This window comes from Amborella trichopoda, chromosome 13, assembly GCF_054954075.1.
Source record: "Amborella trichopoda isolate Santa Cruz 75 chromosome 13, AtrichopodaSantaCruz75HAP2 v2.0, whole genome shotgun sequence".
Lineage (NCBI taxonomy): Eukaryota > Viridiplantae > Streptophyta > Magnoliopsida > Amborellales > Amborellaceae > Amborella > Amborella trichopoda.
The window spans coordinates 8210356-8354534 of record NC_142348.1 but is presented as its reverse complement, the minus strand read 5'-3'; the positions used below and the strand labels follow the sequence as shown (position 1 = coordinate 8354534).

The 144179-nt window shown below is 37.7% G+C and overlaps 5 protein-coding genes, 2 long non-coding RNA genes and 1 other non-coding gene across 30 annotated transcripts; 3 read left to right on the top strand and 5 right to left on the bottom strand.

The window, feature by feature from the left end:
• Nucleotides 1-11143: 11143 nt before the first annotated feature.
• On the bottom strand, nucleotides 11144-11545 carry LOC148779002 (uncharacterized). The gene is made up of 2 exons (XR_016048683.1): nucleotides 11370-11545; nucleotides 11144-11291 (listed from the first exon to the last, which is right to left on the bottom strand). It is a non-coding gene; the product is annotated as an uncharacterized LOC148779002 (long non-coding RNA).
• An 18707-nt stretch (nucleotides 11546-30252) lies between these two features.
• Nucleotides 30253-38297, bottom strand: LOC18432522 (P-loop containing nucleoside triphosphate hydrolases superfamily protein). 17 transcript variants are annotated; one of them, XM_088857146.1, is made up of 9 exons: nucleotides 38044-38297; nucleotides 37826-37882; nucleotides 36521-36622; nucleotides 34016-34167; nucleotides 33800-33874; nucleotides 33523-33719; nucleotides 32905-33073; nucleotides 31919-32323; nucleotides 30253-30626 (listed from the first exon to the last, which is right to left on the bottom strand). In XM_088857146.1, exons 4-9 carry the CDS (start codon nucleotides 34145-34147, stop codon nucleotides 30495-30497), a joined length of 1110 nt encoding a protein of 369 aa, XP_088713272.1. In that variant the 5' UTR covers nucleotides 34148-34167; nucleotides 36521-36622; nucleotides 37826-37882; nucleotides 38044-38297; the 3' UTR covers nucleotides 30253-30494. The 17 variants fall into 17 exon arrangements, with proteins under 17 accessions (XP_088713272.1, XP_088713270.1, XP_088713279.1 ...); XM_088857144.1 differs by having other exon boundaries at nucleotides 34016-34159; XM_088857153.1 differs by lacking the exon at nucleotides 31919-32323.
• Nucleotides 38298-41140: 2843 nt separating this feature from the next.
• LOC18432523 (oleosin G) lies at nucleotides 41141-42084 on the top strand. The gene has a single exon (XM_006842626.4). The coding sequence runs from the start codon at nucleotides 41186-41188 to the stop codon at nucleotides 41690-41692; it is 507 nt and encodes a 168-aa protein (XP_006842689.1). The 5' UTR covers nucleotides 41141-41185; the 3' UTR covers nucleotides 41693-42084.
• A 10762-nt stretch (nucleotides 42085-52846) lies between these two features.
• CHUP1 (Hydroxyproline-rich glycoprotein family protein) lies at nucleotides 52847-61243 on the bottom strand. Of its 2 annotated transcripts, none has more exons than XR_016048678.1 (10): nucleotides 60421-61129; nucleotides 59771-60010; nucleotides 59175-59266; nucleotides 58264-59040; nucleotides 56152-57610; nucleotides 55789-55920; nucleotides 54985-55166; nucleotides 54710-54821; nucleotides 54020-54163; nucleotides 52847-53407 (listed from the first exon to the last, which is right to left on the bottom strand). XR_016048678.1 is itself a non-coding variant. In XM_011624452.3 (10 exons), exons 2-10 carry the CDS (start codon nucleotides 59865-59867, stop codon nucleotides 53309-53311), a joined length of 3042 nt encoding a protein of 1013 aa, XP_011622754.1. In that variant the 5' UTR covers nucleotides 59868-60010; nucleotides 60421-61243; the 3' UTR covers nucleotides 52847-53308. The 2 variants fall into 2 exon arrangements, 1 of the variants encoding a protein (XP_011622754.1); XM_011624452.3 differs by having other exon boundaries at nucleotides 56204-57610; nucleotides 60421-61243.
• A 12152-nt stretch (nucleotides 61244-73395) lies between these two features.
• LOC18432526 (cyclin-B1-2) lies at nucleotides 73396-93934 on the top strand. Its single transcript, XM_006842629.4, has 4 exons — nucleotides 73396-73550; nucleotides 73680-73780; nucleotides 92973-93070; nucleotides 93361-93934. Exons 1-4 carry the CDS (start codon nucleotides 73431-73433, stop codon nucleotides 93459-93461), a joined length of 420 nt encoding a protein of 139 aa, XP_006842692.1. The 5' UTR covers nucleotides 73396-73430; the 3' UTR covers nucleotides 93462-93934.
• Nucleotides 77313-79127, top strand: LOC148779001 (uncharacterized). The gene is made up of 3 exons (XR_016048676.1): nucleotides 77313-78706; nucleotides 78797-78922; nucleotides 79009-79127. It is a non-coding gene; the product is annotated as an uncharacterized LOC148779001 (long non-coding RNA).
• Nucleotides 93935-94671: 737 nt separating the features above from the next.
• Nucleotides 94672-138048, bottom strand: LOC18432527 (SLH domain protein). Of its 6 annotated transcripts, none has more exons than XR_016048674.1 (11): nucleotides 137632-138048; nucleotides 136966-137043; nucleotides 124481-124684; nucleotides 106080-106168; nucleotides 97841-97929; nucleotides 97584-97687; nucleotides 97242-97366; nucleotides 97047-97122; nucleotides 96819-96935; nucleotides 95571-96099; nucleotides 94672-95047 (listed from the first exon to the last, which is right to left on the bottom strand). XR_016048674.1 is itself a non-coding variant. In XM_006842630.4 (11 exons), exons 1-11 carry the CDS (start codon nucleotides 137894-137896, stop codon nucleotides 94936-94938), a joined length of 1767 nt encoding a protein of 588 aa, XP_006842693.2. In that variant the 5' UTR covers nucleotides 137897-138048; the 3' UTR covers nucleotides 94672-94935. The 6 variants fall into 6 exon arrangements, 3 of the variants coding, with proteins under 3 accessions (XP_006842693.2, XP_088713267.1, XP_088713268.1); XR_016048675.1 differs by having other exon boundaries at nucleotides 96819-96930; XR_016048673.1 differs by having other exon boundaries at nucleotides 97242-97350.
• LOC148779000 (U6 spliceosomal RNA) lies at nucleotides 101284-101390 on the bottom strand. The gene has a single exon (XR_016048703.1). It is a non-coding gene; the product is annotated as a U6 spliceosomal RNA (small nuclear RNA).
• Nucleotides 138049-144179: the final 6131 nt, after the last annotated feature.

Sequence of the window (144179 nt, the reverse complement as noted above, 5' to 3'; positions counted from 1 at the left end):
CATGATAAAATAAAGCTTAATAGTTATTTGAACAAATATAAAATGATATGGTCACAGGGGGATTGGAATGCGTAGTACGCTCTTGGTCATTGGGAAGTTAATGATTTATTTGATCTAATATAAAAAGGAAACTACAAGTAAATTGTACATGACTGTCTAACTTCTATTTTTGTAATTGTTGTAAAAATATGTATTCTATTTTTATATATTCTCTTCCCTGATTTGGTAATGTTTAACCTAATTTAAGCGGTACAAGTAAATTTAGAAGGAGATAAAGGAGTATGTGTCTCGTTTTTCCATCTTACGTGAGGATGTATATTTTATATCAGATATGATGGGAGACTTGGTATACATTCCATGATTTAATTAAGTGCTAAATTTAAGAATTTAGTATATATTTGAGAGGCAAAAGTAAATTTAGAAGTAAGCTTGGGCCATGCGTGGCTATTTTTTAACTTTATTTTGTATCTTCCCTCAACCATAGAAATAGGAAGCAAATTTTACTATTTGGCCTAAGCTTCTACGATGTGTAGGATATCTACCTCGCTTCTCTCTCATGATAGGGTTCTTTTTTATTTTTTTGCCACATATGCAGCTCTCAACTCTAACTTAATATTGTAGTATAGATATATGGTGGTCACTAGTAAAATCCTCAAGAATTGAACTATAAAATCATTTGAAATTTGATCGGTCTGCTATTATTTTTAATGAAATGCCCAAATAATATGGTAATTCAGTGATTAGCAAAAGCCACACCCAAAAGTTAAATTTCGTGTGTATATACTTAAGATCACACCACTAAGATTATTTGCCCACCAGATGTTCAATAAATATCATCCTATCCCTCTTTGGGATTTTCATCAAGTTTTATCTTAATTTTTTATGGCATTGTATATAATGAGTTCATTTATCTTTGCTACAATGATGTCACAAATTTATAACTGTCTCATTGAAATTTGATAGTTTGGTTGCATCATAAAGCTTAAAAAATTTAAACACAACTACTCAATTTTATATTTTCAAAATTATTTGTGACCGTATTGTACCAAAGATGAATGTCTCATGTATATTTTTCTATTTTTTAATTAGGGTGATGCAAGATGAATGAGAATGCATACGTATACTTTTTAAAAAGTCTTTAGGCGACTTTATGACACATGACGCACGATATTATACCATTATATTATACATCGTGCATCGTATAAATTAAGTTCTATGCTCATATTACACAAGATTGTTGCCCTTTTATTATTGGAAAAGAACACGTAATGCTACATTTCCAGCCGTCACAATCAAATGGAGCAATCAAATAACTCTGGGAAGTTGTCCTTCCACTATGCAAGCAAAGATACGGAGTAGGGGTTGCAACGGGCTGGCTGGCCAGGCAGGCCCAAAGAAGCCTAGAGCCTGAGCCACAAAATGTGGTCCAAGGGTCGGGCCAAGGTCACCACAACAGGGCTGGGCCGTTTTGGTTAATCCCGGCCCTCCTTTTTCTTTACCTTTCTTTTTAATTTATTTTCTTTTATCTAGCCTTGCCCAGCACTAATAGGGCTAAAGCTGAGCTTGGGGCAGGGCCTGTTGGCCCGGTCAAGGCTAAGAAGTTACTCAAAATGGTGTTTATTTTCTTTCTTCTTTCCCTTTTGGTAGGTTAGTGGGGGGATTCGAAGCGGAAACATGTCGAACATAGCATGGGCTTCATAATACTTGCTCTTGTCTAAGAGGGTCACGTTAGTAAGGGCTTGTATATATACTACGACTTGAATTAGGGTTAACAAAATCGAATCAGAATAGTAAATCGGATATGGGCTCTAAACAGGTTTAACTGGCCTAACAAGTGAACTGGCCGATTTAACCGCTCTAACAAGATCTAAAAAGATATAAAAAAAATCTACTAAAATATAAAAAGCATATAAAGAATGATTAAAACAAAACATATTCAAATGAAGTTGAAAATTAATGAAAAAAACTCGATTTTAACGAATCGATTTGTGCTATGGGAATTTGATTTTTTAAAAAAAGATAGGAAAATATAAAAGTGAGTATTAATGACCAATTTTTTTTGAATCTTTACCATAATGTAAGAATATTAAAAAATGCATTACAAATCAAATTCTTTATTTTCGAAAGTTTATATAGATTTTTCTAAAAAAATAAATAAATATCAGTTAATCACCAAAACCGCCCAAAACCAGAACCGGCTAGTGGCCGGTTCCGACCTAATCGGGCGGTTAGCGATTAGATTGCCCGGTTTTCCAATAGTGACTAGAATAGAGTTTATGCTTACTCTCTCATAAAAATACTCGTAAAAGCATTTATTTATAGGGGTGGCAATGGACCCAACCAAACATAGGACCCGACGAGTAGACCCGACCTCGGGTCCAGGTATGGGTCTAAATTTTTTACCTGAAAGGTTGGGTCCGGGTCTAAATCCTGGACCCGAATAGTACGGGTCTAGGTCCAGCCAGACCCGACCTGAATAATATGGGTATATGTGGGTATTCATAAATGTTGCCAATACACTTGTTTCTTAGGAATTTCTAGTTATTATGTAAAACAATAAGGAATGTAGGTATATATGGGTATTCATAAATGTTGTGCAACACTGTAAATGTAGCCAATAATACAGGTATATGATGGTAAGAAAAAGGGGGGGAGGGGAAGAAACTCAGTCATAGAGTAGCAATGGACCTAACCAGAACCGAGACCTGACCTTGGGTACAAGAATGGTCCAAATTTTTTACCCAAAAGGGGCGGGTCTAGGGATGGGTCCCAATTTTGGACCCAAAAGGTCGGGTCCAGGTGGGTCCAAACCTGGACCCGAATACTATTCGGGTCGGGTCCAGGTTTGGACCCGACTTGTTGCCACCCCTATTTATTTGCCTTCAAATTTTAGACACTTAATAAGCCCAAGATAAATGTTTTTAAAGAAAAAAAAAGAATTAAGTTACTAACCACGTATATTTGATCATCCAAAAAGTGGATTGTGTACACATGTGAGAAAAGATCTTTTTTAGGCACTTTAGTCAGGTTGTGACTTCAGCTTTTTTTTTCTTTAGATTGTTTACTGTAACCAGTAGAAAATAACCACAAAAATTGGGTCCAAAAAAGTTACCTTCAAGTAGGTTATTTATGAAGGTAATAGCCTTACAGTTTATGTCCCCGGTGCATGTAATCCTCTATGTATTATTATTGAGGAGAACTCAAGAGCACTTTACTCCCTTACCTACCCCAAATGACTACTTTTGAGGTGAGGGGCCAAAAGAGCTTCAAAAGTCATACCCAAATCATGCTTCTCCAAATTAGACTTGATTTGGGGGTCCCTAATCCTTTCATTCAACCTTCCAATCAATTGTACAGCCAATATGTATTTATAGAATGGAGATAAGAGTTGATATCTATTTATATCGAATGGAAATAGAGTTGGACCATCTTTAGAATTCCAAATCAAACCTTATTCAATTGAAATCATTTAGGCCTTTTCTTTGTTCCTCATCTGCCTCAAAATTGGCTTATAAGGTGTGAGACCATCATTTCTTAGTGCTTCTTTAGGATCACATAAAGATTTTTACCTTAATATTGATAGCACCCGTGTTCGGGATAAGACATCCGTATGTAGTAAAAACGAAACGGGTGGTGTTATCTTTGTCGGGTTGTATATTGTAAGACTATTTATTTTTAAGTCACAATTACTTTTAGACATCAATCAATGACACGTCTTTAGCTATTTGATTTCATATCAAACAACCAATGATGATTGTGACCTCCGTGTACAAAAAAATACATACTATTGTTATATACATTTCCTAATAATAGTTACTTGAGTATCAAGAGCATTATTTCTTGGTGGCTTTAATATTTTGAAATGAGGCAATCCAAATCCTTTCTACTAGAATGAATTAGGGGCAGCGGGGCAACTCTTACACCCTACAGCCAAAAAAAAGTACACCCTAAATCTGTTTTTCTTTTTTAGTTCAACGGTACAAATCAAACTCAAGATGCAGCATTACTTGAAATCAATTGCAAACCCCGCAAGCCTAATCCTAATTCCTACACCCTAAATCCATAGGGATTGCCTACAAATATATCATTTATCTTTTGTACATAAAGGTCACAAACATTCATGTCCCTTAAATTTCAAAATAGGTAGTTGTAAGAGTGTTATTGAATAGACACAAAGTTTAAAAAAAAAAATTATCAAGCTTCATGACTCACCCCAAGCCATCCAATTGACATCTGATGAGTGGAAATGATTGTGACCTCTATGTACAAAAAATAAATGATCTCTTTGCAAACAATCCCAAATCCGTATGCTCAAATCACAATATGTAATCTAGCATAAAGAGTTTACCTACCAAATTAATAAAATAAAATGGATAAAGAACAATGAGAGTCTGAAACATCTAGAATGCATTGCTTGGGTGACCTAGTAGGCAGAAACGCACTCAAAGTTAATGGATAGAACCAAATTGCACCACTAATTTTACCCGTCCATATGTGCCCATTATATGCATGATGGGATATATGTAAACCCCCACGATTGCTTCACCACTAACGTTGGCTATTTACCTACGGCTCTTCTTTGTTATTTCTAAATTGCATGAAACTTAATTTTGAAAAGAATCCAAAACTCGGGAATCTGACAGTGGAATTGGTGATTTGGATGCCTCAAAATAATGTCCTACCTTTCATTCTCACTTGACGGCAAACGTTAAGGGCAATGACATATTAAAGTGTCATAATAATAATAATAATAATAACAACAACAATAAGACCATTTATAGGATTGCTATTAACCTTTCGGCAAACCCTAAGGATAATAACATATTAAGGTGTCAAATAAACCTAAGGATAGTGCTTCACTTATATGGCAACTGTTGAGTTGCCAAAGCACCCACTTAGCATGCCACTTAGGCAGAGCACAACAAGTGGTGGGACCTTTAAGCAAATTGTGTGGCCACCTAGACACTTCTTTTACGTTAATGATTTGAATGGCCACAATTGGGTGTGGAAAATCTGGACCATCCATCCTTATATTTAATATGGTTTACCATTTTTTAGGGTTTTCTTAATATGATTTTTTATTGCAAGAATAAGTAAGCATGATGCATTTCTTTGGTAGAGCAACATGGGCCACGTCCCATATATTACTATAGTTGGGTTATCCAAAATGACATGCAAAGGTGGTTCCTTTTAATTAAATGGAGGCTAAGAGGCAAAAAAAATCCATGACATCATTCATTAGATAATAATACCAAATGCCTTGCTCAAGAGGCACTCATGACGTTTTTTTCAAGGAAATATGAATCATAGGCTATGGTCATATGTGCATCCATTCATTCTTCTAGCTGACATGATCTAGCTGCCTTTAGGCATAGTCTAGAACCACCTCTCAATGTTGGGGATTTCGCGATCTAGCTGCCTTTAGGCATAGTCTAGAACCACCTCTCAATGTTGGGGATTTCGCGTTTGGTACGCGTGAAAACACTTCGGTAAAAGTATTTTCATGTGAAAAATTTCTGCATGTGATTAAGTGTGGGAGTTTTTCACATCAATTGCCTATCAATTGGTATGAAAAAATACGATGAAATCAATTGATGTGAAAAAATCCCATACCTAGGGGTGGCAATGGGCAGGTCGGATCTAGGTCTGGTCGGATCCGATTGGACCCCACCCAAAAATAAGAAGTATATATATCAAAATATTTTAAATATTATAACTACAAATAATAATTATATTTATTAAACCCGGACCCAACCTGCCGATTCTAATTTTTAGACCCATTCGCATACCTGGGTTAGATCCGATTGTCGGGTCCCGGGTTGGGTCTGGATCCATTGCCACTACTACCTACACCTAACTACATAAGGGAGTTTTTTGATGTGAAAATACTTTTACTCATACCAAACATATGCTTTGCGCCATAAAATTATTTTCCTCTTAATTAGGTGATTATCTGTAAACGAGTTTTGTAATTAAAAAAGCCAATAAAAAAAAAAAAAAGAAAAGGAACCATTCATTTCTCTTAACAAAATAATTAGAAAGGGCGACTGGCTAAATTTTCATTGGCTATTAATTTTTTGTGGTCGATGGAATAATTTCATGCGTTGAAGGTTCATATTTTACTAAAAATTGTGGCGTTGGTCCGAATTGTCGGTCAAAAGTCACTATCGTAGTTGTCATTTGGTTTGGCCTAAGGTTAAAACCTACTTTCTTTTGAAATTCTTGGATATTCAACACTTGACATAGGACAAGATTTGACATATCATCTAAACATTCAAACCTAACATGAAGCCAAGCTATGCATACATCCATCACATTACATTGTGTCACATAGAGAAGTGCCCATGATAAGATTCATCTCCAAACACAAGTATAAATTTGTATGCTTTCTATGATACACATGCACACATTTTTATATATAGTAAAAGTTTATATAGAGCCGAGGCTCTAAACAATCCATTAAGAGCCTATCTAAAAAATTTCACTAGAAGAGGTTGTTTTGATGCCCAAATATCCTCAAATTGATCATCTCGACATCAAGATGTATGGACACGAGAGAAAAATGGATTTCAAGTTTTGAAAATAGTGCATTTTGTAATATATTTTTTTACCGTCAATTTTCAATATTTTCAAGTTCTCATAGATCTGTCGATCTACACTATTTTTGAAGCTTTAAACTTTAAAAATAAAGATAAAAATATATTTAAGGCTGTCACAGAGATTTCCAATATTAAAACCACATTTCTCAAAACTATTTGAAGGTAGGTTCGAATTTGATTGTTCAGAGCCTAGGTTCTATACAAACCGCACCCTATATTTATTGTATCCAAATAGAGTTTGCTACAAGTTCAAGCGAGCATAGTTTCTTATAGTGATTTGAAAATGGTTGATCCAACACCCAAGTTGGATCCTGATTTGGATTAATCATCCGAGTCAGACTGGACGAATCAAAATCAGACCCTTGACAATTCAAAGAACCCGATTCCAATTTTTAATAGCTGGTTTTGTGATCCGGACCACCGATTCCAAAAGAATTAAATCTAACCACCATTCTAACTTCTTGCATATAGGCCTCATATGAACCTTCTAAACTCCATATTGGTGTTTGAAAACTTTGCTGGTTCAACTTGGAAAAGGCGGGCACCCCAACCCCTCACCCACATGAGCAGTACATAACCGGTTTGAGTCCAAACCGGCTGACGTAAAAAAAATTGGGCAGTTTTCCTATCAGCCGGAGGAGTTTTAAAAAAATTGTGCGGTTTTTTACACTCTGCCAAGAATGGAGACCATGCCTCATGGGTTCACTTTGGGTGCTTTTTTTACAGCTTTTGAAGCATTTTTTCAGTACTCTCAAAGCATTGTTGAAGTGAATAATTGTGCCAAAGCCATACAACCATGATCTAAAATTGAAAAATTATCTCAAATTTTTTATGGCCATTTTTTTGGGCTTGTTTTAAGAGGGTTCTAAAAAATCGGCCATATAGTTGATTTAAGACTCGATTTAGATCGTTTTGTATCAAAATTTGCGTGTTTTGAAGACAATCGAGGTCATCACACAATCATTGTATTAATTTGGTCTATAACACAAAGATTTGTGGTCAATTTTGGGTGTTTTGCACTGAGTTCCAAAAACTCCGCCTAACTTATGATTTATCCGTCAATTATAATAATTTTTGCGTCAAATTTAGTGTGCTTTGAAGATAATCAAGTTCATCACACGACTATTGTGTTAATTTTTTGGTTACACAAATATTCGTGGTCGAATTTTGCTCAAAAATTTGTTCTTGAGAAGGAAAACAATGATCTAAATTTGATTGGCAAGAGCCAGTCCTAGAGCATTGCGAAGGGGTACGACAAGATTAGGTGTCTGATGTAGAGATAGACGATGCACTGAGACTGGTTCTAAAGGAAGTCTAGACGTAGAGATGTAATACTATTTAACAAGGGAGAGACGTAACTGTAGCCAATACCATAAGTAGGTTTTTGAGAATGAAAACATTGTTGAAGTTGTTGAGGGCCACAATACAAGCCAGGGTGGGGGAGAGCACAAAGGCTGGACGAGACTAAGAGACTTTAGCCAAGGGGATTCCACGGGAAATATTCCTAATTAACAAGGGGATACAGCTGCGGCACTATAACTCCACCCGGGCTTACTCAGATTTTTGGCGAAATGAACCCTGTGAACCTGATAGCGAGACACAAGAGTACCCTAAGCCCCCTCAACATTCTTATTATTACTAGCCAATATTAGTTGTATTTTGTAACTCCCTCCATTGAATTAACGTATGTCAAATTCTAAATTGTGATGTATGTCTCTTTAGTTTTCATATATGAATTTATATAAAAAGTTGTTTCAATAGTCATTATTCGTTAATTCTATTTTTTCAAGATAATTGTAGGAAATATTAAAACACACATAAATCAGCATTTTGCATAGTATTATTTTTTTTAGGTCTTTTTTACCCATTTTAAATAAATTTTTTTACTTAATCTACTTGGACAGGTTAACCAGCCAGGTCCCAAGTTACTCGGAACCGGCCCATGACCGGTTGACCGGCTTGGTTGGATTTTTCCTACACCGTTCCATACACTTGATATGCATAACCCATGAATGACATAATGCATTCAAGATAGAGGCTTTGAGCATGACCTAATATAAATATGGGCTCAATAAACCTTCACATGCCCATACATGACTCTCAAGCATACCCATCCAAGACATGAAGTAAATCCATGCATGACATCATGATCCATAGGAAAGACAAGGGAAACACAGGACTTGGTCATGGATGCAAGTTGCTCAAGGTCCAACTCAAGCCTTTCATTAATTCCCCACGAAAAAAGATATCAATATAATTTAGAGAAAATTAATTATAATATCATTGGAGACCTAGGGTTTACTTTGCATGGGAAACCTCATCCTCTTGCATTGACCCAACTACTTCAACTAAGAAAGAGAATAAAATAAAGACATTTTGTCCATGTATTTAACGCTCAAGGTCCCGTGACTCCCTCAGCTTTACTCTAAACCGCAAACCGCTGATTAGGTAGTCATGCAAGAAGTACACGTGTACGATAATAACATCATGGCTATCTCTTCAAGATTCCCAATTCTATTCTTTTTTTAAGACAAATGTTTACTTGCTTTATATATATATATATATATATATATATATATATATATATATATATATATATATATATATATATAATATTTATTTATTGAGACCATTTATTTTTTGGTATATGATGGTCGCAATTAATCTTGACCATTAGATGTGAAATTGGATGGTTGAATTTATTTTATTGACCGAACTCAAATTTCAAAAGAAATTTTCTTGAACTTCATAGCACATTCAAGCTATCAAATTTCACATCGGATGTTTGTAAGTAATTGTGACTTCCTTGCATCAAAGGTAGATGGTCTCATTGTATACAATCCAAAAAAAAAAAAAGTCTAGCTATTATGAATGAGGATTTGGCTTCAAAGGAACTGAAGGTACTCATGGTTTTGTTAAAATTGTTCTGCATTGATTATGCTTTGTACATGAAAGTCACAATCATTCACACTCATTAGATGTCAATTTGAATGGCTTAGGGTAAATCCGAAGTTCGAAAAATATTTTTTTTAGACTTAAAGTCTATCCAATGACACTCTTACACCCATCCATTTTAAAATTGAAGGAACAAAAATGATTCCGAATTCTTTGTACAAAAGAAAAATGGTCTCTTTATAAACAATCTCTCAACTAAATCTTTACTTAACTTTTTAAAAAATCTCAAGCATATACTCGATTCAGTCCATCAGGTAAAAATCTATGTAGGAGTATTTTTAATATCCCAAACTTAGTACGAGACCTCATTAACCTAGGTATCATCTCAAAGAAAAAAGGGGGAACTAACGTAAGTATAGAAAATCACGTTATATGCCTGAAAAGCTAATGTCTTAAGGTTGACATTTCTTGCATGGTGAAATCTAAGTGTTCAAGAACTCAAAATCCATTTTTTTTAAGTCTTCATCTTGTGATCTCAAAATTTTGCACCAATAAAATCTCGGAAGTTTATCTTTTTGGAATTTTGCCAAAGAGAGCAAGTGGATAGTGTGCTCTTCAATGGTCATGCACGATAGGTGCTCATATAGACATTTTAAACAGACACTCACTAATATTTAAGCGTGATCTAATTATCCTTAAAAAAAAAAAAACCCCGCAAGAGGCAATATTAAATAGAGAATTTATGTTAGGAAAAGTTCATATAAGGTTGTAACCTTAAAAGGTAGAATTAAATATGCACATTACAAATCCATCGGAGAAGGTTATTTTAATGTTGAAAAACCCTTTAATTGATCGTCTCACCATCGAGGTGTGTGAATAGGAAAAAAAGAAATATTTTGAGTCTCACAAATAGTGCATCTTGCAATACATTATCTAGACCATCCATTTTCAAGATTTTCATATGTTTATAGATCTACTTGAATTTAACCGTTTTTAGAGTTTAAAATTTTATAATTAGATATGTAAATAGATTTTGAGATAATCCTGAGAAATTTTTACACCAAAATTACATGTTATGATAAAATTTGGAGGTGCGCCTTAATTAGATTATTTAAGGTTACAACCTCATAGAAACCACATCTATGTTATTAGCTAGATAGTCTATATTGATATGATTTAAATCAATATTAAAAGAAAACAAAATTTATTAGTGGGTTATCGTCCACCTTCAATCTTGGTCTGGATCAGTTGGATCGGCAATCCGGATTGTTTTCGAATTGTTTGGAACTATGATCTAAAAAATAAAAATAGATAAACTAAAATAAAAATAAAAATAGAGGTTTATGGTAATGAGAGACCGCATATAATATTAGATAAGCTCAAAAAAATACAAAAAACAAAAAAAGCAAAAAAATTATAAAGAGCTTTTTAAGGAAGAACCAGTTTTGGTCCCAACCCAGATTGAAAATTGGGGGTTTAAAAACACTAAGATCACTATAGCAAGATAGCACCCGGCCCATTAACTCCACTTACTAAAGCCGGGTCACCAATGGAGGTGTCGGCATTAAAAAGAGCCACCGGCTACTACCCGTCACCCAAAACCAGAGGCGACTCCTATAAATCCCGATGCGCAAACTCCTTTTCAAACTGATTCCCATGCTCAGTCTCTCTCTGTCTGCTACTCGTCCCCGCTTAATTCCAAAAATGGGCCCATCAATTCCCGATGAATCCCAAAAACAAGTCGACCTCGGCTTGTTATCCCGAGTAAAAGCCGTTGTCGCTCTGTACTCCACAAAACTGTCCAAAAAATGCAGAAAATTATCAGAAAATCTCAGAAGCCCACCTACGAGCCCCATGAGCTGCGACGTGTCCTACCTTCATAATGTGTCGTCCCCAAAAATCGCCCCCAAATCGCCGTTATCATCGCCGAGGGCTCTCTTCACCACGCTGAGCAACAAGACTTTGCCCCTCTTGACTAAGAAGAAGGGAAACGAGGAAATCGGCGATCAAATCCACCATGAAACGGAAACGGAAACGGAAACGGAAACGGAGGAGGGGTTATGGCAGAGGAAGATTTTGATGGGCGAAAAGTGTGAACCGCCCGATTTTTCGGGCGTTATTTACTACGATCATATGGGGAATCAGTTGTCGCAATTTCCACCGAAATCTCCACGCCGCGAATTTTCGCCCACGTTTTCGTTTCCCGTTTTGGCACAGGAAGGCACCGTTAAGTAAGTGGGCAGTCTGGTTTTCGGGATTTTAGCAGGAGGTAAAATACAGGTAGGCTTCTTTTATTTTTCTTCCTTTTTTTTTCCATTTTTTTTTTTTTTTTAGAGGAGAATTTGTGGAGGCTGATTTATTCGGGGACAGTATGTAATATTTATATTGCAAAAGTTCAAGCTTAAATGGTTTTATAGAACAATAAGTTGTATATAACTATGTTTATATGTTTTCGTTCTTCTTGGATATTGAACGGAACTGAAAGTTGGTGATGAAAATAGGGCTTTTTTAGTGATGAATCCGAGAAGCTTCGAGGGGAAACCTCAGTTTGGATAGCTTTCACTTTCTCTTTTGCACTCTGTGTGGCTTCGTTTGAACTGTTGTTTGCTTCACGAAAATAACACAAAAATATCTCTCTCATCCGAGAGAAAATTTTATTTGGTTATAATTTTATCATTTACTTTCCTATATTGTTCTGAGTTCAAGAAGGGTGTGAACCTAAACTTTCTTTAATCTGGCACAAGTCGAAGTGAACGTGGTGTTTGTAAAACTTCATCAAAACTTTTGAAAAATCTGCAAAGTCGATGATGAGTTTCCAAAAGTAGTTTGTCTTTCTTGTTACAGAGGAAGAAATCAATCCAAGTGAGTCGTGTAACACACATCACGCGTATTCCCACCACAAATGTGGGCCAATCTCGGATGATTTGGGAAGGAAACAGTCTTTGAGTTTTGAAGGATATGGGCCAAGTCGAACAACGCGTTCTTGCAAACTAGTTGGTCGAAATTCAACAACAGTAAACCGTGACATATTAGAATCCGTTAAAAGTCCGAGTACACGGCTGAGATTTTAAAGAGGAGAACATGCACGTAAGCTTTCGACTCACCCAAAAAAGTTATTGACCTCTTATTCATGCAAACATCATCAAAACACTTCCCTCCAAGCCTTCGCTCTTATCAATTTTCAAATGTCACGTGCTATTCGCGATACTATTTATTCATGTGCCATGTGTAGAAATATGGGATTGTATATAAACATTAACATTTTACATTTGGTACAAGGTGGTCGCAATTCTTTACAACCATTTGATGTGAAATTTGATAGTTTAGATGTGTCACAAAGTTCGAAAAGACTTATTTTGAAACTTGAGCATGGTCAATGGAACAATTGCAACCACCCAACTTCACATCCAATGGTCAAAACTATTGTGACCATCTTAAATCAAAAGTAAATGGTCTCATTCTATACTTGTCCTTAAAGTATTGGGAGGGTATAGAATGAGACTGTTTATTTTTGGTACAAGTTGGTCACAATTAATCTTTATCATTGGATGCGAAATTGAGTGGATATATTTATTTCATTGAATAAAATCAAAGTTCAAAAGAAAATTTTTTTAAACTCTGTGACAAACCCAAGATAACAAATTTTACATCGGATAGTTATAATTAATTGTGACCTTGTTGTCCAAAGGCAAATGATCTCATTGTATACAATCCTTTAAATATAAGGGGTAAACTTTGTACTACTAAAGGCCCTTCTTAAAAATCCGTCGTTTCGCGATGCCGAAAAAATTTCCAATTGATCATCTCGACAAGTATAAAGATATTGAAAAAAAAAAAATTCAAGTGTCAAAAATAGTACATCTTGTAACACATGATCTATATTGTCTACTATTAAGTATTTATAGATCTCTTCACTTTTCGTTAATATTAGATCTTTAAATTTTATAATTATAGGTAGAAACAAATATCTAGGTTATTATATGAATTTTTGGCACGAAAACTACATCTTCGTAGTTTGGAGTTGCGTTTTACTTTGAAATCGTCAAAAGTGAGGTGGTCCTTGTACAAACCGCACTTGTGCAATTAGTGGTGTGTCGGGTAGGGCGCGTGTTCATTGAATTATTTTTTTTTGCAAATATTATACCAGGAAATATTTCAGGTTAACAGTTAACCAACCCTTGGAGACTCACTCACTTTGTTTATAATATATTGTGAATTATTATCTAAAGTTTGAACGGGCCTTCACCTCCTCTACACGTATATCATACGAGCCTATCGCAGTTGATGACTACCGATGACATTATTTTTTGGGAAAATGGCGTAGTCTTCCCACCTGGAAATTGTGATGTTTTTAGACCTTCGTGTCCATGGAAATCAATAGATTGGACCAATGCGCTCTCCTCTCCTCTCCTCTCCTCTCCTTTCAACACATATACTTTATAAAAATTTCCTTCTCTTTGAGGGAACCAACCCCCTTCCTTTTCCCTTTTGCCTCCCCTGATCTCTCTTCACACTTATTTTCATGGAAAATTGTTTCATGCGGGCTGGACCGCATTTCTACATATGCGGTCCAGAAAAGTGTAAGGTGTTTCATCTAAAAACAATGAAAATTAATGGTCCAAATGTTTTTTTATTAGAATTATTATTTCTATTTTTTAAAATTTATTTATTTATTTATATTCATGATCTCGATGTTAGAGATTACATGTCCATAAAAATTAAGTATTAAAATCCATCTCAAAAATACATTTATTAAGAGGCCCGCATTTCTACCTATATGGGCTTGGCCGCATAGAAACTGGGTCCTTTTTCATGGATGTAGTTTGTATAAGGCTGAGGCCTTAAATAATTAAAGTAAGGTATCGAAAGATGTCATTTCAACACTAAATCTTTCTGATGGATTAGAAACTTATTTTCATCTCTAATTATGGAATATCTCGCTTCAAAAATAGTGTATATCAAATAGATCTATGAACCCTTAAGTTGGAAATTATGGAATTTATTTTCATCTCTAATTATGGTTTATTATGTGGATTGGAAATATGTTGTTTCAGTACCAAATCTTTATGATAATTTAGATAATGCATTACACGATGTGCTATTGTCAAGACTTTAAGTCTTTTTTTTTTTTTTATGACCGTATATCTCAAGGTCAATATTATTGAATTTGAGGGGTTTTCAGCATCGAAACAACTTCTACTTATTTTTTTAGGTGTCTTATTTGATTGTTTGGGACTGCAGCCGTATACAATATTTTTTCCTTTCTCATAATTTTTTTTAAGGTCTTTGAGTGGGGAAGGCTCTAACTTAGAATAAAAATAGAAGTCAAGATGTTATGTTATGGCACCCGCAGTCTTAATCACCTATGCCTTTGAGTCCATTCCCAAAATTAATTTATCTACCCCTCTATGCTTTCTCTCGACTCCTTCGATAAGCTCTCTCCCTCTCCTTTCATTTTTTAATAGAGAAAATATTTTTTAATAGAGAAAGAGAAGGGGTAGAGAGAAAATTAATTTTTGAGGAAAAGGGTAGAAAGAGTTCATTAGCAATAAAATAAATAGATGGGTCTATTTAGAGAATATGGACATTTTAGTACGTTACTAGGTATAAAAAAAGGAGGAGAGGTCTGGGTCTAATTTATTGAAGTGTGATGTGAGGCATGGTTTATGTAGACTTCATGGCCAAAATTCGAGGGACGGATTATGCTGAGGGACGGACAACACTATTTTACGGGAAATTTATCAAAATACCTATGAGAGATATATTATTTTGTATTTATAAATTTGTCACTATTTCAGCTGATCATCATGTATATTTTGATTAGTATTTTAAAATTAAATCAACTTATATAAGAAAAATGTTAAATAATTCATCTCTCACAAGTATTTTAATAAAGGAGAAAATATTTTCATACCCTCCATTTTTAAGTTTTATATCTCAATAAACCCAAGGTTTCAAAACATATTTTTGGTCATAAATATTTTAAGTTTTATATCTTTTAACCCCCAAAGTTACCTTTATCCCTTTTAAACCTTTTTTTTTTGCCTCAAACAAATATAAAAAAAACATATCATTTCTAAACACCATCATTTCAATCTCTCCACGTGATTTTCCCTTAAACCTCTCTCTCTACCTATTTTCTCACTCTCTCTCCTCGTCTCTCCCTCTCCCTCTCCCTCTCTCTCTCCCCTTTTAGAGAGACAAAGAGGGTGAATGTTAGAGAGAGAGAAATTTGAAAGAATATATCTCGTAAAAAGATGAAGGATTTAGAATGAGCATGCCTTTTTTATATTTTTTAGGGCTAAAAAAATAATTCAAAGTAGGTAAACTTAGTCAAGGTGTTCGGAGATATATTTTGAATATTTGAGTCTATTAAGATATGAAAACAAAAAATAAGGGGTACGAGGACATTTCTTCTTAATAAATTTCAATTAATGTATTGATCTGAATACTTATTCTCCACCGATTATGAAAGAAGGATATAATAAACCATCCATTCGATTGAAAACCTTGTGGCCTTTTTTCGTATTTTTCACTTCTAATTCGCAGGCTCAGAAATATTTTAATGATACTACTCTTGACAAAACGATAAATGAGTTCTATGACTACTATGCTTTTTTTCACAGTAATACATTTTTGGAAAACCATCAAAAATATGGTATTTTTTAATTTAAAAAATACCATATTTCTTGCTAAACTTCAGCCATGCCCTTTTTCGTTAATGTTTGCAATTTAGTGAAAGAAAATACCCCACATGGGAGTGAGAGAGCTGTGAAGATAATCACGGTTCTTTCAGTATTGTGATAGTCGTGAGTACCCTTTATCTTATTTGAGGTGGTTTTAAGTATCATGGTTCTAGTAGAACCATGACTAGAACTATGATGTTCTTTTACCAGGTAAACCACCACAGTATATAAACAACTGTGAAACGTTTTTGTTGCCATCATACACCATCACGGTTGAAACCCCGCTGTGATGGTTTCAAGTTCTAGGGTGTAAATGAGGCATCACGGATATAACACCATCACGGTTGTAACCCCGCTGTGATGGTTTCAAGTTCTAGGGCCGCGATGGTCTAAATGAGGCATCACGGATATAAGACTACCATGATGGTCCTAACACCATCATGGTTGTAAAAACACCGTGATGGTTTCAAGTTTTTAAGACTGTAATGGTGTATGGCTTTCTGGAAAATGAGTGGGCATCAAGGTTCAGGTAGCATCGAGATGGTTCATAAGTTCAAGTTGCATCATGGTTCTCTTAGAACCATGAATAGTCCAATGCCAAACAAAAAAGAGTGGCTAAATAACTATGATGGTTTACGTAATAATATTATTTAAAATCACTTGTAGAGATCAGATGGCTTTCGCAGTTCTCGCACTCTCGTGAAGGGTATTTTAGTCACAAATTTACAATCAGTAATGAAAAAGGGTATGGTTGAGATTTTGAAAAATGTAGGATATTTTTCGAAATTCAGAAAAAGGGGGAAACAAACAGAGACAGTATTTCTACATTTGCTTCCCCTACCCGTTTTTCAAAAAAAGAATACTCAGTGAAATACACAAAAAAAAAATTAGTCCATTGGATCCATAAAACCCAGCCCTCATTTATTTTGGTACGTTTAGGGGTCTAATCAGCCTTTATAATCTTCGTATAGGTTGGTAGATAGTGGTTGATTGAAAATGGTATTTAGGATATTTCTTTTGTAAAACTACATTCCCTAGCTCTTGGGCTAAAATTTAAGGTAAGTAGCAAATTCCTATGAAGGTCAATTCGACAGAGTCAATTAGGCAAAATATGATGATAGGACCTTTCTTAATATATGTTACTCTAGATTTGAAAGAAAAAGTATATCATAGGAGCCACAGTTATATACAGATGTGGCACAAATGTTGCCAAAAAATGCAAAAGCCTCGAAACTTCTGGCAATCGACCATGTCCACCTTGGTAAACATGGATAGCCTATTTTGCAACACTTTTTCATGGATCATCTAAATCTTTACAAATCTATAAGATTTGCATCGAAAAAACTGTTTTGGATGTTAAAATTCTACAGTCAGGGATGGAAATAAGTTTGTAGGCCATCACGAGGTCTTTCAATACCAGAACTATGTTTTTTGGATGGTTTTTTGATGTGTGGCCGCACAGAGCTCCAGCCTCACATCCAAACTCAAAAGGGAAAACATTATTCATAGTAGATTTTGGAATACTTCCCAATGAAAGCCTAGACATCCTAGATATTGTTTTCATGGGTGGGCTGTTAAGCTACAATTGCCATTCATTGAAAATCTTCGAAGAAGAGCTTTATATTTGGTGAATTAATTTGTTCAACTACTTTCTGTTTTTGGTTTTTGATTCTTTGGTAAATGAATGTGTTCTACGATCCCAAAGAGCACATACATCCACTATAGGATTTGTCCTTCTCAAACATTGAAAAGGAGATGAAGCGTAAAATTACAATAAGAGGTGGTAGCCTGATTCAAGTTTCCATAAATAATATATATATATATATATATAGAGGTAGGAAACATTTCCTATGACAAGGAATTGGTTGGTAAGCGGTTTGTCTCTCAACACTTTCGATCTCTCTTTTACCAAGCAAAATAGAAATCCACGGAAAAATCATTGGTAAATGAGTGAGAGACTTGGAGTGTGACAGTACAAAAATATTTCCCCTTCCATCAATTCCAGGGATTATTTTATTTGTTTTTGGTAAATAAGCCCTTGGGATTTCTTAAGCTCGCCAAGTCAAGAGAGAACGGAGGACATTTAAAATTAGCGGCTCCTTGTCCTAGTCGGAAAAGAATGAGTCGTGTGATCTAATCGGAGTATATAATTATTTTTTTCTTTCTTCACGGTCTAAACCACTCTCAATTAGCCTTTTTACAATATCAAAACTTCAAATAAAAATAAAAGAAAAGAATACAATAGGATCTCAAGAACTTGAAGCCATTCACAACCATTCTCTTCAATAACAAAGAAAAGACACAACGTATGCTGGGAAATAAAAGACATAATAAATATAATATGGAAGAAACAAAAGAAGATGCCGAAGATTACCTCAACTGGATTTCTTACACCCCACACCGAGTCATCACTTTTCGATGGCGCGGGATCTAATGATTTAACTTTCAATCTCAACCGGGAAAGTAAGTTTGAACAAGTCACACCAATGATACATGAACCCCTTTGATTACAAAACTCAAATCTTAAGTGAATCCCTTCAGCAACCTAGTTTTGATAGCGATGATCATCTTACTACCATAACCCTATAATCTTATAACCCCAAAGAAAACATGAGACTATGAAAGAAAACACTATGAGAGAGAAAAGCCATGAGATGAGGGATCATGAGAAAGATATCAAATATGAGAAAGTGGGGTGTGCCCCTTTGGGTATCTTTAGAGAGAGAAAAAAAATCTTTCTTAAGAGAGAGAGAGAGAGATTTCCCTACTTTCTAAACCATTTTCCTATCAATTAATTAAACTAAAAAATTAATATATCGTAATATTATTCATTCTTATTTCAAGCATAAATCTTCTCATACATTCCAAAATATTAATCAAATATTCCTCAGAGCTTCAAAACTTTCCAAAACAATACAAATCTTCTCTCAAGCTTCAAAGCTTGAACACCAAATTGGAAAGATGCCATAGGTGGGGCGTACCACCCATGGTGGCACATAATAGGCCCCACCCATCATGCAATGGTGGGCCCAAAACACCTATTGGGCCTCCAATGCATATATAATTTATTTTATATTTTTAAAAATACATAAAATTATTATTTGAATCTTTAAATTATTATAAAATCAATATCTTTATTTTTATAAATCCAAATTTGATAAATAAAGTATCCAGAGATTCAAAAAAATTCAAATAACAATTCTAAAAATCAAATATAATAAAATCTAAATAAAATCAAAAAATCTTGATGGGAAAGGAATCAATATGGTCTAGGAATAAATATCAACTGAGGCACTCCATGTTGAACCGGTTTCCATCACACACAAATGTCACACAGTCACTCGGCTCACTCATCTGAACATACTCCGACCTCATCAAGAGATAATCCATATAACCCTAATCGTTACGATTCTCAAAGCCCAAGAAACATGGGTTTTCCCCAACCAGACTGACCTAGCATGTCAAGCATAGTCTAGTATCAGCAAACATCATTTGCTTATTGACTTTGATATTAGTGGGTCACCAAAGTCTAGCCAATGGGCAAAGGGTCTCAGTCCCAATTGTATGAATTACAGGTTCCTCTCCCCTGGAGATGAAACGCCAAAGTCATACTAACCTTGATGTAATCTATGGCTCGATGGTGCACAGGGGGTATCTCTCACACATGCACACGATTCATCTTAAAAGGTGGTATGCTTTCTCGAAAATGGCTATCGATGTGCATGTCATGTGATGGAACAAATGATGTGGATTTGACCCCGTCCCTCAAGGTCTACATCCCACACAATGGTCACACAATCCCTTGCTCACTCATCTGGGCATACTCCTACCTCATCAACAGATAACCTATATAACCCTAATCGATACGATTCTCCGAGCCCAAGAAACATGGGTTTTTCCCAACTAGACTGACCTAGCACATCAAGTACAGTCTAGTATCAGCAAATATCATTTGCTTAGTATAGTCCACAAGGGACCACACTCCCACTAAGTTCATGTTTCACTATATCATTTCATTTTACAAGTACTCATAAGGCCTTTAATGACTACACTCACCTAATGATCTAATGCAACGGTTGTATCATAGTACAATGCAACCACACTTCTAAAAAACCATACTTGTGGTATTTGCATAACCCGAAATTTTGCATACATACTCTCTTCATCTCACTAATTAATCTAAAAAATAAAAAAAAATCAATTTGAACCCTAGATATGGTCAAAATGAGTCCCCTCCAACAACAAATCTAGACCATTCATTTGGTCAACCTCAAGATCTTACCTTTACAATCACAAAATCATTTTTTACTTTTTTAACATTGTTCATCTAATGTTAATAAAGCCATCTAAATAAATTAGAAAGGAAAAATCCCTTCTAAGGTCTAGATCTAAGCATATTATCGAAATGGACGGCCTACATTAATTGGGCTAAAACAATACTTTCTGGGTTGCATTTTCAGATTTTTATTTCTTTATTATTGTTCATTATAATGAAAATTTTATATATTTAAAATTTTGGATCAAAGAAATAGCCTTAATATGGTTTTCAAGGTTGTTACGTCATATTACTATACAACCGTTGCATGAAATCACTGCATATATATATATATATATATATATATATATATATATATATATATATATATATATATATATATATATATATATATATATCGAGCGAGAGAGAGAGAGAGATTGCATGTGCTTGTTGGGAGAAAAGCAACAACAATAGAAGTGGTTGTAAGGTAATAAGCAATGCATACTTCGCCACAATTATTAAAAGTGAGATTTGTTAAATGGGCTTTTAGTAGGTTCCTTTACACAATTATACTTTTCATTTTGCTTTATGGGTATGGAAACCATACCCTGTAAAGCTCTTTACTAGTTTGCCGACACTACTTCCCCACCCAAACTTACAAGGCAAAACAAATAGACGGCTATGATTTATCGAAACATGAAAAACCCAAAAAAAATAGAGCTTTAATTTTTGAGCTTCTATGGAGAAAAAAAGTCACCTGTTAAGATGGGTTTGGGTTGGAATGATACAGGAAAAGGGGTTGCGGGGCTGATGAGGATGGAAGAAACCTTCTGGTTTCAGATATCTCATTCAGAATAGATTAAAGAAACTGATAATAATACCAATTGGTGATCGACTCAATTGATTGGAAATTACCTATTGTAAAGAAAAAGGAGGAAGTGGTGAAGGGTTTTGGAGACTGAGTTCCTTGTCTCTAGCTCCTTTTCCCCCCCTATTAAGGATGTTTTTGGCCTCTCTGAATGGGCCCAGCGAGGGTGGGAGTTATCTTTTTGACTAGATTGTAAGATCATTGGTCCCAACAAAGTAGTTTTCAAGCTTCGGTCCCAAGAGGAAATTGGTAGGGCACTATCTAATAGGTTATGTAGAGTCAGAGGTAGTCTGCTTTCGTTGGACCTATGGAAGGCCTCGGATCATGCTTCTTTTCATGCGAAGAGGTTTGTTTGGATTCAGCTTTGGGGTCTTTCATTATCAACATGGAATCTAGCTATTATTAAAAAAATAGCATATCGTTTTGACATTAATCGGGATCTGGATTGGAACTCCTTTCTCAGTCCATGCTATCGTTTTGTACGAGTGAAAATGGAGTTTGGTTCGAAGATGCATATACCGGGAACTATCATGATCTGTGTCAACGACGACTTTTTTGAAATCTCAATTACTGATGATGATAATTCCCCTCTCTCTGTGTGTGTCGAGGAGAACTTCCGGGCTGGAAGTAGGAATTATGGTAAGCCCAGTCAACCAAAAAAGATGATTGGAAGTTATTTCGATAACCTTCGACACAGAGAAGGTTTGCGGAAAATCCGGAAACAAGGGAATTTCAAATTTCAAAATTTTGAAAAACCCAAGATTAGTAAGCGTTGGATTCCAATTGGTCAGTTTCCGGATTCGTCGAAGGGTTTCTCAGTGCAATTCCGTAATCAGCCAAAAATAAGTTTTAAAGATATGGATAGCGGATACGAGTGTCGTGGGGAGGCAGTTTTGGGTAACTGCCACATTAAGGAAGGGTCACCATGTTCTTTTGGTGGTCTAGCAGGCGCAGCAAATATCCATATCGGAAATGTTTCCAAAAAGGTAGATTGGGCGACGGGTGGAAGTACCGAAGAGGATAGGGCAGATATCCAGGATATCATATGCCTTAACACGGCATGCACACCTTCCCGAGATTTCAATCATGTAGAGGCAAAAAGACCATTCTCTCTGGCACATCTTTGGAAGGAGGTAGAGCTCTCCCTTATGGTCTTCATTGGCTTGTTGTGTCTTCTTGCACAACGAAGAATTTCGGTGTGGGGTGCGAAACAAAAAACTTCTGCATTGTTCCTGGTTATACTATTGAAACAAAAGATGAATCCCTGCTCTTTCACCTAGCTGCTGCTAAAGGATTGGGAAAGAAGTCTAGGTCCCGTTTTGACGCTTTGCTGATTGACCCCATGGCTATTATTGTCCTTGAAGAACAACCCATGCCGGACTCTCCTTCTTTACTGGTGTATGAACCTTGTTTTAGTGTTGAACCACTCGGTGGAGTTTTGATTGCCTTTAACTCGGTTGAAGCGGTTCCTTTAGAGGTGGTTCCCCAAGGGGTATAGTTCCAATCCCCCCTTCTTTTGGAGAATGGTCCTGCTCAGCCTTCGATGGGGGATCATAAGGTTCCCGATGATACACCTTTGGTGGAGAAGATTATGATACACCTTTGGTGGAGAAGATTATCTTTGATATGGGCATGGATTACATGCCTCTTGCATTAGTGATGGAAGGGATTAAGGAGAGGCGCCGGGCTAGGGTCTCAGATGTTGCAAAAGGAGATGATCCATTGAAGTCGGTCACCAAGACATTGATGAAAGCTAATGAAAAGGGAATGACGAAGGAGGTTGATGCTAAAAACTTTCTACATGATACTCGTTCGTCGGCAAGACTCCAAGCTCGGGGTGTCATCAAAAGGGGCTCGCCGGCTGCGATCATTTTTTGGGACAACTTAGTGGTAGATGTGGACTATGAGCCAAGCTTTTCCTCCAGTGGTGAAGAACAAGTTGCTGATTTGACGATGGAGGAGTTGCCTTTTGCCTTTGGTCCTGATAGGCCAGGTTCGTCCTCTTACCCCCCCTCCTCTTTGATGAATTCTATCTCTTGAAATGTTTGGGGTTTAGGTAACCCGTTAAGGAAAAGCGATGTTATTTTTTTAGTTTCTAAATTTAAACCTGTGGTTTTGATACTTCAAGAGACAAAGCTCCCTAGCCCTGATGTTTCAGGAGTTAGGGAGATTTGGAGCCCTAGTACAGTAGCTTTTGCTGGTATTGATGTTTGTGGAGCATCTAGTGGCTTGTGGGTATTATGGGATCCCACAGTTATTCAGAATTTTGCCACAATTAATAGGGATTTCTTTTTGCTATTGGGTTTTTATGGTCCGAAAGTAGGGTTTAAATGGGGCTTTGTGAATGTGTATGGACCCTCTTTGTTGGCTCTGAAAGAATGATTTCTCTCTAATTTAAGTTCTATTATTCAATCTTTTGAATTTCTTGTAATTGCAGGTGGGGAATTTAATTTAATTTGGTGACCTGATGAGTGTTTATCAGCAAATCCTATTAATATTTCAATGAGATGGTTTAATAGGTTTATAGATAATTATTCTTTTATGGACCCCCCTATTATTGGTGCTAGATTTACCTGGTTCAATACTAGTTTGTCTAACTTGGTCATGTCTAAGCTGGATAGATTTATGATATCCATGGAATGGCTAGAAGAGTATCCCTTATCTTCGGTTAGGGCCTTTCTTAGACTTTTCTCGGATCATTATCCTATACTTCTTTATATTGGAGTGTTAAAAGGGGCCTAAACCATTCAGGTTGGATTTGAGTTGGCTGCAAGTGAAAGAGGTGGTTGACCTTATATGAAGTACTTGGGTGAATACAGTGGTGGAAGGTACTATGGATTTTCAGTTGCATAGTAAGCTTCTAAATATCAAGTACAAATTGATTAGATGGAAACGAGATAACAAAGTCGATATTAAGGCCAAATTTGATGGGGTGATGTCAGATTCGGAGGCTTTAGATCTAAGTACCCATGTTACTGGGGTACTATCTGAACAGGCTCTTTTGGAGAGTAACTTGAAAAGTATGGATATGGAGGAGCTTCGTAAATATGAGGAAATTTACTAGAGGCAAAGGTCCAGAACTAAATGGCTTAAAGAAGGGGATCTAAATGCTAAGTTTTTTCATGCAATTGCTAGAGTGAGAAGGAGGCAACATGATATCTTAGGCTTATCAATTCCTGGTATTGACTCAGAGAATGAAAGTGCAGTTGAAAATACAATGATAAATCATTTTAAAAAGGCTTTCACTAAAAAAGTAAATGTTACCCATTCTTTGAATAGAGTTCCATTCAAAAGTCTGTCTTTACAATTGAAATTTGAGTTGGAAAGGGAGGTTGCAAGAGAGGAGTTACAGAAGGCAGTCTTTGCTTTACCTGAAAACAAGGCGCCAGGACCTGATGGCTTCCCTATGGATTTTTTCAAAAATTATGGAATGTGGTTAAAGCGGAAGTCCTAGAATTAGTTAAAAGTTTTATGATCAGGGGGCAAATGTTTAAAGGGGTAAACTCTACTTTTTTTGCTCTGGTACCTAAGAAGGCGATGATCTCTAATCTCTCAGATATCAGGTCAATCAGTCTATTGACTTGTTTGTATAAGATTGTTGCAAAAGTATTGGCAGAGAGGTTGAAAGTGGTTTTGCCTCTTCTCATTTCTAGTTCCCAGTCAGGTTGTATCCAGGATTGTCAAATTACTAACAGTGTATTTGTGGCCCAAGAATGCATTCATTCTAGAGTTATTAGTAAGAAGCCAGGTATTCTCTTTAAGCTGGATATGGAAAAAACTTATAACCAGGTCGAATGCGAAGGCTTATTAGAAATTTTGAGGGCCATGGGCTTTGGTGAGAGATGGAGGTCTTGGATTTTTGGGTGCCTTTCTTCTGCACATTTCTCAATCCTGTTTAAAGGTAGTCTCATTGGTTTCTTCAATGCCTCTAGAGGGTTACGACAAGGGAATCCTCTTTCTTCTTTCTTCTTTACAATTTATGCTGAATGTTTTAGTTTATTGCTATATAGGGTGGAAACTTTGGGTCATTTTACTGGATTTCAGATTTCTAACTCTGATATTCAAATCTCTCATCTTCAATATATTGTTGATACCCTTATTTTCTGTGAGGCGGAGTCATCACAAGTTTTAAATATTGTCAGACTCTTGGAAATTTGTGAAAGTTACTTTGGGACTTAAAGTTAATTTCCATAAGTCTTCCATGGTTGGGATTAATTGTTCTGAGGAAGTGACAGAGGAGTTAGCAAATTTGATAGGTTGTAAGGTAGGAACCTTTCCTATTACTTATCTTGGCCTTCCTGTATCGGATTTGAGACTTTTTATTGCAGTATGGGATATTGTGCTTGAAAGAGTTCAAATTAAATTGGATCTTTGGAAGCACAAATACCTCTCGTTTGGTGGAAAGGTCACTTTGTTGAGATCCTATCTAGCCAATCTCCCAGTCTATCAAATGTCTCTGATAAATATGTCTGCTTCGGATGCACGAAAATTAGAGAAAATGATGCGGGACTTCCTGTGGGGTTCTAGTATTGATGTGAAGAAGTTTCACTTGCTGAGGTAGGATAGAGTTTGTACGCCGAATAAAAGAGGTTTGGGTATAAGAAGGATAAGGGTGTTTAACTAGGCACTTTTATGTAAATGGTAATGGCGAAGTTTACAGTTCAAAAACCATCTTTGGTTTAAAGTATTTTTGGCTAAATATGGGATAGATAGATTCCGAATGTGGTTGGGTAATGGACATGGGAGGGAGGTGTCACAGGTTTGGAAGGCTATCTACAGATGTAGGCCGATTGTTTCGGGATATTCAAGGTGGAATATTGGTTGTGGCAATCAAGTAATTTTATGGCACCATAAATGGATAGGGGATTACCATTCGAAAGTAGCATTTCCTGACATTTATGGATTGGTTACCCAGCCCAATTTGACAGTTAGTGATGCTCTAGAAAGAACGGGTACACAAATTCTTGGAATATTTCTCTATCGCTTATTTGCCTGCGATAAGTAAATCAATTTGAAAAATCTCTAAAGGTGTCATCCTTTGGGAAACCTGGAAAGAGAGGAATAAACGAACCTTTGAAGGTAATTATCTACCCTTTGAGAAACTTTTAACCAACATCAAGCGCTCGATTTGGTTATGGTTGTCTATTACAAAAGAAGGGTGAGGGATTCCAAAAGTTGATGTGGTGTTAAACCTTAGCAGCCTCTTTCTCCTTGGGTGTGCTCATAGTAGACCACAATGTTTTTGGATTGCACCTTCTGATGGATGTATTAAGCTTTGATGGGAGTTCTCTGAGAAACCCAGGTATTATTAGAATTGGTGGTACAGTGTGTGATTCCTTGGGTTCTATGATTCTCTCCTTTGTTGGTTTGATTGGGGTCAAAACAACAAATTATGTTGAATTAACTGCTCTTTTGTGTGGGTGAAAATTTTGTTTGAGAAGAATTTGAGAACAAATGTTTGGGTTGGGGATTCTTTGAATGTGATTAAGTAGTGCAAAAAAGAATAGCGGGTTCCATGGGAGCTCCGTTCTCTTTGGTTGCAAATCATGGATCTAGTCGAACCATTTTCGTTTTCCTTCTCCCATGTTTACCGAGAAGCAAACTCACTAGCTGACTCTTTGGCTAAGGGAGGTGCTTCGTTGCCTTCGCTTTTGATCTCCTCTGATGTAATCTCTTTTAATTAGTCGTCAATAAAAGTTTTGAACATTTGCCAAAAAAAAAAAAAAAGTGAGATTTGTTAAATGAACGAAATCTTGAAATCATTGCTCATCCACGATAATCCTAATAAATTAGACTTGTCTAGATCACATAAAAAGGACTAATAATGTGGTTGTATGTTGCAACAAGATGGTTGACAACAAGTCAGATTATCTCAACCTTATTTTATTTTTCTATACATCATTTAAAGCCAAAGTTTTAGGCATCCATAGTTGTCATCCTCATGCATATGCAAATACCATAAAAAAATTGTTTCAAAGAAACTAAAATGGTTAAAACTCTCTACTTTATGGAAAAACATTATTTTGTTGTCATTATTCCCACTTTTGCAGCATAAGTTTGCATTTTTAGTGAAAGGCATCTCTTGATGAATGGTTATACAAAACAGGTCCTTATGACTTTATTGTCATGCACTTTTTCTTGGTGGAGCGGGTTACATGGGTTATGAGTGGAACTTAGTTTCTGTCTAGGTATGTGCCCTTGAATTATTGTTGCATATTCACCTTGTGTTGCTGCTGCGACTGTTTTTTTTTTTTTATCTACCCTATTAGTCAATGAAGCTTCTCATATGATATGCCACTAGGAAAACTTGTTTCGACTTTACAAACACATCCTTATGCACCAATATCAAATGTTAAATAGAGCTGGTGTATTCAGTGGCACCCTATTCAATACCATGCATAGTTCCTTCAAAACCTTAATCCTTAATTTTTTTTTAGTGTTGTTTTGGTTATTTTATTTTTTGAAATTTTTTCTTTGTTTTTATTGGTGTCCAAATGAGGCACAGACACTCCAAATTTCATCTTGATTTGATATTGAAAAATAAAAAAAGAAAAGATGAAGATAAGGCCAATATTTCTAAAGGAAAAAGTTTATATAGAGCCGAGCCGAGGCTCTAAACAATCAAATTCGAGCCTACCTAAAAATTTTCATTAGAAGATGTTATTTTGATGCTCAAATATCCTCAAATTGATCATCTCAACATCAAGATGCATGGGTATGAGAAAAGAATAGATTTCACATTTTGAAAATAGTGTATCTTGTAACGCATTTTTGGACCGTCAATTTTCAAATTTTTCAAATTCTGTCGATTTACACTATTTTTTAAGCTTTAAACTTTATAAAAAAAGATGAAAATATGTTTTAAGGCTTTCACAAAGATTTTCAATATTAAAACCATATTTTTTTATACAATTTGAAGGTAGGCTCTAATTTGATTGTTTAGAGCCTAGGCTCTATACAAACCCATTTCTAAACGAACAAATATTTTCACCTACAAAGCTGGCAATCATAACGTTGAGAACTTGTCCAAGTATTTGAAATTTATCTTTCTTTATATATATGGTAATCAGATAAATGCACCTCAAAAAAAATGTAAAATAAATATTTTAAAATTTAAAATAATCAAAATTCCCCTAAAATATTTTTTGGGTGTTTTGATCGTTTTATTTTGTTCGAATTATTTCTTATATATTTCATACATGTGCACCCACATGGAACACACGAACCATAAATTTTCGTTTAGAATTGAGTTTTATAATTTGGTCATTTTTATCATCTGGATTGTTTTTTTATATTTTATTTAAGTGCACCTCACTAAAGTACACACACCCACAAAATTTTAGATCAATCAAAGCTGTAGAAAAACTATTAAAATTCAAAGTCCCCAAAAAAAAATTTGAACTTCATGATACACCCCAACCATCCAATTTAACATCCAATGATCAAAAAATAAGTGTGACCTCCTCATAACAAAGATAAATTGTTTCATAGTATACGTTCCCTATGTTTGTGTGTTATGTGTATGTGCAGGTTTTGCTAAGATACTCTTAACTTACACAGATTATTTCCTTAATCTACTCATAGATTATTTCCTTAATCTACTCAGCATTTTTGGATACTTGATATCTTTGTCCCAAAATATAGTGACTTTTTCTTCTATGATATTTTTAGGTAATTAATTAAAAGTAAAGTAGAACGTCTTGATAAAAAAAAAAACATTTATTAACTATAGTAAAAAATGATTTATCCACAGGAAGGGTAACATCACGCACATAGAACATTAATTGTTTTTTAATCACAAATGAAAATGGCACTAGTTTCTTATATCTTGATCTCGAAATAACAAAAAATGTACTTGCTTGAAAATTTTCGTTTACAAAGCAGGTGTAATGAATGTCCAATGAATGGTAAATAGATTAAGAAAATACTTCATAAGAGCAACCTATTTGGTCAATGATTTCATACAATGATTGTATCATAGTATAATGTATATATAAGCATTTACGGAATTCCTATGGGCAAGATGCTACAATGATCTCACCCATTGAGCCATCGCCGTCCGTTTTTTTTGGGCGGCGAGGATTTTTCGACCGCCATCATAGACATGCTATGTCCGTGATAATCGAAAAATCCACAAAAATTACTACGGACCACACGCTATCCGTTGCAGCTCCGTTCAATAAACCGCCACATACATAACAAGTCCTTAACGGTAGCAAACACTATTCATTTTCACCTATAAGCGTTTTTAAACAACATCTAGTTCTCTTTATCTATAAGATGAAGTTTCTATAAGGCCTAGGCTCTATGAAAATAAAATAAAACCTCACCTCAAATCCTCATTCTAGAAAGCACCTCAAATCAATTTCCAACACCAAAAATAAAATTTAAAACTCCAAAAATCGCACAGATCTTACTGATCTATGAACACTTATTTTTAGGACACAAAATGGACAGTCTAGAAGATTTGTTTCAATATATACTATTTTTTATAATTTGAAATCCAAATTTTTTTTCATAACCATAATATTCAAGCCGAGAAGATTGATTTAAAGGTTTTAAATACTTGAATTGCAACTTTTCATGAGTTATGAGGATTTACTTGATAGGATTGCAGCCCTATAAAACCATATACCTTATTATCTATATGTATCCAACTTGTAGTTCTCTTTAGGGGTTATAAGATGGGATTCAAACCCTGATCTTTATTGTAGTGCGCCACCCTCACCCAAACCAAATATCCTAGAGCCCAAAACCCACATAGCATTTCTCTCATTTGAATACTATATTTTTTTCTCCCTCTAGAAAGTGACTACCATGACCCTGTACAATAACCAAATCAAGAAATTTCCTCCCTTCGAAACATGTCAAGGAAGGACCAACTATAACGATCCTTCTAATATGCCTGTCACCTCTGTATTGGGCAAGTAGGGTCCCCTAGAGATGTGAAAGCATAAAAAAATGATTATAATATTTAGCAAAAAACTCAAATTATCATGTCAAATATTGATGAATGGAAACAATTACGAATTGACATCAATGAAAGCAGCTACCAGGCTTTAGGCTTTTTTCTCTTTTCTTTCTTTTTCTTTTCTGGCCTTGGATGTTCTGAAAAATGTGGGCTTCTACTAGGTTTGGTTTTACAGAAAATGAAAGAAAAGCATCAAGAAAGTTGATTTCCTGGGGTTTCATCGCATGGTGACGATAAGTTTCCTTTGGTTGAACTTGGCACGGGCGACCTTACCTTGGATTTTTGAAGGCAATCTCACGACCCTCCTTTGATCCCCAGCTTCAACTAATAATTCGGACCCTCCTCGATACTGCATTTTACAAATTCAGCCAATCAACAATCTTATTCTCGCCACTTCTTGAAACTAATTTCTTTCTATAATTATACATTTGACAATAGATTTACACAACAAATACATATGACAAGTAGGATCCTCAAACAAGATCAAATCTATGGGAATACGAAGCAACAAAAGATCTACATGAAGATCATGGAAACAGTATTCAGCAGAGCAACTTTCCAATGATTACCAGCACAACGGTCAAATGAAATAAAAACACAAACAATGGTACCTATTCTAAAAAATTAACAGTTCTTTAACACCTCCTGAGCAGTGATTAAGATTCCTGAATTAATTTTCTTTTGAATTAAACAACTTATTGGACTTAATGAAATTTTTGGGCATCTTGCCTGGTTTGACGAGTTTTATAAAGAGTTCTGACATTTTCTAAAATTTTATTTAATCAAAACACTCAGGTCATTTTAAGCTACCCAAGTAATTTCTGAATATAATTACAAGTCATCACTGTGATGTGGACTCGGTCAATAAATACATAACACAAACCAATTAGTAAGATGGACAATGCGTGTGTGGCACCTGCAGTGGCACCACTAAAGAATTGGTCACTCTTCTAAAGATGCGAGATAAGCAATCCAATGCACTTTTAAGACGAGTAAACTCCTTGCGAATCTCTCTCTTACACCCCACACTAACCTAAGGCAAAGTTTTTATAGGGTTGATTAGAAGCATTTACTGCTTTTGTATTACTACTCGGACAGTCAACATTAAGCCTGAGTAGTACGCACATATGGTTAGAATTGTAAAAAGCAAGCATCAGATGTAATAAACTTGCATCCTACAAGTCTAGTATACTAATGTAAAATGGCACAAAAGTTGGGTCCAATGCATTACTTTATTTGCACGCATTCAATCCAAATCCCGAGTTTCAAATTGCATGCAGGAATCCAATAGGCTTTATAACAGTTTTCCACTACTTTCTTTTAATCAAGGTAAACTCTTGTGTTTGTCCCAAATTTAAAAGGACTCACTAAATGAAAGAACTATTACCCTACGAGCATTAATATAACATGCCATGCTTTTACTCTCACACTGGATAGCTAACATTTCCAAACATTGTATAGAACTACAATCACAAGGGTTCTACTTATGCTTTTGCTGTTGCATGACACAACATTTAGCTATATGGTATGTTATCCTTTCTACAGGAACGGCATAAGTAGGTAGGTGAAGTCCGTATTAGCTCCCAAAGTCAAAGTGGCTAAGAAGAACTATCTAAAAAAACAACAGCAAAAGTAGCATACTTGGTATAGCTTGATTTCTGACTTATCGAACCCAGGCATGAAAAGTGACACTGATTTCTTGCCCTCATCAAACTGAACCAATGGCTCCAAATTGCTGCTAGATTCACAGAGCAGTCGCCTAACATCATCAGTTAAAAAACTGACTGTTGAATCACTCTCTATAGAAGAATCTGTAGAAATAAATGGAAGATATGCTAAGGTCAACGGCAAAAGTTTTTCTTGTATGTCTTTAGTGGGTTTTGGAGAAGTTGGGTGGACAAAGCTAAATGCACCAGAAATGTGTGCTCCAGCTTGGATGGCACACCCCCAATAACGCAGTGCTGCATTTAAAGACATTGCATTGCTGGGATCCATTGCAAGGAAGAAGCTGAACTTCGAGGAATCTGAAAAGGCAGACGATACTTTCTGCAATTGAAATCAGACATTTTTAGTGAAATACAAGAGCAGATAAGCATAATCATGAAAATGCAATCATAATATGATACTAGTAAGCATGGCCAGACAGTAACAGGGTTAAGGCCCAATGAGTGTATAATATAAATAGGGGGAAATGGTTTATGCGTCGGGGATCTCTAAATTTTCGTCCCCTGAGGTATGAAACATCCATCTTTAAAATGGATGAAAGTTGTGGTCCCTCCCAAAAAAAAAAACAGTCCAAAAACTTTCTCCACAAAATTTTCGTTATTAGCTTTTAAAGGTTAATTTCTTTCATATTAGAGATTATATATTTCTAAAAAAATCAGGTCCAAAAGTCATCTAAAAAATAGATCATAAAAAGGGGACAGCATATCTACATATGAGTCCTAGGATTCATAGAAACCATGTCATGTAAATGGTATGCTACACACACACACACACAGAGTTGGAAGAATAAATAAAGATTTCTGTAATCCCCTCTTTTTTCGAGAAAGTCCATAAGCAATGTAGCCTCTTTTTTCTATCATTCCATACGCAATGTAATAACTCACTCATTAGAAATGAAATACCTCCAAAATTCCATCTGCTTGATCCCAAATTTCCATACTTGTGTTTCCATTGGTATTAGATGCCCCATTAAACCGTATGGACTCTTCTACTAATTTGAGAAATGAAGGGGCGGTCAGCCTTCCAATGTCAGTCTTTTCTGCAAGATTTCTGATATACTTCAGATACCATCTGCAAAACACAGAAACCCTTCCAAGGTAACCATCTTCCAAACAAAAAGGAAAGAAAGTCAAAATTATAGAAAAAGAAAACTAAATTAAATTTATCTTGCAACCATGGGACAACTGACAGTGGGCAATGCTCTAAGTTCATCAGGTCACCTCTGTCAATTGAAATGTCAGACAGTGATAAGAGGGTAGGACCCACCAAAACGAGAGAAACCTCTCTCTCTCTCTCTCTCTCTCTCTCTCTCTCTCTCACACACACACACACACACACACACACAAAAAAACCACCAATTATCCTTTCCATGGATGGTGGTGCCCCAATGGAGTATGATTTTTCGCAGTCCATTAAATCATCACTTAGTCTCCCCAAAAACCAAAACCTTCAAAGTAGCAAAGGTAAAAAGAAAAAACCTCAAGTCTCATGTGAACTAGTGTTACACAAGCAAGGGCTACCTTGCTCTCTCAGCTGCACCAATCATTCTCAGTGTCTCTTCAGTGCTGATACCATCATAAACAATCACATCAAATTTATCCGTTTTGCCTGCTGGTCTGGGGATATATCCTCCAAGAAAACGTCCCAATCTCTCTAAAGCTCCCATAGAGAAAATAGAATCCATGCCAGGTAATACACCAAGCTCTTCTCCCACCACCTATTATATGATAAGATGCGTAAACAAAGACCACTGCAAACCAACTGAGATTTAGATATCCCAAAATAAGAGACACCCACCCCATCAAGAACTCCTTGTGTAAAATTAAGACGGGCATCCGCTTTCTTTAGTCGTTTAAGAGGCTCAAGAAGCATCTGAAAAAGTATATAGGTTAAATCTAATTAATTTCAAATCGGCAGCGTGCGGGGTGGATAAATGCCAAATGATATACACAACAAATGGTCCATAACATCACAAAAACCCAACATGAAAGAAAGGAAAGGAAATAGTATTACCTTTGTTGTTTCCAATCTCACAGCTGATAGGTTCTCATTACATGCAATAGGAGTACTTTCGATTTTACATCCTAACAAAGACTCGGCAGTAGGGTCTTGAGAATGTATAACCAAACATGTACGCAATCCCATCTTTGCATAATACTGCAAGTCTGGAGAAACAACATCAGCCAAATTTGAACACAACCCAACATATATTCAAATAGAATAAAAGGACTTCAAGGAGATCATAAAGTTTTTCAGAGTAGATCTCAAAATATGGTATTTATGTTCTCTTTTTCCAAGTGGTAAAATGATGAGGCTCAATTTTAATTCTTTTTTCCTTCACTATTGTGAAATTTGATTTCACAAACTCACATTCCAAAGATAAAACCATGAAAACAAATCTATATTGAACTAATGAAAGAAATGAACATAACTGACCCCACATTGATAACTGGGTAGCTTTGCATCATGTGTACATTAATCAACATCTAACTACAAGTCTACAAAGCATTTCCGCATTCAAGAGCTAAATCTCGAAGTGGAAAAATAAAAAATAATAAAACAACTTGAGAGAACTTCTACTTGAGAGCCCAACCATACAGACATCAATCCACATTTGAGACGTATCAAAAATACTATGATGAGGATCAATATTCTAGTCACAAGGGCAAGGAAAGACAATATCCTAATTGATGAAACTCAAAAGGTATTTTGATGGGAGGTAAAAATCGTGATAGGTTACTTTGTCTCCTACAAATTCAAGAAATTTAACCAAAATATGATCAGACACCAAGTACAATGGCATACTTGAGAAAATATTGCTTCAGTTTTAGAATTATGTGGAAAATACATAGAGCTTCCGATTTCAATTATGATCCCAACATGTTAGGGAGGGATAAATGCAATATACATAACCTCCTTTACCCAACAGTAAAGTGACGATGCTTGAAAATACAACAATGAATAAAACTCATTTATGAGTTGGAAAACTCACCAAGTCAACTCATTTTCTCTCTTTTATTTGGTGTAGTTCAGTGGTAGGAATCGAACTGGCGATGATCGAGTCGCTAAAGTGAACTGCTAACCACTTAAGTCTAAGCTTGAGTCCTAAAGGTACAGGTCAACTCAACTAGTCCAGTAGGCGGTTTTGTAAATGTGAAGCTAGGTATATGCCTGAGTTTGTCAACCAACTAGTCCAGTAGGTGGTTTTGTAAATGTGAAACTAGGTACATCTCTGAGTTTCTTAGTTATATGAAATTTTCTGCATCACTTTGACACGTAAACAGCATTTTCTGATGTTTAGGAAAGTGGTTCAACATAGTGACAAGACAAGATGGGATCGGACCCCATTTTAAATTTTTCAGAAAACTTTGGAAAACTTTTTTTTTAATATAAAAACTTTGAAAAACTCCGAAATCTTTTGAAGTTTACTGTATGAGTCAGCAAGATGGCACACGTTCCAGCAGTCACTAAGTTCAAGTTTTCAAGCATAGATATAAAGTGACCGCCAAGGTTATGTGTTTGCATATTTCATCCAATCATCTTCGCACTTTTTGAGTTCCAACGTTCAACTTTGACCACACATTCCAACTATTTCAAATCCCACTAAGGTGGAGGTTTCAACTTTAAACATGAAATCCATTAATTGCTATCTCAGTGAGACCCAGAAGGTAAGGTAAAATGTGTCAGTTGACTCCAATCAGACTGACCACTTATAATTCTCGCAGTAGGTAAGGTAAATAGTGGACACTCTACCTCTTATGATTCCCCCTTTTTGAGAAACAGCAATAATTTTGACCATTGAAAAAGAATAGCATTAATTAATCTCAAGAAGTTGTCTTCTTTAAGTACAATATAGTTCATATATAATATAAGAAGTAAAGGCCCACCTAAAAAACCTCTAGGAAAATGCAGTTCCAGTATCTAAACCCCTATGATGTTCTAAAAATCAATTTCCGCACCTGATTATGAAATTTGAAACTCCAAAAATGGTGAAAATCTGACGAATTTTTTAACACATCAAAGTGGACCCGTCCAATACTGTGTTACAGATACACTCGTTTTATAGCATGGAATTCTTTTCTTTTCTTTTTTTCAGGTCCATAATAAAACAAAACTATCAACCTGAGGATCTTCAAACACCAGAACTGTAGTTTCTGGTGTGATACAGGTCTGGCCTTAAAAAATTTTAGGGCCTAGGCTTATGCAAATCTTTTTCAGTTATAGAAGCAACAATGTCAGGTACATGGGAAGCAAGGGAATTGTTTCACAGAAAGGAGCTATAAAGGATATTTCTAGATCAAGATTCAGTATTGACATCCAAATAATCTGCTTAAGAATTCATGTCAGTCACTTACTAGGAAGTTCACCATACATAAGACATAACTGGTATATGGCACAAGATACAGCACAGGTGTATCCACCACTCATTAGCAATAATGAGCAATGGAGATTTCACCATACCAACAAGAAAGTAGGACTTATTTACCCAAAACACAAGAATGTAGGACTTCCGCTGACCTCACTATCCTGAATGGATGATGGACAGACCCCTTGTCCAAGATGTATCATGCACATGTGGTGTATGAAATTTCCCATTAGCCATTACTTCTCCAAATGTTCCTAAAATCAATGGTAAGATTCATACAACGGTGGTGCATGGACTATTTAAATTCTAGGGAAATTTTTGTAAGTATCCCCATATTTTGCGATATTTAAGAAAGGGAATGTATACTATAATACCATTCACTTTGAGTACGAGGAGGTCAGAATCACTCTTAGCCATTGGATGTAAAATATGAAAGATTCTGAAATCTAGTTGCCTTTCATTTTTAGCTCTTAAACAAAGAGCGAAGCCCACTCTTTAACAGCTACAGAGGGCAAGGCGGCACATCCCTAACCATAAGATTTCACATCTAACGGTCAATGATCATTGTGGCCTCTTATACCGAAAGTAAATAGTTTTCTTGTATAGATTTCTTTGAAGAAATATCTTACACTTGTGCTACTTTTTGAGAGTGTATCTTGTATTTTAGTTCTACTATTTTTTTGTACAACAGATTGAGCTCAAGTTTCGGTGTCCAAACTTCTCACTATCACGTAACTTGATAAAAAATGTAAAAAGTTAACTCAATAAAATAAAATAACCAAAATAATCCCATAAATTTGATGGGCATTTTGCCATTTTGTTTCTTTTAAATTAATCTTTTTTTACTTTTTACAAATACACGATGGAAAAGTATGAAAACTAAACATTCGAGCTTAATATGATGTAAAAAAACAAATAAAATAAGACATACTATCAAAAAACGGGACATGAGCATAAAATATGACATATGGGGTATATTTTTAAAATTCCAAATTATTGGAGATATTTACAAAAATTCCCTGAGTTCTACAAATCACAGCAAGGCAATAGGACGCCTAAAACTTCCAGAATTCTCTCAGTTTTGACCAAATCATTTGGAATTTAGCAAGAAGCCCAAAATAACTTTTTAGAATTCAGCCACGTTTACTATAGCACTTATTTATCAGGATTTGAATGTAATTTTGATGAAAACCCTACGCTATCAAGTCAGGATTTTGATGAAATTTAATTTAATCTACTAAGAAACGCTAATGTTTCATCTAAAAATTCAACAAAAATTTTAGAATCTCCTCAAAACCCCACTGTTCCAAATTAGGTCTTTTGGGGAGAACTTCTTCCCAATTGCCAAACATTTTTTCTTTTCTGAAAGTCATTTCAAGTCATGTTTTGTCACAAATTCTAATTTTCAAAATCAGGGTTTTGATACTTAGCTCCTACACAGCTATAGAAGGACTCACTGTAACCAAATTGAGTCTGTCATCTCCCAAAAAAATGCGAAAGTTCGATGAATGTAGCTGCATTAAAGTAATTTTCGTCTTAGAGCTTTCAAATGTTTTCAGACTGTGGATATTAAAGGAATTTCGGCGTCCTGGCGAAATTTCGGTTTCAAAAAAACAAAAACCCGAAACCCTAAGGAAATCTGAAATATCAAGGGAAAGAATTGAGGGTTGCATACCTGAGCAGCAATGGTGGCACATGTAGTTTTTCCTGAGCCTCCTTTACCGAGAAATGTAACTAATTTCGTTGGGTTCTCAGAAATTTCAGCCGAAATTATAGAATTTGATTTTCTCCGAAACTTTCCCTGGTTGTGTAAGCTCCGGTTTCTGTGGCCATGGCCATGAAATGTTGCAACGGGGAAGAAGGGAATGAAAGTGGACGCCATTTTTTCACACGAGATTGAGTCAAAAGTTTATTGTCAAAAAGAAAGAGATTGAGCCAAAAGTGGGTGAATACAGCCCGTTTTGAAGACTGTTCTGAGAGCACTCCTCATTCCGTTCGCATTTTCGAGAACGGCGTCTCCCTTTGCAATGGAAATGCCCGCTATTGGCAAAACTTCAAGCTAAAATGTTAATTTTAGGGAACTTTTTATTAAAATAAATGGGATTGTAAATAATGAAATTATTAAAATAAATGGGATTGTATATAATAAAACTAGTCATATTATAAGGAGGTCAGTTATTTAGAGGGATTATATGCAATGAGACAATTGACTTTTGGTACAAAGAAGTCACAGTTACTTATAATTATTTGATGTTATTTATAGAGATTATATACAATGAGACAATTTACCTTTAATACAAAAAAGTCATAATTATTTATAACTATTTGATGTGAAATATGATGCCTAAGGTGTGTTACTCGAAAATTTCTTTTGAAATTTGAGCTTGGTCAATGAAATAAATGCAGCCATCTACTTTCACATCTGATGATCAAGATTAATTATGACCATCATGTACTAAAATTAAATTTATACTTTTCCTTATTTATAACCTTCCAATAATTTATACCTTCCAAAATGATATTTGATAGCTTAGGGATGACTGGGATCTGACAAGTCTCGCCATAAAAGAATATGAGTCCAATGAGAAATTACAATGTATAGATCATCTCCCATTCAGTTTATTGTGGAACAACCAAAGAAGATAGGGGAGGAGAGAGAGATGGACCAAACTTGCTTCACTAGAGAAGCACAAAGTTCCTTCCATGGTATAAGATAGAGAGGACAAAAGAGAGAAGGTTGCACTTTCATCTGTAAAAATCGAAGTCTAACTTAAATTATTTTGAACAATAATTTTTACCTTGACATGAAGTTATTTTTTCTGTTAATCTGAAATTCTAGCAAAACTTGTTGTTGTTCAAACGGTTCAAAATCCGTTTCACAAGATTTTCGGATTGCAATCCAAAAAATATTTCAATTTTGTTTACATCCAAACTGGCTTTAAGAAATATGCTCTAATTTTTTTTATATTTTAAAATATTAAAATTTTTAAAATTGTCTATATTCAGAGTTAGGAAGCCACAATAATTAAGAGTACTTACCTTTAGTTATCATTCAAATACGACTTCTTTAGTAATTTTAGGGATCTTAACATACCCATTGGGTAAAATTATTGATTTTACCCTTTGGACTATAAGTTTTTTAATTTTATCACAATGTCCTACTCTCCTCATTTCTATTTTTTTTTTCAAATTTACCGCCGGTTCGATGTTTCATCAGACTACTAATTTAAAAAAAAAAGAAATTGATATTTGTGGGCAGTCTGATATTCAATATATCGAACTACCCCATTTGCAAGGTAGTCCAATAATTGTAACATCTAACCGCCGTACATTTTTTATCCAGTATTGTCCATGGGGTGGTCTAATGTTGCATATATCGAACCGACTTTTTTTTCATAGTTTGTTCAAATTTTGGAGCCAAAGTTTTCAAACATCACATCACTTTTGAACTTTTTTTACCCTAAGTATTTGTAGTACGATATTTAAAAGCTCGGATTGCTCGATACAAGAATATTGAAAAATGACGATTCAATGTTTGTAAGAACTGGCTGCCTTATATAAAGAAAGATGTGCCAAAAATATAGAGCAGTTTGATATTGAAATCGGACCGCCCAATAAATGTCAGAAAAATAAAAAAACAAAAAATTCAATATTTGAAAGAAGCAAAATTGAAAAAAAAGAACTTAAAATCAAGAGAGTAAGACCTCATGGTAAAAATTTTAAACTTATCAATCAAATGGTAAATTCGGTAATTTTACCAAGTATGTACATTAAAATCGCCTACTCTCAAGTCGTCCTCTAGTTTTCCCTTCTCAAGATCATCACAACAAACATTTTTTCGTTTCTCAAAGTTGTTCCGTGACAAATATGCTGATTCTTTCTCTGTTCGTTAGGATCGCATTTGTTTTCATTGTCCATAACATTTCATTCCATTATGGTGTATTTTTGTGTACATTTCCTTTGCAATGTTAAATCCTACTTTCGGAGACTTATTGTAGTTCAAATAATAAGTTAAAAGGAAAGATTTTACATAAGGTTGACACCTTATATTGTAGAATTAAAGTGCACCTCAGTTATCTATTAAAAAAGGTTTTTTTTACGTTAGAAAACTATCTCATTTGATTTTTTTGAGATTTAAATTTCAAGTTTTAAAAATAATACATCTTGTAATACATTATTTAAATCGTCCGTTTTCAAGATTTTCATGTGTTTATAGATCTATTTGATTTGAACTATTCTTGAGATTTAAAATTTTGATTAGAGATAAAATAGATTCTAGAGTTACCCTAAACACTTTATACATCGAAATTACATGTTATGACAAAATTTAGAGCGAATCTTAAGTTGTTTAAGATTCCAACTTCACGAATGAAAAATAAAATACCATCTCGACAACCGGGAGGAAGTATATGTACTTAGCAAAATGGTAGTGGAGATTAGCCACAGGGGCGCTGGGTCCAATTTTTGAGCCCACATGGGATGTACCCTTGGGTCCCGGACAGGGTCCGGGTCCATGGCAACTGTTTGTTACGCATGAATCGAGCCGGAGACTGAGCCTGAGCCTGAGCCTGAGCCTGCGCCTAAGCCCAAGCCTAAGCCATCGCTCTCCCAAAGTTTCTCATTCATTATTTAAGACTCCAATGGCGTCTCTACGAGTACACCTCTCAAGGAAGACCTGTCCCCACAACCCAATGCACTCCACCTGTCTACCTGCATGACTGATTCTCCCCATCACTTGTCACGTGTCAAACCTCAAAATTATAAACCCCGTTCCCCCCCTCCCCCTCCTCCTCCCTCAACCCTTCCCCTCCTACCTCATGGCGGATCAACGCCAAGCCAGAGCCGCTAGCCGACCCGGCCCCACACCGCCCATAGGCGGAGGCGCCACCACCCGAGAGCGCGGCTTCATCCAAAGGCTCCAAGAGCACGCCCCTAACTCAACCCAGGTCATTGGCCTCCTGACCCTGGTTATCTCGGGCGCCATCCTCCTCCTCCTCACCGGCCTCACCCTCGCCGCCACCACCGTTGGCCTGATTGTGATTACCCCTCTTGTGCTGCTCTCGAGCCCGGTTTGGATTCCGGTTTTGGCCTTCTTGGGGGTGGCGGCAAGCGGTTTTGTGGCCGTAACCGGTTTTGGTCTGGCGGTTTTGGGGGGGCTGACCTGGATGTACCGTTATATTAAGGGAAGGCACCCAGTTGGGTCGGACCGAGTCGATTACGCGAGGATGAGACTCACAGACACGGCGAGTCAGATGAAGGACTATGCTCGGGACTACCGTGGGTATTTGCAGGGTAAAGTCAAGGATGCTGCTCCTGGGGCATAGAGTGAGAGAGAGAAAATGGAGTACAAGATGAGAGAGAGCTTGTGGTGGCATGGTGGGTGTAGAGAGAGAAAGAGATGGGAGTTAGAGAGAGAAGAAAAGACGGGTTCGAGAGCTGCGTTTTTTTCGTGATCCCGTGGCCCTTGTGTTTAGAGGCGGTTTGCTTTTCCCTTTTTTTTTTTTTTCCTTCTTTTTGTTGGGATTTTGAGGAGAGAGATTGTGTACTCGTTTTTGTTTATTGTATCCGGTTTTCAATGATCTGGTTTGTAGATGCAAGTATGGGTGCATGCTAGAGTTATGGACGTCATGGCCAGCATGATACGGAGGTATGTGCGTGGTCACCATTGCATCATGTAGGCCATCGTTCCTATTGGTAATGGCATGATATTTATTAACATGTATGGGTTTCATAATGAATCCTTCACAAGGCGACGCAGCTGAAAATTCATCCGCACCAAACAATCGGCAAATATAATGTCCTATTATTTTATTTTTTATTTTTATTTTTTTATTAAAAGGTGTGGCTCCAATAAGGTTCCCGTAGTTAAATCAAGTAGATCTATAAATATATGAAAATCTTTTGAAAAAAGATTGTTTAGATAATGTTTTGTAAGATGCACTGTTTTTGGGGGTTCGAAATCATTTGTTTTTTTTATATTCATACATCTAGATATCATACATTTTGATATCGAGAGTGATCAATTAGAGATGATGAATTAGAGGGGTTTTCAACCTGAACAAAAACAACCTTTTTCGATGGATTTTAAAGGTGTATTTTTTATTTTTTTTTAATCATTTTAGTTTTGTTGTGTGGGTTTTTTTTTTTTTGTCAAGGGTGTGGTTTTCATAAAGTTGTAAACTTAAACAATTCAATTAAGGTGGACTTTCAAATTTTATCATAATATATAATTTTGATGTAAAATGTTTTTAGAATTATTTTAAAATATATTTTTATATCTAATTAAAAAAAATTAAATTCTAAAAATGGTTAAAATCAAGTAGATATGTAAATCTTGAAAGTGAATGGTGATTAGATAATATGTTGTAAGATGTATTATATTTTAGATTCAAATTTTTTTTATTTTTCTTAGTCATACATCTCAATGTCGAGATGATCAATCAGGGTTTTTAAAAATTAAAATAATTTTTTTTGATAGATTTAAGATTAAAATAACTTTTTTCGATAGACTTTTGAGATTTATCCGTAGTTTTATGTTTTAAGGTTGCAATCTTATATAATTTTTTTCTTTTTGACAATAGATTTTAGTAGAATAATTGATTCAGAGGTGAGCGCGGATGAAAGTGGCAAGGAATTTGTGATCAATTCTTTTGTGTGATTTTTTGGGTAATATCTTATTCTCTTATGTTGGTCCGATTGGAATTAAAATTGTCAATTTTGTTGAATTAAGTGTTTTATTGAGTGGGGTGAAAATCTTGGTTGGTAAGAATCTTGGTAGAAATTGTTAAAAATTGTTGGATTGTCAATTTTGTTGAATTAAGTGTTTTACTGAGTGGGGTGAAAATCTTGGTTGGTAAGAATCTTGGTAGAAATTGTTAGAAATTGTTGGATTGAAGATGATTCTTTAAATGTTATTAGATTGTGTACCAAAGAACATAATCTCTTTTAAGAGTTTCGATCCTTTTTGTTTTTGTTGCAGGTTATGGATTTGGTAGAAGTTTTGTCAGTTTCTTACACTACTTTTTGACAGATTTTTTTTACTAAAGGTGGTGTTTTTTTACCGTCTTTCGTTATCTCTAGTGATGTAATTTCGTTTTTTAGTCAGCAATTTGTGATCAGTTCTAATGATGTAATTTCATTTTTTTTAGTCAGCAATTTGTGATCAATTCTAAAGGTTTCTGCATTTAACGGTTAAGAAGAAGATATGATACCCTTTCTCTCTCTTACTTGAATCACAGTCTCTCTCTCTTGACAGTTTTACTATAGCCTTTTTGCTATTTTGATTTTATCAAGGAACTAGGCCTAAGATTTCTTGAATGTTTGGGTCGTTTTACTATGGCCTAAGATTTCTTGTATGTTTGGGTCGTTTTACTATGGCCTTTAGCTGTATGGATTTTATCAAGGAACTAGGCCCTTACGATTTATGGCTTTTTGATGTTTGGATTTTATCGGTCCGACACATTTTTGCTGGATCAAGGCAAAAACAATGAAAAAAAGGGTGCGGCACAAGTGTAAAATCGAATCGAAACAATTAACTAGACATGAGGCTGGGAGCGGTTCGAACGGGAGCGGTTAACTAGATTAATCGGTCAAGTAGATTTTTTTTTTTAAAAAAAAAAGGGTCAAATTTTTCAAAAAAAAATAAAAAATTATATTAAATATTAAATATTAAATATACACCATCATATTAAATACATTTTATCTTTTAAAAAATTTTGAAATAACTTTTTATTTAATTTAATATTTAAATATTATGAAAATATGCAAGACAATTTATAATTTTACATAAATTCAATAGGTGAAATAACAAAGTTCAACTAACAAACGATGATGCGACAATATATGCTTCTATATTGTTTTAATGTCGACGATGAAAAATGTTGAATACGGTTTAGGATTGGGTTTAAGAGGATTTTTTTGTAGCATGATGTTCCTAATTTTTCCAAAGGGTTGTGAATCAGGTAGTACGAGAGAGCACTTCATTTACTTAGCAAATGCAGAGTGTGGGTCAAGGTGTTAAATGCTGCTTCAAATTGTCAAATGACATAGTTTAAAAAAATATGGTCAAATCGATTTTGAAATGATAAATCTTTATTTACTCAGTAACCTTTTGAGTTGGATTTTAACATGAAAATATATATATATATATATATATATATATATATATATATATATATATATATATATATATATATATATATAAAAGATGGTAACTTTAAAATGTAAAATTAAGATGCATATTTTTTTAAAAAAAAATAAGTTAAGTTTTTATCCATTTCAGCATGTGGAAACATGAGAGATGAGTAAAATACTATTTAGTTTCTCACTTTTTTCTTCATGGAGGTTAATAAACAGATTTAAGGAGTATGAAGTTGCAACAAATGATAGATAGCTTGTAACAAATAAAAAAACAAATTAAAAGAAAATGTCACAACTAAAGAAGAAGTTAAGAAGAAACAAATATTTTTTTCTCATATTCATCACAAAAAAACATATTTTTCTAAATAAATATATGACATTAAAAACATCCAACAAGCTCACCAAAAAATATATAAAATTTAAAAAAAATTTATATTATTATTTTCTCATATTCATCACAAATTACATATTTTTATAAAAACAAAACGTAATTTTATTAAAAACACAAATTTTTTTTAAGAAGCCTAAAATCGAGCCAAAGAACACAAAAACTTTAGAGTCAAAATCAACCTCAAATCTTTCATTTTTTGAACAAATTGACGAGGAGATATGATAGATACTTCAATTAAGATTCAAATGCTCCAAATTTCATGAAAATTTATTCACTATTGAGATCTTTATTCAAAAAATTGCGGATTTTTCATATCACGAAAATTTCAGGAAAAAACATAGCAAAAAAATCCATATAAAAACATTTAATCAATAGTAAATCAAAATAACTAGTTTATTTGATAGATAAGCCCTTTATGATCAAACTTCAGTGATCAATTCGATAAAAATTGATCAACTGATCGATCAGAAATCAATTTGTTTGGATAAAAACAGTTCTTCGAGCAGCAATACTTGGGCCCAAAAAGTCTTCATTGTTTTGGAAAAATTGAAATATGTAACGTTGAATCCTTCAACAATCAATCAAAGCCCTCCATTTTTATGAAAATATATGAGGTATTAAAACTGCATTTGATAGAATGGCGAAAATTTCTAATTTTCAAAAATCCCTATTTCAATCTGCCAAAAACTCTTTGTTTTTCGACTTTTGATTCAATAATCGATTGGTGTATAACATCAATATTTGACCCAAAAAACAAAAAACAAAAAAACAAAATAGAAGAAAAAAAAGCTGCAAAATCTTGTTATGTGAAAAATAACGGGTCTATGTCAAATAACGGCCGTTATTTGATGTGTTAAAATGGCATTATAAAGGACTAAACAACAGCAAATCGGATCGGTTAGGGAAACCAGTTGGATTTGAAGAAAAACCGCTTGTTCGACATTGAACGGCCGGTTTTGGTCCCAATTCTTTTTGAAAAGTGCCGTCTTACCTGGTGTACCTTAAAACCGGCCCTAACCGAAATCGCGACCCCACCGATAGCGATCTAACCGGCTGGGTTCAATTCTAACTGGCCGATTTTACGAACAGTGGTGTCTACCATGTATATTCTACTGGAAATAAGCGGTATCCCCAATTTTCCTTTACAAAGTTACGGGCATTTGCTGTTTCCAACCTTTTATTTACCGGGTGGGACTGTTTTTTTTGTCAGAATTACGACAACCCCCCTCAGGTCCTTTGCTTTTGTCACAACTGCCGGTAGAAAATTAGGTTGGCAACGGTCGGGTCCAGTTGGTTTCGAACCCGACAGGTCCAAATTTCTCGTACCGTACCGACACCATTGGTGAGTTTCAAGGTGTATTCCGGCTTTCTTTCCCTACTTTTCCCTTCACTTGTGAAGGCCCAATATTCCCCGTTCGATCTCAGCACTCCAAAGACCCAATTAACGGCCACTCACTGCAAACTATTTAGGCCAAAGAACCCAACTTTCTCTATCATCTCCAGAGATTCCGGCCAGAAAACCCCTCTTTCTCCTGCCCGCTAGCAACATCAAAGGTGTCATAACGAAAGTTTTTCTCTCTCCTCACAACAATCCAATTTTTTTTCTCTCTACTCTCCCCCCCCACAACAAAAAATTTAAAGGACGGTTTCAGGCAGGCTCTGTCCATAACCTCTGCAATTAGGGTTTTCATTTGCTTGGATCGATTCTCAGTGGCGAGAATTCGAAACATGGTGTGATAGTATGGTGGTAACGGCGCTGGCTTGAGGTCCATCGAAAGATGTCTAGGGCAAGGTGAGGATCTGATTGGTTTCTTAGCGCTTCGTCTATGTCCTGTGGGGTGAAGCCTGGTTTGAGCTTGTGGATCCATGACTCGAACCGATTCTCAAGAGGGGTTTTAGATCTAGGGTTTTGGGGTGGAGAATGTGAGGGGTTAACTATAAGATGAAGCTCAGAATGAGAAAGCATAAAAGGTGGGAAACTTCGGGTCCGGTATCGGTATGCGTCGGGTCCACTGGTACTGGGATCCGTACTTGAGAATCTTCGGGATTATTGTGAAGGACCCGGACATCACCCCGCGGGTCTCGGGTTGGATTTGAATCCATTGGCCCTATTACAAATGGATTTATAGGTGTGCATCTTCTCTTCATTTCTCAATATTAATGAATGGCAAGGCCATTAGGCATTTTGAAGCGAGAAGCCAGAAATCTGTGAGACCCTTTGTCCCTTTTCTTGTATGAATAATGATCGTACGAGACTTTTTTATACACATGTGTGTGGGGCTTTAAAAAGATCACCATTAAATTAAGCACATATCTCTAAAAAAATAAAAAAATTTGTGTCAAATTTAAGAATAATTTTTTGAAGTCATTTACACGTGATGGTATAGGCGGATCTTATATGATCTTTACTCTTCTTGAATATACTTATGGTAAACCAGTTCGGCCTTATTTCGGAGGGAATAGTGTCAAAAGGAGTGGTGGACGGTTTCCCAATGTCACGTAATGGTCTAATTATCTCCCATCTATGATATGCATGTTACTATGATGAAATCTCACAGGGTTTATGCTTTCAAAGAGTTAAAAATAAAGTTAAAGTAGAGAAAAGTGAGATTCGTCAAATGAAGTTAAAAAAAACACAAGATCTATAGAGATCAGGGTTCTTTGAGAACCGCCGAAAGATCTAGCACAAGATCATGTAACCCCTACTAGAAAACCCTAAAATTACAAATAAACTAAATTAAGTTAAATTAATCTGAAAATAAAATAAAATAACTTATGTATCAGGAGACTTGGCGTTGGTGCCCATTTCAGGACGGCAGGTTGTTTACACCATGCTCCTTCAGTTTTCTTCTTGAAGATACCTAGGTTTAGCTCCTTAAGGTTTAGGTTTAATAATTAAAATTAGGGTTATCAATTTGAAGAGAATTGGCTAGGATTTCTTGAATCTAGGGTAAGGGTTTTCTAGATCTAGAGTTTAGGTTAAGATTTTCAAAGGTTTTGGCTAGCCTAGGGATCTTTGGATATTTTTTTAAGATTTTACAGTTGTTTTTTATTTTTGGGTTTTTATTTTTTCCTAATTTTTTGGGAAATTTTGGATTCTTTCCAGGTATTTTTTTAAGATGATTTGGTATTTTCTGAGGGGGTTTAAATAGGAGCATGTCAATGATAATTTTGAAAAATTCTAAAATTTAGTTTTATTTATCCTAAATATATTTCTAATTATCTTAGTTAAATTTGGACAAAAAACATACTTATCAGAAAGCCAAAAACTGTGGACAACAACTTCTAGACGCTTACAAAAAATTATGGGATGGTTTGGAATTTTTGTAGGGATCATTCTAGAATTTTGGGTTAACAACTTTATTCGAACCGTAACTTTGAAACCATAACTTGGATTCAGGTGGGATTTTAACCGTTAAAGAAAGTTCTTGATCTCCTCATCAATTTAGAATTAAATTTGACTTGATTTGTGTGAAATTAAATTGGTAAAGGGCTAAGACCTTTAGGTATCAATTTGAGGTTTTGGATATTGGATCAATAACTGGATCAATATCAGTTTGAGGTTTTTGGATATTGGATCAATTTCCTATGTCTATTAGGCTTAGGGCTATCTAGTATAATTGTTTTAGGGATTGAATAGGTCTAAAGTTTGAGTTTTATGCCTAAAAACGGTGACTAGGGTCGATTAGGCTATTGCGGTCCCTAGGGTTCAGAAATTTAAGAATGATTAACCAAAATGGGGGGTCTACAACTCTTCTTTAAGGCTTTTTAGGCAAAGTGCAGCACCTCTAGCTGTTTTCACATGCTACCAGCTCATTGCAAGAGCAAAGATTAACATGGTCAAGACCACAATCATGGCCATCAACGGCTCTAGGAAGAGGTTTTGGAATGGATTTTTTGAGTGGGATGTGATTGTGAACAGCTGCCACTTAAATATTCAAGTGTTCCCCTAACTAATAGTAGGAACTTGAACAGGGTGGGATCCGGTAGTGGAGATATTTCATAGGAAATTAGACGGGTCGAGGTGCCGATATCTTTCTTTAGGAAGAAGGACAACTCTAATCAAGGCCACTTTGGCCAACCTCCCAACATATTGCTTTTCGCCTTTTCAAAGTCCCCTCGAAGAAACTAGAGTCACTCATGTGAAATTTCTTATGGAGTGTGAGTGCAGAGAGGAAGGAATTCTACTCGGTTAAGTGGTGTTTGGTTTGTTTGCCTAAGAAGGAAGACTGGGTCTTGAAGGCTTCATTCAATTAACCGAGCTTTGCTGGCAGATCGGTTGGAGGTTGGGAAGTAGGACTGAGCAACCGTGGAAATTGGTGCTCTATAGCAAATATGGAAAGGAGGAGAGAGGTCTGTTAGACAAAAAGAATTAGTAATGGAACCTCAACGTTGGCTGAAACTATAAGATACTTTTTTATTTTTTGGTGAATCAGTGGGGATGACGGGCCCCTACCTCTTTTATTAATAAAAAAAAATTACATGTACAATCATTTTACAACTCTAGGCAAGGGAACACTAGCAACATCAGGTAAAAGAAAAGGATAAAGAAAATCTGGGGCGCGAGCATGCCATACCATTGCTTCATTCATGAAAACCGCCTCTTAGCCAGGTGATTGGCTGCCATGTTAGATTCCCTAAAAACATGAAGGATTTTCCTCTAATGACCTGCGTAGGCTTACAGAGCTGACTCAAGGGTTTAACAAAAAGTTTGAGTCACTCTTAATGATTAGGGGTATGCAATGAATATGCCCAAATCCTATGCCTGGATTTTAGCAGCATTATTGGAGTTGTTACCTAGGGGGCTGCAAAGGCTTATTATAAAACCACTTTGTCTCATTTCTGAAATTCCTCCACCACTAGCCGCACCAGGATTTCACAAGGATGAACCATATATGTTGAGCTTGAAATGACTGGAGGAGGGAATGGCAATGCCAGCTGAATAAAGCAAAGGGAGGGCTGGGTTGGGCTTCATTTGCCCTTGTAGCCTAAGATTGTTGAACACATTGTTTTTTTATTGATGAAAAGCTCATTCTTTTGCCTTTGCAAGAGAACTGGCCATACAGATAATCTGCTGAAGAGGAGTGTCTTCTTCCCCTCATGCATGCTTAAATTGCGCTCCATCTAAAGGCACTAAATGAAGATTGAGAAGATAGATAACCATACATTTTTCATAACTGTAGAATGAAAGGTGAATTTAATCCACTTAGCCATCATTAACATCACAGTGTGCTTTAACATTAACCTTTTGCAATCATTGACTGTAAGATACTTATTTCTTTCATACAGCAGAATGAGGATAGGAAATGGTGCAAAGACTATGTTTTGGTCATGAAACGGATTGGCCTAACACTTCTAATGCTTTAGTTCCTGGATTTATATCTGCTAGCCCTTCAAAAGCAATCTCACTTAAAGAGGTGGTTAGAGGAGAAGCTTGGAAGATAGCACCGGATTTTAATTAAGCCAAAGTATAGAAGGGTGAATGCATTGATGGAGCAACAGTATTTGGCTTTATTTGATATTGTTCTATAGCTTCTTTTATTACCTGAATAAGGAGGATAATCGCTTACGGGAACTCACTGCTGGAGGAATTTTCAACTAAGTCCTTATAAGAGGTAATTAGTGTTGACTGTAATGTTCAGCCTACCCGTGGGGTTACTGGAGTTTGGGCTCTCAAAATCCCTCACAGAGTGAAGGGTTTCTTGTGGTTGGCTGGTAAGGGCAGAACCTTGTCAATGGAGCAGTTAAGGAATAGGGGCATGATAATTATTAATAGGTGTCCCCTTGTTCGGAAACGATGCCAGAACTAACGACCACTTATTTATCCACTGCTCCTACACTAGTAGTATTTGGGGATGAGCACTCGAGTATGCTCAATGGAATTGTTGCTACTAGAATCAGTAACAAAAATGCTTCAGCAAACTTATTTCGTGCCTTTCACGAAGTGTGGTTGTGTATTATGGAAGATTATAGTTGCTGCTGTGGCACATTTGGAAAGAAAGGAATGCTAGAATCTTTTTTTTTTAGCATTGATCAACAACTTTCCATTAAAAGAGAAAAGGTCCAAGAGAGTAGAAAAAGAAATACAATTAAGTGAAGGTGGTGACAACCCACGATGATTGGTGTACACCGCCTTTTTCAGGAGAATCTGCCCCCTGATTAGCCTGTTTAAAACAGTGGTAAAGATCCATAGCGTTATAAGACAACAAAACTCCGATCTCTCAAACATAGAAATCAATCTCCTAGGTGGTTTAGTGTACTCCTTACACCAAGCAATGACATTAGAAGAATCTCCCTCAAGGTATTTAACATTTTAAATTAGAAATTAGCCTTAAACCCTCTTTAACAACCCCTTAGTTTCTACCTCGTTAACAGTAGCAACCCCACATGGCCATGAATAGGAAATAATTGGAGAGCCCTTGTTATCTTTTATGTGTCCACCAAATCCAGCTTGAAGGGGATTCCCAAGAGAGTTACCATTAAAATTTAGCTTCAGGCAATCAATCGGTGGAGAGGACTAAATTGCATCTCTTCTATGGTCCTCAATGAAGAAAGAAATGCTAGAATCTTAGAGGATGAGGTCAAGGACTTATCACAAATCAAATCTGCAATATAGAGGTGGGTTGTTCATTGGGCAAATGCGACAATCGAACTCAAAGGCATCCCTTGTGAAAATGTTGACACTAATCTTAGAGACCTATTTTCCAAAAAGCGGAAGGTTAGGAGGCCAGATCAATGGGCTCCTCCACCAGCAAGCTAGGTGAAACTCAATTTTGATGGAAGTGTTTGGAATGTTATTCCGATTGTAGGATACTGTTGAGAAATGACATGGGCCATATCCTATGGACATACCAAGGGTGCTTGGATTCATTTGGCACTAATGAAGCAAAACTAACGGAGTTAAAATTCGGAATTCTCAAGTTAAAACCACATCAAAATTAGGTGATTATTGGGGGAGATTCTACTAATGTGATTAGGTTGGCAAAGAGCCTCAATCCACAGTTTGTCAATCCACAGTTTGGAAGTGGAGATACATCATGGCTGAGATCTATTCACTTTTGGTCAAGGATGTGGTCTTCCAACATGTAAATAGGGAATGTAACAACTCCTTGGCTGATAACTTTGCTAATGGCTACCGAACTTTTGTCATGCTCCTTAATTATTATTTTTTCCTCCTGTCGTTTCTCTACCACCTTGTTATTTTTGCTTCTTTCACTTCTGTGGGTTTCTTTCACCTTCTTTTCATTATTGATGTCCTCGTTCCTCACTTGTATTTCCCTCATCTATCTTCTACATTCTCTCAATGAAATACTATTAAATTTAAAAAAGACAAAAAAATTCTCAACTCTTTACTTTTTTATTTTGAAAATTTCTTCACTCTTGATTTATTATCTTTTAGAAGTATTGCTCTATTTTCACACTAGTCACATTGTCATTGTCATATGCACACTATACAACATTGTATACAAGGTATCCTCCTCATGTGTTTTGACTATCCATTTGCAGTAGTAGATTATAGCATGAAGCTGGCTGAGCAAAGCTTGTGCATTTCTTTTTGATAAAATCTCTTACCCAAAACAAGTCAAAACAACTGGTTTCAAAGATATACCTTTACTTGAAATCAAGTTTTTACACCATTAGAAAGAGATCAACCCATAAGAGACCCAAATTCAGACTTATGAATGCTCATAGAGATACAAAATCTTCTCATGAAAATGTTTGTTAATGCAGAGGTCTTGGATTCAAAATAGTCTCTACCCCAAAAAAATTGGGAGAATGGGATTGCATATGTTTGGGTGCTCCAATCTAGGATCAAAGTTTGGAATTTTAGTGATTTTACTTTTGAGCCCCCCCTAAATGCAGCTAGATGAAGATTTATGGGTAACATGTTTGATGCAAGTTGCTCATAAACATGGCATACATTCTTAATTTTAGAAAAAAGACCATATGCCACGAGTTCAAGATGGATTAATAACAAAACTTCCTCTAGGGGTCCAACCTAATATGTAATGAGTTACAAAGAAGCATTTATGCTCCAATTCAGGAATTTTAGCACTCTCTTTCTACTTCTCAAAATATTTCATAAGGGAAGAGTTTAAAGTACAAAATTCTATCCCGCCAACTTCAAAATGTGCTAGGCACTCCAATTAGACAACACTGCCCAATTCAACATGCATCCACCACGTATGGACATTGAAGAAAATCGGCAAGACCCAAGAAATGGCGCTGAACGATCGATTTTATGAGAGAAACATTTTGAAGTGAGAACCACTCGTCCACCTGCAAATATCATCAATAAAATACATTCGATCTTTTTTCCTCAGAGTAAAGAGGGAAGCAAGGAAATAATTTAATATGGAAATATACAGTGAAAAAGAAAAAAGAAAATTTATGATAGGGCAGAAGCACGTCATGACTCGGGCTTGTTGCCTTCTGCCGCTTGTGCATTGACACGGCCTCGCAACTCCTCAAAAGCCCGCATACTCTCTGCATCAAAGCCACCAGCAAACTGGAAAAGGAAAATATAGAATCAAAGACTGATTATTTAAAAGAATAAAGAAAGGGAAAGAAAATTGGTATAATATGTATCTTTGGCTTTTGAGTATAGAGGCAAAAATACTAGTAGCCTTGTGGTTGCATGAGAGAAAAATGTTGTTTAACAGATGATGTATGTGTTTATTTGGCTTTATGTGTAAAGAGACAAAATACAAGCAGCCTTGTGGGCGCCAGAGAATGTGTTTCTTTGGCTTTTGGGGTATAGAGGCAAAATACAAGTAGACTTGTGGGTGCCAGAGAGACTTTTTCTTTGGCCTTTGGGGTATAGAGGCAAAAATACAAGTAGCCATGTGGGTGCCACAGAGAGAGAGATGGTGGGTATCCATGCCTACTTAAAACATAATGTTTTGGACAATTACATCTGTGGTATGATCCTTGCCTAATCGATGGCGGTTATCCATCCCTACTTAAAAAGCTATGTTTTGGACAAATTACATCTATGGTGTGATCCTTGCCTAATCCCATCTTAAGCATCTCAGAAAGAGATGCCACTGCTGCGACTTTTACAAGCAAAAGAAAATGAAAAAGAGAGAACAATTCTAAATTTCATTATACAATTACCCACCTGGTGAACACGGAAGGCGAAACGTACACCTTGGAGAAGTAAAAACTCTTTAGTAGGCTCCTTCTCAGGCCCACTCAAAGCATCAAGCTCAGAGGCTACCCTCTTCATATACTTCCTCGCAAGTTGTACCGATGCAAGTTTAATCTGCATGGCTCAAATAGGAGGCAATTAGAGTGAGGAACATGTGATACATTACATAAAAAGTAAACTAGCGCAGAATGTGCTGCACACAAAAAAAAATCACTAAGAAAAAAATATCTATATCAAAAAATACAAAGCATTTAAAAAAAAGCTGAGGTTTTGTATGCACATTTGTGCGTCACACATCCACACATAGTATTTTGTTGATTCCTAATAATCGTGTTTAATGGTAAAAATGGTAGATTTCTAAGGTATTTTTGTAAGAAAACTGAGGACCTAGACTGATGTAATTAAAATAGTTTATACATGATCATTTTCTGATGCGAAATATTGAAGTAACTGAAGGCACATTACAGAAGGATTATGTTATCTTTATAGAACAGAGGACTCAATGCATGCAACGAGATAGTTTTCTTGGACAAGTTTAATAAAGTTCATGAAATATTTGAAGTTTTAAAGCATGAAGGGTGGAATACATATTCGACTGTTTGGCCTTGAATATGCTAGAGTACTTGTGAATTACTTCACTTTAAATGAGGGTAATAATACCTTTCCCACCACACCCGAATCTGATAGCCAATCAACTGGAATGCCAAACTCTCTATATCGTGAAGTAGCCATATCCCGAGTTCTCAGAAGAGCATAAACACTTTGTTCCACTCTGAAAACAGCAAATAGAAGCCCCAGAGAGCAAGAAATCAGAGTTTGAACAGAAAAAGATAATTTCTACGAAAAAAATAAAAAAAACTTAATTTAGTTCCATTGTATCAGTCTTCTGGAATTTCCATTGAAAAAACTTATGCATTAAGTGGAAAAATGCGTACTTCTCGAGTAAAGAATACATTTTCTTCAGGGCCTTTTCATAATGAAGTCCCAAATCATCAACAAATAAAGAGACTTGTCTCTCTAATTTCATCAAGTCTTGGTATTCAAAAGCAGCTTCCCTCAATGCATCTGCCTTGCCTTCAGGCCAATCAAAATGTTTGAGAACCGCACGCTCATCAACCTAGGAATAGAGAAAGCACTTCATTATAGATTCCTCCCTGCTAACTTGTGCAATGCATATTCAGATATGGTCTCGTTAAAAGGTCGAGTATAATGAGTCATTACGCAACTGAATCAAGTGAGAGAAAAAGAGTACTTTACAGTGGACTAAATGGTATATTTAAACCCCTACAGCCACAATAGCGAAAGCCAAAAGAAGCAAAGAGTCTCAGAAGCTCTGCAGACCAAATTGGGAAACTCGTATCTGAACCAAAGATCCAAGACTGAATGCTTGAACCCAACTCCCAAAGGTCTAGTAACTAGTGTCACCCCCTTCTCCAAAGCATCTTGTTGAAAGAAACTTCCATCTTTCAATAAGACAGTACAACAACTTTGTCAAACGCTGAAAGATCGCACTAGGTACTACCATATGATTTCATCAGCACAATGCTCCTAAAAGAAGGAACTTTCTAGACTTGCCAATAACCATAGATAGAGGAATCAACAATCCTTCTGACAAATGATAGTCTTAAAATATATGCTACCGCTTGTCTTTAAATAAAATAGAAGAACTAACAGTAACAACCCAAAAATCTGTGAAAGGATGTTTACGAATAAAATGCCAATGGTGTTCAAAAGCTCACCAAAAAGGACAGTTCCTCATCCAGCCAGTTCACAAAGGAGAGCACATCTTCAATATTATTGAAAGTAGCAGCTCGGACTTCAGTTGCCAAGGATTGTACAAAATCACCTTGTGTCTCCACATCAGCTTTCACCTAAATCAAGTCATGAAATGCCGAGTCAGAAGATCATAGAAAGTCAAACATCGGTGTCAAAATAAAAACCAATCCTTTATACATTACTTTTGTTCTAACATATGGAAAAGGAAAAAGGAAAAAAGGAGGAGAAATAAGGAAAAAGAGGGAAACCAATTTGCACACTGACTTTTTCTCACTCGATTCCTCTCTCCCTCCCTCTTTATATTTTCTTTGCAGACAAAAATTTACAGCTAAGAGGAAAGGTACTCATCAAAGGCCAAAAATTATTGAAAGTGCTTACAGCTAAGAGGAAAGTAGATCGGTTCTCGATTTCCCCAATCATGTTGCTTCTAACATCTGCCGTATTAGAAGTTGAAGAAGCCACTGATGAACCATCCTTTTTGGCTTCCCGCTTCATCAAGGACTGGTAGAATTCAACAAGCTCAGGGGCTCTATGCACCTTATCGCCACCCGAACCCTTTGGAAGTGAACCAGGAGGAGGCGGAGGTCGAGGAGGTGCGCCAGAAAGTGGGGGTGGGGGTGGAGGTGGAGGTGCACCAGGAGGAAGAGGAGGTGGAGCCACTGATACACCACTAGAAGGATTCGCAGTAGGAATAGAAGAGGCACCTGATGATCTAGGGGGTGGTCTAGGGACCCTTGGTGCCCTCTTCTCAATTTGGGCAAGCTTAATCTTGCTCACTACTTGAGGATCAACTTTACCATCATTGCCTTGCTCTTGCTCCTTTGAATCACTAGCTTTTAAATCACTCTTTTCCCCTCCTGAACTCTTTGACCTTTGAAGTTTTGACGGTTGTGCACTCATGGGTTTCTCAAGCTTTGGCTTGATATCCAACTTTGGGCGTTCCGAAAATCTTTCAGCTCTTGCTTGTTCTGCTTTCTCCTTGATGGCTTTCTCTCTCTCTAGAGCCAATTTATGGCGGTCCTTATATGCAGGGTATTTGTCATCCATCACCCCGTCCACCGACTTAGACATCACATGAAAGGAAGCTGCAACACTGTTTAATGAATCGCTTGATGAAACTCTTGTTCGGATAGGAGGAAGGCTACCCATTTCGGGCGAATCAGGAACTTCATCTTTCTTTCCAAATGTAGTGATTGAAACTCCATCACCAGCATTTCTTATCATAAGAGCTTCTAAGGGCCCCCTAGACATAGAATGCTTGTGTCCCCCATGGCTTGACCTACCCGGAGAGCTTTCCCCATACGACCTACTTGGAGATGACATGGCAGAATCATCCTTGCTTCTACCCCATTTTTTAAGCTTTTGAATCAAACTAGGTTTCTTAGTCATGCTATATCTACTAGAGAAGCTGTCAATTGAAGTATTATCGAAGTCCTCACTTCCAGGAGTGGATGGATGGGATGAGGCACTATCGAAATCGGTGGTGTCGCCTTGGCCTCTTATTGAGGCCAAATCAGGGCTGGCATATTCCAACATAAGTTGTTTAGCCCGCTCCCGAGATCTAGGGCTCAAACTCTTGTTTAAATCACGAGCTGTTATTTTGCCTTCAGGTATCTTGTAATTTCGTATCTCATACCTCAAGCACGCATTCACCCATCGAAGATACACCAGTTCCTCAACTTCGCTGAACCGATTCATCTGTAGCCCTTCCACTTGCTTCAAGAGGTCTTCATTTATATGCTTAAGGCTATTCACCTCTTGTCTTACTTGAGCAACCATATCACTCTGTGGAAATACAGAAAGGAAGTGCATACAACATGAAATTCAAATATTATCTTTAAATGCAACAAACTCAGGGCGAAACAAAGACTAAACAACATGGAATTGGAAAATGAAGAAGTCAAATTGAATAGTTGACATTTTTACACTTCATATTGGTTTTAAGTGCATTATAAATTGACAAGTAACCTTCTTACAGTTCATAATGTTTTATACATGTATCAGCTGTTGCATTATCGATCACCATGAATGATGGAGCATTATTCAATTTAAGGGCTGTTCCATTACTATCCCATTAATCTTCTATTTATTTTTTCTCAGCTGTTTTTGCCAATCCGAATCTGACATGACGCACACATTGTATGTGTGCAGGGTATCTCAGCATCTCTTTTGAGATGCATATCTCTGTCATTATCAATTCCATTCAAAATAGAAGATAGCTTCTTAGTTTCACATAGAGAGGTCTAGATTAGTCATACGTCTAGTGATGCCTTACAATTTCACCTCAGGAAAGAAAAATAAATAAAAATCATCTTAAGAGTTTTACTCCCAAAACTAGCCTGATAAACAAATGCGTATTTATGGGTCAATCTCATGATTTGTAATGAAATTCCTATTTACCTATCTACATCAAATTGTTAAAATTAGATAAGTCTCACCTCTGTCATGTTGGAGAGGGCAGCAACTCGAGCTTCTGCAGCATCCAATTTCACAGTTAACTCCCTCTTCTCATGCTGCAATTCCTTGTTCCTTCTCTTCAACTCTACAGCTTCAACCTCCAACTCCTTTATGGTCTTGAGCTTCTTCTCCACCTCAAGGTCTCTATTAGAGGCCTCTGCTTCCTTGGCCTGAAGGCTGGTGACGTGTTGCTTAAGCATGAGAAGCTGGCCCTTTGTCTGGTTCGCGTCCATCTGAATTTGTCTTTGAAGTTCCTTTATCTTTGTCCTTGCCACTTCCAATTCTTTCCTTGCTGCAACCCCAATTGTGACTTCCTCTTGTAACTTCTTCCTCTCAGCTTGTAAAGAATTTATAGTTATATTCAACATGTCAATCTCAACTGCTTTAATTTTAAGCTGCCTTTGCAATTCGGCGATGTTTGCTTCCTGCTCTTTGAGACCATAGTATTCGAGAAGCTCCCCTTCAAGCTTGACTTCCCTTTCTTCTAACTCTTTAACCAGGTTTCGAAGCCTTTCCAACTCAGTTGCATTGTTGGCCATTTCTGTCTCATAAGCTGAACCATCTTTTAAAGCTTGGGAGTCTCCTTTCAAGTCATGTATATCATTCGGAAGAGGAAACTCTATTTCACCTGAAAGAAGATCTTCGAATACTGGTAAGATGTCATCTTCATCATCCATAAAAGGAGCATTGCTCATAGGTGGACTGATAACACTACTGACTCTTTTAACCTCTTCCACTTCCTCCTCCTCGGCCTCCTCCTAGAAATCAAACAAGTAGGAAATCAACGAAAAACAGTAAATGAATAAAAAAAAAAAAATTGGTGTACTGAAGTACAATGTGCTTTGTGAACATAAAGGAACAGGACCCAGAATGAAACAGCTAAGAAACATACCTGCTCCTTTGCTGAGCTATTATTGGTATCAGTAAACTCTTGTTCTTGGAGCTCTTCATTGTTAGGCTTCTCAGTGCTTGCATCCTTAGAATCTGAAACTTGAACTGACTCACTATTAGCATGTAATTAAGTTCCACTACCACTGTAGGGAATGGAGAAGCACTATTTCCTGATCAAAGTAACTAAAGCAGGGGCAACAGTGACCATCTCTCTCTCTCTCTCTCTAACGGGTATCAATTCTTCTTAAGAACAAAATGTTAGTCCCTTATATTCCTACGTACACCATTCACAAGGTACATACATGTGAAGCAACAATTTATAAATACGTAAGAATGCAGGACACATACTCGTCAAGCAAAATTTACAAATATATGAGAATCATCTCTCTCTCTCTCTCCCTCCCTCCCTCCCTCCCTCCCTCTCTCTCTCCTCTCTCTCTCTCTCTCTCTCTCTCTCTCTCTCTCTCTCTCTCTCTCTCGTCTCCTCTCTCTCTCTCTCTCTCTCTCTCTCTCTCTCTCTCTCTCTCTCTCTCTCTCTCTCTCTCTCTCTCTCTCTCTCTCTCTCTCTCTCTCTCAGTTGAAAATTGAAACATATACCTGGAGGGCCAAGTTTCTTGACCTTCCCTCTGTTGAGCAACTGCACCACACAAGCTGCAACAGAAGCAGCAACCAAAAAGCTAACCCTGAGTAGCATGTATAGCTCTTTTCTCTATCCTCACAAACGTCACACCAATATGCAGCTAAGGTAACCGATCAAAGTCTTCATGCTGATACAACTCCAAGCTTCAAGAACCAGCTTTCCATAACAGACCCATTTCCTTCTTCACTGGCACCAAACTGTTTCAACAAATTAAACCATAAAAACTCAATCCAAATCATATAGAAAGACCATGAACACACCAAAAAACCATTGTCATGAACACACCAAAAAACCATTGTCCCAATACATGAAACCAGAATACAGAGGCAACTAGTCCAATCAATAAACCCACTAACCCAAAACATTAAAACAGAGGCACCCTAGTTCAAGTATTTAGGAAACATAAATCATGCTTTAAATCAGAGAAACCAACTCCAAAACATACATAGAATACCCAACAAAGAAACAAACCCTGAACCCACTAAAAGAACACTCAAAAGCATCCATGCTTAGAATCCATAAATCCACTTTTTATCAAAGACTAGAAACTACCTAACAACCTGAAATGAAAGCAAGGAAAAACCAATGCTAAAGGAGATGAATATACCTGCATACAAAGAGCTGAGCCAAGCATATGGAGTCTGGGCATGCCCGACTCCATAAAGTCCACTACCCGTCCAACACACGCATTCTATATTTATCGTAAATTGGAGGCTCTGATAATTCCTCTGTCTCTGAAACTCCAATATAAATATGTCCAGTAATCCTCTCATCAGTTGCAGACAAAATCTCAGCCCACAAAAACGTGTGGCTCAACTCTTATACCCCAAAAAGATAGCATATGAACACAAAATTCAGATACCCAACAAAGAAAAAACAGAGAGAATGTCACAAAAGAGAGCAAGCATAAGAGGACAACCCTTCCCTTTGTAAAATTTCAACAGTAAAACCAGGAAAGACAAAAGAGACCAGTTAAAGCTGGTGTGAGAAAGAGAGAGAAGAAAGGTAGAGGTGGGGCATGTTGAAAGGCAACTACTGTTACTTAATTCCCAGCCATTACTTCTGTTTTGATCAGTGGAGAGAAGACCAGCCATAGGAAAACTTGAAAAGTAGCAGTTTTTTGTGAATAGATAACGTGCTCTTTTGGGGTGCCACGAAAATGTTTTCTTGTTCCATAAAAATAGAACACAAATACGCCTCTATTTTTCTCAAGGAGATAATGAAAATGACCAACTCATGGACAAAAACATGGGGCAATAATGCCTTGATGAGTTCCTGGATGCTGTTTTCTCTCAGTCTTACCGCTGGATGAGCAGGCAGTTGGGTGCTAAGAAAGGATAGAGAAAATCCAATTGCCCACGTATCTCCAGCCATCCAATTAGAAAGGACGGTTACGATAGCTAGAGTCGAAATGTCGTAAGTGAGGTATTGACAGTTTGTTCCATATCTAAAGTATTAGAGTTAAAAAAAATTTGTGCAAATCATATGAATGTGAAATTTGGTATTCGTAATCATCTCATCAGGGGCTAAAAAATTATAAAGAATAATATAATAATTAAAATACCTTTGAAATTTTTATGGATATTTTAATTATCTTATTTGATCTGAAATATTTTTTATGTTTTTTTTTATACATAAAGAGTTTTGTTAGGCCAGCTTGGTGGTGTAGGCTTTTAAAGTGTTCAGCATTTTTTTATACTAAAATACCATTGAATTGTAATATAAAGTTTTTCAAGTAAAGGCATTTTTTGTCATTTAGAATGGTAGAATTGATATATTTATGAAAAAATAATGGCATTCTATTAGTAGTTAAAAATAATTAATGCATCTTGTGGGTGCTGTCACATTTGACTTTAGAACTTGAATACTCAAAGTCACAAAGTTACATGTGACTTGAGAACTGCATATTCTAAATAGTGGATATTCAAATTCTAAAGTCGAATATGATTTTTTTGAATTATGAAAATCCTAAGTCACATTGACTTTTTACAAAAAATTTCGTAGTTTTCTTCACAAAGGTTTGACCTTAGATCTGAAATCATAAAATAACTTTGTCAGGAATTAAGAGAGGGAGTGTGTGTGTGCACATACAATAGAAAATTAGGGGGGAATTCTTTAATGACACCAATTTAACATAAATTTGTCAAATATAAATGCCCGGGTTGGGCCGACCCATTGGCTCACCTATCAGCTCTTCACAAAATACCATGTGTGTTCTATCCCGAACACATTGAATCAGATTTATGCAACCAAGGAATGAATATTTTTAGTGAATTTCACCGGTTTTGTACGTGCAAAGGAAATCATTGCCATCTCAAAGAGAGAAGGGTTGTGGACGAGGAAGAGAGAAGGGTGTTTTTATTTTGGGTTTTGTTAGCTACACCATTTGGTGGTGTAGACCCTTAAAAGTGCTCAACATTTTTTTACAATAAAATACCTTTGAATTATAATACAATCTTTTTCAACACTAAAATACCTTTGAATTACAATACAATTGTTTTCAAGTTGAGGTATTTTTTGTCATTTAAAAGGGTAGAATAGATATTTTTATAAAAAAATAGTGGCATTCTACTAATAGTTAAAAATAATTAATGCATCTTGTAGTTGATGTCACACACCGTATCGGTGATGTCATTGTCTATTATTTTTAATACATTCTTTTGTTTCTATTAGGAATTTCTAGTTTACTCTTGATTAATTACTTAAAATACTCCTAAACAAAAAGTTCTATACTGAGTGTTGAGTGCTTTAAGGGTACCTAAATGTTTAAAAATATTGAGTACTTTAAGGGTCTACACCACAAGTGATTTAGCCTAAAAAATCCCTTTTTTTTTTTAATAAAGAGAGAAAGAGGTGTTAAATCAACTGGTTTTGGCTTTTTGAGTTTGATTTTATGCCTTGCTTTAGGAGGGCCTACCCAATTGTCATAATAATAAAGAGAGAGATACGGGGGAGAGGGGTAATAAAACCAACCCACAAACATATCTTTTTGCTTTGAGCTTGTGGTCTTGGCTTCTCATTTGTAGCAGGTTTTATTTTTTTCTAACATTAGGAGGGCCTATCCAAATTATGATAATCAATGTTTCAAAATCCGCATCAATGGAGTGGACCATTCACCCCGCATATCTATGTCATATCATCGCATTGGTGATCTAGATTGGTCCGAATCGGTACGAATAAGTGATTTAGAAAATATTAAAAATAAAAATAAAATAAAATACAGGTTTATGGGTGGGAATTTAAAAAGGACTCAAGAAAACACTAGATAAGCTTAAAAGAAAAGAAATAGAAGGGAATGCTTTCGGGGTGAATCGGGGCAGGATTGATACCTTTCCAAATTTGGTTTGGTCCCTACTTATTCCCAATTTGGATCAGCAACTCCCCATCTAGATCAATAGGTTTTAAACACTGGTGATAATAATCAAGAGAGAGAGAGAGAGAGGTGATAAATCCAAATATTAAAAATAAAAGAGGTGTGATAAATCCAACCCGCAAGCATAATATCGTATGACTTTTAACTTTGGGCTTATGCTTTTGGCTTCTTAATTTATGAGGGCCAACACCATTGTGATAATAATCATCGTAGGGCTAAATCTACTTTCGGTCATTCAAGTACTGGACCCCTCCACCCTTGGTTCCAAAGACTAAATGATTTCTCGTTTATACTTAGAATAAATACAAGTGTTTGTTTATTTGGCCAGGGCATTGGTGGTTTGGGGGCAGATGGTTCAACTTAATGTTCTAGGCTCTATGTTTACCCTTAACACTTCATTAAAAACAAAAAACAAAACTGAAAAAGAGAAAAGAAAATATGAATCTTTGAAAGAGAGAAAAGAAAATATGAATCTAGGAGTCGAGCTTTTAGCCGCTGGGTTTTTATAGCACTACTTTCATTTCTATGTAACCTTGACAAAAAAACGAAAGGAAAATATGAATCTCCTTCACCGTCTCAATGATTGAAACAAGATTAAAAACAAAAAACAAAACAGAAAGAAAGATAATAAATATGAAGCTCCTTCCCCGATTTAACAACATGGTTTATTCATTGTTTCTCAACTCTCTTTTTTGTGACATTTTTAATAGTGTCATTTATGCCACAACTACCCAAGAAATTTGGGCTAATTTGAATGAATGTTTTTCTCAAAGCAATGCTCCTCGGATATACCAACTTCGTCGAGATATTGCTCTTTGTGTTCAAGATTCCATGTCTGTGGCAGCATATTTCACAAAACTGAAAACTTTTTGGAATGAACTTTGTTCTTATACGACCCTACCACCTTGTTCTTATGGTTCTTCCAAAACCTTGCAAGAGTACCAACACTATATGAATCTACCACCTTGTTCTTATGGTTCTTCCAAAGCATTGCAAGAGTACCAACAACAAAAGCAACAAAGCCTATGCACTATTATTTATTTCAGGAAGAAAAATAATTTATTGTTGCAACCCCTCCTCCTAACCATGCCGACTCTGATGCACTCACTGCAACCATTGGGGTCTCTAACCCCTTACGGAAACCTACACATGATGTCAACAACTCTGGAAGCCCCACGACCATACCACCCCCGCTTGATGTGTGAACATTGTGGTCGGCTTGGCCATGTCAAAGACAAATGTTATACTTACATGGCTGTTCCTTTGGCCATCGTTATACCAACCTGGTCGAAACCCACCTGTAAAACTCTCCATCAGCGAGCAGCACAATTTGGCACCAAATCTTCCTGCCCAATCATTCACGAACCAATTTTGTCAACTTTTATCTATGCCAAAAGAACGTAGAGCACAACCATCTGTGAAATTTGTAGGTAACACTTTATGTTTCAAATCTCTTATCTCTAAGCATTCTTGGATTGTAGATATTGGTGGATTAAACCACATGATTTTTTATTTTACTTTGTTTCATTTCTATACAAAAAATTCATCTATCTCACCTATTAAGTTACCAAATGGCACATTTACACCAATCACTCATATTGGTACTATTTATCTCAGCCCACATATACATCTCCATCATGTTTTATGTATTCCTTCATTTCCCTTTAACCTTATCTCTGTTAGCAAACTCACATCTTTTCAACCTTGCTCAGTTACATTTTCTCGTGATTCTTGTATTTTTCAGGACCAAACCAATAAGATGATAATTGGAGTGGTTAGATAACATGGTGGTATTTATTATTTTCATGCTTTTGCCATTCCGAGCGGCTAGTTTTGATGTCTAGCATTGGCGACTAGGTCATATCTCTTCAAGAAGAATAAACACTTTGTCTAAGACCGTTTATAAAATTTCTAGTGTATCTTCAAATCATTGTGATATATGTCCACTTGCTAAACAAATACAATTGGCATTTTATTCTAGCATCATTACCTCCACTGCACCGTTTGAATTAATACATTGTAACATTTGAGCTGGATACTCCACACCTTCTTATTATGGAGCTTGTTATTTTTTTACTATTGTCGATACTTCTCTCGATATACATGGGTGCTCCTAATGCGTTTTAAATAAAAAATTATGAAGTTTTGAAATATTTTTTTGCTCTAGTCAACACACAATTCAAGTGCAAACTGAAATAAATATGCATTGATAATGACTAAGAAATGTTTCCTAAATACATGAGGAATTTTTTTTCAAGAAAACGGTGTTCTTTAACAATACAGTTATGTTGCTACTTTGCAATAAAATAGTATTGTTGAATGCAAACATCTTCATATTCTAGACATCGCTCGTGTTTTATGCTTTCAAGCTCATTTGCCAATTCATTTATAGGGTGACTACAACATATTAACTATTCCATATCTTATGAACTGTATCCCAACACCTATATTATTCAACAAAACCCCTTGTGAACAACTTTTTCCCATGCCTCCAACCTATTAGCATTTACGGGTATTCGGTTGCTTTTATATATATATGGAAGCATCTACGCAATGCCTATGGGCCAAATGCTATAGTGATTTCGCCCATTGGCCCATCGCCGTCCAAAAATATTTGACGGCATGCGTTTTTCGACCATCACGGACCTAGTATGTCCAATACCATCACGAACATACTAGGTCTGTGACGGTCAAAAAATCAGGTGGAACCGCAACGGACGTTGCACCATTTGTTGCGGGTCCATTCAATAAACCGCTACAGACATAGCAAATCCATGGCAGTAGTGAAACACGGTAGCACTTCGCCTATAGGTGTTTTTAAGGTTTTTTTTTCTATATATATATATATATATATATATATATATATATATATATATATATATTTCAAAGATCTGGAATGGGATGCCAACCCAGGCTTGTGATAATCAATTAAGATTCCCATTTTGGCTCCCTAATTGGAAGCTAGTTGGCCCAATATTAAAAAAATAATGCAAAATTTTTGTATTTTTTTGGAAAACTATTTTTTTGCACCTTTATATAAAGCTCATGATACACCTCTCTACAGAGAGGAGATTCGACTCCACTACTGGAAGGAGAGATCTAAGTTAGTGGTTAGGACCTATTTTTTTTTGTGGATGGTCATCTAAAAAGCAACAAAAGCCCAAGATAGGAGGAATGAAGATTGGAAAGAAGAAGATTTAAGTAGAACACGGGCAAACTCCCTGAGTTAGAATCACCGTGTGGCCATTTTTCAGAAAATAAAATTTCAAAGTTTGATTTCTTAAAACAATTATATGATTGTACAAAAAGTGGCTGATGATCAATATTACAATGTTATTGATTTCAGGCACATATAAAATACCTATGATTTTTTTATTTTGTTTAGAGTTTAACATTAGGTTGAAGAGTTTACATCCCCAATATCTGAGTTTAACATTAGGTTGAAGAGTTTACATCTAGGGTCTGAGATATTTTAGCAAGGCAATGAAAAGGGCAATATGCTATGCTCTTGTAGTAGCGAGTAATCTTTTGGCAAAAGCTTTATTGAAACAAAAGTTATATGCTTCTATGGGTATATAATCACATTAGTTAAAACATAATTCTTTATAGGACCTCAAATTTCGGGGACATTAACATCTTCCTTAACTTAGCAATTGAAATAAAAAATAGAGAATTTATAGAAAATACCCCTCTTATTCTATGAAATTTGTGAACTACCGATTTTTCTTTTTAAAATTTATGTTCATACCCCTACCCTCCCTCTCTCCCCCACCACTACTCTATTCCCTCTCTCTCTCCGTCTCTCTGAATTCCAATAAATATTTACTAATATATAAAAAACTATAATAGTACAACAAAACCAAGCTGCCACATCTCTCTCTCTCTCTCTGAAATCTAACAAATACATTACTAATACATAAAAGGAAAAAGTTTATATAAGGTTGTAATCTTAAAAATGTTGAATTAAAGGTCCGCCTCGAAAATTCTTTATAAAAAGTTGTTTTGATGTTGAAAAATCCTCTAATTGATCATCTCGACATCGAGATGCATGAATATGAAATGAAAAAAAGATTTCGAGTACAAGAAATAGTGTATCTTGCAACACATTATTTGGACCATTCATTTTCAAAATTTTCATGTGTTTATAGATCTACATGATTTGAACTATTTTTAGAGTTTAAAATTCTATAATTAGATATGAAAATAGATTCTCACGCATCATAAGAATTTTTTATACCAAAATATGTTTATGATAAAATTTAGAAGTACATTTTAATTAAGTTTGCAACCTTATTGAAACCACACCTTATATAAAAATTACAATAGCACAACAAAACCAAGCTGCCACCGAACAACCAAGAAAGGTAAAAGAAGTTTACAATAAGGGAAGAATTAAAAGCACTCACCTAACTAGGAGGTCAGTCTCCTGATTTGTTTCTTGATAGACATGGACAAATGATATATCTCTTTCAACACATAAGTTCATAATCTCAAAAGCAGTTGGCTGCAACAAAGATACCACTGTTCACCCTTACACTGATGGTATTCAATGAATTACCTTCAACCACAACCTCATGGCCACCATTGAGAATCCTCAATCCAAGAAGCACTGCCTTTTATCTCAGCCTCATTAATCGGTGCGTTCGCATAGAGCCTAAGCTGTAAACAATAAAATTAGAGCCTAACTTCAAATCGTATCGAGAATTGTAGTTTCAATACTAGAAATCTTTATGATAGTCTTAAAATATATTTTCTTCTTTATTTATAAAGTTTAAAGTTTCAAAAATAGTGTAGATCGAGCAGATATATGAAAACTTGATAATCTTGAAAATTGACGGTCTAAAAATATATTACAAAACACACTATTTCCAAAACCTGAAATCTATTTTTTTTTTATGTCCATGCATCTGGATGTCGAGATTATCAATTTGAGGATATTTGGCCATCAAAACAACTTTTTATAGTGGAATTTTTTAGGTAGGTTCTAATTTGGTTGTTTAGAGCCTTGGCTCTATATAAAAAGTTTTCCCATAATTCAATTTAGCAAAAGCATTAGAAGGAGATGACCAATCTTTGGTCCTTTTATGATTCAAATTTGCAACCTCCTTACTATAATACATAAAATCCATTTTGGAAATCCCCTGACATTCTGTAGTGATTGAAGCCCACAATGCCACTTGTATAAAAACACTATTCTTCGTCACATTCACATCAAGACAATATCCCTCAAAAATAATATTTCTTTCGCAAACTTCCCATAATAAAGCTTCTGTCATAGTATTCCAAAGTACTTTATACCACCTCATGCATTTAACTACCTCCTTCTCTGCCCTTTTCTTTTCTTTACCTCTCCTCCTCTCTTGCCTTTGGTGATCTCATATGCCTCATAGACCATGAGGCTTGTGGTGGTCCGTGAAGCAAGTCCATCACGGATCTATTAGATTTGTGATGGTCCATGAGGAATGAGATCACTTAAAGCCATCGTGGACCTAGTAGGTCTGTGATGCTAGATTATATTCTCAAGATGGACCTAATTGCTCCCTGAATCCCAAGGTAGAGTATGATCAATTGTATGGACCATCACAAACCCAATAAGTCTACGATGATCCTTAACAAGCCTGTTATAAAATTCTGTCAAATGAAGTTTTGGAGTCCGATAACTATATATTGACATGAAATATCTTTTCCTAACCCTAATTATAAAATGGGAAATTGAAGTATAGATTGGGTTCTTTTACTGTTATAACGGAATGATCCAAAAATAGACCGTTATTATCTAGAAGTACGAATTTTTGAATTTTTTTTTATTTTTTGCCAAGTTTTCCTCCAGTCCGATTTTTCAAACATCGAACCACTTTTTTTTTTTTTTCTCAAACATGGCCGTATAAGAATTGTACCCTTTTTTTTTTTTTGTTTGAAAACACTGTCAAATGTTTTAAATATCAAACCGTCTTATGTTCAAACTTTTTAAAGTAAAATAAGCGGTCTGATGTTCAAACCATTTGACCGCCTTCTATTGAATTTTTCTAAGTAATAATGTGGTCTGATAATTCGAACATCGTACCACTTAGTTTAGCTAAAAAAAGAATAGATATTCAAACCATCAAAACGCATTATTTACTTAAAAAAAGAACAAAAGGCGGTTGGAAGTTCAAACCATTAGACCGCAAAATTTCCTGTATCTTTGAATAATTATAGGGCTTCCTTCACCCCATTGGCCTTGCATAGCCCATTTATAAGAGTGTTATTGTGATAACAATTGTTCAAAATTTATTATTTTCCATCGCCCTCACAACTCACCACTCCTTGCCCAATCTTTTCATCACCACAGTCAACAGGGATAACATTGAGACGGTAGCCCAGCTGTTGAATGAGACCCACAACCCCAAAGGGCAAATTAGGTTCTTTGGATTTGCCGAAAACATACGACCAACTTGTGCATTACAGTAAAATCAATCAGGTGACATTCCAGATTGAGCCATGGCTTTACATAGAGACAGTACCGGCTCTTGAGAGAGATTCCAACAATAAATTGCATTTGCAGAGGGAAGGATTGAGACTGGAACGGAGGAGCAAACGAGGGAGCGTGCTCTCCTTTTGAAGGCAGTCCGATGGTTTAAACCAATGGTTTAAAAACCGGATTGGTGACCCGGATCGGGCTTTTCAAAAACCAATCCGGATCGGTGAATCGGCGATCCTGATCGGCGAATCGGCGATCCAGATCGGAATCGGGTGAATCGGTCAGAATAAAGTTTCAAAAAAATCCGAAAAAATTATTAAAATTCACTATAAATATTGTTTTTTAGGAATTCAATAAAAAATGAGGGTACTCCATTAAGAATTTTCATGTTTTTTAATGAATATGCGAATATTGATATGTTCTTCCCCTGCATGAACCGCCATTCAACATTTAATTTACATCACACAAAAGGATAAACATAGAATTATCATGGAATAAGTATATCAACATACATGGATTACAATAAAGCATAAAATTAATAACATATGATCTAAATTAATATGTAAAAAGTTTAAATTAACCTGACAGTTCAAAAAGAAAAATAATCACCATATGTAGTGATAATATGTTGCGGTAGTTCATGTAGTCATATTCGTTGTTATTTGTTATTGCAAAAGGACAATAATATTTTCGTACATATCAATTACAAACATTTAGAATAATACAAAATGCAAGCTCCAAACATGGCTACAACTCAATTATCAAAAACATACATTTTTTGCATTAAAAAATTAATAATAAAAACAATTCTTCAAAGAGCCGGCTAACATCAATCATTCCAAATTTCCAACTAAAAAATCCATGAACAACAGATAAAAAAAATACAGTTTTGTATTGAAAATATAATAACATAATGAAAATATAATAACATACATTTTTTTGCATAAATAATCCATCAACATACAATTTTTTCAACAAAAACTTTAACAATAAAAATTTAAAATATGGTTTAATACCTCATGATAATTAAAACCTTGTCACGATTTGCACATCTTTTCGGAAAATCATCAATTTTCAAAAAATTCGATCTTGAAAAAAAAAAAAAAAAAATTACAGCAAACTCAAACAATAAAAATTAAAAATTGGGTTTAAATGTTTAATACATCATGATAATCAAAACTTTATCACGATTTTCACATCTTTTCGAAAAATCATCATTTTTCAAAAAATTCGATCATGGATACAAAGAAATAAAAAAAAAAGTACAGCAAATTTTCAAAAAATTCGATCATAGATTAAAAAAAAAAATTAACAAATTTTCAAAAAGTTCGATCATGGATTAAAAAAAAAAAATCATAAATTTTCTAAAAATTCGATCATGGATTACAAAAAATTCGATCATGGATTACAAAAAATTCGCTCATGGATTACATAAAATTCGATCATGGATTACATAAAATTCGATCATGGATTACAAAAAAAAAAAAAACATAAAAAAACAAAAAATTCGATCGTGGATTACAAGAACAGAAAAAAACAATTCGATCATGGATTACAAAAAATTCAATCATGGGTTACAAAAAAAAAAAAACACAAAAAATTCGATCATGGATTACAAGTAAAAAAAACAAACATTTCGATCATGGATTACAAAAAAGTCGATCATGGATTACAGAAAATTCTATCATGGATTACAAAAAATTCGATCATGGATTACATAAAATTCGATCATGGATTACAAAAAAGTCGATCATGGATTACAAAAAATTCTATCATGGATTACAAAAAATTCGTTCATGGATTACATAAAATTCGATCATGCATTACAAAAAAAAAAAACAAAAAAAAACAAAAAATTCGATCGTGGATTACAAAAAAAGAAAAAAACAATTACATCATGGATAACAAAAAATTCAATCATAGATTACAAAAAACTCTATCATGGGTTACATAAAAAACAAAAAACAAAAAATTCGATCATGGATTACAAAAAAAAAACAAACATTTCGATCATGGATTACAAAACATTCGATCATGGATTACAAAAAATTCTATCATGGGTTACAAAAATAAAAAATAAAAAATAAAATTCGATCATGGATTACAAGAAAAAAAAACAAACATTTTGATCATGGATTACAAAAAATTCGATCATAGATTACAAAAAATTCTATCATGGGCTACACAAAAAAAAAAAAAAAAAAAAAAAAAAAAAAATTTGTTCTTCACAGAGTCGTTTTACATAAGCGATTTTAACTCAAAAATTCACCTCCAAGTGAATAAATTACATCCAATTGACTATATTTTCTGATAAACAACAATATAAGGAATCAAAAACCTAAATTTTTAACACATTATTTCAAATATATCATGAACACAAAATCAAAAGGCGGAAAAAAAAAAAAAAAACAGCGGAATTTGGTTCCGCAGACATCTCACTGTTCATATCAAATTTCTTGCTGTAATTGATCAGATTACGTAAAATTGAAAATTTTAAATCATACTAGACACAATAAAGATTAAAAACCCTAATTATTGAACTCGTTTTGTTCAAAATATGCCATGAAATAAATCAAATGGCGGAAAAAAAAAAAAAACCCAAAGTTCTTACCTGTTTTTGTGAACCGAAGCCTTCAATCTCCAAAAAACTCTGTTTTTCTCAACGATTATCACAAATTAGTAACAAAAGCTTTTGATTCACAGCTTTAAGATCAATATGCCTACAAATTTTGAAAGATTCATGCCCTATTTGGCATGAAAGTTCAGAAATGGCAGAAACCCTAAACCCCGAATTTTTCTTGATCCAAAAACAACCAATTTTTCCACCATTTAATCCTTGAAAAAACTGAATAAAGCTGTTTACAGCCTGCAAAACAGATCACATGCCGAAAAAAACAAAAAAAATGATCAAAAAATGACAAATTTGAAAAAATCCGTGAAGAACACTGTGCAACCCGTGTTCTTCACGGACTCGCCGATTCCGCACAGTGAATCGGCGAGTCACTGTGCAGAATCGTCCGGTTCTCTCTAGAACTGGACGATTCCCGGTTTTTGAACCGATCCGGTACCATTTTCGTGAATTCCGAGTCGAACCGGGCGAGTCCGGTTAGACTCGGCGATTTTTTAAACGCTGGTTTAAACATTGGATCGCTTGTTTTATTTTAAAAAAAAATTGAACAAAAAATGATCCGATGTTTCAACTGTCGGACCGTGTTTTTCAAAAAAAAAAAGACATAATAATTACATTGTTATATTTAAAAAAAAAAAGAGACAGTAGGATGTTTGAAAAATCAGATCAAGACAAACTTGACGAAAAAAAAAAAAAAATTCAAGATCTGTCCCTCCAAGTAATATCGACTTATTTTCGAGTCATTCCGTTACAACTGGTAAAAAAAAAAAAAAACGATACATAAATTTTCCTAATAACATTTAGAGTTTCAAGAAGTTTAGGCTCATATATTTTTTTTTTTCGTGCGAATATTGACGTACCATTTCTCAGTATTTAAGGTGGACCATGGCAAGTAAACTTCAATTACTCGAAATAATCCTAAAATACGTCTTTCACCCTTGGGAACAAATATTGAATTTGATCCGAGGAGCACGCTTCACTATTTTAGCTTTCTTGTGTAGAAAGATTTGGTTAAGAGAGAGAGAGAGGTTCGCGTTAAGAGACAGACTTGTGTAGAAAGACTTGGTTGAGACGGAGAAAGACCGCGCGTTAAGAGGGAGAAAGACAGCGCGTTAAGAGAGAGAAAGAGCATTGAGATTTGAGAAAGACAGAGGGATGGAGGCTTCGAAGCTTGAACATGAAGTTGCAGGAGCTCATGATGCCCTACGTTTTGGATTACCAGGCGTCAAGAGCGATATCACTATCTCTCACCCACTACAATCTATCCAAGTTTCGGTGTTCCTTTTTTCTCTCTCTCCTTTGAAAGCCTTAAATTGCTTTGTTCGTTTCTGGTTCCTGATTCCCTTAACCAAATTTCGTTTATCTTTCTTTCCTTCCTTTCGATAATCTTTAAATTATGTACAGCAAAAGAAGCGGAAAGAAGAATTGAAGCGCATGGTTTTGATGAACACCTATGGTTCGGCTTTGCCCTTGAAAATGGACCTGGACATGCAAATTCTTTCGAGGTAATGGAAGTTTGTGGAATTATTATGTTTCGAATGTTTTATGTTTTATTTCCTTTATTTTTTTTCAATTGATGTGCTTTGTGAACACTGGAACAAGGGATTGATCTTTGAAATCTTTTCAGTTCTCAGGGTTGGATGTTATCAATTTATGATGTGAGGTAGATTAGGGTTAGGGTTTTTGGGTACCTACTAGTGTTTTGCTAGAGTACTTTATAATGCTAGGGAAATAACCGAAGTATCTTAAGGTAAATAATGCCATATTAGGTTTCCGTGATCTGCTTTTTATTGCCAAGATTTTTTTTTTTTTTTTTTGGTGTTTTGTTTTGGTGGTTTATTTGAGATTCACCAGGTACCACAGAAACGCTTGGCCCATTAACCTAAAAAAAAGAAGAAAAGAACTTAGACCCATTAAACTGCTTGAAGTGGTGGGCTAAACTGCTTGAAATGGTGGGCTTCCTGTTGATTACTTCATGGTAAAATTTTGGGACTTTTGTTAGATAAATTTGCAGATAATCATTAAACTAATAACAAACCATTGTTATAGGGTTGTTGAGAAGAGAAACTCATAATCTAAGCAAATTATAGTTAGCAAAAAAACATCTACTGTTATGTTGGTTAAGTGAGAATGAGAACGAAAACTATAATGTTAGTCTTTTTTATGATCATAGCTTTGATAAGCTATGATATGAATGAGGCCGGAATTTGCTTTTCCAATACAGAGTCCATGTATGGTTGCATAAGTTCGAACATTTTTGTAAAAAATTTAAGCTGGAGTTTCGAAGAAGAGTATGGCTGAGTTCTTTTTTCTTTTTTGAAACTGATTGATGCATGGCTGGCTGGCCCATGGTGCATGGATTTGGAGATTAGGCATAAAGTCTACACTACTTAGTGTAAGGGGCATGTGTTGTTTGAAGTTCACACGTGTATTGTAAATATTTTACAAGATCAATGGCTACTTTGCTTTTTGGAAGTATTTTTCCAGTAGATTTAATGGTTTTTACCATTGATCAATCACTGTGTTTTTTTTTAGAATATTCACTTGTGTTTCAGTAAAATGGAGTTTACAAAATTTGACACCTACAAGTGTTACCCTTTACAAAAACTCTAATGGGCCAGAATAAATGCTTTACAGCTCAACTGTACAATAATAGGTGAAACAAGAATAGAGAAAGGGTTATGGGTAGCATAGTGCTCAAGGGTCCGGGTTGGATTGGGTGCCGTCCTTTGCTACAAGGTCTGCTGCGGAGTTTGCTTCTCTGAAAATGTGCTTCCAGTATTATGGGTCCCCTACGGATGAGAAGTCTCTTTGAATATGTCATGGAGGTGCCACGGGTAGGAGCTAGCTTTGGAAGCCCAAGCTATAGTGTTTTTAGAATACCCTTCTGCCAAGAGATCAAGACTCTAGCTTGAGTTGAATTTGAGAAGGCCCTCCAATAGTTCAAGGGCCTCGGAAAGAGTTGAGTCCACCAATCCGATTGGGCGAGAGAAAGACAAGAGCGTTTTGCCATTGTGGGTTCTGATGTGGCCTCTTATACCAGAAGGCCCAGGGTTGCCTAGAGAGAAACCATCAAAATTAAACTTGACTATATCGGGGTCAGGCTGTCTCCATAGAGATGGCCATAAGATTCTAGGTGGGGCGAGGGATAAGAGAGCATACCAATTTCCAAAACAAGTCGAAGTGAGCAAAATATTTGAAGAGCTTATGTTTTGAAACCCAAAAGGAGATATTGTTCCTGACTTTCGCAATTAAGGAATCCATTGAAGAGAACTCGCCTCTGAAAATAAGGTTGTTTATTTCTAACCATATGACCCATAAGGTCGCAGCAACATAGGCTTTCCAGAGGTACTTGCCTGCCTTTGGCCAAGGGATGGAAAGCTGAAACACTTCTGGACAGTGTTTTAAAAAGCAGACCGCCCAACGCCTGGGTGGTCACCTAGGCGTTTTTGGGGGCCTGGGCTGATCGTCCAGGCCTAGGCACCCAAAAAAAGTGAATATCCCTAGGCGCCCAAGAACCTGCCTAGGAGGCCGTCTGAACCCGCCGTCCAGGGCCTGCACCCCGCCCAAGGGCAAAAATGCCCATCAATTTTCAAGAGCAGCAACTTCCTTTGGAAGCGGAATCCAGCCCAGCCAAAAACAAAATTAGCTTAGGAGGCCACCAGGTTTTGGCCAGATTTGTGAAATTTGGTTCTTCGAGACACATAAGCTCAAACCGGAAAGGCCAAGGTCCTCAGGATAAAGCCTAGGTATCTAGGAGGATGGGACAGTGCTCTGAGTGGGTTGGGCATAGCCACATAGTGGGTTCCATGAAAAACTTGATCCCATTCCACAGAGGTCAGGAATTGATCAAGCTTAGAGAGAGATGGGTTAAGGGAGTGGTTGGACCAAGTATATTGGGCCCCTTCAAGGGGAATATCTACCAGGTGGTTTTGAAATATGAAATTTGAGAATTGGACCATGGCTGGAGAGATGGAATGGTTAACATTTCGATCATGTGCCCACCTAGTGATGTTGAAATCCCCACTGAGGCACCACACTAGGGGATCGATGGAGGTTAAGGCTTGAAGCTCCTCCCCAGAAAGCTGGTCGGAGATTATCTAGGTTGGGACCGTATACACTTCCACTTGAAACTATCTGAAATTCTAGAGAGCACCGCTGTCACCAAAAAAAAATTCAATCAATGTGTTTGATGACTAGCTAGAGTGATTTTATGTTATTAGTTTCGTCTACACTAAATTTAAAGACTATTTGTTTCTAAAGTTTTTGTATGAAACTTGTTTCGGTTAGCTTCTTAATAAGGACTCTAACTTCCCTTGGATTTTGGCATGCAAAGGTGGTTTTAGCATGTGTGTTGTGTGTATATCTTGCAATGATTCAAAAAGCGGACCGCTCAGCTACTAGGCGCTCTGAAAGGCCTGGACGCATCGCCCAGGCCTAGGCGCCCAATCTGGGCGGTCGATCCTTGGGCGACCACCTAAGCGGCATGGAACATGCCTAGGCGGGCGCCAAGGGGTGGAAATTGTTTCGGTAGGGGCAATTTTGGTCATTTTTTTTGTTTTTAAGGGCCAAAATTTAGGGTTTTAGATTCATTTGAACCCTAAAACTTGTTGGAGCCAATTTTAGAGAGAGAAAGCCCTCAAAAATCGAGTTTTTGGTGAATTTTTTAGGATCGAAGGGTTTCCCAAAGTTAACAAAAATTGATCCAACATCACCCATTGATATTAGATTTACTTTTTGATGTTTTGCAAAGTTATTAGGGGTTTTTTTAGAAGATTTTGAGTATTTAGAAGCATCTTTGAGGTGGAAGTTTAAAGATTGAGCAATCAAACTCAAAGTAAGTGATTTTTTTTATTGCTTTAGTAATTTGCATTATTTTTGAGATGTCTTCTTCGGGATCTAATCAGAGTGGTGATCCCGGTTGGAAATATGGTTATAACTCATAACCTAAAGATAAAAATTGTACAAGGTGCAAGTTTTATGAAGAGGATACAAAATGGCGTATAAACCGGTTCAAGAAACATATTGTCGGTATCAGGGGGATGTTGCCCCATGTAAAAAGACTTTTGATGCTGTTAAAGAGGAAATAAACAATTTTTTGAACATGGTGAAAATGAAAAAAGAAGAGAGATTTGCCTTTATAGCAGAGATTAGGTCTGGAGTCTGTGTCAATTTTGATGATGATGATAGTGACGGGAAATGGAGGGATGTCAAGAGGTTGAGCAATCCATTATTAAGGGAAAGGGGAAGGGAGTTGTAATTGCTTCTGGTTCTGGGACTAAGAAGCCTCGGGTCAGAGGCCCTATGGATAGTTTTTTACTTTGGCCGTGAGGTTGTAGGAGAGAAAACAAAAAAGCAAACCACTATTGAAAATAGAATCAAGAAGGAAGAGAGAGAGAGAGCTGCGTATTATCTTGCTACATGGTTTATGACGCGGGCATTCCTTTCAATATCGCTCGCTTAAGCAGCTTCTATGCTGCGATAGAGGCAGTTGGCCAATTTGGCCCTGGGATGAACCCCCAACCCCATATGAGCTTTCAGAGCCTTTTTGAAAAAAGACAGTGAATGTCACGAAGGAAGTTGTAGAACTTAAGAAGGATGCATAGGCTCAATATGGGGTTTCTATTATGACTGATGCTCGGAGTGATAGGAAGAGAAGAAGTTAGATGAATTTGCTTGTGAATTGTCCTGCAGGGATTGTCTTTTTGAGGTCTATTGATGCCTCTGATCATATCCATGATGCCCATTACATATTTCAAGTGATAGAGAAGGGAATCAAGGACGTTGGGGAGCATCTTGTTGTACAGGTTGTCACAGACAAGGCTGCTCTTAATGTTGTTGCATCTAATTTGTTGCACATAGCTTATCCTAGAATCTTTTGGATACCATATGCAACACATTGTATAGACCTCATGCTTGAGACTCCTGGCAGTTAACCGAGATACCAGGTGTAGTGACGAAGGCTAAGTTAGTTACAAATTTCATTTATAGCCACCATCTCACCCTCAGTATAATGCGTGCCTTTACAAAGAAGAAAGAGATTGTGAGGCCTGGGGTCACGAGGTTTGCAACTTGGTACTTATGCCTAGATAACATACATTCGAGGAGAGTGCAGTTGAGGCAGATGTTTATCTCAGATGAGTGGAGAGCATGCAAATGGTCTAAGGATCAGGTTGGGAAGAAGGTGTGAGATATTATACTTTCTAAGGCTTTTGGAGAGGGGTGAAGGGCACTCTTAAGGTATTTTTTTCTCTTGTCAAAGTCCTTCGCATGGTTGATAGTGACAAGCCTTCTATGAGCTACATATATGATACTATGGAGAAATGCAAAAGAGAGCCCAAATTTCAATGATGAAGAAACCTGCTACAAGCCTGTTTTTGAGATTATTGATGAGAAGTGGGATAGGTAGCTACATCGGCCATTGCATGCAGGTGGTTATTATTTGAACCCAGTTTTTTTTTATATTGACAAGGATATACAAACAAATGACAGAATTATGAATGGATTTAATGAGTGTGTAGAGGTGCTAGTCCCTGATCCTGCTATTGAGGATATTATATGCGCTGATGAGTTGATAAATTACAAGTGCTCATTAAAGTCTTTTGGAAGTCCAATGGCGATGAGGCAAATGGCCAAAATTGATCCAGGTATTAATAATATTTTTAAGTTCATCAAGTTCAAGTAATCAAGTAATTCTATTATTTATTTATGATTTTATTCTATATCTTTACAGCCCATTGGTGGAGCCAACATGGGTTTAGTTCTCCAAATTTACAAAAGTTGGCCATTCGGATCTTAAACTTAACCACTTCTTCATCCGGTTGTGAGCGCAATTGGAGTACTTTTGAAGGGGTAAGGCCGTACGGGTAATTTGTATAATTTTATAAATAATGCATGAACCATAGATATTAGATTTTAAACAGTTTCATTTGATTTTGTTTGATTCATACAAAGAAAAGGAACAGGCTTTAATGAAAGAGGTTCAATGACCTAGCCTATATCAAGTACAATCGATTCTTGAAGGACAGGTTTGCTAAGAGAGATAAGAGAGACCCCATCAGATCAAAAAATATGGACCATGCTATGGAGTGGTTAGTTGATGATGATGAAGTCAAGGGGCATGGAGGATTGACATGGGACATGGTCATGGATGCTTCAAGGACATCAGCTGACCCTCCTAGGGCCACCAGATCTTCTGCACAGAGAACAAGGATGGAGGAAGAGGAGGAAGAAGAGGCTGATTCAGAAGAGACGGAGGAAGTCGGGAACGACCAATATGTCGAGGGTGACGACTCCGTCGACTCCGATGAATATGATGCCAATGCAGTTAACCCAAGATTTTCTGATGATGAATGAATGACGAATGTTGATTGTTGAATAATTATTAAACTTTGAAGTTTGAACTTTGATTGAAGTATTGTGTATTGAACTATTGAATATTCTTTTGAGTCTTCAAGTATTACTTTCATTTTCATAGTTTCATAATTCAATTTTGTTTTCTTCCTCATGGTGGTGTATTGCAGTACTGGTGTGATACTATTTGGTAATTTGGTTTGATAATTTGGTTGGTTATAAATTTTAAGTTTTAATTGGATTATGGATATGGAGTATGAACCGACTTATGGATTATGGTTATGTTTATGAAGTGTGTGCTAAATGTTAATATGTAGTATAATTTGAATTATGTACTGCAATACATATAATTGATACTGACATAACTGCACTGCAGAATCCTTATTTGGATTCAACTGGGCCGCCCAGGTTCTGGGCGCCCTGGACCCCCCAAGCCGCCTAGGACCTGCCTAGCGCTTTTTGAAACACTGGTATCTTGTTCTTATTATTGTAAAGATTGTGTACTATAATATCATTCACTTTTGGTACAAGTAGATCATAATGACTGTTTCCCACCGGATGTGAACTCCAACACCATATTTCATATGTAATTCATTATTGAACCTCCTTATACCAAAAGTAAATAGTCTTAATGTATACATCTCTTTATTATAAATTGGGATATTTGCTATCTTGGTCCTTGAACCGGCACACTATCTGATCGTTAAGGGTGGTAATGGGCTACTTGGTCCGGCCCTAAAAACTAGGGCTTGTGCCTTAAAATGTCACAAAATGTGCCCCAAGGGTCGAACCAGGGCGAAGGCCTGCCCGGCCCTCATTTTTCTTTACTTTTCCTTTTATTTTTTAATTTTTTATTTTTAGCTCGGCTTAACCCTAATAGGGGTGGGCCGGGGCCTCGGTTACTTTGGCCCAGTCAAGCCCAGGCCTAGGCCAGCCCTACAGGGAGTATGGCCAAACCTAGTCCACCTGGCTTGGCCCATTGTCATCCCTACTGATCGTCTCCCAATTGACTTGGTGGATAATCCACACATGCCTACGGGTGCTTCAAGTCCATTCTTATCTGAGTTGTATCAGTGGTTTAGAAAGACCTCTTAAGGAATTGTTTCCTTTACAACTATTCTCATCAATATAAACAGGCAAGGACTTTTAAAGATAGAAAAAGGAGATTGTAATCGGTATCTGTTCTTGTCAATCCTATGCCTGTTTCCTGTTCATATTTATGCCATGGGGTCATATCCATAGGGTGATGTGTCATGGCTTAGTAAAGCATGGTGTGTGTTGATGGGACTAACCAGGTGGGGCTGTGGAGAGGGTCATTTGTTTTATCTTTTCTTTTCTCCTTATTTGTCCTTTTATAAGTAGAGAGGCCATTCAGTTCAAAGGGGAACATCAATTAGAGGAGAGTGGGAATGAGGAAGGCGATTGTCAAATAGTCTGATATGGTCTGAAGATAAACTGGTGGCAAAGGGTGGCATGCTTAAGGGTGGCAACGGGGCAGGCCAGCCTTGGCCCTGGCCCGGCCCTTGTCCTCATAGGGCTAGTCCAAGCCCGGTCGGGCTGGGCCAAAGACAAATGAAGGAAAGAAAAAAGGAGCGCTGGGTCGGGCTAATCCGGGCCAGCACTGGACCTAGGCCGGCCCTCGGGGCCTACTTTTTTAGGGCTGGGTTGCCTGGCCCATTGCCAGCCATAGGCATGCTATTCCATGACTGGAGGATCTATTCAAGATCCTTGAGAAAAGAGAACGGAGGCCGTTGAAAGAGTGAAGTAAAGGGAATAAATGGAAATGGTTTCAAGTTCTCCAGATTCTAGAAGTTGATTTCTCTGATTAAATATGAGCAGAGCTTGCTGACAGTAATGAAAAGAGAGATAAGGGAGATGGAGCAGGGGGAGTGGAGTCAAACAATCTATGCATCCCATTCTCATTGAGGGCCCATCCTTGGAATCTGAGAAAACTAGGAGGTTGGAATTTTATTGTGCTCATTGACCGCATATTGGAATGGGAGAGGATTTGTTACCCAAAGCGAAAGCTGGTGTTTTGGATATTTTATATGCCCAATAAATTGGATATCATGTTGCTTTGAGAGATGAAGCTGGAAAATGTTATAATTATAGATTGGTTTGGACTACTACTAGTTCCTTTGACAAGAATTGCCAGGTTTGTATGGTTACTAGGAATCCTAGGAAGTTAATAAAAGATGAGTTCATTGAAGCTTTTTAGTGGATGTCATTTTGGAGATTGTTTTAGGCGCTTTCTGCAATGTATGGTCATGATGATCCTATCATCCCTGATGAACCATGGGATGAATTAGATCCAAGGTTTGGAAACCGGCTTTATGTCAAAATAGCTGTTATATTACCCAACAGGCCCAACATGTTGCAATGTAGAGTGGCAGCTGGAAGGCGATTAAAACTTGTCTCTTATTGGATAAAAGGCCATTTTGAATTGGTCTCACGGCTGTGCTATCATGTCTCAGTTTATATTAGTAAAATAATCATGAAAATGGAATATAACATAAATTCCCTTAGAATAAGGAAGAGGACAGATATGATCGCTGTTACTTTTAAAATATGGAAAACCACAGAAGTTATTTTGGTAAAATGTCCCTTTCTACAAAAAATAGTTCATTTTTTTAATATTTCCTCATGATTTTCTTCTCTTTCCTATTATTCTCCTTGTTTTGGTTGTTTTCTGCGTTTAACATTTTTTACCCCCATTTTATATGTCATTTGCCTCACTTTAATGGACTACAATGGCTGTTACCATTATAAAATGGAAATGGACCAGCCTGAATCTTTTCCATTCTACCTGTTTTTTGGATAAAGCAAGAAGCCAGTGAGTAGATTGCATTTATGGATGTTTTTATATTCTTGCTTGTGTACATGTTAGTCTGTATATTTTGACTTGATTTAAGAGAAAAGGAATGTGTCATGATCAACATGGAGTGTATGTGATTAACCTTCCACCTAGTGGTACTTACCAAAGTAACTTAGTGATGAGTAAATTTCTACCTTATTAGAATGGGGCTTCTGTACCATGGTATCCTATCAGGATTCATGGGAGGTGAGTAAGTTTTAGGTTTTGTAATATAGAATGATTGCAGAAAGGAGGTTAACAACAGTCTTTTCTTGGATAGAATGGCCATTTTGAAATGGTCTCATGTGTGTGCTATTATGTCGCAGTTTTATAACTTCATATTAATAAATGATCATTGAAAATGGAATGTAATAGAAAATCCCTTCGGAAACATAAGACGACAAAAATAATGGCTGTTATTTTGAAAAATGGAAAACAAGCGCTGTTATTTTGTATCCCTGTGATTTTTTTTTTAATATATAAGATGCCAGAAATAAAATAGATTTTTTTAATATATCCCTGTGATTTTCTTTAATTTTTTTCCGGTTATTTTCTCTTTTTCTATCTTCTATTTCCCATTTCTTCCTTCTTCTGTTCAAATGCCACTTTCCCCACTTTAATGGCCATTACCATTATGGAACGGAAACATACCAGCCCTGATTCTTCCCATTATACTCCATTTTTGGATAAAGCAACAAGTGGGTGACTAGATTGCGTCTGGATCTTGATTTCATATTGATACTTGTATGTTTGTTGTCTTGTGGTCTATGTATTCATAATTTGAGAAGAGAGAAAAGGAATGCATTACAATAAACATGGAGCATATCTATGCTTCCCAAAAAAAAATCAAAAACAAAATATGGAGCATATCCAATCAACTTTCCACCTTGTGGTGCTTACCAAAGCAACCTGTTGATAAGTAAATTTCAGCATTGATAAAATGGGGCTTCAATATTAAAGCATTCTATCAGGATGCTTGGGACATGGGTAATGCATAAGGGCATGATAGAGGTGAGAAAGAACAAGGAACTTTTATTACTCTAGATCTGAAAGCCGAGACTAACATTATCATTATGTTAGGGATCCGAACAAAGACTCCCGGAATTTGCAGAAGAAGAATGGAGTATTTTGGTGAAAAATCGAAATCCTGAAATCAAGGAGTCGGCTTGATCAATGGGGGAGACGAAGAACCAGTGACAACCACCTGGTCGGTGGTTTCCTCCAGTGGATTGGAACTACATTTACAACCTCTCTCAGCAACCCCTTCCTCTTCTTCACTCGGTTCATACCAATCGGTTCCCCCCCACTGATGCCCTGCCTTTAGGTGCTTCCTCCCTAGGCAGCGAGGCCTTCTGTCCCAGTGAGGCCTCCCTTCCCAGGCCCTCGACACAGTCCCCGTTTAAGTCCTCTTTCGAACAGGTCCTGCAGGTCACCACGACCCTCGCCGCCGGTGGCTCTTCTCCTTCTTCCTCTTGCCCTTCTTCTCCCCTTCCTTCTCCTCTTCGGTCGTCTTCTTTTCCTTATTCTGTCGCGGTGCCACCTAAGACCTCAGGTCCCCCTTTCCATTAAGTTGTGTTCCTCTTTGGCGAGTACTTTTCATCCCCGAAGGGATGATTTCAAAGCAATTGAAAAATGGGGCCAGCGTCTTTGGAATGAGCCCAACCTAGTGTGCAAGCAATTACATGACGGAGTGTTTCTTTTCTTGTTTCTGTCCATTCCAGGAACTCGCTCTGCTTTGAGTTCTCCCAAACCCTTGTCCTTTAAGGGTGCGACTCTTTCCCTTAGGGAATGGTCTCCGAGTCTCGGCTCTACTCGACTTTCGAGAGTTTGGCCCACGGTATTCAACATCCCCCTCCACGCTTGGTCCCCCCTGACTTTCAGGAAAATTGCTGCTTCTTGTGGTCATCTGGTCGCTATCCTCTTGAGGTCAATCGAGTTCTTACCTCATGGTGCTATTCGTCTATTGCTGGAAACCCTGGATCTTACCCTCATCCCTTCCTCCATGTGGATTGAGGTTGAAGGTCTGTATTACTGTTCCTTATCCCCTAGACCTTGGCCGCACCCAATTTGTCTCCCTCGCATGTTCCTCCGCAGATGGATGCGGTCAAGCCATCCTCGTTGGATTGGACGGTGGTGACGAGAAAACGCTGCCGTCAACGGCGGCGCAACCTGCAACCTCAGCCCAAGCTCGCCGTGGCCCATTCTCGGAGACGTCCAATGGCTCCATGGCAACAAACTTTACGCAAGACGTGGAGAACAATCAACCACGTGGTAGTGATGGCCGCTTGTCTCTGAGGACAACCCTATTCTGACTCCAACCCCCTCCCTATCACCTACTCGCCCCCCTCTCTGACGGAGCCTTAAATCCCAAATCGGGATTGCATTCTCTAGCATATGTCCGGGTCGTCCCCCTCGAGAAGGCCGCCCTCCAATCGAGCCTTTCCGAGGCCCCCTCCTGCTCTTGACTCCACCTCTTCTTTTCCTATCCCCTTCTTTCCTCTCTCCCCCTGTTCACCTCCCATTGCCTCTTCTGGTCCAACCTTACCCCCCTCCCTCCCTCCCTCTCCTTGTGTCGTGCCCCCTTCTCGCTCCACTGCCGGCCTCCCCCTTGTCCCCTCCTCCCTTCTCGAGAGCCCTTTTCCCTGCTTTCATCCTCCATTTCATCATGTTTGCTTTTGGCGTTCCCCTTCCTCTCCCCTCTGCCGTCTCCGCTCAGCCGTCCATCTCTTCCTCGTCGACAGACCCGCTCGAGGCCTCCGTCAGATCCTGATGGCTCAGTCCTTTGACTTTTCTACTCCGGACCCTACCCTGCTCGCCTCCCTCTTGGCTGCCCTCCTGAATTATACTCCTACCTTGGTTCCCATTTGCTAGATAAACTCTCCCCCTGGTTCCCTGGCCTACTGCACCCAAGTAGCCCCTCTGTACCCTTTCTATCAACGGCATGGCCCTTTCTCAATCCTGATCCTTCTTTTAGCTCCCTTCTCGGTGGCCTTTCTATCCTATCGCCCCTCTTATCTTCCGCTCTTGTCGCCCCCGTCATCGCGGCCTTCGTTCGTTCCCGACCTTCTCCCCGCCCCTCTTTCGGCCTCGCTCTCGCTTAAATCCCTGGGAATTCAGCCTCTTCCCTCAGCCTTTCCCACCCCCCAAAGCCCCTCCCACTCGGCCCTTTCCTCTCAGATATCGCTTTTTCCTTACCACCTGAGTCCCCCCATTCTCCTGAACCCTACCCTGATCTCCCCTCGGACCTCCTCCCCTCTTATTTCCCCGACCCCCTTCTCCCACCTGTTGCCGACCTACCTCGACAGGCCTCATCGGACCCGTCCAATTCTGGCAGGTCCCTCTCCTTGTCCCCCTCGGCTTCGGTAGACCCCGATTTTGTCGAAGGAGTTGATCGCGGGCAAGGAGACCTCATGGAGTTGCTTAGAGTAATGGGCTTTCCCCAGGAAGGCTCCGAAGGCCCCTTTCACCATTTTTTCAAAGCTAATGCCCATGCCCAAAGTCAGCTCAAGATAAGTTTCAAGGGGCGAAGGGAACTTCACAATCTCTTCTCTAGCATCAATTATGATCTCAACGCTTCGTCTGGTATTGCAGCCCAAGAGACTACGCCAACCTCTCCCTCTGGTCCCCTCTGCAGGAGATCTCCCAAACTGGCGGCCCAGCCCCTCACCCCCACATCCTCAATGAAACTTATTTCATGCGTCAAGGGTTTGGGTCTAAAACCCAAACGATCCGCAGTCAGGGACCTGTGTGCCAAACATAATCCTACCCTTTAAGCTCTCATCGAAACCAAACAGCCGTACCCCTCTCTACAACTCATACGATAGGTCTAGGGTCGCAGACTGTGCCAGTGGTTGTCCCGGCCTGCGCTAGGCGCCTCAGGGGGCATTTGGCTTATTTGGAATCCGACGGAACATTCTCTTCAGTCCTCCCTGATTGGAGAATTCTCTGTCACGACCATCCTTTCCAAGACCTCTGATGGCTTGCCTTGGAAGTTTACAACTATTTACGGTCCGAACTGTCCTACCCTAAGACTCGCTTTCTGGGCAGAACTTGACCCCGCGGCCTCGCTCCCACACCTTGTCTGGTGCTTGGGAGGGTACTTCAATATCACCAGATAGTCGTTTGAAAGGAACACATGGCAGAATTTTCAGATTTCATCTCAAGAAATATCCCCCTCTAGGGGAATCTTTTCACCTGGTCCGACCACTCTTCTTAGCCCACCCTCTCTAAACTTGATAGATTCCTACTCCCTCTACCATGGGATGATGCCCTCCCAGAATCCCTATCTTTAGCTCTTCTTAAACCTACTTCGGATCACTGCCCTATTCTTTTAGACACTCAACTAATCCCTAGAGGGCCCAAACCCTTTAGTTTTGAACTGTCTTGGATGTCTCCTCCGTCATCTCGCTCTGGTGGGACTCTTTCTCTCCCCAAGTTTCGAGTAGGGCAGGTTTCATCCTGCAAACCAAGATCCAACTCCTAAAGAAATCTCTTAAAAGAGTGGAGTAAGAACATCCTTGTGAACTTCTCCCTAATCTCTTCTCAATTCTATCCAGGAGCTGGACAATCTGGAGGAATCCAGAGCACTATCCTCTGAAAGCAATCTCAGATCCCAACTGAAGTTGGACTATCTCTCCACTCTCAAGAAAGAAGAAATTTTTTGGTATCAGAGACCCAAGGTGAAATGGCTCAACCTGGGAGACCATAACACAGGCTTCTTCCACCGGATAGCTAACTGCCGACGCCGAGTAAACTCTATCTCTCTTCTTAAAGTGGGTAATTCCATTCTGGACCAAATAACCCAGGTGGAAGCAATTATCCTGGCTTACTACAAAAATCTCTACTCGGCTTCTAGCGATCCAAGACCGAGAATGGGTAATCTACATTTGCATTTGCTTCCCCATGAGTGGTCATATTGGTTGGAACGCCCATTCTCAAAAGAGGAACTACTGAAAGCAATCACGAATCTCGGCAAAGACAAAGGGCCAGGTCCGAACGGCTTTCTGTTAGCTCCTTTCAAGGCCTTCTGGGAGACCTTTAAGCCCGACTTCCTCAATCTCTTCAAAGAGTTCTACCATAAGGGCATCATTCATAAAGCAATGAATGCCACCTTCATCGCCTTAGTCCCCAAGATGGAAGGAGCCAACGAATTAAAGGACTTTAGACCGATCAGTTTGGTGAAGTCCTCCTACAAGATACTGTCAAAAGTGCTGGTGACTCGTTTGAAAGAAGTGCTACCTTTTGTTATTTCTCTTTCACAAAGTGCCTTCATAAAGGATAGACAAATCCTTGATGCGGTCCAGGACGCTCACGAGTGCCTCCATTCTCGACACTTACAAAAAAAACCAGCACTTATATTCAAAATTGACTGGGAAAAGGCCTATAACCATGTCGACTGGTCACTTTTAGACGAGACCATGGGTAGATTGGGTTTCGGGGATAGATGGCGGAGATGGATGAGGGGTGGCTGCTCAAATCCCCACTTCTCCATTCTCATCAACAGGACTCTTAAGGGATTCTTCCCCTCTTCTAGGGTCTCCGACAAGGAGACTCCATTTCCCCCTTTCTCTTCGCTATAGCTGTCAAAGTCTTTAGCTAATCACTATCTAGGTTATACTAGGTGGGCCTATTGAATGGCTTCAAAAGTTGTGCTAGGGGCCCCTCGGTCTCCCATTTGCAATACGCCGATGACATTCTAGTGTTCATTGACGCTAACCCTCAGGAAATCGAATGCCTCCGTATGTTCCTCAGGTGCTTTGAGTTTGCCACAGGTTTCAAGTTCAATAAGTGAAAGTCAACAATGATAGGGGTTGCCCTCACCTCTGAGGAGACCAGAGCCTTACTCTCAGGTTGGACGTGCAAAGTGGAAGAGCTCCCAACTAACTACCTGGGGATTACCCTGGGACTTGGGAAACTTAAAAAGGCACAGTGGTCAACCGTCATTGATAGGAGTGGACCGTCAGCTTGCTGGTTGGAAAGGAAGGTTCCTTTCCTTCGCGGGTCGCACTACCCAAATCAAAGCCACACTCTCCAACACCCCCATAAATCTCATGTCCCTCTTCCATATGCAGGCAGCGGTAGCTAATAGACTAGAACAACTCATGAGGAACTTCCTCTGATTAGGAGAGTCCGAGTCAAAAAAATTCCACCTCGTCGTTTGGGAAACGGTCTGCCGATCTCAAGGCAAACTTGGGATCCGCTCCCTACGAAAGCAAAACACGGTGGTGGCTCTTGTCAAACTCCCCTAATCATCTATGGTCACAAGTGCTCCAACATAAATATAGAATTCCCCCAGAAGCCTGGCTACAGAAGGGGAAGCCCCACAGCAGACCCTCAGGAGCCTGGAAGTCGTTTCTTTCGGTTTTGTCTACATTCAAACAATCCATCAGATTCCACCTGAGGTCTGGCAGTAGGATCTGATTTTGGTCCAGCCTTTGGGTGGGTTACTCTCCTCTCAGGGATCCCTTTCCTTCTTTATATTCCCTCACCACTAGGCCGCTAGCCTGGATCTCGGAAGAGCTCCAGCTGACAGGTAACAGAAGAGTGTGGCACCCCTCTTTCAGGCGATCTCTCTCTGACGCTGAAATAGTGGAGTTCATCTCCCTCTCGACCTTCCTCAACGATCACTTTTTCCCACTTTCAAGGCCGAACAGAATCATGTGGACGCTAGAGCCATCTAGCTCCTTATTGGTGGCCTCTTTCTACAAAAACTTACTGCCCTCTCCCCCCTCGGTAACGTTCACGGTATGATCATCAATAGCGCCACGAAAAGTGCAAGCATTTAACTTGATTTGCTTGCGAAGGAAAAATGCTAACAGTTGACCAACTCAAGCGAATCGATGCGCCCTTTGTTTTAAAGAAGAAGTGACCCACTCTCACTTGTTTATCCACTGCGATTTTGCTCTTTACCAGTGGAGCAAACTCCTCAACCTTTTCGGTCTGACCCGGGTCATACCGATCTCTATCCCTAGACTTTTAACTTAGCAGACAGGCTTCCATGGCCCAAAACTGGGAGGCCCCTTTGGAAAGCAATGACAGAGGCCACGATTTGGACTCTATGGAAAGAAAGGAACTCAAGAATCTTTAAAGGGGCCCATTGCGATAATCCAGCCCTATTCCATAAAATCCACACTCTCGTGACTTTCTGGGCCACCAATCATAAGGCCTTCAAGCTCCTTCCTTGTTCTATCTTCCTTGCCAACTAGCAACAATTAGTTCTTCTTCAAAACACTCGACCCCCACACCATGGGAACTGGTCCCCCCCCTCCGCCGGGTACAATTAAGTTCAACTTCGATGGCTGCTCACTCGGAAATCCTGGCCCCTCTCGACCCTCACACCATGGGGACTGGTCCCCCCCTCTGCCAGGTGCAATTAAGTTCAACTTCGATAGCTACTCACTCAGAAATCCTGGCCCCTTTGGGGTAGGGGGGGGGGGGTTCAAAGACTACCAAGGAAACACTTTCCGAGGAAACACTTTGGCACAATTCTCAAGACACATAGGTCGCACCAATTCACAGCTGGTAGAATCTCTCGCCTTGCTCACGGGCATCAAACTTTTTGATCCTGTGTGGGCTCAACCACTTCTAGTGGAAGGGGATGCACGCAATATAGTTTCTTGGGCAGCGGTCATGTATCCCCCCCTCTAGTATCTCTCTAAGATTTTTTACGAGATTTCTCACCTCTGCAGGGATATTCCCGTCTCATGGACGCATATCTTGCAGGAATCAAATGCACTGGCGGACCATCTAGCTAAGGAGGGAGCCAACCTGCAAGCCGCAGCTACTACCTAAGCTTGGAAGACTTTCCTAATCGCTTTTCTTCACGCCACTTTTGTCGTACTTTTTAATGTAACACCTGGAATGGCACTTTGATTTCAAAGCCCTTGTAAAATGACCCCAAACCATTGATGTTAAGCCTACGTTTAGTTTTTTCTAGAATACTCTTTGTACTACACCTATTCACAGAGGTGTTACTAGTTCCCCTCTGAGAGGACAAACCCGTGTGTCCTCTCTTATCACTATTTGTACTTCCTGCTCTTTAATACAATGTTAACTTCATCAAAAAAAAAAAAACATTATCATTCTATTATAGAGGTAGAGTTACTTGAGTGGGTGAGAATTTTTTTTACAAAGGAGGGACTATTATTATTCTGGATCTGAAAGCTTAGGAAATGAACATTGGGATCTGTATGAAACTCTTCCAAAGGTTCTAAGATGAGGATGGGGGACGTGAGGGCCCTTCCTAATCTGGTTTTGTTAGGACGCCTTTGTATGGAGATGGATAGATGAGCTATGGTTGCCCACGGTCTGTATCAATGTTGTCATATTCGCTTCAGAGTCTTCTTCGATTTGGTGAGAAAAATGAAGCAATTCAGTGCTTCAGCCGATTCGGGGGAAAACTTTGGACTTTTTTAAAAAATTTAATATAAATAAATTAGATATTTATATATAAAATAATGGATAAAATTACAAATTTAAATTAAAAAAATTAAAAAAACTTTAAAAAAAAAAAAACTTTTATATGGGTATTTCTTTTCTAACCAAAGCAGCCCGAAGCTTCGGCCGAAGCTAAGCGAATTTAATACCCTTGGTCTATATTGTCCTTGAGATGCAGATGTGGAGACAAACTGTGTCCAAATTAATTGAGAAGGCCAGGGCGCGAGGAACTCTGAGGGACTCCACTTCTATTCATAATTGTGTTGGCAATCTTCAACCATGGTAGAGCACTTTGGGGTTTATTAAGGGTTTGCTGATGACATAGGAGCTGGACCTTGTTGTCCCTTGCAGTTTGCAATTTTTGTGTGTTGCATCTCGAGACTAGGCAAAGATGATTTAATACTGGAGTTTTATGACATGATTTCAAAAGAGATGGTTAGCTTGAGGAGACCCTTGGAATTTCTGGTGAAGTGCTCTTTTTAGAAGTTACCTAGACAGGATAAGAAGTGCAGGAGAAGCTTTCCAAGGACTTTGTATTGTGTTAGTGACCCAAATGACCCAAACATTATACTTTGTCATCTTTCTGTGAGAAAAATTACATAGACAGGTGCAGTGAAGTGTCCTTGGGGTTCCAAGAAATTCAGCAAGGCTAGTATGTATTATGTTATTTTTGTTTTTTTCCTGTAGTGTGGATAAGCCAGAAAGCAATTAGAAGGATTTCATGTGGAAGGGCCACTAATAGTTGCAATTACATCTTTTTAAGTTGGATGGGGTTTGTCAGCCACAGGATGACGGGATTTTGGGTATTAGAAGGTTGAGGAACATGAATAATTCTCTGTTAGGTGCCCCTAGATGTATAGGAATGAACTGTTCGACTTTCGGAATGGGGGGTAGGGCTAATTTTTGGGGGAATTCATGCATTGTGAAGCCCTTGGGGTTCTGCTCTCAGCCTTTGCAAATCTAGTTGCAAAGAGTTGGTTTAGTAGAGAAGAGGTTGGATCTGGCCATTTTTTCTCTTTTGAGGTGGGGGGACAAGCCAAGAGTTTGGATTACTTGCTCTTACATTTCTTTTTTGTGTTGTTGGGAGAAGGGGGTGGGGTTGTTGGGTACAGGCCAAGAGTTTGAATTACTTTGTAGTTCTTGTTTTACTAGCCTGCATTAACTCACAGAATACACTGAGATAAGATGTATTCAGGTGAGGTGGTCCTGATGACGCTTGAATGTTTCTAATGTGCACTTTTTAGCATTACTGGCCTGCATTAACTTACAGAAAACACTGAGATGAGATGTATTCAGGTGAGGTAGTCTTGATGACGCTTGAATGTTTCTAATCTGCACTTTTTAGTATTAGTGAGGAGCTTTGCACATCTCAGTTGCCTCTACAATTTCTTTCATATATCATTGGAGATGGATAAAGTGCACAACTTCATGGAATGGGTATACTTTGGACATTGTGGGATCGGAAGTGTTTGTCACCCATGAATAGTGGAGGGACCAAGTTGGACCATTATTTATTCCTAAAATAGGTGGACGGAAAAAAACGGCCCTGTTCAAATGTTTAGTCCATGCATGCAGGGCTTACTTTTTACCTGGTATGCATACAAGGCCATGCAGAGGTTGACTTGTTATTAGGGCCGCATCAAGTCTTGTTTCGGGCTAGTTACTCGCATTATTGTCTGATGGAACAAGGTTGGCCAATTTTTATTATCTGTAATATGTTTCATTTTTTTTGCTTATTTCTCTTCATTTTTATTTAATTGTTACAAAATCATGTCCTACCGGTCTGAGCAGTTCTGACTGGAAGGGGCCCCTCACCGGTCTAGTGGCATGTCCAGTACTAATAACATTGTGTATAATGACCTGTTCATAAAGAGTTACCCTCTATAAAATTTACATAAAGAAGGAAAACAATACATTTGATATGAATATAGAGATCAATATGGGTTTTTGTACGACAGTGTATGTTGTCATCTTATAGCAAATGTCAAGTTCTTGGGCTTTCATTCACAGCTGTTGGCTTGTCAAGGATATCTTTTGCCTTCTCACTTTTGCAGATTTCAAAGACTTCCAGGGCCCTTGCCATCCTCCATGCTGGGTCTAGAGGCTCTCACAGGGGAGTTGGATGACATTGGTTTTGAAGATTATCTGAATGGTAGATATGCCTTTTCTCTAAATCATCTTATTTCTTGCTTCATTTCAAGTTCAAGAAGTTCGTAGGATACAGTTTGGTTCTATGATTTCGATAAACTATTTACAATTTTCTAAAATACAAGAGAAATTGTCGAAGAACCTTGATTCCATTACTGTTTGGTGCCAATAATCCTCATAAGAACATGACTTTGTTCTGCCTTTGAAGCTCTTTTCATCTGAATAACTAGCTTTCATGTTCAATCTTCATTTTATTTTTTAAATTAAATTAATATATTGTTGATGTTGTTGCAGATCCTCGTGACTCTGAAAGCTTTAGGCCAGTGGATATGCACAATGGGATGGAAGTACGATTGGGCCTCGCCAAGGGGCCAATTTGCCCGAGCTTCATCTGATGTCAACTTATCACTTGAGAAAAGGCATTTTGTTACCCATATTAAGGGAATATATTGATTAGAATCTTCTAGTAGGCATTTTGTTGCCCATATTAAGCGAATATATTGATTAGAATCTTCTAGTTTTGGGACCTGGTCTGGCCAATTTTAGAGGCATGGGGTTTAAACTTTGTTTGGCACATGAAAATTGGAGAGATATTGTTGAATTTCGTGGACGCTTCTTCCTGGTTGGATTTGCTTGATCTGTCTGACTTTCGCCAGTCCAACAGTCCCTGGTTTTATAGGCAAGGATATGAAAGCATTGGGCTTTGTTATTGGATGGCGCTTGGCTGGTTTATGGTTTAATGGGGAAGTAGAGAAAACTAATGACCTGCTGGCTATATAGGTGGTTTGTATAAGGCTGAGGCATTTGAACAATTAAAGGAGGGCGCACCTTCAAATAGTATTGAAATATATTGTTTCAGTATCAGAAATCAGAAATCTTTATGATGACCAAAAACTTTTTCATATGTAATTATAAATTGAAATATTCAAAAATATTGTGGATCGAGCATATCTATGAATATTAAAAAATCTTTAAAAATGACAATCTAGATAATATATTATAAAATGTACTATTTTCAAGACTTGAAATCTATTTTTTCTCATGTCCATATATTTGGAGGTTGAGATGTTCGAATTGAGTGTTTGTCGACATCAAAACAATACCTTCTAGTGAAATTTTAAGGTGCACTTTAATTTGATTTTTTAGAGCCACACCTTCATATAAACTTTTTTAATTATTAATTGGGATCGTACATTATGATAATAAAGTAGTAATAATTATTCTTTATCATTCATTAGATGTCAACTTAGATAGCTTGAGATGTGTCATGAAGTTGAAGATTTTCATTTTATGTTTTTGAATTTTGAATGCAGTCAATGATACTTTTATAACCATCTTATTTAAAATCTGACAAATAAAAATTCTAATATCTTTTTATCAAAAGTAAATAGTCTCTTTCTATATTTTTCGTTATTTCCTGGATAATTGTATTTGTAATCTTGCATATTTACATCCATCCAATGATACTTTTACAACCATTTTATTTAAAATCTGACAAATAAAAATAATTCTAATCGCCTTATTTTCCTGGATAATTGTACTCGAAATCTTACACATTTACGTCCATCCAAAAGAGAATTTGTTGAAACACCATCCAACGTCATGTAGCACCGGTAAAACACACCAATCGTTTGATTTCACCAATATCTCTTGATCCCAAAATCTAACTAGCAAAATAACACATGTCAAACAACGGGTGTCTGAAGAACCAGAAAACATTGTTATTATGCGCTATCCGACCTCCTTTAATTGAATCAAGGTTCATACAATTTTCCTTTAAACGCCATCTACATTTCGTACCTTCTCTTACCATTTAACTGCAACAAGTTCCGTAACTCAATTTTCCTTAGAGTGACATCAACTTCCTCTTCAACTGCTTCCATTAGAAACCTTGGACTCAACCCAGTTCCATCTGCTCTGAGCCGCAACCAACAGTTTTGCTCGAGCTTCATTTCGCTTTGCTTCATCCTCGACCCAAGACCTGGACCATTCAATCATAATTTCAGATAGCTAAATGACAAAGAAATCACTATAGAAGCGTAAGAGATAAGAGAGGGCTACTTATGAACATGAATCTAGTGATCTCAGGCTAGGCAAATCAACACATATGTCAGAAAGAGAGAGAGAGACTCCAAGATTTGGCCAAGCATCAACTATTACAATGCCTAGTTTGAGTCATCTATGCAGAATGGAGAGCACAAAGATATAAATTGAAGGAAATAAGTATAATCATTAAAGAAGTTAAAAATGAAGTCCATAAACATGCACATCATATGGAATTACAACAAAAGCAAGGCAGATGATAAAAATATGGGCCCAAAAAAAAAAGGTCGAAAAAAAAATGGTACCCGCATATTTAAAAGGTGTAGGTTATTTCAAAGATAGAGAGAAATGAAGGGTGTTAATTTTTCGTGAAAGAGAGAGATGTTTAGGATGACAATGATAAACATTTTGATGAATGATGAATATTAGAACTGTGAACAGAGTCACAGAATCTAACTAACCTGAGAATCCGAATAGCCTCAATTTCTGCTTCCAATACAGATTTCGCCTCCACCACATCACCCCACCTACTCTGCACTTCACCCAACATTTCATTTAAGATTTGCCTTTCTCTAGAGAGTCTCTCTCTCTCAGATGCCAGCTTTGCAGTCATCTCATCAACCTCTCTCTTGATCTCAGATAATAACTCTTTTCTACAAACAATCGCCACTCTCTCCTTAGACCACTCATCTAGAGTCTCATCTCTCTTCTCTCTCTCCTGTAAATCCTTAACAGCCTCCTGATAATCTCTCTCCACTCCCAACCAATAGATTTTCAAATTATTCTTTTTCTCTTCCCAAAACTGTTGTATTTCTCCCTTTTGAAGTAACTCAGACCTTATGTCCTTCATATTTGCTTCTCTTTCCATCTTCTCGGCCTCGAGTCGTATTAATTCTACCTGAATTGCCTCCGCTGCCCTGCCACTTGTTAAGGCGACTGCTGCCTGTGCTTTTGTGACTGGTTTGCGAGGCTGAAAGCGCCTACTCTGCCCTGTGATCAAAAGCATGTACTTCACTTAAAAGAGAGAAAGAGAGAGAGAGAGAGAGACAGAGAGAGAGAGAGAGAGAGAGAGAGAGGGAGAGATGCTTTAACAGATATAAAATCAATAAATGCAGGTAGAACATACTTCAATGAGCATTTTTATGAAGATGCATAATTTATTAAACACCCAAAATATAATTGGTTTCCACCTGGAATCAAAACAAAGAATGCAGGGTTTTAAACTGAATTTCATTAAAAAAAAAATGTCATGAAAAGCAAATATTCTTTTATTTCAGAAATAGAATATTGCTAAATGTAAACTTTTCTAGTACGCTTTGTGCAGGTGCAAAAATTTTGTAATCTACAAATGCTTTTATACTTTACATTAAAGAGTCAATTTCATCACAATAAAAAGAAAAACGAAGGTATGGCTGGGTGTTGCCCCAAGTGTAAATGGATAGATGAAGAACATACGATGAAGCACACTATGAAAACATGTTGATTCTCTATATATTAATATGACCATGCGAAGGACAAGCCAATGTTCTACTGCATGTATCTAACGTAGGTCGATTATCTATTTATGAATATGAACATACGAAGGGCAAGCCAATGTTCTACTGGATGTATCTAGCCTATGCTTGTGTTGTGACTATGGAGAGAGAGAGAGAGAGAGAGAGAGAGAGAGAGAGAGCAAGAGAGAGAGAGAGAGAGAGGGAAAGAGGTACCGAAAACTCTTCTCACTATGCTGCCATCACCAGCAAGCATATCCATAAAAAGCTCTATAGAGGCATCTTGTTCCATTGCCATCACGTCCATAAAATCCACTTTCAGTAACATCTGGACTGTAAACGAATCAGAATTTTAAGAACTTCTTACAAGACCCCACAAAATATATCTATCCCAAGTAGCAGAACTGTCATAACTTCAACCAACAAGTAAGCTACTTAACATACCTTATCATCAACTTCTGGATAGACGGAATATTCCAGCATTGTCTTCCAGTTCATCAAGTCCAGTCGAGATATTAAGCTACAAAACCAATGTATCTACTTTATTACATAAATTACTTAAAAAGAAAACTTTTTACGTATATAGAAGTTTCTGAAAAATAAATACATAAAGAGAGCAATCAAAAAATTCAGCAACACCTGTCAGGGGAAAATTCTATTCTCTGCTGACATGTTGAGTTATCATTATCAACACCCCCGGATTGATTTACTGTTAACTTGCTCAGAACAATGCCAGATTCTGCAAGGGCTGCGAATTCATGGGGCTGAAATTTAGCAGTATTCTTATAGTTAATGCTTTGCAATACAAATAAGGCATGATGAATACGGCCCAGAGAGGGAAAGCACAGTAACCTAGTGGTATTTAGAACATATTAACCACTACGTTTTGAACTTGAACCCTTACTCCAAATGTTTTACCATAACCATATGCTTTCTCGAACAACAATTCCTGCTTCAGGCTTCCCCCAGAAAGGGGCCTACCTTGGATATAACAAAAGTCTGAGTCATTTGGACTAATGTCATCAAATGATGGGTCTGGGGAACCCGCAACATATGTAGGCAGAAATAATCGGCATTTGGCACTCCTAAGACAATCAGTAGCACCATGAGTTCAATTCTAGAGGTAAAGCTTCATCATATGGTAGAGGTACTAATGCGCACTTAATTTTAATAAATTTGTGTATAATGAAGTTAGAAGGATTCTTTATCAGATATTTTATGGATATGGTTTGTATTACCTTTCCAAAAGAGAATTTGCTTTAAGAAGCCATCGCACGTATTCTCGTCTGGTACACAATGCTTCTGGATTAACAGAGTCCTCAATTATCTGCAGGAACTTATGGTCAATAAAATTCCGACCAAAAATTTAAAGTCAATAAGTTGCTAGTAAATTGGTGGGACTTGTCAACATATTTTAACATATAAACCAATGGAAACATCAAAGTCCCTGCTGGCATATTTGGTTTCAAAATCTCACAAATCAGATATCAACTCTTAAGAAGAATATCTCAGATGGTATTTCCTTAAGCCCTATTAGAAATAATGAAATTACTGCTCAAGCGAAAAAAAAAAAAAAACAAACTCAACACAAAGGGGCAGCCAGCTCATTGGGCATCGGGTTAAGAGGCATTTTTCAAGAATCCGCAGGCCATGCACTACTGTGCTTTGCAGGCCACTAAGGGGGGCATACCAGCCAATGATTCAACAATTTTCGGGCCGATTGGGCATCACCCGAGTCGACTTGATATCCAGGGGTTCCCGTTTCTGGAGGGCCCCCGAATGGGGGAATCGTCCCGAGGAGTCTGAACTGACCAGTTTCCATACGGAACATGGCCAATCCCTGTGTCTCAGGTAGCCTCGGGAATTGCCTGAGTCTGACAAGAAACCCCTCATTGGGTGTTTTTCCATCCACCTCAAAAGTTGAGTCATATCTCTTCAATTTGTCGCTACTTCAGCCCAAATCTGAACCTTACAGCTGATTTTGCATTGTCTTTAGATCCTTAAAATGGTTTTTGAATCAAATAGTTATTTCTAGAATAAAAAATCCGAAATTTGATTTTTTGTTGAATTTCAACTCAGATCACCTTGGATTTCTCTGATTTGCAGTCTAACCCAATAGATCCTTGGGGATCTGATTTGTGACAATCCCAGCATCAATCTACAACTCATACATTGTGAGATTGGTGTAGATTTTATTTTTTGTTGCTGTCTTCATTTTTCACAATAAATGATTTCAATTTCTTCAAAATAATGCAGACTTTACAAATTTTAGGCCTTATTTTAGATAGATCTAGATCCTATGTACTGATTAACAGCTATATCACGCATTTTTTCTTCAATTTCGAAATTTGTTTTCAAAAAAATGTAGAAATTCTCTACAAACTTAAGAAAAAATGTAATTTTTTATTTTAGCAAGAATTTTTTGTAATTATAGTTTTTTATCATTAATAATATATGCCAGATTATTCTTTGATTTATCACATATTTTTGCGAATTTTGAGAAATTATTTGCTGATTTTTCAAGTTTATTCACTTTGCATTCAATATATTTCTAGTTTTCTGTGTAGTATTTGTTTAAATGCATTTGGGTGTGTTATGGCTTTTGTGATGCAATCACCACCCAAACATGTACAGTATGGGATGAAGCAATGGATTTTTTTAGGCATTATAATACCTCTCATATGATTTTAAAAGCAGCTAATGCCTGTTTTATCAATAATTTGTGAACAAGTAATTTTTTTGCCATTGAAATGCTCTCTATTTTCCCCTTTTTTTGGTTTTCTATCTGTGTGTAGGTGTAACCTTCTAGCAAATTACTAGACATATGTACCGCCAACCGAGGAACCTGCATGGCAGTATATGGGGTTAGATACATTCAAACAAAAAAGATAAGGTTAGGTATACTTTCTCTAGTAAAAAGGTGGGTAGCAGTATCAACCACCTTCAATATCACGTGGCAAGGATGAGAGGTGAAGTCTTTCATGTCCAGAGGTAACAAAGGTAGTGGGGACAAATGTTGGGTATTATTTATTTTTATTTTTTTGCCAACAAGAAGATGGCTGAGGAGATTCTTTTCTTTTCTTTTTTTTTTTTTTTGGGGGGGGAGATAAAGAAGAGGATAAGGAGTTCGAGGCCCAGCTCAAGCTTGGAGGAAGGCAAGTTTGGAAGATATGTATCCCCAATAGAGTGGTATGGACAGGTATGGAGGGGCAGGTTCCTAATGTAGGTATGGAGAGGCGGTTCCTGATGGGTCAGCACTAGTGGTAAAAGGGGTCCTTAGGGGCTACCTCGAGGCACATTACCGACAATAGGGGGATGCACTCCTAGACTCCTAGTTTGGCAAGGAGTAAGTGTTGCATGGGGGCAGTGGTGGTGAGGAGCACAGATAGGGGGTAAGGATTATAGGGTAAACTCCTCAACCCACTCAATACACTGCTCTCAATGCATATGAGCTTTGTAGGCCCTGCTAAGATGAGGAGGGCCAGTTAATTGATAAGGAGATGTAGAAGAGAAAATGGTTACATTCATGTCTAATGGCAGGAAGGACATGAAGGGGAGGATTTTTCTTAAATTCTTGAAGTATTGCCCACATGGAACAATGTTACATAGCAAAGTAGATGCCACATGAGCAGCAAAAGATGGGAAGCTATTGTTTAGTTTGTTGGATTGTGTGGTGAAGCAAGTTGCTGAGGAATACGTAGTTAGATTAGTAACTGCTGATGTGAAGAATTGCATCAACACAAGGGAGAAAATAATGAAGTTCACTGAGCATTTTGTATGGACCTCCTTTGCAACTCCTTGCACCCACCTTATGTTAAAAGACTAGCAAGCCCAAGAGCTTGAAAGAGATTTTGCATAAAGGTAAGAGACATGAAATTTATATACAACTATCCTAGTCCTAGCTTTGATGAGGCAGCATATTGATGGGAGGGAGCTAATTAGGGCTTGAGTCATACACTATGTGATCACATTCTTGTCCATGGAGTCTATTTTGAAGTGGTAAAGAGCTCAAGAAGATGCTCCTATTATAAGGATCCAGACTGCAAGGGAAGTTGAAGGCATAACTAGTAGCAGGAGGTTCTGGGATAGAAATGAGCAGATCCTAACAGCCATAGCTCCTTAAGTGACGCGCGCCATCAAAGGCTTATGTTTATTCTTTAATAGAGCAAGGAGATTGTTGATTAAAGATGGAATACCTTATTGGCCTAGCCAAATCAAGTAGCAAGTAATATGTGTTGACATGTCTTTTTTCTTTTTCTTGAGTAAAGTTCACTGTATTTCATTAGAAAGAGGAAACAAAATTACATGTCAAAAGTTTTTTCTGTTGACATGTAAAGTTTTAATATTTAAACATTTAATTATGATAAGTTTTAAATATTTAAACACTTAATTATGATTTATGATTGATGGTGTGAATGTAATTAACCACGGGATCTTCTCAATGTTAATATTTGCACAGGTTTCTTCTTCAACCTAGGATTCCACTATGTTCAAGACTAGGGACAATCAACTCACAAGGAGGTCCCAGAGGGGGCGAAACATTGCATAGAGAATTTTGAGAGAAGAAGGCGACATTCCGAAGCTCTTAAAGGAGGCAATAAACAAATTTTTGGGAAGAAAAGTTAATAACTTAGTGCACTTGTAAGTAACGTAAGCCACATTTCTAAACACTAAACCTCGTTTTAATTTGGACCATTTATCGATTTGTGTGACATCCTTATGCAGGGCCCATGCTAATTATCTCTAGAACATTCCAATAGCATACGATGTCTTGTGGGACACAAAAAAAAAAAAGTTATTCTTTTCAGAGGTTATCAGAAGCCTCCAAAGAGACATCTGATTATGTACACCTCTGACATTAACTTGGTCATAATAAACTAGAATAAAATAAGAAAGAAAAAAGAAAAAAAAAAAAAAACCTTGTTCTTTTCCATGGGTTTCTATAAACATGGATGCACAAGTGAAATTTACAACTAATCTTACAAGGAAATCTCGCAGTTAGTTGGATTCAAATAGACTTCCACATCAATTTTTACAAGTTATTTCTCGTTATTTTAAGCATTAGAACCTTTTATTCAGTTCTTTATCATTTTTTCAACAAAGTGATGCCAACTGCATGAGACTAGAGCACCCCACCTACAAAGCATAGCAATCAAAGTGCTCAGTCAAACCTATTACATTAAAGGTGGGAGCAAATCCAGGAGAGCAAATTAGCCATTAAGTTTATCCTTTTATGTCTTTTATTTATTTCTTGAGTCTTTTTAATCACTTAGGGACATAAGTAGTAATGTCTAGAGTCTTTTACATATTTTTATTCACTTAAAGTCTTTTACAATAAAATGCCATGATTAAATTAAATGAATGGCCAGAATTAAGTCTTGTTTATGGTTTCTTATATAAAGGATATACTCAAACATAATGGATGATCATGTTATGGACTTTTATTCAAAAGCCTAAAGTAGGAAGTACTCTTTTAACTCTGGTTTTTGCATCTTTCTCTAGCTTTGGATCTTCCCTACCTTCTTTGCTAAACCCTAGCTCCAAGCTCTAGGTCTGCGGCACATAAGTTGAATCACTTAGAGCTCGCCATCATCAAGGTATGTGTCATCTTTACCTCCCTCAATATCAGGATCATTCCCTTCATCGGTGTGCATGATTTCCTCCTCATTTCCCTCCACAGATTTCCCTTGCAAGTGTATACCAGCTTGGTGGTTCAGACAATCATAAGATTATGATCTGTGTCCCGGCTTGCCACACTTGAAGCATACTGCCAGTTTACTACTGCTTTGGGATTATTGTATTGTGTTAGATCTGCGTTGGTATGTTTGGCCCTTAAATGACCTCCTTCCTCACTACCGAATTGATTAGAACTGTGCCCTACTGCCTCCTTGGACTTTGTAGTGGCTGTTGCTTATCTACAAAGCGACAGGCCCAGATCTGCACAACATGGTCTTGGCTTTCAAAGCAAGTTTCTACTCCTGATCCAAAGTAAAAATCTGATGCATGGACAACTTATCTTGTATTGCCACAGGCAGCCCACTAGTATACCTTGCAATCAGCGGGTCATCAATCTCCCAAATATCATTCTGAATCAACAACTGAGATAAGGGTTCTATGAAATCCTTTACCAAACCATCTTTCTGCCCTAATTGGCACTTCCAATTAAAATTATTTCTTATGTTTTTTATTCTGCACGAGGCATAGCAATTGCCCCTACCTTGAGGAGACAGGATTTGAACCGTGACCTCAAGGTTATGAGCCATATATGCTGTGGTTCCTTACTTCGACAGGGTGCAAATATATAAATTTTATCCTTTTAGATACCTTTTTTTCGGGCAGAATTTGGTAAAGGGCATATAACCTGTGGGTGGAAATTTCACCTTCATATACCTTTCCATCTTCTCCCAACTACGGACCTCTCGCTTTCCTTTTCTTATGCAATCGACCTGTATTTACTGCCACTAAAACAAAGTATGGCCTTTTAATCTAGTACCAACAGATCTTATCTTTTTATGTTCCGCCATATCCTTCCATTGAAACAATTGTCTGACACTTGCAAACCAGTCTAGGAAGTCATCTAGCAGAAAGTGTGTCAAATCTTTGAAGACAGCCTCCAAATTCGCCATGCCTCGACGGCAACCTCCCCTCATACGGCCTCTTCCATGCAACCCTTATGCAATCATCCTCGTGTTTCTAAAAACCTGGATGCCCCACTGCGTGGAGAAAATCGATATGCTCTGATACCAATTAATGCAGCACAAAGTATTGATGGACAAGATTAAACAGAAATTAGGGCTTGAAATTCAATAGATTCAGTAAGAGTGAAGTTTAAGATGCTTCAGAGCAGAAAAGTCTCCCTTCAATGACAAACTCAGCAAAACCACTATCAAACCTCTTTACAAAGTTTTCAATCGGCACTCTTCTAAACCCTAAATTATAATAAAACGCCAACTACCCCTAATAATCAATAAATTCCAAACAATTCTCAAAAACCCCACACCACCCCTAAATAATATTGTAAATTCCAGAAATACCCTGTGAACAGTAACCCATGAATAATAATCCATGAACAGTTGAATAAATTCCATGGAAAAGAGAAGTTTTGGCCAGAAAAAGGGCAAATGAGGTTTTAGAAGAGAAAGGGAAGGTCCGATTTCCATGCCATAGAGAAGTATGGGTAGAAAGAGGAGCAAGACTTTGTTAGCTAACTCTCCCGAATCTGAGACTAGGAATTTGGCTCTTCTAATGGGTAGGACAAAGATTAAAGGGGATGGGGTTACACAGGCCATTATGGATACAATTCGCGAGAAATAAGAGGGCAAAGAGATTGTCAAGCCACCATTTCTCATTCCCACCTTAAAAAACCTGAAACAAGACTACATTTCCTGGTGAGATTCCGGCATTAAGGTCACTGAAACTCATCCCCAGCTTTTGCAGGGTTATTCCGTCCTTAAAAGGTTGAAGGCGCTTTTTACAGAGAGAGGGGGCTCATTCCCTTTGCCGGAGCTTAGAGTCCATAAAATATAAAGTTATCACAAGTAAAGAAAAAATGTTATTTTATAGAGATTAAGTTATACAGAATACCACCGGCATGTCCATCATGAATAATTTTATAAGGGACTTCACCAACAACAAATATATTTTCATCACGAGTATTTTTAATCTGAACAATGAATTACCAGTGATTATGGGTGCACCCAAACTGGCCCTTAGTATCTATTAAGCTCTCAAAAGTTTCATTAAAAATAATTAGCTTTTTTCAGAAACTAACACAAAATCATTTTCAGATATTTTAATATTTTCCCATTTTATTTCATCAAGGAGCGACCAGCAGGACTCTGCAGGCCTGATGAGGACTCATCGAGGCCACACACCCCAGACCAGGCCTGAGTCCAGAGCTAAGTCCAGGTTTTCAAACACTAGCACAAAAAATATGGCTGAGTTGACCATCATACTCATCAGTTCCCAAATGGTCAGACACAGGGTTCACCTGCCAAAGTGATGGAATCAGATACTAAACTTGCAATGAGTTGGTGCAATGAGAATTCCAAGCCAGGATTGAAGTTCTCCCACCTCATAACATGGATCAAAGAGGTTCAATGTGATTTCCAGGACCTATCATTTGCCCATATTCTTAGGGAATTGTCCAGTCTGTAAAATTGGGCCTTGCTCCTCAACACTATGGACCACATTCCTTCACAGGAATACAATAGATGGGGACACAAAACCTGGCAAACTTAGCTAGAAATAAAAGAGAAAATTTTCACAAATATAAGGTGAACAATCCACAAATGGAACTCAAGAATAACAAAGACATCAGTTTTGAAAAACCCAAGAGAACTTACTTTTTGCCAACAACATGATACACAAAGACGAATTTAGAAATTCTAAGTAGACTTAAGTGAAATCCTTACATCGATAGAAGATTTTAAAGGATAGACTATTTACAAAACAAAAAGAAATTAACTAATGTCTATGCAATTATCCTTTGCAAAAAAAAAAGTAAGAAAAAGAAAAATTCAAATTAACGAAGAGAAAGGTGCACTAATGTGAGCTCCCCATTACAACTAACAATAAATGTTCATAAATCACTTTGCTTACTAGCTCTGGAGGGTCATACAATCCATACTTGTATTAGAAGAAAAATACCAAACAAACCAGTGTTGCAAAAACATGACGGATGTCACCTAGGCAGTAGGGGGGGGGGAGGTTGGGTTTCCTGGTGCCCAAAGCACCCACCAGGTTTCTGGACGACCCAGGTGGAATAAGAAAGGTAGGAGGTGTTTGATTCAACTTTTTTGGGTCTAAACTCTGTGTAAAAACTAAAAAATGCATATTGAGGCATAACGCATTAAGAATGCATAACATATAGTCCAACCATTGTCCATACACAGTAAAACAATGCATATTGAGGTGAGGTCGAAAGTATTTGAGATTTGGACAATTAGTCAATAAATCTTTAAGCAAAATAGGAAAATATAATCCAACATTCAAAATTTTCAAATTCAGTCATCAATTCAAAATTTTGTAAATGGAAAATTTTAATTTTTTTGAAGTTTATCTCACTCTAAAATATGAAAAATGGGGTTAGGTTACATAAGCGAACCAACCAACACCCCCCACCCCCCCCCCCCCCTTTTCCTTTGGCCCCCTTAATTTTGGAAAAAAGAGACGCATTTTCATCTCTAGGCGAGCGTAGGCATTAGGCCTGCCCAGGGGTAGGCGCTGGGCACCTGCCCAAGGAGGCTCTGCCTAGAGGTGCCACCTAGGCTGGGAGATGCACCCAGGACCCTCTGGCCCACCTAGGCAGCCATCTTAGGTGCTAGATGGGCTGTTTTTTGAATCCTAACACAAGCTAAAATATCCCCCTTCCCCATGCAGTCAAACTCAATATATCAAGATAAACCGGTGCCACAAGACTAGCATAGAGAGAGAAGCAAGCAAATACTACAGCAGAAATCATTGCAAATAACAAACCTTCAATTTCTTGAGGACTGATACAGACTCCTGTTGAGTGGAATCAACAGCAAGTGGGATAATTAATGATTCAAGCTTTTGTGTTGATGCTGTGGCACAAAAGATTCTGCATTAGGGATTTCGGGGTAATAAGGACTATCTCCAACAAAGAGATGCCCATAAAAGTAATGAATCTACGGAACAAAGAATATTTACATAGTTGCAGGAAAACAAGAGGTGTGCGGAACTGAGTTCTTTTCTTTCTAACGTATTTTCAGATGAATTTTATCCTGGGTATTCAAACAAAAGTTTGAGTGATAGATTGCATGATATAATAAAGTGGTTAGAAAAGAAAAAAATAACCTACACAAGATTAGAAATTGAATTTCTATGAGCATTATTAAACAATCATAATTAGAAGTTTAGAGATCAAATGCATGCCTTTTGTGAGGCTAACAATGTCACTGCAAAAGTACCCCTCTAGTACATAGCCAATACCAATCTATACAAATTCGGATCTTCAATTCGACAACACCCAGAATTTATCTAGCAGTTTTTACAATGCTTACAATTTGGTAGATGTCATAAAAGTTAAAGGGTCTTTTCCTAGAGAAAAGCAGCAGAGAAAAAAAAACTATGAGAATTCCATATCTAATGTGGGGTTTCACTATCATTCAAGGACATCAGGTCAATCATATTGCAACCTAACAAATTTCAGAATTCATGCCACACAATCTTGACAAACTTTCTTAAACTATTATGCAAAATGATCTCCATAAAATTTCTTCCAATATCAAAGTTTCCCAAACTATTACGCAACACAATCTCCATAAACTTTCTTCCAATATCAAAGTTTCCCAAACTATTACGCAACACAATCTCCATAAAATTTCTTCCAGCATCATTAGTTATCAAAAAGCATATCATGATAAATCAGCACAAAACTTCAATATTTGCATAATGTCAACAAAAAATTCCAAACTAGGAGGTGGCAATCATGGACGACCAAGTTCTACAGTATCCCACTTTGTCCAGTTATGGCAACCACATGTAGCAACATTGTGAAGCATAGAGCTCTTCCAAAAGATGTGATGTCACATTTCATTTTCCCTTGTAAGGCAACCATAAATGATATTCAAATCCTATCTATTAGCTAGATAAATGTGCCTTTTCCTATTCACAATGAAAATGGTTTTCATCAGTGTGGCTGAGCCCAGGCAGAATCAGGGACCTCTAGTCCATGAGATTATTGTGATAACCGACTGCAACAAAATCCTATATATTATAAACTAGGCTCTATTTGCACATCATTGTGCAATTGTTTATAAACAGTAATATAAAGGGCAGAATGGCCCCAAAGCTTGGGCTAGCTACATAAGGAAAAAAAAAGCCTCGATTTGTATATCTCCAGAGTCCTAAATGGTTGACCAAAATATGAACATATTTCGCAGAAATATTGATTGACCTTACAACTTAAGTGGGTAAGTGAGGCATTTATTCATTGAATATGAATGAATGCATTTTTTTAGCCTTTTTATTAACTAATAAGTTATAGTACACCATGGTTTCTTTTGCCCCTACTGTTTTTGGAATTGTTAACTTTGTTGAAAGAGAAAGAATGTACAGAGTATAAATTGGCAGCCCACAGCCTGGGTGGTCTATACAAAACCCCACAGGAGGGTGCCCTATACGAAAAGGATGAGCTGTATCTCAAAAATTGCTATACATCATAACACTGAGTAAGCCATAAATACATAAAATACAACAAAATCGAAGCTCAAAAAGGTGCTAATAAGGTTCCCTGAGTGCGGTCTTTAGTTGCTCCCACTTTAGCGAGGGCGTTGGCTGTAGCATTGGCCTCCCGCCAGGTATGCCACCATAAGATGTGTACAGGCTTGCAAATATGGAAGAACTCATCAAAAACATGCGCTAATCTTCAAGGACAAGCGGAGGAACGTGAAGCCAGCCAATAATGTTTTTGGCGCTCCTCAATAACCAAAATTGGACTCCAAGTAGGATTAAAATTCCTTAAGACCTTCGAGTGCTGCAAGAACCTCCGGCTGTGGTGGAATCGGCGTGCCACAAGGATTGGGAGAAGGAAAAAAAAAGTGTTTCGTCTAAGTGTTTTGGTCTTTTTATCATATTAACTTCCATTTATGTTCATTATTTACTTTTTTGGTGTGTCATTGGATCTAGAATTTTCTTAATCCAATCCAATATCAAATCCCCATATAGTGGGCTTATTGTATCAGTTAGAATGAGTGTCATATCTCTTAAAACCTTTATCTGAGTGTTCACTAACCTTCTGCTTTCCCCATAGTCCAACCAACTCAAAAAGTAGTAAAAAGTCAATAACCAGCTCTTCATTAACAGCCAAATTGGGATCCTCATGACTAGGAAATGTAAGCCATAATCCAATGAGTAATAATCCAAGTGGGCATCCACCATCCACTCCCAATGATGACCACACAGGAACTAACTGTACCTAGGTGAATGCCCCACCTAATAATGTTAGTTTCCACCATGCGTCAACTAGGACAATATACCCCTCCAAACCAGGTATAGGATACTCAATTAGGTTACAGTAGACCATTCCTTAAACACTAAACCCAGTAACCATACCATGACTTATGCAGAATACATAACCATCGGTTTATCACCAAGCGGTGCAACCCCATCCTCGTGTTTCACAACCAATAACAGGACTGACCACAAGCTGAATTGTAAAACCCCACTACAAGGATTTTCATAGAACCTAAAAGTCCAAAACCCACCAATTCCAAGCCACTAATTGTGATTCTTAACACTCTGCCTGTCCAGGCCAACAGATGCCCCCCTAGACTTGAATGTTACAAACAATACAACAGACAAATGCCACATACCTCTCGCAGAACACGATACCATTACGATATTTCCAGCTAAGATTCAAATCAGTCAGATGTGAACGACCCAGTTCCATAGATGGATGCAAAGGAATGGACCACAGTAGTCCACAGACATAAAAAGTAACAAGGCAACAGAAAAGAGCACCTCATAGCCAAACAGCCTAGGAGATGCAACACCTCAGGCCAAGTTGTACCCACAACTGCCAACCTAGCACCTCCGACCCATGAACTACCCAATCAACCATCCATGTGACTCTCAAATCCACCCATGTACCCGCCCGTTGCCATTACATCACAACAAACCCCCCACCCCAGAATCACTCTCCATCAAATCCTAACCCAAGTGACCATGTCACCAAAACCACCAACCTGCCCCAAACTGGTCCCACCAAAACCAAATTTCACACCTAAACCACGTATCACAAAACCATCCACCGCTATACCACCCATCAGATCAACATACAAATCCCAACATACCCAACCCCAACCCTAACACGCATGAATTAATTGAGAATCATGCAACTATCCCAGTATTAATGGAGAGCCAAAGCCCAATATCCGGCAAAACCATAAAAGCTAATGACTGAGCAACACATGCTATGGAGCCAGACTTCACCCTGTCGGATGAGGCAGAATTTTACGTATCCAATGACCCCACCCCGTCTGACGAGGATACAACACCTCAGCACAGAGTGGAGGTCCCACAGCCAACTCAGACTACACACCCCCTCCAAGGAGCTGCTCTATGTATCTCTCGATACCCAAAATGTGGTCATACCACCAAGGAGAGACACACGTGTCACTGACACCCTGCTTGAGGTCAATCACACCCCAACAGAAGAACCATGTGGTAGACAAAGATGTGGCTATCCAGCTCAGTAATAGGCGCCCACAACCATCCATGGTAGCTGATTCAAACACTAAGGTGCCACTCTTCGGCTTTACATGAGGCCCACCAATGTTCCTAATCATCACCCAACTCAGCCCCTCACATTCCCCCCCTCGAAAAAAAACAACTCAGGCCCACGCTTTCAATCACCAACCCACATGCTTGGACAACATTACATCGACGAAATACCTCCTCCCCCGAAACCACATATAAGGCCTCACCTACTCAAACTTTCTATTCTCTCCCAACCAATGAGCCCAACAACACCCTCACCCAGCACAACCACACCACAACACCCTCCAAACACCTTCCCCTTATCAATGCGCCCCCCCCGGACCCCGAAAAAAAAAAAAAAAAAAAGAACACACCCCTCTTTTTGTCTCCTAAGGGGCCAATTCTTCTGCCCTACACAAGGCCCACCAGTGATCCTAATCATTACCCTACCCAGACCCATCATTTCCCCCCATAAAACAACCCAGCCGCATGCCTTCAATCACCAACCCACATGATTGAAGCAACACCACATCAATGAAATACCCCCAACACTACATATAAAGCCTCGCCTACTCAAACCGTCTATTCTTTCCCAGCCTTTCCTCCAACTAGTAAGCCCAACAAGACCCTCATCCAGCACAATTACACCAGCTCCAGCAATAGTAACACACCCCAATATTGCAGCCCCTGCAGGTCCATAAACCGTCCTCCCCACACCACATCCGCTACTGATACCCCCGCCCCCTTGGCCCGCATATCTCCCCAATGCTCTCCATGCTCCCCCCCCCCCCCCCCCCACAACCACCAAAAATTCCAAACACTGCCATTTCCCATGACCCAAACCCCCCAATATTGCAGCACCAACCGGTCCACAACCTCTCCCCCTTCTATTGCAGCACCAACCGGTCTACAACCTCTCCCCCCACTATTGCAGCGCCAACTGGTCCACAACCCACCTTCCCACACCATATCCGCTACTAATACCCCCACCCCCTTGCCCCACATATCTCCCCACTGCTCTCCATCCAACCCCCCATTCCAAACACTGCCATTTCCCATGACCCAAACCCTATACAACCTCAAAGACCCTATCTACGTGTTCGCGGACATCCATCAGAGAGCTTTACCTTTTCTCTTTCCACCTCTCTACCTCCCCCCCCTGCCCTTTTTCTTCTCTCGTTTGTTTCTTTCAATCCTTTTAACAACCCCTTACCACCTTTCAACCCATTAACACCACTCTGACCCCACCACTGAAATCCATCGCACCTACCCCTATGACTACCCAAAACCTTTTCCAGCTCTTTAACCTACAACCTCATTTGCGACATTAGAGGCCATTGGAGAACCACATTATTCATTTGAAGAAGAAAAGAACCATCCTTAACTATTCAATGGAGCACTCACCACAGAGATCCTAGCCATCCTATACTGGTCAAAAGTAGGAGACATCAACTGAGCTTTCTTCCTCAAAATTGGCAATTCTAGGCTTAGAAGCCATCATTCACATCAGTGACAAACCAGCACTTTGACAAGTCTAGTGAGATTCATAATGCCACCTTATCTTTCCTCAAAAACCCTGTTTCAGCAACTACAGCCCCCTCCCAAGAATGGCAGACATTGCCTTTCACATCCTACCTCACACCAAGGCCTTTTGGCTCAAGAGACCTAATGCAGCAGAGAATTTACAGAAAGAAATCAAAGAACTAAAGTTTTCACAGAAAATAATGGTGGAAGCGTAGAAGCCAAGCTTCCTAGGTCTCTACTGTAACCAAGCCTCTCAAAACAAATAATATTCAACTCTACTTCTAAAATCCTATACTGACCCCTATTTATGGCTAAAACCTTAACCCTCAAATCCTAATTCTAGTATAATTAAAACTTTTATTAAAACAAAATCTATAATGACACTTTTACCCTGATGAAGAAATAGTTCCATAAGGACTACGAACTTCTCCCATCTGTCCCTAAAATCCTAAAAATTGTTTTAAAAAAATTAAAATATCTAGAAAGCTTAAAAACCCTAAAAATTCCAAAAAGTAAACCCCTAAAATTTAATTAAAAATTCAAAAATACGTAGCATCTTGTCTTTGCATTAGACTCCCATAGTTGGAGAGAACATGTACCAAAGTTTGGAATCGGCTAAGATGAATCCAACATCAAAACCACCTTCTTCTTCCTTCTTTGTTGACTCAGAGATTATTTATGGTAGGAAGAACTCTTAAGGAAACAGATCATGAAATGTGTGCTAAGAATTTTATTTTTTTGATAAAAGTTAACTTTTGTATTGCTATAAAGAGTTGGAATACAATTTGGGTTAATCCAAGAGTACCCACTAGATGGGTCTCTCGATAAAAATAGGTCAACCGACCCAATACAAAAATGGGCTTATAAATCTGCCCGATTACAATAGATTTACAATGAGGTTACAAAAATGGGCTTATAGGTTTGCCCGTTTACAAAGAGATGTTCTATTGCATGTACCAGTGTTCGCAAAATCGAACCAGAATGGTTAATCGGACATGGGCCCGGAAGCGATTTAACCGGCCTAACCGGTAAACCAGCCGATTCAACCGCTCTAACCGGGCAAGTCCTGTATGATAAAAAAAATGTTAAAAACATAAAAAATATATAAACAAAAAATCTATTAAAATATGAAAAGCATATAAAGAATGTGATTAAAACAAAACACAGTTGAAAATTAATGAAAAAAATGGATATTAATGAATAGATTTGTGCCTAGGGGTATTTTTTAAATTTTTGAAAAAAGATGGAAAAATATAAAAGTATCATTGACCAAAAAATATTTTAATCTTTACCATAATGTATATTAAAATAGTGTTAAAAAAATCGACTTGACCAACTCTTTTTTTTTAAAAGAAAATCAGAAAAAATTAAGTTATATATAATATAGGCCATTCTTTTTGTCAATTAAGTAGTAAATGGTGTATTGGTTAGTGGGTTTAATAATACAGGACTTGTTTCAAGTTCAATTCCAGTGGGCAATAATTTTTTTGAATCAATGATAATTTAAAAGAAAAAATGCTGGCAGCAGATTCGAACCATGATTCACATACCACTTAACCGTCAAAACTAACCAATAAACCATTCTAGTATATGTGATATAAATTTGAAGTAGTATTGTATGTAAAGTTTAAAAATATTGGTTGATCACCAAAACCGCCCAAAACAGGAACCGGGCGGTTACCGGTTAGATCGGCCGATTTTGCGAACACTGAGGTGTACCCTCTGTGGTCCAGAGCAAAAAAGGAGAATGGACCGAGTTTCGTCTTCTACTTGGGCCCTAACCCCGTCCTTAGCCAAGAGATCGACTAACTCGTTTGATGTCCTCGAGGTATGCATCCAGAAGACAACCATATCCCTGCAAATGTGTGCAATCTCATCAAAAATCGAAGCAAGATACCATGGAGGTGTGAATCTCCCGGTTGCCCATGATATGATATTACACACATCTCCCTCCAGTATAAGGTTTCGCCCCCAAGATTGATTGAAGCTTTTGAGGCCCAACAGTAGGGCCATCACTTCGGCATGCTAAGAATCTTGAAAGCCTAAATACTCGGAGAAAGTAAACAGGATATTGCGATGTTGGTCTCTGAAGACACCACCAGCACCCGCATTGCCGGGGTTCCCCAGAGAACAACCATCGAAGTTGAGCTTTATGACTTGTTCTGGGGGTGGCTGCCAGTTGTGTGATCTTTGTGCCTTCCGTGGTCGATGGTACAATATTTTTTCCCATTGGCTTAGGAAAGTATTCGGTGGGAACCCCGCAAAGATCCGTTGGTTGGAATCCCAAAGAGTTACTAAGGATGTAACCTTGTGGAAGAGTGTTGGACCTTGGGTAGTAAGGCCTTGAAATAACCTGGAATTTCTTTCTATCCAGATCACCCAAACGATGGCTACCACAACAGCCCTCCTTAGGATCCGTCCAGCCTTCGACCAGTGTGAAGCATGGTCCGCAGAAATAAGGTCCTTGACCATCGGGGGCGTACCCCATTGGACACCGAATAGCTGCAACATTTGACCCCAGAGATTGTGGGCCATGTTACAATGAATGAAGAGGTGTGGATTCGACTCTTCCTCGCACAGACACATGACACATCTGTTGGGAACAGGAATCCCTTTCTTTTGAAGCTGGTACTGTAAGAACCCTCTGGGACCCCACTATCCAGTTGAAGGTCTGCACTTTAGGGGGGGGGCTATTGTGGACCATATCTTGAATAGTACTGATTGGGGATTAAGGGAGAAAGTGGGAGGTTGGATAAGTCTTTTGTAAAAGGAAGCCACATAGAAGATACCAGAGGGGGCAAGAGACCATACGAACGAGTGCCTCCCTTGTGTTGAAATGAACAAACGATGCAAGGCTGCCGAAAGAGAGAGGAAGTGGCTTGTTTCCTCTTCGGAGAGGTTTCTTCTGAAGGAGGGGTTCCACACTCTTCGGCCTCCCACCAAAACCATTTCCTCTGCCATGGCAGAATATTTGTTAAAAGCGATGGAGTAGAGGGAAGGGGAAGAGGTCCCTTACAGGAGTGTGCCCAAGCCAAAGATCTAACCAGAAGCGCACTCTTATTCCTTCTCTTGGATGAAACCTGATGAATTTTTTGAAAAGTGTGAGGGAAGAGGTGAAGGACCTCCATGCTCCTGAGGCCTAGTTCAAAGGTCTCCTCTCTGGCACCCAAATGCCTTCAGAAATCTTATATTTACAGCGTAAGACCTGGGCCCAGAGGGAATCAAGCTGAGTTGCAAGACACCACCAACATTTGCCTAAAATGGCTAGGTTATGTTTTCTAAGGATCATGATACCTAAACCCCCCTATAGTTTGTGTAAGCAAACTTTACGCCAAGAGATTAAATGGTATTTTGTTCTCTCTGCCTTACCCGACTAGAGAAAATTCCTCATAAGTTGATCCAGCCGGTTTGCCACTAAAGTTGGCATTTGGAAGAGAGACATGAGGTAAACCGGGGCATTGGCCAGTGTTGCTTTGATCGATGTGGTTCGGCCAGCCTAATAAAGGTATCCCCCTTTCCATCCAGCCAAACGCCTATCAACCTTGTCTATCACATGTGACCAGTGTCTCTTTTTGGGTTTTCCCAATCCCTGAGGAAGGCCAACGTAAGTTGTTGGAAGGTCCTCAACTTTGAATTCCCAATTTGGGATAATCTCTCTTATTTCAGCGTTGGCTATCGCTACCCCCATCATTATTTATTTTTTCATGTTGACCTTGAAACCTGTGGCCACATGGAAACATTTGAGGTAAAGCCTCAAGTTTTCAATTTCTTGTGAAGAAGGGTCTACGAATACCAATGTGTCATCTGCATATTGCAAATGAGACACTGTAGGGCCTCGGTGAGAGGTTTTGAAACCCAAGAGGAGACCTGCCTAGTAAAGGCAGGAGATAGATCGGCGGAAGATTGCTGCTGTAATGGTGAAAAGAAAGGGGGAGAGAGGGTCCCCTTGGAGTAACCCCCTAGAGGAGGGGAAGAAACCTTTGGGGTTCTGTTTATGAGGATCAAGAAATGAGGGTGAGAATAGCAACCTCTCATCCATTTACTCCAGCAACCTCAGAACCCCATTCTTGCCATTGACTCATCCAGTATGGACCAATCAACATGGTCGTACGCTTTCTCCCAGTTTATCTTAAAGATGGACCAAGTTTTTTTGACAAGTGCCTAGAGTGAATGCACTCGTGTACTATTAAAGCTCTGTCTAGGATTTGTCTATCTTTGATGAAGGAGGACTGCAACTGTGAGATGATAGAGGGAAGGATCTGTTGTAATCTTGAGGCCCGAACCTTGGCCAGAATTTTGTAGGTGGAGTTGAGCAGACTGATTGGGCAAAAGTACTTAAGCTCCTCAACCCCTTCAACCTTGGAAACTAAGGCAATAAAGGCGGCGTTGATGGCTTTGTGGAGAATTTCCTGATGGAAAAATTCCACATAGAAACTCATGAAGTTTGGGTGAAAGGTTTCCCAGAAGATTTTGAAAGGTGCTATGGGGAACCCATCCGGACCGAGGGCTTTGTCTTTGGCTAATTCCTCTAAGGGTTTCAGGATTTCCTCTTCCAAAAAAGGTCGCTCAAGCCAAAGAGCCTGGTCTTCCAAAAGAGTCAAAAATCCTAGTAGGCCATTTTAGGTTTGGGACCCAAAGGGGTAATGTAGAGGACCTGGAAGTAGTTTCAAATTACCGATTCGATTTCTCCAGGCTGTACCAGATAGCAGTTATTTGACTTGATAGTCGAAATGGTATTGTATCTCCTGCGACAATTTGCTATCCGGTGAAAGAAGCGTTTGTTATGGTCCCCTGCTTTTGGCCAATTTACTCTTGATCTCTGGAACAAGTACAGTTCTTTTTTAAGGGTGGAAAAGTATTCAAGCTTGGTTTGGGTCCTCAGGTTTGATTCAGAGTCTATCAAAGGTCTGGACTCTTCAATGCGGTCAAGATCTTGTATGGAGTTTAGGAGGGAGGACTTAATTTGAGAGAAATTCTCGGGGATGGATTTCCTCTAGGTCTTTAGGGAGGTTTTGAGGAGTTTAATTTTGGTTTGGAGCCTATAGCCTGCTCTTCCTGAAACCTGGCCAGAGAAGGAGTTCCACCAAATAGGAATCAAGGTGGGCAGAGACTTTTCTTCAAGCCAAGCCAATTCAAATCTAAAAGGTTTCGGTCCTCTTCTGATGGCTAGGGTGTCTAAAAGAATCGGACAATGATCAGAGGTGGGTCTAGGCAATGCCATGGCATGAGAGCTCGAAAAGAGTTCCTCCCAATTTAGCGATAGGAGGAACATTTCAAGTTTAGAGAGGGAGGGATGGGGCGAGTGATTGGACCACGTATAGTGGCTACCTTGTAATGGGATATCTAAGAGTTCATTTCGGAAAATAACATTCGAAAAGTCTGACATTCCTTAAGAGATGGTGGAATTTGAGTTTCTCTCGTGAGACCATCGCGTGATGTTGAAGTCTCCACCCAAACACCATACAGGGTGGGGTAAGGCAGCCACAATGTCCAATTCTGACCAAAGACATGGTCTAAGAGAAGGTAAGCAAGAACCATAAATAGCCGAGAATTTCCAAAGTAGGCCATCGGAAACGGGTGAAAGAAGTATGGTAACGGAGAATTCCCCTTAATGGAATGAGAGGAGGATATGATCTGCCAGGTTCCAGATCACCCAGATTCCCCCTGAAGCCCCGTCCGCAAGTACAGCGACCCATTGGCAAGGCCTTCTAACCCAGACCCGACAAATATGAAGGAGAGTGGGCTCGGGTAGTTTGTTTTCAATAAGGGCAAGAATAGCGGGAAGGTGTTTTGAGGTCAAGTCCTTGACTACGTCCCTTTTGGACGAGTGTCCCAAACCTCTTCTAATCCAAGTAAGGATCTTCATAGTTTGGGAATAGAAGCTGAGGTAGAGGCTAATCTGGCGGACCTCCTCAGAGATGGAGAGGAGATAAGTGGATGGGAGACCTTCTAAAGGGGAAGCTTCGTATGAGAAAGATTTGACTAGATTGAAAAGCTCCCTTTGTCCTTTAAAACTCACCTTCAGTCAGCTTTGAGCATCTGCAAGAAAGAAGCGGTGCACCGGTCCTTCAGGGCCATCATGCTGAAAGCTCATAATACGATAAATTTCCTTCATTCTCGCCAAATCTTTATCGTCCCCATCCCCGTCAACCCCCTCGGCGTTGTCCCTCGCGGAAAGGGGAGAGATGGGCATACTTGGATCCTCAGGTGACTCCATGGCTTGCTCGGACGGTGGTAGGGGTAGATGGTTGGAAGGGTCAAGGTCAGGAGGTACGGTAGGAAGGGCCTCTCGAAAAGAGGTTAGGGGAGAGATGGAGGGATTATCCGGGCTGAGGGAAGCAGAGGGGGGTCAGGGGAAGACAAGGGGGGGGGGGGGGATGGAATGGCAAAGGGAGGTGAGGGGGTAGGCAGAAAAAGGGAGGGAAGGCACGGTGTGACAATTTGGATTGGCTCAGCGAAGGAAGGAGGAGGTGAATCTAACATGCCCTAGGCCAAGAAGGATGGGGAAGGGGAAGAAGCATGGTTGAGAAAAGTTGGGTAATGAAGAGCAAAACGGGTTAAGAGGGTAGTAGGACTCAAGTTAGACAAAAGAAGGGAAATAAGAAAGGAAGTGGTGAGACTGGGGTGGGACAAAAGATGTGTAAGGCCAGGGATAATGGAGGGCGTAGTTGAAGTGGAGCGTACGAATTCTACAGATATGGACTTGGTGGGGAGTGTAGGACAAATGAGGGGCAAGTAGAGAGGAGATGAAGTCTGGATCTGGGGGGGAGGGGTCAGTGGAGTGCACAGCTACGATACCAAAGGGGAGCAGAGGTCTGTCCATAGGCGAAGGAAGAGAGACAGGAGAGGGAGGTTGGGGTTCAGGTACAGCCTCCACTGCATTATGGAGGGGAAAGAAAGTGACAAAGAGGATGGGAGGGGGGGAGAAAACAGGGAGTTGGGGTACAATAGGGTGTATTCCGGTACAAGGTCAGATGGGAGGGGGTGTGTACACAACGGGGAGGTGCGCTAAGAAATTGATTCAAATATATCAAAATTGGCATATTGCACTGGAAGTTTTAAACTCTGTTTCTAGACTTTTATAGGCTTCTTCTTACGTGAGTAGTTTGCAAAACTAATAAAGTTAGTTTAAACATCGTAAAGCTCTGAGCCCGAATTCAAACAAGTACCAATAATAGCAATCGCTATGAGCAAAATGTTATTCTCTATTGAAGTTGCAACCCCCAAAATCAGCTCGTACAATGCCTGAATATTCCCATCTTCAAGAATAAGATCTCGTCAAAGTTTCTCCACTTCTTCTTCCTTGTTGCCTTCAACATCCTCAACCGCTATTTCCTCTCATAATCCAAGGCCATAATTATTAGGTTAAGGATCCACCACTCTTCCTTTACGCCACTCTAACTCCAATGCTCTAAGCCTGAAGATTCCTCATCTTGTACAACTTTAAGAACCATAACCAAGCTTACAAACCCATCAACCTTGTGTTCCCCATATACCTCACTAAAAACTTCGTATACAAAGTCCATACCCCATGACCTCACATAAAACTTCTTGCTCAGGACGTCCATAACCAACCTTAAGGTTTCCTGGTTCTCGCCATCACAATGGCCATCATCTTCTTCACCTAGGGCTTCCTTGTTCACCTAGCCATCTAGGGTTTCTTCATCCTTTTCAAGATCTAACCTCTCCTCACTATCTTCAAGAGGAAGGGTCCCAATTTCCTCAATTTCTTCCAAAGATTCTTCATCAAAAATCAATTTACACACAGTATCTCGTTTTTTATCATAGAGTTAACCAACTAAGGGATCAAAGAAATGTGATTTAAACTAGAAATTGAAGGACATACCTACAATCAAAGTTTCCTCATGCAGCTTTGAGTCGAAGATAGGTTCTTCTTCCTCCCCATCAAAAAATTGATTTAATTAGGCACTCATCATAGGAAAGATCTTTGTTCCTCCCCTAGTTGTGAAGCAAAACGTCATCCTTTCCATGATTATGAAAAAAAATTCTCATCCACAAACTCATTCCAAAGATAAATCCGACTTTGTCTTGAACAACTAAATGTTGACCAAAATGGACTTGATGCACCTTGTGAATCAAATCCTCCAACCGCCTTCAACTAGAATGTTTTGATGTATTTCATACACCAGTTCCTTAATTCCCCTTTCCAGATCATTGAATTCCTCCCAATAATTTTGTCATCAACACAAACTCCACCTCCTCTAACAACCATCATGCACAACCTTACAATAGATCTTCTGGCGTTTTGGCAATGGGCATGCTTTGATACCAAATGATGAATATCAAATAACAAAAAGAAAAATAGCGAAAATAATTTATTGACTAAAAATTAATGGAAGCTAACTAGTCTTGCTTCAATGGCTCCACGAACTCAGAGATTTCCTAAGAACAATGTATTAAAAAAAACAATAATCAACTCTAAAAGAAAGCACTACGACAACCCTTATTTGTAGACCTTATTGGACCCCTTATTTGTAGACTCTAATGTAATCAGAACTCCTAAATAAAACTGAACCTAAATTTGGCACTTTGGAGCTTGAGGATAGAAGAAAAAAAAAGACAAAACTCATCTGAAAAATAAACCCTGAGACGATACTCCAACTTCACATACGTAGAACCTTTTCCTCCATTGAGGTGAAAGATAGGGCCTACACCTAGGCCTGCACGGCCCTCCCTAGGCATCAGTATGTGGGCACCTGCCCAAGAGGCCTAGGCTAGCGCATAGCGACCAGTCCTGGGCGGGCGTACAGGGCTTGTGCAATGTTTTGAAGAAACTGTCATTTTCCAATGGTCATTATTGTGAAAAACCTGTCAATATTTTGATTGTCACATATATTTCCTTTTTTTAGATATTTTCTCAAACTTCTCCTTTTTCTTTTATTTTTCTTATTTTCTTATTTTTAACGCTAATGCCAAATTCATACCATGTGAAACATAGACAACCAGTTTCAGTTGTTCCCCTATTTCCAATTCTTGAACCTCACTTAAGAGATGCAATATGATGTTTAATTGATCCCATTAACTCAAAAAACTGGCTGATTTCATAATCATACAAATCCTTGATGCAACCCAGAATACTGCTCTTCTAGATAAGAGAGACAAGCTTAAAGTTTAAAAGAGAGACAGTTGAAGGGCAAAATAGTCATTGAATATGTCCTTTTATGTCTTTTATTTTTTCTTGAGTCATTTTATTCAATTAGAGACATAAGTAGTATATAGAGTCTTTTATATCTTTCTATTTCACTTAAAGTCATTTATAATGAATGGTCATGATTAGATTAGATCGACAGCCGGGATTAAGTCTTGTTTTTTTTACATAAGGGATGTACTCAAGCATAATGAAGCATCTTGTTATAGAATTCATTCAAAACCCTAGAGCAATTAGTGCGCTCCTTCTTTTATCTTTGATTTTTGCATCTTCCTCTAATTTTGGATCTTTCCTACCTTCTTTGCTAAATCCTAGCTTCAAGCTGCTAGGTCTGTGCCAGATTGATTGATGCAGCCCAGAATACTGCTCTCGAGTATCTAGATAAGAAAGACAAGCTTAAAGTTTACAAGAGGAACAGCAGAAGAGAAAAATAGAAATTGAATCTGTCCTCTTATGTCTTTATTTATTTCTTGAGTCATTTTGTTCACTTAGGGGCATAAGTAGTAATTTCTTGAGCCTTTTATGTCTCTCTATTCACTTAAAACCTTTTATAATGAAGGGTCAAGATTACATTAGATGGATGGGCCATGATTAAGTCTTGTTTATACAAGGGATGTACTCAAGCATAATGAAGTATCTTGTTATGGCCCTTATTCTAGAGCAACTAGTACTCCTTTTATCTTTGGTTTTTACATCTCTCTCTAATTTTGAATCGTCCATATCTTCTTCTTTGCTAATCCTAGCTTCAAGCTACTAGGTCGGCGCCAACTCCCTTTCGCAAAAAATATCATAATCACTATTAACTAAAAACCTACGTTGTTAGTTTATCGAATAGTTGAGGCTCAAAAATGCTTTCAAGGCCCAAAAATGCATCCAAAGCCCAAAAAGTGGGACTTGAAATTTGTTGCGTGAAGTTGGCCTACAACAAGACCTTTCTTAAATTAGGAAATCCTAAGAGCAATTTCATATCTCGGCTAAGACAAAGCCCCATTACATGACAGCTTCCACTAGCCATTAAAAAAAAATTGTTACACCATGGAACCCAATATAATCGTTTTCTTCAACAAATTCTACCAATGAATCAAGATAAGAGAAATGAATGCCTCATTCATTGCTCTAATTCCCAAGCTCAAGGGTGTTGAGGAGATCAAACACTTCCAGCTAATTATTCTCCCAAAATCATGAAGTGTTTGCCAAAGTCCTGGTCTCTACACTAAGGGAAGTCCTTGACCATTTCATTTCACCCAGCCAAAGTGGCTTTACTAAAGACAAAAAAATTTCTCAACATAGCACTTCTAATACATGATGCCATACTCTCTAGGCATGTTACCGAAACACCTAGACTCATCATCCCAACTAGATTCAGGAACAGCCTATAATCATGTAGACTGGTCTCTGCTAGACGAGGTGTTGATAAGGATAGGCTTTGGGAGTAAAATGGCAAAAATGGTAAGCTTGTATTTCTTTACCTCCTCCATCCTTGTAAAAGATCGCCCATGCGATTTCTTCTAGCCATCTAGGGGAATCAAATAGGGTGATCCACTTATACCCTTTATATTCACAATCATCCCAGAATTTTTCAATTCTCCACATCAAGACTTTACTGAAGAGGACTCCTCACTATTTTCAGATCCTCAAGAAAGGGCCCCAGGATCTGCCACCTCCAATACACAGATGACACCCTCATAGTCATTAATGCCTCAAATGAGGAGACTGATAGATTATGGTTGTTTCTTAGGTCCTTTACATAGCCATCGGGATGAAAATGAACATATCCAACTCCAAACTCATGGGGGTTGCCACCAACCAAGATCCAACATTCCGCCACTAGGCTAGGCCGAGAGAGCAAACAACCACCATTAAAATACCTGGGCACACACCTGTGTATAGGTAAAGCCCCAAAATCCCTTTGGGACCCCATCTTCAAAAATTTCCAAATGAGACTTGCGGTTTCGAAAGGGCGCTTCCTACTTGGGCGAGTGCATCACCCTTATCAAAGCAAACCAAGAAAAGCAAGAGGAATTAGACATTAGAACAATTACTACCCTATTGGGCAAGTGCTTGTGGCACTTTGCAACCCAACCAGACCAACTATGGTGCAGGTCATATTCATCAAACTTGGAGCCTACTCCCTATGCTGGTTCCCAAAGGCAAACCAGCATGCCAATGCGCTCAGGGGCTCGGAGCACTGGAAGAGCATCCTTCAAAGCCAAGAAAAACTCTCCAAAAGTGTAAGATTCAAAGCAAATTGGGGATACTCTCATGGGAACTGTGGATCAGTCACCAACTATCACATGGCATTGGCCATCATCCCTTTACAAAGTAACCATCAACACTGAGGCCATGGTGGCAACTTCATTGAGAAAACCCAAAACAGCATAATTTGGTGCCCAACATTTAGAAGGACTCTGGATGACAGCAAGACCCTAGATCTCCTCAACCTCATGGAATCCTATAGGTGAGGACAAGATTCTATCGACACCGGCTCTCCCTATGGGACCTTCACGGTCTCCTCTTTCTATAGCTGCTTAGAAATCTTCCCGCCTCACAACTTGCACATACAAAAGTGTGGTTGCCCCCCATCCGGACGAAAGTGCAAGCTTTCAATTAGCTGGTAGTATCTAACAAAACCCCAGCCATGGACCAACTTCAAAGAAGGGGCTTCTCCATACCGAAAAGATGCATCCAATGCAAGGCAGCTGAGGAAACCCATAGCCACCTCTTCATCCATTATGAAGTATTCATCCATTATGAAGTAGTCTATGGGCACAGCTACTACAAATTTTCAAATGGATATGGATTACACCCAACTCATTATCCCAACTACTCTCTGTATACCACCCTACCCCTCAGCAGCCTGCTTCCTTTAGAGGCCCCAATTCTGGCCACCATTTGGAGCATATGCGGTAAGGCAAATCGACATATCTTGAAAGAAAGAAGAGGTCTTCATTGGCCATCACACATCACATCAGGGAAACCACAACCTTTGGTTCCAAGAACAACAAAATGCTAGCCTCTTCCTCAAGCGCGGCGCATGAGAGTAACTGGCCAAACATCCCAACCCTCAAACCAAAGAAACCATCAAGATCCACCCTTTTCTGAACCCTGCAACCTTGCACCATTAAGCTAAATGCAGACGTCTGCTCTTTGGGAAATCCACGACCTAGCGGTTTCATAAGCATTTCCAGGGTAACAAGATTCTGTCATTTTCAAGTTACATCAGAGCTGCCAACTTGACAACAGCCGAATTGATTGCCATCCAAGAGGGTTTAAAAAGATTTAACCCCTAGGGAAATATTTTGCCCATAGAAGAGTATTTCAAGCGTGGCATCTCTGCACACACCAGGCAGCTACCCATTCTTGGAGACTGAATCACATTTTTCACCATATTTTCAACCTTTGCAAGATGATCTAGACCTCCCTCCACCATATTCACCAGGAGCCCAGCTCAATGGCTAACTCACTTGCCAGAATTAGAGTAGCAGAAGGGACTGCGAATGATGAGCAGCACCATGATGGCCGCATCACCACTAACCATTTTTACACATTCTCCAGCCCCTACTGTTTTTGTACAAAGTAATCATAACACTGGTGTTGTCCATATACTATACACAGGGTTCCCTCTCCTTTTGTTAGTGGGACCTACTAACCCAACATTTTTTGGATGTAGCAAGCACACATACATAAAGCATCTGATTTGTGGATGCCATAACCTAACTTATCACTCATGGACCTGTTTTATAACTACCACTATATACTATAATACAAGTCAACTTCTTCAAAAGAAAAAGTACTCTCGTCAGGAGGGCTTGCGGTGTCCACATTTCACAGTCCACATTGCAAATGAAGGCACCACATTTATGTAAGGATAATCCTATTTGTAAGCAAAATCACAATCAAATCAAGTGGGAATACTTTTCAGAATCTAACTCTTGATTCTGTTGACGGGGGAGAAAGATACCTTGAGAAGTGCTTGCCTTCATTTTGTCAAGTGCATTATCTACCATTTCACTATCATAGGGCCCGTCTGTGTAAGTGATCTGATTGACTCCTGAAACATCAGTTTCAGAAGCTCCCATAGAATCAGCTCCATGCCTTGATGGCATAAAGAACCCCTGAATGGCATGAAGTGGTCTTAGCTGAGAATATAATTGAAACTTCAAACCTGCAGAGAACCCATGAACCACATTCCCCATTAATGCCTAAACGGACATATCAAGTAAGTAGTGCTACATGATAAGGCACATAAAGGGAAAAAAAAAAGTATATAAATTAAGAAATGTAGCCGAAAATTCAAAAAAAAAAAAGGGGTTTCCCTGATATTGTTCCAATACCAAAAAAATGGAAACCAAACAAAGGAGAAACTTAGGCCATTGCATATTATCTCAAGAAGACATTGTTATGCCTGGTTGGAAATTTGGAATCCTCAAATTTGAAATAGGATTTTGAGAGATCACTGAAATATTAATAATATATTATGGATCTCAACAGGGAAGGGCAGCACATAGCCCCCAATCATATTTGGTAGCATCAAAATATAATGGACAGTGTAGGGCTGTGAAATGTGGTTGTTTAAATGGAGTGTTGAAACAATGATTGCTAACTAATCCAAATTGCCAATAAAGCTTGCATTCATGATGACAACCTCCCCCACTTAAATCTGTATACCAGCTGTTAAAAATAGAACCATATGGGAGGTACATTCAATGCAACACAAAACTCATGGAGAACTGTTCTCCTTTTTCTTTTTCTTTTCTTTTTTTAAAATAAACAGCTATCTCAAATTGCATAAGACAGGAATCTCAAAGGACAACCTGAGAAAAGAGATAAATGAGAAGAACAAAAAGAAGAAAGATCATCCCTCTCTCTGCTGAAAACATCCTCCAGAGTATTGGAGTTACCATGGGTACTCCTCTTCTATTATTTTTTCTTTTTTTAAGTTCAAGGTAACCCCTAGAGAGCAAAATTCTAATAACATTGAGAAAATCACCTTCTCAATTAAATGAAAAATCTTAAGACACCAAATCAGATGTGTGTTCATTTTACGATCACAATATGATAAATTAAAAAGTCAATAAATTTTCAATATAAATGACTTATTTATTTGAGTGATTAAGTTTAGAGGATCCTCCTATGAGAGCACAATATACTCCTTTTTTTAAGGGGGGTTGTATTTTACATCCGTTCCGAACTTGAAGTTCTAGATCGATCACACCGTCTGGACCCCCACGTTTCAAACCAACCCTACATTTCTCACGAAGAAAATATAGTTCAGAACTCCAAGTTCTGACTTGCTTCTTTCATGAAAAATGTGGTTCGGAACTTGGAGTTCCTAATGGAGTATGGTGCCAAAAAAAAGAAACAAAAAGAATTGGAATTCGAAGCTCCAAACCAAGGGCATCTTCCAGAAAAATAAGAAAATAAGAAAACCAAAAAAAGGGATATGCATGTCAATTTGAAAAATTGCAGAACATTTTTTAATACCACAGAATTCAAGGGATATTTATATTAATTTCCCTTATCTCTAGTCAAACCGCATATGCTAGACTACCTTATGTTCCCCTCAAAGCAATTGTCGACCTTGAGGTTTAACAGGCCTAAAAGAACTAAGCAGAAAATGCGCTAAAACTAGTCTTAAGAGTAGAGCTATCAGTTGCCAACTTACAATTGAGAACTAGACCATTTGCAAGCAAAGTAGATATACATATTGAAACTAAAGGGCCAAAGAATTATAACATCCACGATGCATTTTCTAAGTCTAAAGGAACTACCAACTCAAATGAACACAGAACACTCTTAAATACTAAGTCATCCATTTCTTTTTATATACCCTAGAAGGCAGTCGGGAGGCCTAAAACAAGTTTAGGAACAAATCCAAAAAAGGCAAGTGTGGTAACAATGCAGAAAAAGGTAGGTCATAGCTTCCTTTACCTCTAGACATGCATAGAAAATATTTGTTTCCTATGGTAAGAATGTGATCCAAGGTGGCCAGAAGTCCATAAAAAATGACAATGTGCTGGAACAACAATGTCAACACTGGATCGGACCGGAAGGTTCAAGCTGGGAACCGGTGAATCAGTGCCTGTTCAACCTAGTCAGGCCCCAGGACTCACTAGTCCATTGAAGCAACCAGGGACAGGTGGTCCTATGTTTTGGTTTTTTAATAAAAAGAAGGTTTCAGAGGGGGTTTTTTGGCCTTTCTTATTTTGTATCAGGAATTTTGGTAAAAAAAGGGGGCTTAGGATTTATTGGGGAATAAAAAGACCTTAGAGAGGAAAAGGATTTGGCAAATTTCTCTCTCAAAAAAAAAACAAAAAAAGCTAAGGACTTAAGGGCAAAATTCAGCCATTTTTCTGATCAAAATCCAGTCAAAAGGAGGAAATCTTCAAACCCTAAGAATGTGTTTTTTTTATTTTCTGCGTTTTGATTTGGATTTAAAATACATAAATAAAAAGTTAACACTCTTCAGTTTTGGATTTAGTGCTTTTAAAAAAAAATTGTCTATGAAAGTTCTATGTTTTCGGTTTGTTTTTTATTTTTGAAGAGCTTTTACAATTCGTAGAAGTCATAAAAATGTAAAACCAACAATGCAAAAAAAAAATATATATATATATATAGATCAAATTTTATTTCATTTTTTTATAAAATTTATTTTAGGGGCTTTTACAATTTGTAAAATCCCATAAAAAATAGAAATGCAAAAAGAAAAAAATTGAAACTTTGTTCGAGATTTTTTTTTTTTTTTTTTGGTACGTTTGATTTTTAATTTGATGGGATTCTAAAATTTGTAAAAGCCCTTCAAACTACAGCTCAAAAGCAAGAAGCAACGGCACTAACGCGCATTTGTTTTCTTGCAAGAAGCAAGGGCACTAACGCTTTCCAGAAGGACCCGATCGGACCCCTATTTTTCTTAATGACTCAAAGCGCTATGGCTTTTGAAATACACACGAAAAATAAACAGAGAGTGAAGGGCTTTCATTTTGTGTTTTATTTCATTTTTTTGCATTTCGGTTTTAAGGGCCTTTACAATTTGTAAAAGCCCTAAAAAACAGAGAATGAAAAAAGAAATTCACTGTTTGTGCATTTTTGTTTTCCATTTTTTGTTTCAAATTTTAAGGGAATTTACTGAAGATGCAAAAAAAAAAAAAAAAGGAGAACAGAAAATTAATTTTTTATTTTTGTTTTTGGCATTTTTATTTTTAAGTAGTAAAAGCCCTTGAAAAACAAAAAAATGCAGAGAGTGAGAGAGACAGTTTGTTTGTGCTTTTTTTTTTGTATTTTCAGTTTTGAAATTGGAGGGCTTTCACAATTCATAGAAGCCCTTAAAAAGTAAAAATACAAAATACAAAAAGGCAAAAGAAATATCTGAAAGTTCTTATGTGCATTTTCCCCTTTTCCGATTTTTATTTTATTTTCCATAGTTCTTTCAATTTGTTGTATTATTCCACCGGTCAACAGGTGAACCTGTCCTATCTATAGCTGATCTGACCCAACCGGTGACCTCACCGATTCAGTCACAGGCCTGGTCATGACAACAATGGCTGGAACCTATATAATTGATAAGCCAAAGCAATGTCCTCAATCTAGTATGATGGTCACAAAGGATGGGAATCTCTATTTGAATAAAAAACCCAATGTTACAGCTCCCACTAGGAATATCTCCGTCTATGGCCGAAAATCGTCCAGGCTTGGGATGGCCCAACACGGGCCCTAGCCAGGCTAAGGTCGGCCCCATAAGGCAGACAACAGACCCAAGCCCAATCATGGCCGGACGAGCCATTCCAAATACATTACTTAAAAGAAAAGGGAAGAATAAGGGGAAATGGGCCCTCCAACTGTGGTGGCCTTCCTCAAGACATAACTTGCGGCCCAAACCTGATTTTTTCAGGCCGGGCCAAGCCGTGCCCACCAGCCAATTGCCAGCCTAGCTCCCTCATCAAGAAGAGAGTTTAACTAATGATACACACACATGGAGGGGGGGAGAGAGCAAGAGATGTACAAAAATACATCCCTTTCAGTGAAATATGGAGACACACATGGTTATTTTATAAATATATATATATATATATAGGAAAAGTTTTAAAACCCCCTATAGGCTATTTGCTACATTGTTTCGCCCCTGTCACGAACATGCTAAGTCAGTGACGGTTTTGCCTAAAAACCGCAACAAGCCTAAGAGAGCTGTGGCGGTCCTTGTACATTTTTTGCGTGAATTTTGCATGAAAAAAATCCCGTCCGTCACGGTCTTTAATCCACACCATTCCAAAAAATCGGATGGCGCCGAGCCTATGGGCGAAAATACTGTTCATTTTCACCCATAGGCGTTTTGTAGTATCTTCCTATATATATACAACAAGTAATAGCGTACCATACCTGGCAGTAGTGGAGGTTTGCCTATTTGGGTATGTTGCCGGAGAGAATGCCGGACTAGGGGCTTGTATTGGACTTTGAGGAGGAGTTTGTATCACATATTCAGGTATGTTCGTGGATCTGAGAGGTGACATAGGTGTCAGAGTCAAAGAGGGATAGCTGGGCATAAGAGGCCCAGGCATATTGCAAGGTACCAAGTCCATGGGTTGTTTTGCTTTAGATTTATTTGGAGGATTAATTGCGACCCGACCAATAGACCAACTCATTAGAAGACAAAACCTTAGCTTTATCTTTATTCGTGATATGACTAAAAGCATATTCCTGCTTTAACTTTATTCGTGATATGACTAAAAGCACATTCCTTTTTTATAACAAGACCCCAACTACAGTAACTCCTTACTCCAACGATCGCCACGTAGCCCCAACTACAGTGTCACACAGTCTGTTTTGATTTGACTAAATATTTGTCACATCAATGCCTTCATCAATCCTTCGTCGACCAATGAGAAGCAACCACGTTCCCGACAAAACCCCGACATCTATGCGTCACGACCACATCCCTTCTCCCTTTGGCATCTTTATATTCCATCACCGACGCGTCCTTCAGCTTTACATCCTATCACCGACGCATCATCCTGCCAACAACATAAGACAGCCTCCTTATCTCTTCATATGAGCAGCCAGCCAATGAGATCGATACCTTCATCACCAAGATATCTCTTCCTCCAGCTATAAATAACCCCTCTTACTTAACGCAACACAGGCTTTCACGAGGAATTCCCGCAGATCAAGAAGCACAGCCCAGACTTCTTTCTTGCTTTCTCTCTTTCTCTCTCTTGCTTTCTCTCCTTCTCTTCTGACAGTAGCTTAGTACTGTCCTAAACTCTGTATAAAGTACCGCATCTCAAGTCGGTAACCTCTGCTACTCTTTACTTAATGTTCATATATGTGTGATTGTAATTTGTCTACTCTGCCTTCTTACTGCCCTCACGAATGGCAGTCATACAGTCAAGATAGAAGTAACTCAATTAAAAAAGAGAATTCAAATTCTTGAACTTCATAATAGAACTTCAGAAATAAACACTGATTCAGATGCCATTGAATTTGACCACTTGCTCAACTCATATCATCCCAATGATTACAAAAATCAATGCGAATCATCTACGAGGAAATCAGTAAATGTATTAAATAGAGTAATCACGCAGAAATGGTTTGTATTAGTAACCATTGTAATAAGTGATGAATATGAATTCCAAACTCTAGCCTTAGTCGATTCAGGTGTTGATCTTAATTGCCTCAATGAGGGATTAGTTCTTACAAAATACTATTTTTATTTTCTTGAGATAAATAATCATTGATTATAAATTCATTATCCAATTTTTCTTCAAGTTGTAGTACTTGAATAAATTCCGCTTCATCAGGTTCTTCTTGAGCCTGTTTATATTGAGGAATAATAATATTATCCGATGTCCTTATTAGTCCATCAATTTGTGGTGTAATTGGAGTATGTGTTGGTGGAATGGTTATGATTGGAGGATTCTGTTGTATGTAGTAACAGATTTTCTTGCCGGTTCTGGTTTTCGGAAAGAAGAAGTACTTGAAATACTAGAGATGGATGAATCATCCATTGTTTGAAAATATCTATTATTTGTTAATTGGATTTCGATATTTCCATCTGTATGTTCAATAATTTTACCCGAGATATTTTGGATAGTTGTTTGTGATGGTTGATTTTCATTATGAATGGACCATGTTTGTGGTAAGATAATATCTTACCAAGATATTGTTTTTGGTATAATAGTATTGGATTTTTCCATATTGGTTTGGAAAAATATAGTTTGTCCTCGTGTGTCCACTTGAAGTACATTGGGACATAAAGTATTCATTACTTTGTAATAAAGACGATATACTATCGCTATATTTTGGGAACCTATCATCATATCAAAACCCTGAGTTTTCAAATTTAGTGATAAAACATTTAATATATTTGGATCTGTAAGTAATACAGAATAATTAGGAAAACAATTAAAATAAATAGGTCCGCTACACAAACTGGATTCAACCATTTCGAGTAATGAGTCGGAAAATCTATTATGTCCAGTATCACGTAAGCATACTAGGATGGAATTACCCATCTCTGACAACCATGTTCATATTGACCCAAATAAGCTTGCTCCCCTTTACCTTGTATGTTCATATATGTGTGACTGTAATTTGTCTACTCTGCCTTCTTACTGCCCTCACGAATGGCAGTCATTTTTCAGCCTATGTATTTGTAAAAATCCGTAAGTGTATAAGTTCTGCACTCTTGTACTTTCTATTTCTTCAATCAATATATGTGATTATTATGTTTCTCAGAAATGCAATTTAAGTTAGTATTTAGCATCAAAATTCGTAATTATAATCATACTTCTTAGATAGTCATAGACATATCTATTATTTCTGTCATCTTTATCATCATAGCATTCTTATATTATGTCAGTATCTTACAACAAGTAATAGCATACCATAGTCTAATCTTCTAATTTTTAAGATAAAAGTAAGTTAGGGTGATCCTGCGCATTTATGGTATACTTGCACTGACCTAGATGATTTTCATCTTTATTTCATGGCCATCTACCAAATACCTTGGATCCTAAAATGGGATTATACCATTTCGGAGAATAATACACATAATTATGAGTACATCCCTAAACTGGGCAAAACTATCAAAATCAAATGGTGGGATATCTTTAGCACTGATCCTACCTCCTTTACCCTTAAACGAATACCTCCTCCGAGCAATACATTTGCCTCACAAGAGCATAATACAGTCAACCTACCCACATTCTCTGCATACTTGAAAAAGATGAGACTCGCACATCCCATTGCTACTCTCGAAGAACTCGAACAAAATCTTCTCAATATCTTTGCCCCTGGTAATACAGCACCTGCCACTTCAAAAGATACGGTTCAGTCTAGCAACCCACTGTTAGAAGATTTTAGCCAGCGACTCGACCAATAATTGCGACCCGACCAATAGACCAACTCATCAGAAGACAAAACCTCAGCTTTATCGTTATTCGTGATATGACTAAAAGCATATTCCTGCTTTAACTTTATTCGTGATATGACTAAAAGCAGATTCTTTTTTTATAACAAGACCCCAACTACAGTAACTCCTTACTCTAACGATCGCCACGTAGCCCCAACTACAGTGTCACACATTCCATTTTGATTTGACTAAATATTTGTCACATCAATGCCTTCATCAATCCTACGTCGACCAATGAGAAGCAACCACGTTCCCGACAAAACCTCAACATCTATGCGTCACGACCATATCCCTTCTCCCTTTGGCATCTTTATATCCCATCACCGACGCGTCCTTCAGCTTTACATCCTATCATCGACGCATCATCCTGCCGACAGCATAAGACAACCTCCTTATCTCTTCAAATGAGCAGCCAATGAGATCGATACCTTTATCACCAAGATATCTCTGCCTCCAGCTATAAATAACCCCTCTTACTTAACGCAACAAAGGCTTTCACGAGGAATTCCAGCAGATCAAGAAGCACAGCCCAGATTTCTTTCTTGCTTTCTCTCTTTCTCTCTCTTGCTTTCTCTCCTTCTCTTTTGACAGTAGCTTAGTACTGTCTTAAACTCTATATAAAGTACCGCATCTCAAGTCGGTAACCTCTGCTACTCTTTACTTTATATTCATATATGTGTGATTGTAATTTGTCTACTCTGCCTTCTTACTGCCCTCACAAATGGCAGTAATTTTCCAGCCTATGTATTTGTAATAATCCGTAAGTGTGTAAGTTCTGCACTCTTGTACTTTCGATTTCTTCAATCAATATATGTGATTATTATGTTTCTCAGAAATGCAATTTAAGTTAGTATTTAGCATCAAAATTTGTAATTATAATCATACTTCTTGAAAAGTCATAGACATATCTATTATTTCTGCCATCTTTATCATCATAGCATTCTTATATTATGTCAGTATATTACAACAAGTAATAGCGTACCATAGTCTAATCTTCCAATTTTTAAGATAAAAGTAAGTTAGGGTGATCCTGCGCATTTATGGTATACTTGCACTGACCTAGATGACCAAAATTGGAAGATTAGACTATGGTACGCTATTACTTGTTGTAATATACTGACATAATATACGAATGCTATGATGATAAAGATGGCAGAAATAATAGATATGTCTATGACTATCCAAGAAGTATGATTATAATTACAAATTTTGATGCTAAATACTAACTTAAATTGCATTTCTGAGAAACATAATAATCACATATATTGATTGAAGAAATAGAAAGTACAAGAGTGCAGAACTTACACACTTACAGATTATTACAAATACATAGGCTGGAAAATGACTGCCATTCGTAAAGGCAGTAAGAAGGCAGAGTAGACAAATTACAATCACACATATATGAACATAAAGTAAAGAGTAGCAGAGGTTACCGACTTGAGATGCGGTACTTTATACAGAGTTTAGGGCAGTACTAAGCCACTGTCAGAAGAGAAGGAGAGAAAACAAGAGAGAGAAAGAGAGAAAGCAAGAAAGCAGTCTGGGCTGTGCTTCTTGATCTGCAGGAATTCCTCGTGAAAGCCTGTGTTGCGTTAAGTAAGAGGGGTTATTTATAACTGGAGGAAGAGATATCTTGGTGATGAAGGTATCGATCTCATTGGCTGGCTGCTCATATGAAGAGATAAGGAGGCTGTCTTATGCTGTCAGCAGGATGATGCGTCGGTGATAGGATGTAAAGCTGAAGGACGCGTCGGTGATGGGATATAAAGATGCCAAAGGGAGAAGGGATGTGGTCGTGACGCATAGATGTCAGGGTTTCGTCGGGAACGTGGTTGCTTCTCATTGGTCGACGAAGGATTGATAAAGGCATTGATGTGACAAATATTTAGTCAAATCAAAACGGAATGTGTGACACTGTAGTTGGCGCTACGTGGCGATCGTTAGAGTAAGGAGTTACTGTAGTTGGGGTCTTGTTATAAAAAAGGAATCTGCTTTTAGTCATATCACGAATAAAGTTAAAGCAGGAATCTGCTTTTAGTCATATCACGAATAAAGATAAAGCTGAGGTTTTGTCTTCTGATGAGTTGGTCTATTGGTCGGGTCGCAATTATTGGTCGGGTCGCTGGCTAAAATCTTCTAACAGTGGGTTGCCAGACTGAACCGTCTCTTCTAAAGTGGCAGGTGATGTATTACCAGGGGCAAAGATATTGAGAAGATTTTGTTCGAGTTCTTCGAAAGTAGCATTGGGATGTGCGAGTCTCATCTTTTTCAAGTATGCAGAGAATGTGGGTAGGCTGACTGTATTATGCTCTTGTGAGGCAAATGTATTGCTCGGAGGAGGTATTCGTTTAAGGGTAAAGGAGGTAGGATCAGTGCTAAAGATATCCCACCATTTGATTTTGATGGTTTTGCTCAGTTTAGGGATGTACTCATAATTATGTGTATTATTCTCCGAAATGGTATAATCCCATTTTAGGATCCAAGGTATTTGGTAGATGGCCATGAAATAAAAATGAAAATCATCTAGGTCAGTGCAAGTATTATATTGTGCAAATTTGGTCTAAAGGGTTTGGAATGAGTCTGGTAGGATTTGTGTCTGGGATCCCCATAATAAGAACCAGTGACGAAACCAGTTTGAGAATCTTTTGCAAATAGGAAGTTTGAAATGTAAGTACCAGGAGTGCGTATTATTGGGATTTTGATAGGAGAAAACCTTATGCCAGGCTTCTAAATACTCAGCATATTTATAATATTTATATTGAAATTCTGGATTAATTAATTTCTTCCCTTGTATGGGGTTACACCCCCAATCTTCATAAGAAAGTAATTTATTTATTTGAAATTTTGAATAAGCATATAATTTAGTAGTTCCTTGATAAAAGTGAACAATAGTAACTAAACCAGTTTCCATGAGAATGGATTCATACCATTCACGAGTCTCGGCTCCGTGTGATGGATTTAAGTGGTTTACAAGGTAAAGGGGAGCAAGCTTATTTGGGACAATATGAACATGGTTGTCAGAGATGGGTATATCGGACAAGAATGTTGTTTCAATATAGACCGATTTGGCAGCAGTGGAGGTTTGCCTATTTGGGTATGTTGCCGGAGAGAATGCCGGACTAGGGGCTTGTATTGGACTTTGAGGAGGAGTTTGTATCAAATATTCAAGTATGTTCGTAAATCTGAGAGGTGACATAGGTGTCAGAGTCAAAGAGGGATAGTTGGGCATAAGAGGCCCAGGCATATTGCAAGGTACCAAGTCCATGGGTTGTTTTGCTTTAGATTTATTTGGAGGATTATTCATATTGATATTCTTATTGGCAAGAAATAGTTGCAAACCGTATGGAAGAGTATCGTCTTCAGGAAGTGGTGGTAATAGGAAGATACTAAAAAACGCCTATGGGCAAAAATGAACAATGATTTCGCCTACCCTCATCACCATCCAAAGTTCATCACACGGTCACGATTGTTCAGTGTTTCATTTTTTAGTTTTTTTCTACAAATCCGAATGACCTGAAATTTGGAGCGTGTGTTCATCAAAAACAGGCAAATCTACGAAAAAATCAAAAAAATATTTTACATTGAAAACAGGTGACCAAAATACCCCCGAAAAGTTTTAGGGGTATTTTGGTCAATTTTTTCACAATTTTTTTTTTTTTTTATTAAGTGCTTCTCACTAAGATGTACACACGCTCCAAATTTCATATCATTCCAATTTGTAAATAAAAAATAAAAAATGAAGCACTATCGGACAATCGTGACTGTGTGATGAACTTTGGACGATGATGAGACTAGGCTAAATCACTATTCATTTTCGCCTATCATTGGGAAGATTTTTCCATGTATATATATATATATGGGTGCAGTTTGTATAGAGCCTAGGCTCTAAACAATCAAATTGGAGCCATCAAATAGTGTCGAGAAATGTGGTTTCAACACTGGAAATCTTTGTAATAGCTTTAAAATATATTTTCATCTTTATTTATAAAGTTTAAAGCTTCAAAAATAGTGTAAATCGACAAATCTATGAAAGCTTGAAAATCTTGAAAATTAACGGTCTAAAAATGTGTTACAAAATATACTATTTACAAAACTTGAAATCCATTTTTTTCTCATGTCCATGCATCTTGATGTCAAGATGATTAATTTGAGGATATTTGGGCATCAAAACAACCTCTTCTAGTGAAATTTTTTAGGTAGGCTCAAATTTAATTGTTTAGAGCCTCGGCTCTATATAAACTTCTCCATAATATATATATATATATATATATATATATATATATATATATATATATATATATAATACAACAAAGACACTTGAATCGATATACAGTTGCTGAGTATGAAATGATGAAAGCATGGAAACATAACTTGGATCCTGTGTTCCATAGGCATTTCAAAGTTCACAAGTGTCTAACCCAAACCAAAACAAAAAGGACGATCAAGTCTTTAAACCAATGAATGAATGGTTAATAAACAAGAAGAAGAGTCATGAAGAATCTTTGTAGGAATGTGTCTCAATAAATCTATGAAACTCAAATAGAAGAATCCATGTAAGCATTTGGAACACTAATCATAAATTCACAGGTCAGTATGAAAAGTGATGTGTTGTGGGATGAAAGGCATCCTAGAAAGCTGGAAACTAAATAGAAGTCTCCCACCTCTAAAGGCCCCATAGTGTCAAAAGCTCGCAGGAGAGGGACTCGACACCATGCAATAGCACTGAGCATATCTATGTGGCTAAGAAATGTTAAAGGTTTGTAGAAATGGCAGTACCAATGGTCATCAATCTAAGAAGCTGCAGAATACCAACACTTCTTTTTTTTGGGTAAGTAATACCAACACTTCTCCCCATGAAAGAAGTATAATGATCAGTTGTATAAGCACGGATCTTCACTTTAGTTATCGATTTTCAATATGTAAACACAAACAACTTGTGCTTGAAAAGAGCTTGGAGTATTTATTCCACCAGTCTAAGATGTAAGGAAGTACCCATATCAGAATATATTGCCAAATAAAATAAATTTCTGCTGAATTGTTACCTTTGCTTGAGAATGCAGAGTGAGCCAAAGCAGCAAGCAAAATCCAAACAGATGCCCCAATGCCCACATATAGAATACCTGACAAGGGTAAAAGAAGAAAAATAAATAATTTGTCAAAACCCCCAGCCTGGAGACAAATACCATGTTAAGCGTAAGCTTCGGTGGACTTCAAGAAAAATGTTCCAGAGAAAATCTGTTACAAATATAATGCCCATTCACATGTTGTATACAGTTTGCGACATTAAAGTGGTTTATTAAGGCCTTCCAAGCGATGACAAATTACCATGAGCTAACAAGCTATTGTATTGCACTCCATTAGTGAAAAAATAACCCAAACTACAAGCTTAACTTTGTAAACAAAGCTTGTTATAATTCCACTACAGCTCTCTACGTCATATTAGGCAGCTCAATGGATAAGAACATAATACCCATTTTCTCCCACAATCACTACTAAAACAATAGGCATAGCACAAAATACCATCTTTCCTGAACATATGCCTTTTTTAAAAATCGAAAAGCCACATTCAAAACCTAAATTCCTTTACAAACTAATGATGCTGATCACTAATTGATCGAATTGCCAAAAAATGCCACGATTCGTAAAAAAAATCATACATCAAATTAAAAAAAAAAAAAAGTTTAAAAAAGAAAGGAAAGAAAAAACACCTCGTTGGTTTTTCTCCTTTGGCATGCTATCAGAAAACCAACCACCATATGCATCAGCCTTGTCTCGATCTGGAACTATCCAGGAGGCTTTAACATTTGCATATGAAGCATTAGGCGAAAACCGAAGGCCTCTCTGCTTTGATACATAAACTTTAAGGGACCAATTTGGACTGAAATAACCAGAAGGGAACACATTGTCATAGCTCAGCCTCCACCTATTGTTTACCAACAATAAATGTGCACATGGATTCAAACAGGAACCCATTTTTATGGGTCCTGGACCTACGAAACTAGGGCTTAATCTAAGAGAGAGCTAGATTAGACTTAGGCCTCATTTCTGGTTATTTGAGATAGAGAGAGAAGGGGTGTCTTCACTCTAGAGAGAGAGAAAGAGATGTGTGCAGTTCCTACAGGCGTGTGGACAGAGACGAAGGGAAAGAGTATTTATGGGAGGCTCTCGAGAAAAGGTTACACCGTAATTGTCACCGGACCAGCGTTTTACATCCTGGCTATATCCCATCGGGATCGTCGATTGGGATGGGAATTTGTCGAGACCGGTTCTGGATGGTACGAGTCTCGGTTGAGTTCACTCCTAAAACCTCTTTTTTTATATTTTTTTATATTATTTAATTTTTTAAGTCCAATAAAACTTAACATTATAAATTTTTATTTTTATTTTATTTTGTTTTATTTATTTTTTATATTTTTGGAACACCGATCAAGACAATCCAAATTGTCAATCCAACGATTTGACATAGATCGATGAGTGAACAATCAACCCCATCTGTACAGATTTTAAAATATTGATATCGATGTACAGATTTTAAAAAATTGATATCGATAGAAGAGAAAAAGAAGTGGAGGGCCAATCATGGAAGACTCTTGAAAGAAAGTTCGATACATACGTTAGTTTCATAAAAGCATCTCTTCAAAAACTTGGTTAAAATTTTTTAAATTAGCTAAATTGAAATTTGTAAATAGTTAGGGATCTTTGGATAAGTTGGCTCTTTTAAATTGCTCAAGCTAAATTATGTCACGGGATAATGATCATTAAATTATTAAATTGTAAAAATACTTACAACCAAGGTATTTTGTAATTTGGTTTTAGCTACTTAGGTTAATTATTATAATGCCCTGGTTATTTAAGATTTTGGAATAATGCAGTTTGAGTTTTGTCAAAATACTTTTCTGAAATGAAATTTTAAAAGTAAATGGTAGACATACCCTGACGGATTTCTCAAAAACTTGCAACTCATGACCTTAAACCCTGAGGGCCACGCTAGTATAGTGAACTATTGGACAACCTAAAACTTTAGTCTACACCCCAAATCATTGTCCAATTTTAGGAATAATCCCCAAAATATTCCTCAAATGCATCCATTTATAGGGAAATCAAATTTGAAAATAAGAATAAGGTGAAAATTTTGGTTAGAGTTCTTGTAACCACATCGAATGCTCCATGCGACAAAGTTCAAGGGCTAATAGGTTGCCCAGACTCCTCTAGTTACTTGCTTTTCTTGGTTGCGTTTCTCTTTTTTTATCTTTTTTATCTTTTCTTTTTTTTCCTATTTTTCCTGTTTTAAAGCCTTTTTAAGAGCTCTCCACCTATTTTCCTTGTTGATTGCACAAGCTTTCTTTTCTTTTGGGTCTTATGCGAATTTGAGCCAACCCCTGGCCAAATGATATGCAAGAAAGAAGTCTCTCCCGAGACTAATTTCTCATAGATTTTTATGGAACTTACTTTACTGATCATTCAAATAATGAGTTTGCATAAAGAAAGAGTCTACATCAAGGGTCAGTATTGAGCATGTACCTCTTAGTTTTAGTTATGGACGACTTAACTAGACACCTACAGGATGAGTTGCATATGACATAGTTTTGATTGATGAGACCTGACACAACGTCAACGCAAAGTTAGAACTTTGGAGGGATGCTCTAGAATCGAAAGGTTTTAAAATTAGTCTGACTAAGACAGAGTATATGGAATGAAAATTTAATAATAATAATAATAAAGACGAGAAAGTAGTTAAGATTGATGGTCGAGAAATACAAAAAAGACCCCCACTTTTGATATCTTGGGTTGATAATCCAATAAAATTGAGAGATTGAGGAAGATGTTTCATACAAAATTAGAGTTAGGTGGGTGACGTAGAGATGTACAACTGGAATTTTATGTGATCGACACATACCATTGTGGCTAAAGGGCAAGTTCTATAGGACAGCAGTAAGACCAGCTTTGTTTTATGGGACGGAATGTTGGGTGGACAAAAATAAATATACATATAATAAGTATAGCGAAGATGAGGATGTTGAGATGGATAAGTGACAAGAAAATAATAGATATAATTCACAATGAATCTATTCAAGAGAATTTATGCGTGCACCAATAAGTGATAAAATGAGAGATAGTAGACTTAAGTGGGCTAACCATGCATGATGCCAACCAAGTACAACACTTGTTAAAGGTGCGAATTAGTTCAAGTGGAAGGATTGAAAAAGGGCAAAGGGTAAACCCAAAAGGACATGGTTGAAAGTAGTTAAAAAAAATATGAGGACTTATGGCATCACTGAGGATATGGCTTTTAATACAGCATAATAGAGAATCAAGAGTCATGTAGCCGACCCCAAATAATTGGGAAAAGGCTAAAATGATGAAGATGATGGTAATACAGATCGGGATGGAATAGATTTTAACGAGTCTTCTCGCCTACATTTCACAGTAAAAAAAAAAAAACCGATATTTGTTTTTTTCTTTTTTCTTTTAATGATAAGATTCCATTGAGAAGATGAAACTTACAAGAGTAAAAAGCAAAAGAAGGAAAATGAAGAAAGAAGAAAATAAATGAAGCAATAAAATAAACGATTACACTAAAGGCCTAGTAGCTACCTAGCCAGAGCCTCTACAATCCCATTTCTCTCCCTGTTAACATGGTTGACTACAACTTCATGTCCATGAAGGCCATGTAGGATCGCATTCATAATCTGATTTCAAACCAATTCTCCAAGGTTTTGCACCAATTAATGACATTCGTTGAATCTGCCTCCACATTCATATTGGTGTGATGGGCACTCAAATTGATAATGCCAATGAGCAATGTATGAAAAGATGAGCATTTATTTCAACATCTCTTTTACTAGGAAACAATTTACTATCATCATACCTCTCATGCATAACTGCTCAATAAGAGTTATATCCAAGCTTAATAGTCATATAAAAGCTTCCACCTTGAGTGGCACCTTACGCGACCATACCTTACTAATGTTAATCTATATATGCCTATCCTTATGATTTGGCCTTAGAGATATATAATCATAAGAAGTACCGCTAGGTTTAGTGTTAGTCCCAATAAAATTTATAATAAATAAATAACATTGAAATCAACAAACAACTTACTCGGATCTGTCCTTAAATCACACGAGGGACCTAAGGTTCTATACCAAATCCTATAGACCAAGCCATACGGTAACAAACAACCTTGAGAGCACTATTTGGTGAATCTCTTTCACCTCTTTTCTATTATTCTCTTTTTTTTCTAGAGGGGTTGACCTCCTTTTATATAAAACACCTTTATTTAGTAACACTCACATTCATGGTCTATAGGAGTTGAGATCCAAGTATAACTCATGTCTTAATTCCCTTAAGTTCAGCTAATTATGATTAACAAGTTGTCACCAAATTATTAATCATTTGTAATGAGCTAAACCTGTCATTAACCCACTAATGAATCATATAATAGGATGTCATCCAAGCATTTCCACAATTTACAAGGAATCCAAACACACCACTGGGTTTTCCCTCTAGTGATACGGGGTTTTTCCCTCCAGTGATAAATCGTATTAAAGCTAAAAAATGGATCAATATATATGGCATTGTCGCATGTTAACCACATGAAATTTCACATATACTTCAATATGGCTTTTGTACTATTATTAAAAAAATGAATTTCAGGGAGAAAAATGGCATGATAGGCCACATTTCCATCATTTAGTTTCTATATCAATCTATTATATCCTCTAGGAGAGTAGAAGTAGCTGCATAATTTCATAAAGGTCGTGTATTGTTGTTTCATTGTTTAATTCACCCTTTGCACATTAAATCTAATGTCCCATACTGCCTAGTTTGCATCTCTAAATATAAATGCAACAATAGAGGAGTTTTTCCGTGCAGATTGTTCATATAACTCTAGGAATTGGAGCTTTGATGGATAATCACCTATGCATTTGGAGGACCAAAACTTAGTCTTTCTACCATCACCAACCATATTTTAGTTGTGAGCTAAGAACAACGCCCTCACTAATTCAATCCCTTTCGATATTGTTGAAGTAGAGGATTCTTTGGGTAGCTTCTTTGTGATGAACAATTGTTGTCTGTGCCATACTTCTCCATAATTTTCTCTCCCCATAACTAACTATTCTAATAACTTAGCATCTACCACCACTTAATAAGAAGACTCATGGGCTACTTGTAATTTCCCAACCCTCCCTCTCTTTTGGGAAGACATGACATTCAATTTGAAGGGATTAAATTTATTATTTTCTTGTGATCTGCTCCATTGGAAGTTTCTCACCATGGCTTCAAGCCTCTTCACCAAATAAGTTGGAGCCTTATATAAAGAGAAGTAATGCAGTGGGAGAATAGAAAGGGTGACTTTGATGAAGGTAAAATGTCCCAGAAATGATAAATATTGACTTTTGTAGCCATCCAATTTATGTGGAACATGGTTCTTAGACTCGACCGAGATGACTCGGCCTTGCCATAGTACAGAGGCCGAGTAGGCCCGAGTCAATGATACAAGTTTGTGGTGAGTTGGCTGTAGAAAATTTTGAAAGTATATATATATTTGGGAAAATTACAAAAAACTTCCAAGACTGCACTTTCTATGCAACTTACCCCTAACTTAATTTTATCTCTCACTTTTTTGCCCAAAATACACTTTCTATGCAAATAACCCCCCAACCAAAAAAAAAGAGAAGCCTAAACCTTACCCACACCTCTCTCTACTCTATCCCACCAAAATAGGAGCTCCAACACTTGTAAGTGCAGTCCGACAGTAGGGCTCCGGCACTATGTAAAGTGCGGTCCGGCAGTAGGGCTTTGGCACTACGTAAAGTGTGGTCTGGCAGTTTTAAAGAGAGGCTCGGCAGTAGATGTTACTGAATTTCAGGGCTTCAGCACTATGTAATGAGCGGTCCGACAATACTCAGTTTCGGTCCGATAATGTCTTAGGGTGGTCCGACACTTGTGTGCTCCGATAATGTGATGGTGCACTCCGGCAATGTGCTACTGGGGTAACGTTAAATCTAGCCAAAATGATTTTTATGTATGGGAAGGGCATTTCCATCTAAATCAAATGAACTTTCTCCCTTGGGGGCTATTTGCATAAAAAGTTTGTTTTGGAGAAAAAAATGAGAGAAAAAATTAGGTTGGAGGTTAGTTGCATAGAAAGTGTGGTCTTGGGGTTGTTTTGTAATTTTCCCTAAGATCTAAGTGTTTCAAAACTCATATTCCATATCAAGGTTCAAAAAATCGACTCAGCCAATGTACTTGCGCCCTGGCCAAGGCAAATTTCTCGGGCAAGTCCGAGTAACTCACCAAAGCAATCTCATTTCTTTAAAAAAATAAAATCAAGGACGAAATAGAATATGTATAATTTATGTGCAATATTTTAACAGCAAATAGGTAATGGCAGCTTGGTCACACCGTGATGCCCACTTGCAGTGGAATATGGTGACAGTCGCCTACTTTTGTTTTTAGGGATTGTATACAATGCGACCATTTACCTTCGATACAAGGTGGTCACAATTCCTTATAACCATTTGATGTGAAATTTGATAGTTTGGATGTATCACAAAGTTTGAAAAAACTTCTCTTGAAGTTTGAACTTGGTCGATGGAATAATTGCAACCATCTAATGGCACATTCAATGGTCAAGGTTAATGTGACCACCTTGTATTAAAGGTAAATGGTCTCGTTCTATACATTCTCTCTCCGTTTTAAATGCTTCTATCAAAATACAAAAAAGGACAGACTTTTGAAAAAGGAAAGCTCTCTTAGGATTCAAACTCTGAACTTTGAGCATGAGAGGATTTGAGGTTGTTTTGATGCCAAAATATCATCAAATTGATCATCTCGACATCGAGATGCTTGGACATGAGAAAAAAAATGGATTTCAAGTTTTAGAAACAATACATTTTGTAACGCATTTTTTGACCATCAATTTTCAAGTTTTTTAAGTTCTCACATATATGCTTGATGTACACTATTTTTAAAGTTTTCAAATTTATAATTAAATATTAAAATACATATTAAGGCTATTACAAAATTTTATAGTATTAAAATCATATTTCTCGACACTATTTGAAGGTGGGCTCTAATTTGATTGTTTAAAGCCTCGACTCTATACAAAACGCACTTAAAATATATAGGAAAAATTACAGAAAACCCCGTTGACCTAACTTCCTTTACAACCTATCCCCAACCAATTTTTTTATCACAACATTTACCCCAAACCAAACTTTTCTAGCAAATACACCCTAGTAAAAAAGTT

What these genes read in the sequence shown, in the direction of transcription:
- LOC18432522 (XM_088857143.1), bottom strand. Translation starts at nt 38,250, where the DNA reads ATGGCGTCCACTTTCATTCCCTTCTTCCCCGTTGCAACATTTCATGGC. An exon ending in GTGCCACCATTGCTGCTCAG is followed by an intron (nt 37,883 to 38,043) that starts GTATGCAACCCT and finishes ACTTTAATGCAG; the next exon opens with CTACATTCATCGAACTTTCG. An exon ending in CACAAGGAGTTCTTGATGGG is followed by an intron (nt 33,720 to 33,799) that starts GTGGGTGTCTCT and finishes ATCATATAATAG; the next exon opens with GTGGTGGGAGAAGAGCTTGG.
- LOC18432523 (XM_006842626.4), top strand. Translation starts at nt 41,186, where the DNA reads ATGGCGGATCAACGCCAAGCCAGAGCCGCTAGCCGACCCGGCCCCACA.
- CHUP1 (XM_011624452.3), bottom strand. Translation starts at nt 59,867, where the DNA reads ATGCTACTCAGGGTTAGCTTTTTGGTTGCTGCTTCTGTTGCAGCTTGT. An exon ending in ATGAGGAACTGTCCTTTTTG is followed by an intron (nt 55,167 to 55,788) that starts GTGAGCTTTTGA and finishes CTCTATTCCTAG; the next exon opens with GTTGATGAGCGTGCGGTTCT. An exon ending in ATGTATTCTTTACTCGAGAA is followed by an intron (nt 54,822 to 54,984) that starts GTACGCATTTTT and finishes TGCTGTTTTCAG; the next exon opens with AGTGGAACAAAGTGTTTATG.
- LOC18432526 (XM_006842629.4), top strand. Translation starts at nt 73,431, where the DNA reads ATGGAGGCTTCGAAGCTTGAACATGAAGTTGCAGGAGCTCATGATGCC. An exon ending in TACAATCTATCCAAGTTTCG is followed by an intron (nt 73,551 to 73,679) that starts GTGTTCCTTTTT and finishes AATTATGTACAG; the next exon opens with CAAAAGAAGCGGAAAGAAGA. An exon ending in TTTTGAAGATTATCTGAATG is followed by an intron (nt 93,071 to 93,360) that starts GTAGATATGCCT and finishes ATGTTGTTGCAG; the next exon opens with ATCCTCGTGACTCTGAAAGC.
- LOC18432527 (XM_006842630.4), bottom strand. Translation starts at nt 137,896, where the DNA reads ATGGGTTCCTGTTTGAATCCATGTGCACATTTATTGTTGGTAAACAAT. An exon ending in GAAGGCAAGCACTTCTCAAG is followed by an intron (nt 106,169 to 124,480) that starts GTATCTTTCTCC and finishes TTTGTGCCACAG; the next exon opens with CATCAACACAAAAGCTTGAA. An exon ending in ATCCAGAAGTTGATGATAAG is followed by an intron (nt 96,931 to 97,046) that starts GTATGTTAAGTA and finishes TTTACAGTCCAG; the next exon opens with ATGTTACTGAAAGTGGATTT.